General features: G+C 44.8%; 9 protein-coding genes and 1 long non-coding RNA gene across 21 annotated transcripts; 3 read left to right on the forward strand and 7 right to left on the reverse strand.

Annotated features, from left to right (window-relative positions):
* The first annotated feature begins 6,084 nt into the window (after window positions 1–6,084).
* Window positions 6,085–17,513, forward strand: LOC121551215 (zinc finger protein 420-like). Of its 9 annotated transcripts, XM_045213893.1 has the most exons (12): window positions 7,874–7,965; window positions 8,341–8,460; window positions 12,014–12,071; window positions 12,223–12,308; window positions 13,054–13,256; window positions 13,509–13,601; window positions 13,712–13,807; window positions 13,955–14,065; window positions 14,230–14,347; window positions 14,457–15,105; window positions 15,206–15,264; window positions 15,497–17,513. In XM_045213893.1, the coding sequence occupies exons 3-12, from the start codon at window positions 12,043–12,045 to the stop codon at window positions 17,011–17,013; spliced, it is 2,961 nt and encodes a 986-aa protein (XP_045069828.1). In that variant the 5' UTR covers window positions 7,874–7,965; window positions 8,341–8,460; window positions 12,014–12,042; the 3' UTR covers window positions 17,014–17,513. The 9 variants fall into 9 exon arrangements, with proteins under 9 accessions (XP_041719704.2, XP_041719712.2, XP_041719719.2 ...); XM_041863829.2 differs by lacking the exons at window positions 7,874–7,965; window positions 8,341–8,460 and adding an exon at window positions 11,138–11,698; XM_045213894.1 differs by lacking the exons at window positions 7,874–7,965; window positions 8,341–8,460; window positions 12,223–12,308 and adding an exon at window positions 11,138–11,698.
* Window positions 17,514–17,652: 139 nt separating this feature from the next.
* Window positions 17,653–24,605, forward strand: LOC121551248 (zinc finger protein 135). The gene is made up of 9 exons (XM_041863818.2): window positions 17,653–17,958; window positions 19,461–19,657; window positions 20,410–20,508; window positions 20,650–20,745; window positions 20,871–20,981; window positions 21,140–21,263; window positions 21,373–22,519; window positions 22,974–23,026; window positions 23,194–24,605. Exons 1-9 carry the CDS (start codon window positions 17,925–17,927, stop codon window positions 24,441–24,443), a joined length of 3,111 nt encoding a protein of 1,036 aa, XP_041719752.1. The 5' UTR covers window positions 17,653–17,924; the 3' UTR covers window positions 24,444–24,605.
* A 2,938-nt stretch (window positions 24,606–27,543) lies between these two features.
* LOC121551290 (DNA-(apurinic or apyrimidinic site) endonuclease) lies at window positions 27,544–30,558 on the reverse strand. Of its 2 annotated transcripts, none has more exons than XM_041863866.1 (5): window positions 30,452–30,558; window positions 29,928–30,052; window positions 29,616–29,782; window positions 28,955–29,147; window positions 27,544–28,837 (listed from the first exon to the last, which is right to left on the reverse strand). In XM_041863866.1, exons 2-5 carry the CDS (start codon window positions 29,983–29,985, stop codon window positions 28,323–28,325), a joined length of 933 nt encoding a protein of 310 aa, XP_041719800.1. In that variant the 5' UTR covers window positions 29,986–30,052; window positions 30,452–30,558; the 3' UTR covers window positions 27,544–28,322. The 2 variants fall into 2 exon arrangements, with proteins under 2 accessions (XP_041719800.1, XP_041719808.1); XM_041863874.1 differs by having other exon boundaries at window positions 29,928–29,998; window positions 30,452–30,551.
* A 165-nt stretch (window positions 30,559–30,723) lies between these two features.
* On the forward strand, window positions 30,724–36,198 carry LOC121551279 (probable tRNA N6-adenosine threonylcarbamoyltransferase). 2 transcript variants are annotated; one of them, XM_041863846.1, is made up of 12 exons: window positions 30,724–30,817; window positions 31,299–31,418; window positions 31,518–31,637; window positions 31,738–31,913; window positions 32,065–32,160; window positions 32,458–32,507; window positions 32,601–32,679; window positions 33,136–33,201; window positions 33,382–33,472; window positions 33,641–33,716; window positions 33,908–34,006; window positions 34,652–36,198. In XM_041863846.1, the coding sequence occupies exons 2-12, from the start codon at window positions 31,304–31,306 to the stop codon at window positions 34,689–34,691; spliced, it is 1,008 nt and encodes a 335-aa protein (XP_041719780.1). In that variant the 5' UTR covers window positions 30,724–30,817; window positions 31,299–31,303; the 3' UTR covers window positions 34,692–36,198. The 2 variants fall into 2 exon arrangements, with proteins under 2 accessions (XP_041719780.1, XP_041719789.1); XM_041863855.1 differs by having other exon boundaries at window positions 30,786–30,817; window positions 31,265–31,418.
* Window positions 36,199–36,847: 649 nt separating this feature from the next.
* LOC121551305 lies at window positions 36,848–40,559 on the reverse strand. Its single transcript, XM_041863885.1, has 4 exons — window positions 40,416–40,559; window positions 38,841–39,644; window positions 38,647–38,679; window positions 36,848–36,929 (listed from the first exon to the last, which is right to left on the reverse strand). The coding sequence occupies exons 1-4, from the start codon at window positions 40,429–40,431 to the stop codon at window positions 36,880–36,882; spliced, it is 903 nt and encodes a 300-aa protein (XP_041719819.1). The 5' UTR covers window positions 40,432–40,559; the 3' UTR covers window positions 36,848–36,879.
* A 114-nt stretch (window positions 40,560–40,673) lies between these two features.
* On the reverse strand, window positions 40,674–42,915 carry LOC121555857. 2 transcript variants are annotated; one of them, XM_041869710.1, is made up of 2 exons: window positions 41,734–42,915; window positions 40,674–41,610 (listed from the first exon to the last, which is right to left on the reverse strand). In XM_041869710.1, the coding sequence occupies exons 1-2, from the start codon at window positions 41,861–41,863 to the stop codon at window positions 40,820–40,822; spliced, it is 921 nt and encodes a 306-aa protein (XP_041725644.1). In that variant the 5' UTR covers window positions 41,864–42,915; the 3' UTR covers window positions 40,674–40,819. Both variants share the same exon structure in this region, with proteins under 2 accessions (XP_041725644.1, XP_041725653.1).
* A 4,844-nt stretch (window positions 42,916–47,759) lies between these two features.
* On the reverse strand, window positions 47,760–50,224 carry LOC121555871. The gene is made up of 4 exons (XM_041869730.2): window positions 49,693–50,224; window positions 49,526–49,563; window positions 48,755–48,806; window positions 47,760–48,629 (listed from the first exon to the last, which is right to left on the reverse strand). The coding sequence occupies exons 1-4, from the start codon at window positions 49,711–49,713 to the stop codon at window positions 47,853–47,855; spliced, it is 888 nt and encodes a 295-aa protein (XP_041725664.1). The 5' UTR covers window positions 49,714–50,224; the 3' UTR covers window positions 47,760–47,852.
* Window positions 50,225–50,787: 563 nt separating this feature from the next.
* Window positions 50,788–55,135, reverse strand: LOC121551312 (zinc finger protein 2 homolog). The gene is made up of 7 exons (XM_041863899.2): window positions 54,932–55,135; window positions 54,457–54,659; window positions 54,068–54,160; window positions 53,520–53,615; window positions 53,145–53,255; window positions 52,598–52,721; window positions 50,788–52,446 (listed from the first exon to the last, which is right to left on the reverse strand). The coding sequence occupies exons 1-7, from the start codon at window positions 54,972–54,974 to the stop codon at window positions 50,981–50,983; spliced, it is 2,136 nt and encodes a 711-aa protein (XP_041719833.1). The 5' UTR covers window positions 54,975–55,135; the 3' UTR covers window positions 50,788–50,980.
* A 115-nt stretch (window positions 55,136–55,250) lies between these two features.
* Window positions 55,251–56,611, reverse strand: LOC121551316. The gene is made up of 2 exons (XR_005997055.2): window positions 56,405–56,611; window positions 55,251–56,154 (listed from the first exon to the last, which is right to left on the reverse strand). It is a non-coding gene; the product is annotated as an uncharacterized LOC121551316 (long non-coding RNA).
* Window positions 56,612–62,294: 5,683 nt separating this feature from the next.
* On the reverse strand, window positions 62,295–121,394 carry LOC123483956 (neuron navigator 3-like). The gene is made up of 32 exons (XM_045213896.1): window positions 121,298–121,394; window positions 111,694–111,820; window positions 110,548–110,836; window positions 109,029–109,755; window positions 107,311–107,751; window positions 106,471–106,512; window positions 102,830–102,987; window positions 101,845–102,033; window positions 100,456–100,508; window positions 99,214–99,234; window positions 98,601–98,624; window positions 97,478–97,501; window positions 97,152–97,229; window positions 90,903–90,986; window positions 89,207–89,318; window positions 88,861–88,979; window positions 88,620–88,640; window positions 86,756–86,779; window positions 86,065–86,237; window positions 83,926–84,015; window positions 82,004–82,169; window positions 80,711–80,894; window positions 79,595–79,692; window positions 78,359–78,454; window positions 77,822–77,990; window positions 75,672–75,907; window positions 75,333–75,487; window positions 73,458–73,529; window positions 71,350–71,546; window positions 70,700–70,818; window positions 70,365–70,568; window positions 62,295–64,509 (listed from the first exon to the last, which is right to left on the reverse strand). Exons 3-32 carry the CDS (start codon window positions 110,741–110,743, stop codon window positions 64,390–64,392), a joined length of 4,392 nt encoding a protein of 1,463 aa, XP_045069831.1. The 5' UTR covers window positions 110,744–110,836; window positions 111,694–111,820; window positions 121,298–121,394; the 3' UTR covers window positions 62,295–64,389.
* Window positions 121,395–131,442: the final 10,048 nt, after the last annotated feature.

Below are 131,442 nucleotides of genomic sequence, written 5' to 3' on the forward strand. Positions count from 1 at the left end.
TGCCAGTTAGACCTAAATAGGGGCACACTGAGCTTCCAGGGAGGGCCGGAGGTCACCATGGCCCCTAATGTCACATTCACTCAACCCAACAAACCCTTTACTCCAACAGTTAAAGCAGCAGAGACTCATGGCTGCCCCCCTCCCCCACATCTGGGTGTGACTTTTCCCCAGCCCCCCTGTCACCTACGGCGTTGCGTTACATTCCCCAGCTACCTCCACGACACAGTCCTCTGTGAGTCCGGGCCGCGCCCCCCAGCCCAGCTACCCCAGATGGGAGGGGAGAGGACACTGTCTGCAGTGAGGGAGATATGGGGGGAGGAACTGTGTTGGTCTTGACCCCGAGCAGCAGGAACGGTTGAGGCAGTTGCTGTTTGAATTCAGAGACAGCTTTGCGCTGAGTGAGGAAGAGGTGGGTCAGACTCATCTGGTGCAGCATGAGATCGACACAGGTGATGCTCGACCTATCAAGATGCGTCCCCGCCGTATCCCGCTGGCACGCCAGGAGGCGGCAGACAAGGCTGTGTTGGAGATGCAGCGGGCAGACTTCATTGAGCCCTCAGACAGCCCCTGGGCGGCGCCAGTCGTCATGGTTCTGAAGAAGGGGGGCAAGCTGAGGTTCTGTGCGGACTACAGGCGGCTGAATGAGGTAACCAGGAAGGACTCATACCCCATACCACGTATCGATGAGTCGCTGGACCTGGTTAGGGGGTCCTCCTGGTTCTCCTCACTAGACCTCCGCAGTGGCTACTGGCAGGTGCCCCTCTCCCCAGAGGCCAGAGCCAAAACTGCGTTCTCCACTAACAGAGGACACTGGCAGTTCAAGGTCCTGTGCTTTGGCCTGTGCAACGCTCCAGCTACTTTTGAGCGTTTGATGGACAGGGTGCTGGATGGCATCCCCCGACAGCAGTGTCTGGTATACCTCGATGACATCCTGGCCCATGGCAGCTCCTTCCAGTCAGCCCTGGGGCGCTACGGTGTGTGCTGGAGAGGGTGGCTGCCGCAGGTCTGAAGCTCCACCCCGAGAAGTGCCACTTCATGAGGAGAGAGGTGTCCTTCTTGGGCCACCGAGTGGGGAAGGAGGGGATCAGCACCATGGAGGACAAGGTAGTGGCTGTCAGAGACTGGCCCACCCCCACCGACCAGCGTCAGCTGAAGAGCTTCCTGGGCCTGGCCTCGTACTACAGGAGGTTTGTACGGGGCTTCTCAAGCGTTGCTGCTCCACTGAACCGCCTGCTGCCGAAGGACAAGGCTTTCACTTGGACAGTGGAGTGTGAGGAGGCATTCAACACCCTCAAACGTGCACTGATCGAGGCCCCCGTGCTCGCCCCCCCTGACCTCACATTGCCCTTTATCCTGGACACAGACGCGAGCAATGTGGGCATGGGTGGGGTGCTGGCCCAGGTGGGGCCAGAGGGGGAGAGAGCGGTGGCGTACTTCAGCAAAACATTTGACAAACATGAGCGCCGCTACTGTGTCACCCGGCGGAAGCTCTTGGCTGTTGTGGCTTCCGTCAAACACTTCAAGTACTACCTGGGTGGTCTGCCCTTTACTGTAAGGACTGACCACTCTGCTCTCCAGTGGCTCATGTCTTTCAGAGAGCCAGAGGGGCAGGTGGCACGCTGGTTGGAGGAGCTTCAGCCGTATGACTTCACGGTGGTGCACAGGGCAGGGGCACGCCACTCCAACGCCGACGCCATGTCCCGTCGGCCCTGTACTGCAGACGGCTGCCGCCACTGTGAACGGAGAGAGGGACGGGAGAGAGAGCTGTGTGCAGAGGAGGGGGTCTGTGCCACAGTGTGTCGGGCGAGCGGGCCTGTCTGCTGTGAGCTGCAGACTGTCGACGTGGCTGAATGGGGGGCAGCAGCAGGGACGGGACACAGACCTACAGCCAGTGCTACAGTGGGTAGAGGCGCAGGTGAGGCCACCATGGGAAGAGGTGACAGCGCTCTCACTCGCGACCAAAGGGTTGTGGTCAAAGTTTGAGCGACTGCGGCTGGCTGATGGCGTGTTACAGCGGGCATGGAAGGAGTCAGCTACGGGGGAGGAGAGGTGGCAGGTGGTGGTCCCAAAAGCATTGCGGGAGGCTGTGCTCCAGAGTACTCATGGGGGGTGGGGACTGGACACTTTGGGGTCACAAAAACACTGCGCCGCCTCCGTCAGGGCTTTTACTGGGGGCAGCACAAGAGGGATGTGGAAGACTTTTGCCGCCGCTGTGACAACTGCACAGCGAGAAAGGGCCCCCCAGGCCGCTCTCATGCTCAGCTCCAACAGTTCCCAGTGGGGGCTCCCATGGAGAGGGTGGGAGTGGATGTAGTTGGGCCGTTCCCACCACAGACAGTGGAAACCGCTGGGTGCTCACGGCCATGGACTATTTCACAAAATGGCCCGAGGCCTATGCTCTGCCTGACCAGGAGGCAGAGACCATCGTCGACGCCCTGACAGCGGGGATGTTCAGCAGGTTTGGAGCTGCAGAGTCCATCCACAGCGACCAAGGCAGAAACTTTGAGTCCCGTGTGTTCGCCACCATGTGTGAGAGGCTGGGTATGCACAAGACCCGCACTTACTCCTCTCCATCCTCAAAGTGATGGCCTTGTGGAGCGCTTCAACAAAACGCTTGGACAGCAGCTGGCCATCGTCTCTTCCAAACACCAGCGTGACTGGGACAAGCACCTGCCTATGGTCCTCATGGCATGCCGCTCCGCTGTCCAAGACTCCACCTCCTGCACGCCTGCCCTCCTCATGCTGGGGAGAGAGATCCGTACCCCTGCGGAGATGGCGTTTGGTCGGCCCCTGGATAGCCCTCATGTTTCCCGGGGCCGGAGTATGCCCGGAGACTCCAGGACCGCCTGGAGACAGCCCACACCTTCGCCAGAGAGCAGCTGCTGAATGCAGGTGTGAGGCAGAAGAGGAACTATGACGTGCACACCCGGGGAAGGCACTTTGTGGCTGGGGGAGCTGGTCTGGGTCTACAGCCCGCTAAGGAAAAAAGGCAGATGCCCCAAGTTGGACAGTCACTGGGTGGGACCCTGCAGTGTCCTGGAGAGGGTAGGGGAGGTTGTTTACCGGGTGCAGCTTCCTCCCAGGGGGAGAAAGGTGACACTGCACCGGGACAGGTTAGCCCCATATAGAGGGGCCTCTTCTCCCCAAACCCCAGGAACCCCCACAATTCCCCGCTCTGGCAATGACATTCTCCAGGCACCCACCCCCAGGTGCCGCAGACAAGGCTCCAGACAGCCCACTCCCCCTGTGTCACCGCGTGGTTCCCCAGAGCCACGGACTGTATTACCCGTTCCCGCTTCCTTGTCCCCCCATGTCCTTGCCTTCATCCCCTGGTTCCCAGAGGGGCACTCTGCGGCCATCACAGCCACGCAGGCAAAGGAGACCTCCGGGTCGCTTCAGAGACTTTGTTTGTTCCCTCGGGGACGAGGGACTTTGTGGTGGGGGGGGCTGTGTAGCGACCCGCACAGACAGCTGTGTGTTATGTGTTAGGCTAGTAGATGGTTGTGTTGTACCTACCAGTACCCAGTGTTCGCGGGGTCCGACATGTCAATCAACCTGCTATCTGCCAATCACGGGAATGCCTGGAATGTTCTGATGCCGGGCATCCTGGCGGTTGGCGGAGTGGCGTGGAGGGGGGTTGGGCAGGGGGATGGAGCATTGGAAGTTAAGACCAGGTTTAGCCTTTGTTCTCTCTCTTTTTTTTACGTCTGGGCTTCACAAGAGAAGGTCACGATTGGCTTGTGGGTTATCTTTCATTTATTTGGCGTGGGCTACGGCCAAACAGTAGCCTGTGTAAAGTTGGTTTAATAAACCGTCCATTCGTAAACTCAATCCTCTGTCTGGACAGTTGTTCTTTTATGATCTAGTCAGGTCATTACAATATATTTAGTTTATCTGGTGCTTCTCTCTTCAGTTTTCAGTTGGCTTTCTCATTAATTCACTCACTGACTAGGCAGGCTAGCGCGAGAGCCAGGCAAGCGCTAGAGTGAAGCAACCACTAGAGCGAGCGGCTCCCTCTGCGGGCCGAAACAAACACGAGGCCCCTTGACTATAAATACTGTATATTATTACAAAATGCCAAAGATTCCGCTACCATATATCTCACTTTCTCCCACGTTTCAGGTTGGCAACACAGGGAACCCAAACATGAGCAAAAAACGGTACTATTAATACAAAAAGTATTACCCTTTTTCACAGCAACTACACTGCTCAGAAAAATAAAGGGAACACTTAAACAACACAATGTAACTCCAAGTCAATCACACTTCTGTGAAATCAAACTGTCCACTTAGGAAGCAACACTGATTGACAATAAATTTCACATGCTGTTGTGCAAATGGAATAGACAACAGGCGGAAATTATAGGCAATTAGCAAGACACCCCCAATAAAGGACTGGTTTTGCAGGTGGTGACCACAGACCACTTCTCAGTTCCTATGCTTCCTGGCGGATGTTTTGGTCACTTTTGAATGCTGGCGGTGCTTTCACTCTAGTGGTAGCATGAGACGGAGTCTACAACCCACACAAGTGGCTCAGGTAGTGCAGCTCATCCAGGATGGCACATCAATGCGAGCTGTGGCAAGAAGGTTTGCTGTGTCTGTCAGCGTAGTGTCCAGAGCATGGAGGCGCTACCAGGAGACAGGCCAGTACATCAGGAGACGTGGAGGAGGCCGTAGGAGGGCAACAACCCAGCAGCAGGACTGCTACCTCCGCCTTTGTGCAAGGAGGAGCACTGCTAGAGCCCTGCAAAATGACCTCCAGCAGGCCACAAATGTGCATGTGTCTGCTCAAACGGTCAGAAACAGACTCCATGAGGGTGGTATGAGGACCCGACGTCCACAGGTGGGGGTTGTGCTTACAGCCCAACACCGTGCAGGACGTTTGGCATTTGCCAGAGAATACCAAGATTGGCAAATTCGCCACTGGCGCCCTGTGCTCTTCACAGATGAAAGCAGGTTCACACTGAGCACATGTGACAGACGTGACAGAGTCTGGAGACGCCGTGGAGAACGTTCTGCTGCCTGCAACATCCTCCAGCATGACAGGTTTGGCGGTGGGTCAGTCATGGTGTGGGGTGGCATTTCTTTGGGGGGCCGCATAGCCCTCCATGTGCTCGCCAGAGGTAGCCTGACTGCCATTAGGTACCGAGATGAGATCCTCAGACCCCTTGTGAGACCATATGCTGGTGCGGTTGGCCCTGGGTTCCTCCTAATGCAAGACAATGCTAGACCTCATGTGGCTGGAGTGTGTCAGCAGTTCCTGCAAGAGGAAGGCATTGATGCTATGGACTGGCCCGCCCGTTCCCCAGACCTGAATCCAATTGAGCACATCTGGGACATCATGTCTCGCTCCATCCACCAACGCCACGTTGCACCACAGACTGTCCAGGAGTTGGCGGATGCTTTAGTCCAGGTCTGGGAGGAGATCCCTCAGGAGACCATCCGCCACCTCATCAGGAGCATGCCCAGGCGTTGTAGGGAGGTCATACAGGCACGTGGAGGCCACACACACTACTGAGCCTCATTGTGACTTGTTTTAAGGACATTACATCAAAGTTGGATAGCCTGTAGTGTGGTTTGCCACTTTAATTTTGAGGGTGACTCCAAATCCAGACCTCCATGGGTTGATAAATTTGATTTCCATTGATAGTTTTTGTGTGATTTTGTTGTCAGCACATTCAACTATGTAAAGAAAAAAGTATTCAATAATATTATTTCATTCATTCAGATCTAGGATGTGTTATTTTAGTGTTCCCTTTATTTTTTTGAGCAGTGTATTTGTTTTTCTGTGATTGCTGAACTTTTAATGGAGAATGCACTCATCATTTCTATGGTTACATTTATTTTATTTTTGTAACCTTTATTTTAATATTGTATTAAACGTGCTGTAGATTATTATTTTGTGTCATTTGAATTAAATTGACCTTTTTGGCAACAGCAGAGAGGAGTTTATTGCATTATATTAGCATCTGTGATATGATTCACTGATTACTAGAGACGATATAGCGTTTACCATGATCGTAACTTTTATTCTGAAGGCGAATATAAACCGGAACTAATGTTTTTTAAGCGACTTCCTGCAATATGAGAAAACAAATCTACTAGGGGGAAGAAGGAAAAACACGTCCTGGTAAACAGATATTTCAGCCAAATAAATAAATGATTGCTTGGGTTAAGTTTAGGACGTCCCTGTGATCGAACATCATGGATTATTGGAACTTGACGGAGCCGGTGGTGAATACGGGTAAGTTTATAGTTCTCGCAGGGAACTGATTGGAAGCTTCCACCAGACAGAAGCAGAGCAGGCATGGGTGCCAGCTAGCAAGCCAACTTTCCAATCGTAGCCCTCTAGCTAGCTACTTATGAAATAAAATAAATAAATTGGTCATTTAGCAGACGCTCTTATCCAGAGCGACTTACAGGAGCAATTAGGGTTAAGTGCCTTGCTCAAGTGCACATCGACAGATTTTTCACCTAGTCGGCTCGGGGATTAGAACCAGCGACCTTTCGGTTACTGGCACAACGCTCTTACCCACTAAGCTACCACTAAGCTACCTGATGTAACTATGTATGGTATCAATGTTTATTCCCGTTTATGATCGCTTTTATGTTATCTGCATTCAGACATAATCTACTTGCATGCAATGCGTAGTTAACTATAGCAAGTTGTATCAATGTTATAATCTAGTCATAGCCTAGCTATTTGTGTGCTGATGTTTGGCCCAGTCAATGCAGCTGCTTACTGCCTGCGATATGTTCATTCATAGGTTTATCTTTTCCTCTACCTGCCCTGCGCCTGTTCATCCCACCGCTGCGGCTGTTTTCTGCAGCGATGTGGCAAGTGGCCCAAAGAGGGGATATAATGGACTATGGGAAGCTGGAAGAGTTTGTGACATTTGTTACAGAGACGGTTCCAGAGCTGCTCAGTTTCAGACAGAGAACCCAGCTCATTGTGGGCTTACGAGCAAAGGTGAGAGAGAGAGGTGATTATTATTTGCAGTAACTTTGACTCTGAACCTGATGTCATAGCAGCTAAGGACCAGGAATGAAGAACACTAAATCTATATATCCAGATCCCTTTGTCCTGTGACTTGAAAAGTACATGGTTTATTTAGTAATGAGTTGTAAGGAATAATAATAATAATAATATGCCATTTAGCATAAATTTTTACGTATATGGGTGGTCCCGGGGATCGAACCCACTACCCTGGCGTTACAAGCGCCATGCTCTACCAATTGAGCTACAGAGGACCACAATGATATTTTTGTCATGAAACAACAGGGAAGGGAATATTTTAAGAGAAAGGTTAGGCCAAGTTGTTTACCCATCAGTGTTCTTGTAGGAATTATCTATGGGCATTTTCCCCAGTTGGTTTTGGAGTTGTGCCGCACGGAGCAGACAGCAGAACTTCAGAGCCATCTGGACAGGATCCACGCTGTAAGATCACATCCGGGGGATGCAGACGTGAGTCTTAAGATATTCCTCAATCCTCTGTAACGATGTTCTCTCACTCAAGATCTTGTGGTTATTTCCCCAGTCTTGTTGCGCAGAAGTGGACGCCTCTGAATCAAATTTCTTTGCACTGGTACAAACTCTTATCCAAAACCCAGTTGAGAGGGAACATTTCTTCCAGGTCAGTATTATGGTTTTGTTGGTTCAGTTAAACACCAAAGTTTGAACAAAACAGATTAAACCAGTAATATCTAGGCTACATTTTCTCTTTTTGACGTTTTTGTAATAATAAACCTATCGCTTCATGCTCTTAGAATTTTATTTTGAAGATTAAATGTAGCCTATGTGCAAAGTAGCCCGCCAAATAATTGATCCCCCTTTCTTTTCCATGTCTCCCATTAGGAAGTGTTTCCTGTAGAGTATGGCCCCAAGTATGAGTCTGCACTGCAAGGATTAATGTGGGCGTTTCTCTCCAGGCTGGAGCAGCTCCTTCCAGTACCAGACCTCAAACAGGTGCTCATGCAGAACCTCATCATTAGACCACTCCTGGGACCATTATCATTAATGTGTACCATAAGCATGAGCTTGTGAATAAAGTAGGCTTATTTGAATGTTTGCATCAGCATGAACATGTGCATAAAGAATGTGTGCATCTTTCTTTCATGTCATAATGTCCACGTTGAATTAACATGCTGACACATCTCATGTGGAACACTGCAACACTCTTCACAAAATGTTACATTGGTTACTCAGTATATGTATTCGAATTGATGAGACATCTTGGAGCATTTTATTTAAGATAATGGGCATTTAGAATGTTTTGTTTAAGAACAACTGGACAGGTTGATGCATATTTATATGAATGTGTGTTCCCCATCCCATAGACAGTGTCTTGGCTCAATGCTGCACCCTCTGTCTTGGAAGAGTGTGTCAACTCTGTAGCTCAACCTCTGCAGTTGAAGACTTTACTGCAACATCATAGACAACTAGGATATTTGGACACCAATGGTAAGCCACTTCTTCTTTTTTCTTTTTTTTATCCAGAATTAGTAAAGGAGGTATGCAAATTGTTACTTTGAATGATTCAAGGAAATGCTTTTAGGATTGTAACATTCCCCATTTATTCATATCATCCCAGAGGTTTATATTTAAAAAACTGTAATTGTCTCCTTCCACCTCTCAATCAGCAACTTCTTCCTCCTCTGTTGGCGACTACATCTTCTCCTCTCTGTCCCTCACTCCGGTAGTAGTGACGGCCACTAGAAAGACAGAAACAGAGATCCAATCAGAGTTGATGGATGGCTGTATGGACCCAGCCATGTATGGTGAAGAGATGGAAACAGAGTCTGTAGTAGTGACAGAGTATGCAGAAGTGGAGCTGGGGACCAGTACGTACACCAGTGAGGAAAGGGAGCTTAGTATAGAGAAGACTGGGTCACAGCACCAAAGAGACCGTCAGGCTGAATTGTATGGGAAAAAGAGGGAGATGGTAGCCATGCCAAGCGAGAAAGACCATCAAGAGGGGGAAGTGGAGGTTATTTGTGAGGAAGTGGGGCATTTTAACAGAGACGCTGAGCTTGTTTCAGAGGAAACCAGTGCCATGAACACAGAGGTAGACGTTTTCTGCGCAGAGGTGGGGGATGTGTGTGTGGATCTGGAGTCAATAAATAGAGAGGTGGAAATTATTTATGAGGTGGAGCATGTTGAAAATGTCAATCCTGAACATCAGGAGTTAGTTGAGCCTATATGTGCAGAGAATACAATTGACAGACCGTCCACCCACAAAGAAAACCTAAATGAAGAGAAGGGGGTCACAGAGGAGGGGATTGAGAAGGATGAGCAGGAGAGAAATGAAGCTGGTTATGTCCCCCAAACTGACACGGACCAAGGAAGTTCCAAATGTACACCACAAGAAGTAATGAACCAGTCTGAACTGGTCACTTCCTGTCTGCACCAAAAACCCACATTAGGGTTCCAGAGACTGGACTTCAGTGCCTTGCCACTCCCAATGTCCTCACCCTCTCAACCAATGAGAAGAAACACAAGGCTGCAGATGAAGAATGTGGGATCAAAAGGATCCAATGGAGGGCAGCTCAAGGCATTGGAGGAGGAGGCTAATGGGACCTGGGCCGGCCCTTTATACCTGCCTCCAGAGCCAAGGTAAGAATGCGGGGTGGGAGGGGACTTAAGGTTTTAAAGCAATTTCACCATTTACTTTAAAGGACCACAACGGAAATAAGTCATTGACTTCATTGTGTTATCCCTGTCTAGTTTTTAAAATCTCTGTCCTTTAAAAAAAAAAAAAAAATGTTTTACTTACAAATAAAATCAATCAATCAAGTGCAGTGTCATTGGACATCAATTGTGCTTTATCGCTATCATTAGGGAAGACTCTGAAGACCTCAGCGCCACTTCTGACAGCTCCCCAATGAATGGAAATACAGGTTTGCAATGTTATATCAAGTTTTCTATGGCACTTGGTATCAATAATGTAAGTGTAGGCACACTTGGATATCATTAGAATTTTCTGAATGTTGAATCATTTTAAATGACTAGATTTGGCAATGTTGAATATGGTCCAGATGCCTGACTCAGAATATGTTGGATTATAATTATTGATTACTGTTCCCCTGCAGGTGGGACGGTGGAGGCTCCCTCTCTAGTCTTCGCCTGCTCTCAGTGCTCTTTTACCCACGCCGACAAGGTGACCCTCCGGCAGCACCTTAAAGAGCTTCACCCAGAGGAGTACAGAAGGCTGCTGGTTGCTGGAGGAAATGAAACAGAAACACCTCCAGGGTCTTCCAACAGCACCCCTCTGAACCCATGTCTCTCAGACATTCCCCACACACTGGGGAAGTCTGGCAAACATACACCATGCTCCAAAACATGCTCTGTGTGTGGAAAGACCTTCTCTCGAGCGACAGATATGAGGAGACACCAGAGATCCCACACTGGGGAGCGGCCTTATGAGTGCACCCAATGTGGGAAAACGTTCCAGTACTCCTTCGACTTGAAAAGACACCAGCAAAAAGGCCTAGGGTCAAGGCCGTTCCAGTGCTGTGCGTGTGGGGAGGGCTTCGATCGGGAGGAAGATCTAAATATGCACTGCAGAGTGAATCATTCAGCAGAGTCCCCAATCTCTGATGATGACGTTGGGATCAAGTTAAACCTCCCAGCAGGCCTTGAGAGTGACCAGTGTCCCAGCGAAGAAGGTCAACACAAATGTCCAGAATGTGACATGTCTTTCAGTCAGATGTCCCAAATGAAGCGACACCAGCTGATTCACTCCGACAGTGACCCGCTCCGGTGCAACCAGTGTTTGAAGAAATGCCCAAACTCTGATGCCCTCACAAGACACATGCAAATTCACAATGGAGCTCGACCATTCCAGTGCTCTATGTGCAAAATTAACTTCACGCAGCTAGTTTGTCTTAGGCAACACTACTTGAATACTCATAAGGAAGAGGGTTCATTTCTGTGTTCCCATTGTCCTAAAAGTTTCTCAAGGCTATCGAACTTGATCAAACACCAGAGAACTCATACAGGTGAGCGGCCCTACCAGTGCTCTCACTGTCCAAAGAGATTCACACAACTACAGATCTTGACTAGACATGAGAGAATTCACACAGGAGAGAGACCATTTCTTTGCCCTGATTGTGGAAAAAAGTTTTCTGTCCTCTGGTGAATTGTCAAAACACCTTCAGTGTCACTCAGAGGAGAGACCCTTCCCTTGTCTCGAGTGTGGAAAGACTTTCAAGGCCAATCGGTTTTTAAAGAAACACTTACAGACTCATACAGGGGATCGTCCTTTCCCCTGCTCCCAGTGTGGGAAGAGATTTTCCAAGTCGACTGATCTGACCAGGCATAATCGCATACATACAGGGGAGAGGCCACATACGTGCTCTCAGTGCGGTAAAAGTTTCTTAACTTACTCCGAAGTGGTGAAACATCAGCGGTACCACACTGGAGAACGACCATTCAAATGTGCGCAGTGTGGGAAAAGTTTTACCCAGTCCTGCTATCTTACAGTACATCAGCGGATACACACAGGAGAGAAGCCCTACTCTTGCAGCGTGTGTGGAAATCGCTATAACAGCACCACTCCACTGAAGAGACACATGCTCAGCCACACGGGAGAGAAGCCATACGTGTGTACTGAATGTGGGAAGGCTTACAACAGATTGCATCTTCTGCGGACACACCAGCGAACTCATGCAGCAGTTGAGGCTGTTTGTTGAGGATATTGGTGTGTCATTTGCTATTCATATGTTGTAGTGTCTTTGGTGGATCATTCTTTTTTTTTTATGAAAGTAAAACAGGACCTTTGTATTAGAGGCCTGTAACAAGAGTTGAGCCTGATAATGTGAATTGTTAATTCTGTCCCGCTGTGCTTACTACATACGCCCTCAATTAAAACGAAACATTGGAATTTGGTTATGTATTTTTGAGATGTGCTTTTTGCTGTCAGGAATCATACATCAAAGGGCATATTATTTTATTTAGATTACTTACCTTGTTTTGATATTAAAAAGAGTGAAGTATTGCGCACCTTCCTTTGCAGAATGAAGAGGACAGTTGCTACCGGCACACATGACATTGGGGCTGGTTGTTGAGGAGAGGTGAGTGTCAGGCTTCTACTGCACGTTCAAAGCTGAGGGGAAATATGTATTCTCAAATGTAGGTTTGAGTGTTGTCTTTATGGCTGATATACATAATATTAATCAATCTCCTATCTCGGTCAATAGACAATACAGTATTTCCTTTTCTAAGGGACCCCTTTTGGCTCATCAGCACCCCCAGAGGCAACACTTCTGTATGTTTAACAGAGTATTCCTTATTAAAAGAGAAGAGAAAAGGTAATAAAAGTAGCGTTGCTTATTTTTGTCTTGCAGTAGGCTACAATATGTTTCAAAACGAAGTCAACTAAAATCTAACACATCAGAGCCATGTCAGTATGAACGTAGGCAGGCAGCTTGGAGGGCCACTTCTAATCTACGACTTTTATTTTGGAAAAGGTACAGGCGGAAAGAAAATTATTAGTCTTCAGCCTTGGGTACCGGAAGTTTTGGGGAAGTAGATCGATGTTACTTCGCTCGTTAGGGAGCAGTCAAATAATTTTGTTTTCACATTATTCTGCGCTTTTACATAAGTACATTTATAGCCATGGATACATGTGGACTATCTAAAGACATCAATGGTGTGTAAGAAAATAAGTTGTTATAGCTACCTTGCTAGCTAATATCTGCAGAACTAATATCAAAAGCCCCATGGAAAAATGAGATAGCTAGCTATCAGTTGATGGCTAAAATCGGTTGCTGTGACTGCATTGTTAAGCTAAGTGTGCTTAATCTAACTAGCTATCAATTTAAAATAAAGACAATGTGAATAGTACAAAGTTATTGCTTAATGCAAATTAATCCTGACAAAGGCGAATGTCTGATGCTTTTATTTTATGGAGCCCCATCCTGTAATGACTGGATGAGAAATGCATGCCCGCCATCATTAGCTGACAGACATAATTATGTACTACCACTGTGTATATTTCGAACAGTGTTCCGACTTCTGATTGAATGTTTGTCAATTTGTACATCTACATTTCAGATCCAGTTCTCAGTCTTTCTTCTCTGCACCTCCTGGTTCCACCCTTGCGGCTCCTGTCTGCTGCCATGTGGCAGGTGGCTCAGCAAAGAGATGTGAGGCACTATGAGAAGCTGGAGGAGTTTGTGACTCTGGTGACAGAGGCCATTCCAGAGCTGCTGAGCCACAGACATAGAGCCCAGCTCATTCTGGGTCTGAGAGCAAGGGTGAGAGACCAGTCAGGGGGCATAGTTATTCAGTTGGGTGGAGAGCCCTGAAAGGCGCAAATTATATATATTGAATAGAAGAGAATTTCCTATGATGAGTAGAGAATTGGGTCTGTTCTATACATTATGTAACTGTCTGCGATCCTATGAATAGTTCTCCCCACCTGAGTTGATTGAAAGATAACAATTACGGTTTTTCCAGCTAAAGGTTTGTACCACAGTTAATACTTGTTTCTACTGGGTGTGATTCAGCTTGTTCTGGAGCTGTGCCGAGGCCCTGCTGACCCTCAAACCATCCAACCTTACCTGGACAGAATGCCCACTGTTACTCCAGGATGCACAGGAGTAAGTGGGCTACAGTCCTTTTAGAACAGAACTTGGCTGTTTTCCAAGTGGATTTGAGTGCACACAGCCACAATGTGATGATATGATTGTATTTGTTTACTGTCTTGCAGTACAGAGATGCAGAGGTGGAAGCATCTGAATCCAATTTTGTGATGCTTGTCCAATCCCTGCTAAAGGACCCAGTCGAGAGGGAGTGCTTCTTTCAGGTAATTTTACACTCGGTACACCAAGGTTTCGCTGAAAACAATGGGAGTGTCTCACGCCCGGCAAACGTTACTCGTCCTTCAAGAAAAAAAGTACTTGAAGTTACAATCCATCGCCTTGCCTTCATTTAAATAATCTTACTCCAACAGGAGGTGTTCCCGGAACAATATGGCCAACATTATGACACAGCGGTGCAGACGTTAACATGGGAGTTCCTCTCCAGACTGGAACAACTGTTTCCAGTACCAGACCTCAAGCAGGTATTGAGCATTATGGCATATATAGCTTTTGGCAATGTAGCCTTTCTGATATAGGATGTAGCATAAATCTAGCACAGGTTAGGAATAGTACATTTTGGGAAGGCAAGTCTTTAGGCTACATTGACTGAACATAAAATGCATTTCTAAAATGCATTCCCTTTCAGACTGCGACATGGCTCAGCTCTGCCCCTTCAGTCCTGGAGGAGTGTGTGCAGTCTACCCCAGAGAATCTGAACCTCATTCTCCAGCACCATAAGAGTTTTGGACATTTAAAAGTATCTTGTAAGTCTCCTGTAATGATTACCAAATCATGATGCAACGTTTTGTAGCACAGTACGGTTTCCAACTCACAGGTCTTTTTATGACAAAGTTCTTGTTTTCTCTCGTTTAGCTGCTCTCTCCTCCATGGGCGACAGCATCCTCTCCTCTCTGTCCACCCCTAAAATGGTGGTCATCACTGAGCCGACCACTTTTGTCATCCGGTCAGAGTCATCACATAACTCTGCAGACGTGCTGGGCCCCATGTCTTTAGAGGACACTGATGCTGTAGTAGTAACTGTTTACACTGAAGTGGAGGTTGGAACAGAGGTTGAAGAAGAGATTGTAGAGACAATGAACGAGGAATACGTACCGTCGAACACCTCTCCACTGCGGGAGGAGGTGGTTGAACTTAAAGCTGAGGATATGAATCTGGAGATGACCGTCGTTGAACAATTTGACTACGTGGGGGAGGAGATGAGTGCAGCTGAGGAAGAGATGGACACAGCGAGTGTTCCGGTGGAGCAAGCAGATGAAGCCGTTAATATCAGTGAAGACATTAGAACTGCGACAGAGACTGTAGCAGTCAAAAAGGATGTCCAAGATGATCAGGATGGCCAATCGGAGACTGTGAATGTATGTGTGAACCAGGAAGGGAAGGACACGTCCCATGGGGTCACCTTTCAAACCCAACAACCTGCGTCGTCAAATGTGAGGCGGTCTACACGGCTGCAGTCGAAGACACCAAGAAATTGGCGGAGGAAAGGGAACACAGAGAACAAGTATGAGTGATGATTAGAGATTAGGAGTGCTGTCATTTAACAAAGAATCAGCCATTTTGTCATCAAATTAGTGATATTTTTGTGTTGTTTTTAATCACAGGAACAATGGTGAGGCCTCAAGCGTGGATTACGTCATTTTACCCAAGGGAAGAGAAGCCGGTAATAATGAGCTCTCCAACTATTCAGGGAAATGGTTTATACATATTTACAGTAGGAAAAACTGAGGGACCAAAATTTGCTAAAGACATTAATGGTTTGTAAGAGATGTATTGTATATCTACAGGTCTTTCATTCTGTGGTCTCTCAACAACTTATTTTTCAATGAGCATACCTTATATTTCATTCCCAAGTCATGCAAATAAAACATGCCTTGTCTGACTTCTGTCTCCAGGTGAATCTGACAAGGTGACCCTCTTTACCTGCCCCAAGTGTGCCTACCACAGTCTGGAGGAAACGAGCCTTCACCTCCACATGCAAAGCATTCACACAGAGGAGTACAACAAGTTCAATGCGTCTGGGAAAAACAGAGCAGAGGTTTCACCATGTCCTGACAACACTGACCAGATATTCACATCAATCAAACCTCTCCTTTCTTCAAACCCCTTAATAACCGAAAACTCTGAGAATCAAACAGATAATGCTGGGACTCGCACCAAAGCAAAAGGCTACCATAAGTCCCACACATGCGCCACGTGCGGTAGGATTTTCACTCGCTCGTCAGATGTGAGGAGACACCAGCTCACCCACACGGGTGAGAGACCCTTCCACTGCTCTCAATGCGACAGGACCTTCCAGCACTCGTGGGACCTGACCAAGCATGAGAAGAAACATGGTGGGACATCCATCTCTTTCCCCTGCCAGCAGTGCGGGAGCTCCTTTGCCAACCTCCGCTCTCTGACAGCCCACCACAGAAGTTCCCACCTGGGCGAGAGCGACCTGCCCCACCTCTGCTCAATCTGTGGCAAGAGCTTCCCCTCCTCCTCGGAGCTGCTGGAGCACAGGAAGAGCCACGGGACCAGCCTCCAGTACATCTGCCAGCCGTGTGGTGAAAGCTTCCACTCCCTGCTGGCTCGCTCCCAACACCGGCAGACCCACCTGGTAAAGCGGCAGTTCAAGTGCCCCCACTGCGACAAGAGCTATACACGCAAAGCTGATGTGAAGAGGCACATGTTCACCCACAGCGGCGAGCGACCGCACCAGTGCAACCAGTGTGGGAGGTGCTTTTCCTTCCTCTTCCTGCTCAAGAAACACCAAATAGTTCACACGGGCGAGAGACCTTTCCAGTGCTCCCACTGTCCCAAGAGGTTCACATTGATATCCATCCTGAGCAGACATGAGAGAATGCACACCGGGGAAAGACCCTTCCTCTGCTCTGTGTGTGGGAAGAGCTTTCTGTCCCAGGGGGAGCTGTCCAAGCACCACCGCTCCCACACTGATGAGAGACCGTACGCTTGCAATCAGTGTGACAAGAGGTTTAAGAGCAAAAAATCCCAACAGGAACATATCATATCCCACACCGGCGTGCGCCCTTACCCCTGCTCTTATTGTGGGAAAGGATTCACCAAACCATACGCTCTGACCAGGCACCATCTCATACATACAGGGGAAAGACCATTTTCCTGCACCCACTGTGGGAAGACATTTCTCACCCCCGCAGAAGTACAACTACACATGCGCATTCACACAGGGGAACGCCCTTATCCCTGCCCTGATTGTCAGCTGAAGTTTAGGAGTTCGTCAGACTTGGCACGACACAAACGCTTTCATACAGGGGTGCAGACATTTGTCTGTAACCAGTGTATGAAAAACTTTCCCACCTCATCCAAACTGAAGAAACACATGGAGAACCATTCAGGGACAGAGGCTGTCCAGAGATCAGACTTTGGAGAAAATTCCAACCAAGCGTGAATTAAGTGCAGTAGCACATTGGCAAAAATTGTAGACACTATTAAAGCAAATTTGCCTTCACAGCAATTATATGCTACAATGTCTCTGTAAAGGATGATATTTCAACACCATTAGATCTCTAAAACTATAAGATATATTTTCAGTCTGGCTCATGGCCATTGAAATATAGCTGTCAATTATAATGTTGTGTCTGATCAAAGTGAGTAGCAACTCAATCATGTCCTTGACTTATTTTATTGTAAAACTATTCATGCTCAGCATCTTGAATGCAACAGTTTTAAACGGTAAAATCAGTGCTGTGATCATCAAATTAGTAGTCAGTCATTTGCTGGTCTATTGGACGCGCTGGTAAATTAAAATGTTTGTCAATAACTTTTGAAGAATGTCAGAGGAGTAAAATGTTCTGTTACGTTATTGAACCAGCCTTAGGTGGATTAGGTCGATGCCAACTTGTCTCCTTGTCTTGACAGTTTCCAGCACAATAAATGTATTTTGTTCTACTTTGTAGCCCTCCCTTTCTCGCTCTCGGACACACATACCAGTAATTAAAATGAGGGGGGGGGCAGGAAGAGGCCCATGTAGTGAAAACAATTGCTTTAGGCATAAAATCTGTTGGATGCGGATTTAATAATTCCTTGGTGATGAACTATCTGCTGCATTTCCGATGACAGGTCCCGTTGTGACGCGAGGTAATCACTTCCGGATTGCTTGCTTTTCCTTCTTGGCTACAAGCATATTACTAACTCATATACAATCAAATTAGTGAAACATTCGTAGACAAAGCAAACTTATTGTACACAACATTATTTGCTACAGTCTGTCGCGTTCAGGAAGCAACCGATGCATTAAATCCCGTCGTCTAACGGAATCCTCTTTTGCAACAACGGTCAGGATTTGGCCCACGCTACAAAATGGACTCGGAAATTTCGCCAGCGGACAATGCAGGTAGGCTATTTCTAATAAATGACCATGCAAATATGCCAGCCGCTGAATATACTATTTTTGCTACTTGAGTTATTTAGAGCTATGTTCACAGCTTGTTTGCAGTCAAAAAGTCCACAGAACGGAGACCAGCAGTATTCGTATATTTCTCCAACATTTAATATTTGCTCCACTGAATATGCCCCAGTACCCATACTTTAGATGGTTAAGCTACATTCAATTACACAATACTGTTGTGAAACGTTATTTAACAGTTTAAGATAATGCACTAGCTATGTTGCAGATTGATTTCAAAATCGTTTTCAATGTTCTTTTGAAATACTCTTTCCAAGCCAATGAAGATAAACTATATGACCAAAAGTATGTGGACACCTGCTCGTAGAACGTCTCGTGACAAAATCATGGGCATTAATATGGAGTTGGTCCCCCCCTTTGCTGCTATAACAGCCTCCACTCTTCTGTTAAGGCTTTCCACTAGATGTTGAAAAATTGCTGCAGGGACTTGCTTCCATTCAGCCACAAGAGCATTAGTGAGGTCGTGCACTGATGTTGGGCGATTAGGCCTGGCTCACAGTCAGCATTCCAATTCATCCCAAAGGTGTTCGATGGGGTTGAGGTCAGGGCTCTGTGCAGGCCAGTCAAGTTCTTCCACACCGATCTCGACAAACCATTTCTGCATGGATCTCGTTTTGTGCATGGGGCATTGTCATGCTGAAACAGGAAAGGGCCTTCCCCAAACTGTTGCCACAAAGTTGGAAGCACAGAATCGTCTTGAATGTCATTGTTTGCTGTAGTGTTAAGATTTCCTTCACTGGAACTAAGGGGCCTAGCCCGAACCATGAAAAACAGCCCCAGACCATTATTCCTCCTTCACCAAACTTTACAGTTGGCATTATGCATTGGGGCAGATATAGTTCTCCTGGCATGCGTCATTCATCACTCCAGAGAACGCGTTTCCACTGCTCCATAGTCCAATGGCGGCAAGCTTTACACCACTCCAGCCGACGCTTGGCATTGCGCATGGTGACTTTAGACGAACAGTTATTGTGCTGACGTTGCTTCCAGAGGCAGTCTGGAACTCGGTAGTGAGTGTTGCAACCGAGGACAGACGATTTTTACGCGCTTCAGAACTCGGCCGTCCCTTTCTGTGAGCTTGTGTGGCCTACCACTCCTAAACGTTTCCACTTTACAATAAGAGCACTTACAGTTGACTGGGGCATCTCTAGCAGGGCAAACATTTTGACGAACTGACTTGTTGGAAAGGTGGCATCCCATAACCGTGCCAGGTTGAAAGTCACTGAGCTCATCAGTAAGGCCATTCTACTGCCAATGTTTGTCTATAGAGATTGCATGGCTGTGTGCTCGATTTTATACACCTGTCAGCAACGGGTGTGGCTGAAATAGCCGAATCCACTCATGTCCAAATACTTTTGTATATACAGTGTATGTGTTTGACGTTCTGGCTAACTTGCACCTTTATTATTCATTTTTCCATGCTGTTTTAGGTCTCCCTCTCCTCTCCCTCCGCCTCTTGGTTCCACCCCTTCAGCTTATGTCAGCATCCATATGGCAGGTGGTGCAACAGCGAGATGTCATGAATTATGCAATGCTGGCAGAGTTTGTCTCCCTGGTGACTGAGATGGTCCCTGAGCTGCTGATCTATAGGCACAGGGCCCAACTTATTTTGGGATTGCGCGCAAGGGTGAGTGTTACAACCCTAATGAGTGAGCGTAAAGGCATAGATAGAGGCCTGATGTATTCGGATCCCTTTTAGAATCCAAGCATGGAAGATTTAGTCTCGTCTCTAACGTGAAGGCACAATAATTTCAAAACAGTCCCATTACAAGTCAGAATGTTGAATAAACTTCATTTGGACATACTTTACCTGTTGTCTGCTGATTTTATCCTTATGTCAGAGGTAATCTGAGACAAAATATCCACAGGGAAGTGTTATTAGCCCGACTTTCAGTGCTCTGGTCTGTATATGTTTCCAATACTAATGCAATTCGCATGCGACGTAAACACTTGCACAATATGTAAACAATGGACAAGCGTTACGGAACCACAGACCAAACGTTGACAATTTTAAATTTGCAGTAAATTGCAAGCACTTCCAGCTGATTGCGAGGGGACCTGCTTCGGTGGAAAACATTAGGTTACGTTCATCTATTGTTTACAAATTGTGCAATGCGTCAGGAGATAGAAAATACAAACCGTGGACATTTGAGCTCCATTTCCTACCGCCAAAAGGACCAACAGCACGGACAACCGGTAAAGGAAGTGTAAATATAATTGTATTCAACATTCTGGCTTGTAGAGACTATTGCGTCTTTTTTTTTTAGGGCGACATTTTTCAGACTGAAAAGCCATGGGGCTAACTATGGTAACAGTCTGGCATATTATAACTATATATCACTCAATGAATAACGGTGCATGGGGTGTGTGTTATTGCAGCACATTCTGGAGTTGTGTCGCGGTGAGCATCCAGTAGAACCTCAGGTCATCTTAACCCACCTGTACATGATTCAACCACTTACCCCCTACAGTAATGATGTAAGTTGATCTTCAATGAATACCTTCTTCCAGGAAGAGTAGACTGGAAGAACTGTGGAGTTAAATGCACTGCTACAGATAAACTATATGGTGGACAAATGTGTCCTTATTTGATGTATCCTTATTTGATGTATCCTACAGGTAAGTGACACAGAGGTGGAGTCATCAGAGACTCATTTTCTGGAGCTGGTCCAGACCCTGCTTAAAGACCCTGATGAGAGAGAGTATTTTTTCACAGTGAGACTGCACAGAACACCTCCTCTTGCATTGGATTTACAGGTCAATGAAGTAGTGTTTTGCATTGCATTTACCTGTCAATGAAATAAAGTGGAGTGGTTTTCTTCCTCATCTGTGTCCCTCAGGAGATATTCCCAGTGGAGTATGGACAACAATATGACATCGAGCTGCAGACTCTACTGTGGGAGTTCCTGTCCAGATTGGTCCAGCTGTTACCAACTCCTGACCTTGCACAGGTGAGGAAAATAATACCTTCTATTCACATTGTGGTGAAAACACCTACTGTTTAATAATAATACTAATTGCACAATACCAGGTTAATTAAACTGTGTAGGGAACCATGCGAAGTGTAATATTCAGTAGATACATATCTATTATTTTATCTATCCCCCAGACAATGGCATGGCTCGGTACTGCCCCCTCAGTCTTGGATGATTGTGCCCATGTTGTATCTCATCCAGCGGATCTGAAGAGTCTGCTCCAGCACCATAAACGTTGTGGACATTTGGAGCAACATGGTGGGTGACACGTAGCAAATGTATGCATCATATTTTAAAACACAAGAAACTGCACATGGCATTCATCCAAATGGATTGACTTTAATTGGAGCATCCTCTCGTTGAACAGTACCCCCCTGCGCCATGGGCGACTGCATCCTGTCCTCTCTCTCCATCCCTCCCCACAGTAGAACAGTGATCAGCACTGAGCAGACCACCTGTGACAACCAGTCAGAACCCTCGCAGGAGTTTGTGGAAGACACTAGCCCAGTGCTTTCGGTGGATGACCTCCAGGTGGAAATTGTAACTCTGACCGGTTACGCAGAGGTTGAATTGGGTTTGTGTCAGGAGGAGGTGGAGGAGGTGAGGAATGGGAACGATGATGAAGGGCAGACCATGGAGGACAAGGAAGAAGAAACGTCCGCTGAAGAAGTGGAGGAAGAGGAGAGGGTGATGGAGGACCATGGTGAGGGGGGCTTGGAGAGCGACTCGCATCTAGACGAAGCCGAGGATGACCCAGCATCCTCCCAACACCAAACATCCTCTGGGCCCCACATCTGCTCAGTCTGTGAGAAGAGCTTCAAGTTTGCCTCTGCACTAATAGCCCATCAGGTCATCCATACAGGAGAGCGCCCATATGTGTGCCATCTGTGTGGTCGGTGTTTCTCCTTCAGGCAGTCTCTGGACAGGCACAAACAGACGCATAAGGACGGGCGCGTTTACGACTGCTTGATCTGTGGGGAGACCTTTCAGTCCTTGTCAGCCCGCACAGAGCACAAGAAGAGTCATATGGAGCAAGGTGCTTACCAGTGCTCACAGTGCCACAGGAAGTTCAGCTGGGCGTCGGCCATGGTGAGACACCTGAAGGCTCATACAGAGGGCGCTGGGGTCAAAACCCAGGAACTTACAAAAAGCCTAAAGTCGGAGAAAGAGGATATAGGGATTGAAGAGATTGTAAGAGAGGTGGCTGTTGAAACCCCTGAGGATGGAGGGAAATCCCCTCACAATCCACAGGAAGGAGAGGGTCACAATCAACAGGAAGGAGATGGTCAGTCTAGTCAATCCACTTCATCTGAGCCTGCTGTGTTGGTGCCTGGACTTCTGGACAAGGTCGTAACACTTGTCAAGGTCCGTACCAGTGGTAGGAAAACGAGACCGACCTTGAAGGTGCAGATGGTGAACCTGCAGAAGCTCAAGGGAAAGGTTGCCACCCCAAAGAGGAGGACGGGTGGAAGCTTGATGAACCCCCAGGGTTTCACACCATTGCCTTTTAAGAGGTAAAGTAGATGGATGCAGACAGTTTAAGGTTAAATAACATGTTTTGTATTTTAAGTGAAAAATAAGATGTAAGTTAACTGTCATCACATGTTATTAATGCTCCAGGAGGGCAATTACATGGTAACAGAGTGACACTGAGACATTGATTTTTCACTTTAAAATGTATGTCAAACAAAAACCAAAGTTTGGTAACAGAATGACGGCACGAACAGCACAAACTGTGATTCTGTTACCAAACTTTGGTTTTTGTTTGACATACATTTTTAAGTGAAAAATCAGTCTCAGTGTCACTCCGCACTGTTCTTCAATAAATGTATTTTTGTGCATAGAGTTGGTTTGTTTAACTTTGCAATCATTGTTTTTTGTTTGACATTTTAAAGTGAAAAATCTGAGTCTCTTGTGTCACTCTGTTACCGTGGAATTGCCCTCTACCTTCTTGTTTATCTTCAACAGTGAGGAACACTCCTATGGCTCACCAGTGGTCTCAACAAAGGAAGGAGATACAGGTGCATGTATTACCTTATTAGTTTTGCACAAGTGTGTAATTGTTTGGTCTGTTGAGTGGTTACCCACATGTATTATTTTATTGTTACATACATTGCTTAAATAATAGTTTGTATCCTGCCCTAACTGAATCCATCAGGTTTTCACTTCTACTTTGTTGCTCCTTCAGGATGGTGTGCGTTCTCATGTCCTGAATGCTCATTCGTCCACTCAGATGAGGCGTCCGTCCAGCAGCACATTGAGACGGACCACTCGGGGGAAGTGCAGGAAGACTCTCAGTCCGCTCCGCACCTAACAGGCCAAGCTGGACACTATGATTGCCCAGACTGTAACAGCAGCTACAAGTTTCAGTCCTTACTGAAATACCATCGGCGCGTCCACACCGGCGAGCGCCCATACGTGTGCCCTCAGTGCGGACGGCGCTTCTCCTTCAAGCAGTCACTGGAGAGGCACAAACAGACACACAAGGATGGGTGTAAGCATGACTGTCTGATCTGTGGGCAGAACTTCAAGTCCTTGTCAGCATACACAGAGCACAGGAAGAACCACATGGAGAACGGTGTGTATCGGTGTTCTGAATGCGACAGGAGGTTCTCCTGGAAGTCTGCACTAGTGAGACACCTCCGGACTCACACGGCGAACGCCACCGAGGCTGAGCTGTCTTACAAATGCACCAGGTGTGACTTGGGATTCAGCAGTAGTACGTACCTTAACAGGCACCTGCTCACACACCAAGAGGAGAGGTTGCACGTCTGCAGCTGTGGCAAGACCTTTGCCTACAAGGCTGCTCTGACCGCGCACCAGCGCACCCACCTGAAAGAGAGGCCACACCAGTGCAAGCAGTGTGGGAAGGGTTTCCTCTACAAGGGAGGGCTGTTGAGTCACATGAAGATCCACTCCGAAGAAATGCCTTTCATGTGCTCATTCTGCGGGAAGAGCTTCAAGAGGGAGAGGAACATGAAGAAACACGAGCGCTGCCACACCAGGGAGAACGTGTTCAGCTGCTCCCAGTGCGATAAGACCTTTGTGTACAAGGCCACACTGACCAGACACGAGCTAACCCACTCGGGGGAGAGACCGTTCCTGTGCGCCGACTGTGGCAAAGGGTTCTTCTCCCACGCGGAGCTTCTGAAGCATGAGCGCTTCCACACAGGCCACAAGCCTTTCCAGTGCTCTCACTGTGGGAAGCAATTCACCCAGTCCTGCTACCTGACCATTCACCTGCGCTACCACACAGGGGTACGGCCTTACTCCTGCACCCATTGTGACAAGAGCTTTCTCAGCGCCAACCGTCTAAAGAGACACCTGAGAACCCACACAGGAGAGAAACCCTACCTGTGTTCAGAGTGTGGGAAAGGGTTCAAACAGTCATATCACCTCAAGGTGCACCAGCAGACTCATGCCACTAAGATTTGCTGAGGCATGTTTGTGTCTCTGTCCAGACTTAAGTAAAATGATTTGGTAGAATGTAATGGTGAGTCAGCTATCCACTGTGTAGGCAACCACGAGGGTTAAAATATATATACTGAACAAAAATATAAACGCAACAATTTCAACGATTTTAGTGACTACAGTTCATGTAAGGAAAACAGTCAATTGAAATAAATTCATTAGGCTGTAATCTATAGATTTTACATGAATGGGCAGGGGCGCAGCCATGGGTGGGCTTGGAAGGGCAAAGGCCCACCCACTTGGGGGCCAGGCCCAACTACTGGGGAGCCAGGCCCAGCCAGTCAGAATGAGTTTTTCCTACAAAAAGGCTTTATTACTGACAGAAATACTCCTCAGTTTCATCAGCCGTCTGTGTCGCTGGTCTCAGACAATCTCGCAGGTGAAAAAGCCGGATGTGGAGGTCCTGGGCTGGTGTGGTTACACATGGTTTGTGGTTGTGAGGTCGGTTGGATGTACTGCCAAATTCTCTAAAATGACATTGGCTTATGGTAGAGAAATGAACATTAAATTCTCTGCCAACAGCTCTGGTTGACATTCCTGCAGTCAGCATGCCAATTGCACACTCCCTCAACTTGAGACATCTGTGGCATTGTGTTGTGTGACAAAACTGCACAGTTTAGAGTGGCCTTTATTGTCCCCAGCACAAGTTGCACCTGTGTAATGATCATGCTGTTTAATCTGCTTCTTGATATGCCATACCTGTCAGGTGGATAGATTATCTTGGCAAAGGAGAAATGCTCACTAACAGAGCTGTAAACAAATTTGTGCACAAAATTAAGAGAAATAAGCTTTTTGTGAGTATGAAACAATTCGGGGATCTTTTATTTCAGCTCTTGAAACATGGGACCAACACTTTGCATTTTTGTTCAGTAGGTTAGTGATCATAATTCGTGATCATAATTCCTAATCTAAGGATTCATGAAATGCATTTGAATTCTTTACAGCTTCCTCAGCTGAAATGATCATAGAAATACTGTCATTGTTACTCATCTCAAAGCACATTTTTAAAACATTTTTAGTCATTTAGCAGATGCTCTTATCCAGAGGGACTTACAGTTAGTGAGTGCATACATTTTCATACTGGCCCCCCGTGGGAATCGAACCCACAACCCTGGCGTTGCAAGCGCCATGCTCTACCAACTGAGCTACAGCACATACAGTGAGGGGGAAAAAAGTATTTGATCCCCTGCTGATTTTGTACGTTTGCCCACTGACAAAGAAATGATCAGTCTAATTGTAATGGTAGGTTTATTTGAACAGTGAGAGACAGAATAACAACAAAAAAATCCAGAAAAACGCATGTCAAAAATGTTATAAATTGATTTGCATTTTAATGAGGGAAATAAGTATTTGACCCCCTCTCAATCAGAAAGATTTCTGGCTCCCAGGTGTCTTTTATACAGGTAACGAGCTGAGATTAGGAGCACACTCTTAAAGGGAGTGCTCCTAATCTCAGTTTGTTACCTGTATAAAAGACACCTGTCCACAGAAGCAATCAATCAATCAGATTCCAAACTCTCCACCATGGCCAAGACCAAAGAGCTCTCCAAGGATGTCAGGGACAAGATTGTAGACCTACACAAGGCTGGAATGGGCTACAAGACCATCGCCAAGCAGCTTGGTGAGAAGGTGACAACAGTTTGTGCGATTATTCGCAAATGGAAGAAACACAAAAGAACTGTCAATCTCCCTCGGCCTGGGGCTCCATGCAAGATCTTACCTCGTGGAGTTGCAATGATCATGAGAACGGTGAGGAATCAGCCCAGAACTACACGGAAGGATCTTGTCAATGATTTCAAGGCAGCTGGGACCATAGTCACCAAGAAAACAATTTGTAACACACTACGCCATGAAGGACTGAAGGACTGAAATCCTGCAGCGCCCGCAAGGTCCCCCTGCTCAAGAAAGCACATATACAGGGTCGTCTGAAGTTTGCCAATGAACATCTGAATGATTCAGAGGAGAACTGGGTGAAAGTGTTGTGGTCAGATGAGACCAAAATGGAGGTCTTTGGCATCAACTCAACTCGCCATGTTTGGAGGAATGCTACTATGACCCCAAGAACACCATCCCCACCGTCAATCATGGAGGTGGAAACATTATGCTTTGGGGGTGTTTTTCTGCTAAGGGGACAGGACAACTTCACTGCATCAAAGGGACGATGGACGGGGCCATGTACCGTCAAATCTTGGGTGAGAACCTCCTTTCCTCAGCCAGGGCATTGAAAACGGGTCGTGGATGGGTATTCCAGCATGACAATGACCCAAAACACACAGCCAAGGCAACAAAGGAGTAGCTCGAGAAGAAGCACATTAAGGTCCTGGAGTGGCCTAGCCAGTCTCCAGATCTTAATCCCATAGAAAATCTGTGGAGGAAGCTGAAGGTTCGAGTTGCCAAACGTCAGCCTCGAAACCTTAATGACTTGGAGAAGATCTGCAAAGAGGAGTGGGACAAAATCCCTCCTGAGATGTTTGCAAACCTGGTGGCCAACTACAAGAAACGTCTGACCTCTGTGATTGCCAACAAGGGTTTTGCCACAAAGTACTAAGTCATGTCAAATACTTATTTCCCTCATTAAAATGCAAATACATTTATAACAATTTTGACATGAATTGTTCTGGATTTTTGTTGTTGTTATTCTGTCGCTCACTGTTCAAATAAACCTACCATTAAAATTATAGACTGATCATGTCTTTGTCAGTGGGCAAACGTACAAAATCAGCAGGGGATCAAATACCTTTTTACCTCACTGTACAGCTCTTCTGTGAGTTCAATCAGTCATGTGACACAAACTTTGGCCTGGATTAAAACTGTAGAGCGCTGGCCGCAATGAATCCCGGACTGTTTTGTTTTTGGTTGATTATAACAATGTAGAAGTACTTAAATAATTGTGCCTCGTATCCTTATCTTCTGCTAAAATGCATTTCATATGTGCATTGTATTTTCATAGGATTGTAGCCCAAATGAGTTTTCATTGAAAAGACTGTTTAAAAGTATACAAATTGTTACTATCTTTTGTAATAAACCTAAACTTAAAAGCCTAATAAAAAAAAAAGGGAAACGCAAGCATACTTAAAACTAAACTTTATTAGATGCATGGGTGCATTTACCATCTATAAACTCAAGCTATGGTTTGGGATTTTATTTTCTACAACACAGGCATGTCTTAGAAACTTTGCTCCAGAAGTTGGCAGTAAAGGGTGAGATACCACTGATAATTGGTCTCATGTCAGCTTTGCAACAGAGGTTGCACCATTTGACAATGACCATCTTAATACTGGCCCTCACTCTGGGTCTGAATGTTTGCATGCAAAATCTGTACCATGATTTAATGTATCAATATTCACTCAACGGTAATAACTTCATTACCATTATATATAATAACAATGTAAGAAATAGGACTCACATTCCCTTCAAAGGAGCAATGTTTCAATGACAGACTAGCAGTTATTTAGCACCAACATCAGTTTCGCATTTAAAGAACAGTGCCTCAAATAGGACATTCAGGGATTATGCATTTTGTTACCAGATGTCTCTTCGGAGTACACTGTGTGGGTGGGAAAGTAAAGGACAGTGTTGAATAATCGCTTCAAATGGGTGACAGGACAATTGTAACTAGTTTATACAATTGAAGATTGAGGTGAAAGTAAACTAATTTGGGAATCCCAGTTTCAGTAGAAATGTGTTTCCAGGTTCTGATGATTCACTCATGTTGAGTGTGCACACCGGCATACAGATTAGTTACAGTAGTTAGGAATGCCATGACTTCAATGGGAGGTCAGTCACCTAGGTCACATCATTTAACATGAGAAAACAATGCATGGCCAGCACATTGGCCAGACTGATCTACACAACCACATGTAGAGTGATGGGGCAGTGGTCACTGCCCATAGCTTGGTTGCGGATCTTGCTATCACAAAGGCCTGGCAGTAGAGCAGAGGACAGCACAAAGTAGTCCAGCCGCCAGCCCACGTTCTTAGACCGAGAGTTCATCATGTAGGTCCAGAAGGTGTATGCATTGGCCTGCTCGGGGTACAGCTTGCGGAAGCTGTCAGTGAAGCCTGCGGCCAACAGCTGGCTGAACCCCTCGCGCTCCTCTGCTGTGAAGCCTGCGTTTTTTTTGTTGCCTTTGGAGTTCTTCAGGTCGATCTCCTCATGGGCCACGTTCAGATCGCCACACAGCACCAGGGGCTTGCGCTTGTCCAGGTCGCTCAGGTAGGCCTTGAAGTCCACGTCCCAGGTCTTGCGATAGTCCAGGCGCACCAGGCCTCGGCCAGAGTTGGGGACGTAGGCGGTGACCAGGAAGAAGGTGGGGAACTCAGCAGTGATAACACGGCCCTCCTTGTCATGCTCCTCTTTACCTTTAGACAGATTGGGGATAGGCAGGTTAACTAGGGCACCTGGAGAGAACAGTCTTAATGGGTAAAGGTAAGTAATTCACAGCCAACTAGAGTAACCAGGTTCAGCCATTCACTCACCAATGCCATAGGTAACTTTGAGGGGCTCAGTCTTGCACAGCATAGCCACCCCGCTATAGCCCTCCTTCTCATCGGAGCCAGCCCAGTACTTGTGGGGGAACTCGGGCATGGAGGTAATATCATCAGGAAGGGATTTCTCAGCGCACTTCGTCTCCTGCAGGCACAGCACATCTGGGGCCTCGTCGCGCACCCACTGGGCAAGGGAGAGGGAATATAACCAGTCAGCTCCTTCACAGTGCACTGCCTTTTATCAGTGTTTAAAAGGTGAAAGCCACCACCCAGTTTAATGAACCAGACAATAGTATTTAACAGAAGTTAAAATAAATAAATAAATTGGTCATTTAGCAGACGCTCTTATCCAGAGCGACTTACAGGAGCAATTAGGGTTAAGTGCCTTGCTCAAGGGCACATCGACAGATTTTCCACCTAGTCGGCTCGGGGATTAGAACCAGCGACCTTTCGGTTACTGGTACAACGCTCTTAACCACTAAGCTACCTGCCGCCCTGGTAGTTCATAGAAGTTCATAGAAGAACACACTCAACTTTTAAATCATGCATATAGTGTGTGGACTTATTTCACATATGTAGTTAACAATTCTAGGCACTATAGCTCAATGCCAAGTCTTCACGCAGCTTTGGACTCTGTGGTTCCCAAACTCACATCAAGGCCCTTCTTCTTGACCCAAGCTCTGAGCCCATCCACATTCCAGGAGGTGATTTTCATGTTAGCAGCATGACCATCTTTGCTGGTCATCTTATCAGGAGGGTCACTGTACAGAATGGGGGCCTCTGGTTCCTTTACCTTCTTTCCTTTCTTGGCAGCCTGAGCTGTAAGGTGAGAGAGAAAACAGGAGGGGTAATGAGACTGACGTAACAGACAATGATCTTGACATTTTTATTTTGTTCTACTTTAGACATACTGTAAGAGACATATCGCGAAACACAGGAAACATCAGTTGACTACACGTCTCACCTGTTCCGTTCTCTTCGTCATCTCCAGCCTCCTCATTTTTCTTCGCTCTTTTCGACATACTTGCACTCGTTCTTACACCACACACACCCCGAAAACACGCACACACAAGTACACACGCGCCGCCGCTGGGGAAAAAAAAAACATGATCCAGTTATTAGCTTTATTTATAGCAGCCAATTTAGCAAATACAATAGTTAAGCTTAGCTCATCTGCTACTGCCACAATAGCTACTACTTTGTACGCCAGATATGTGATAACTATGTTTCCGTTACTGCATCACATATCCCTTCAACAACTCTGTAACTACTGCCACAAGAGAGCAAAAACGGCCGAATCTTGGAGAATAAACTAGTTAGCTAGGACAAATAACGTTATGTGCGGCCTATGGCTCAATCCATGACGAATGAAGATCGAGTCTGAATATATTGGGGAAATGAATGCAACTAATGCTGCTACTACTACTTATTTACAAATTGTAATTGCAAATTAAGAATTGAACTAGAGAGAACCCAAAGTATTCTTACTTTGCTTTTTCACAACAAAGGATTCAACCGTGTCACACTCGCGCAGTCAGTCACTCCTCCACAACAAAGCAGTGGGTTTTGAGGAACATTGTCACACAGACACTTATGTGCGGTTAGGCTGTCCTATATTATGCCTGATGTGATTTTCCTCTGAATCCGTGAACGCACCAGTTATCAGCTCTTTGTGCATGTTATATATTTGTTTACGTCAAACTTGAAATGTCTAAAATTAGCTTCCAATTTTTTATTATTATTACAATACCTTGAAAGATACAATTCTATAAGGAAATCATCAAACGACCTCTTGTTATGGGTCCTCACTCCCTAGAGTACTGTCTGAAACCCGAAATACTCACCAACTGAAAGGTTCGTATTCAACTTTTTGCGTTCTCATCTGAAATTATGTTTTTCCGTTTATAACACACGTGAAATTGGCAATTAATAGGCCTTAGTTTTTGGCATTTGAAATGAATAATTGATGGTAGATCTAGATCGCCACCTGGTGTGCAACCTAAGTGTTAGCTAACTAATGCTTCTAATAGTTTTAACCAAACATGGCACTGTTTTGGTGTCTGTATTCTAGTGCTTATGTTCTACTTTTCATGTTGCTTTTGAAGAATAAATAAAATAACACTTGGACCTTTTTGTCGTTGACATTGCACTGTTTATTCTTGTATGAACGGACGTATGCAACTGGTATTTGTAGCTATGTCATCGCATTCTGAACATTATTTTCTCAGATGCACACAAGACCACTAGGTATGACATTTACGACATTCTTTCAATGTGCACACGTTTTTATTTTGTTCATAGCCATATCATTCTCCATCTCCCTCAACCTTTCTAGCTGCCATGACTGTAGTGATTGGATTTGAGGGCAGTGCCAACAAGATTGGTGTGGGCATTGTGAGGGATGGGGAAGTACTCTCAAACCCCAGACGCACCTATACCACACCCCCTGGTCAAGGCAAGTTGGTTGAATTCAAATTAAACTCAAATGACAACTGACATCTTATGTTTATCCTAATGTGTGTAGTTGCAGTAACTGACTGACTTTCCATCCCAGGGTTCCTGCCTAGTGAGACAGCCAGACATCACCGCAGTGTCATCCTAACAGTTCTGAAGGAGGCGCTGGAGGAGGCAGGGCTGAAGCCTGCTGACATTGATTGCGTGGCATACACAAAGGGTCAGGAACTCCAATGTCACTGATTCCTATAAAGCTGAAATGGCCTTTCCTGACCTGCAGTACCATTCAGTTTTCACCAACATTATATTATTTACCCTAGGACCAGGGATGGGTGCCCCCTTGGTGACGGTGGCTCTGGTGGCGCGCACAGTCGCCCAGCTGTGGGGGAAGCCTCTCCTGGGTGTCAACCACTGTATTGGCCACATTGAGATGGGCCGCCTCATCACTCAAGCCAATAACCCCACTGTGCTCTATGTCAGTGGGGGTAACACACAGGTCAGTCACCCATACATACTTACTAGGACAGACTTGGAATGTCCCGCACAACTTGAGAGTTCTTAGGGTTTCCCCTTAGTTAGCACTCTCACCCCTCTCAGCTGAGGTTTCTGGGTTTAGTTGTGCTCTAATGCAATGTTTCCTCATGAAGGTGATTGCATACTCTGAGCGGCGCTACAGGATATTTGGTGAGACCATCGACATTGCAGTGGGCAACTGCCTGGACAGGTTTGCCAGGGTGATAAAGGTGAGTTATGCATGGGTCTACAGGGGACTAAACTGAAACTAACCTGATTAAGTAATGCTCCTATAAAGGCCACATGGCGAAACATGTAGTTCATTTCCATTGTCTTATAAGAGTTGCTGAATATCATTTTCAATTTGCTGAATATCATTTTCAATTTGCTCCTCTGTTCATGCATCTTGATTTAAAAGTGAGATAGCAACATAATTTTTTCTCCTCTTTAAGATTTATTGTGGACTCTGACTATACCTTGTATAAATTGTCTTACCATTCTCATGAATCAAAATTGTTTGTGCTCAGATTTCCAATGATCCCAGCCCTGGGTATAACATTGAGCAGATGGCCAAGAAGTGAGTAAATGTGTTTTTTTGGAATTGCTATCGACCAGTAGATGTTTTCAAATGTATATATTTACACCATTGATTTCCTGTTTGTTTTGTCAGGGGTACACAGTATGTGGAGCTTCCATACACAGTGAAGGGGATGGACGTGTCATTCTCTGGGATTTTATCCTATATCGAGGTAAAATGCTGCGCCACTAAGTGGGAATAAAGTTCTGCATTGCATTGGATTGGGTTGTATTGTATTGGGTTGTATTGCATTGGGTTGGGTTGTATTGTATTGGGTTGTATTGTATTGGGTTGCGTTGCATTGTATTGGGTTGCATTGCATTGGGTTGGGTTGTATTGTATTGGGTTGCGTTGCATTGCATTGGGTTGCATTGGGTTGGGTTGTATTGTATTGGGTTGGGTTGTATTGTATTGGGTTGCGTTGCATTGTATTGGGTTGCATTGCATTGGGTTGTATTGTATTGGGTTGCGTTGCATTGGGTTGGGTTGTATTGTATTGGGTTGCGTTGCATTGCATTTGGTTGCATTGCATTGTAGGGGAGAGACAGGGTTTTTGTGATAGTTAGATGGATTGTGGTTATAATAAGGGATGCATGTATGATGTGTTAATGTGTCCCTTTTCTTTCAGGAAGCAGCTGGGAAGATGTTGAAATATAATCAGTGTACAGCAGAAGACCTGTGCTTCTCCCTACAGGTCAGAACAAAAGCAATAAACTGCTCCAGTGCATTGTTGTCAGCCTGTTTCCTGCATTGGCACGGCAACACCCTTTCCCTTCATAAATATGCCGGCTACATGGTGGCATCACTCACTGTCTGAGAGGTGGCAGAGCACACCACTGTGTAATGATCCGTTCACTACTTGTGTGTCCTGTAGGAGACCCTGTTTTCCATGCTGGTGGAGATCACAGAGAGGGCCATGGCTCACTGCAGCTCCCAGGAAGTGCTCATCGTTGGAGGCGTTGGCTGTAAGTCAACTGTACTCCGTTGTGGGCTTTCCAATGTAATTCATTAAAACACATAATGATAACAATAATAAGATGTAATATCATATAAATCTGGCTTACCACTCATTATGGACAGACACAATTCAAACACAACCGTTCAGGAATGCTGATGATGGTTTTGCTCTGTAGGTAATCTGCGTCTGCAGGAGATGATGGAGGTCATGTGCAAGGAGAGAGGTGCGAAGCTCTTTGCTACTGATGAGAGGTAAGGGTCTACATACGACAATTTCAATACAAGGGATCTGATAAGTGTACCTCAGGCAATCAATGCTTACTTTATTATTTATGAACTAATAAAAGGAAAATGGCTTATGTTGATGGTCATTTAATAATGTACTTTAACTTTGTACATCCTTCTGTTATTAAAATGTGATATTCTATTTGGTTGTGTCACAGCTTTTGTATCGATAATGGAGCAATGATTGCACAGGCTGGCTGGGAGATGTTCCGGTCCGGTCAGACGACTGAGCTGTCAGACTCATGGATCACTCAAAGGTAATTCCACTATACGTGCAACTCAAATTATTCCCTTTCAGTATATTCTATTATACAGTACAGTGATTCCCTTTCATTATATTATATCAATCAATCAATTTTATTTTATATAGCCCTTCTTACATCAGCTAATATCTCGAAGTGCTGTACAGAAACCCAGCCTAAAACCCCAAACAGCTAGTAATGCAGGTGTGTGATTCCCTTTATACAGTACAGTGATTCCCTTTCATTATATTCTATTGTACATTACAGTGATTCCCTTTCATTATATTATACAGTACAGTGATTCCCTTTCATTATATTATACAGTACAGTGATTCCCTTTCATTATATTATATTGTACAGTGATTCCCTTTCATTATATTCTATTGTACAGTACAGTGATTCCCTTTCATTATATTATATTGTACAGTGATTCCCTTTCATTATATTCTATTGTACAGTACAGTGATTCCCTTTCATTATATTATATTGTACAGTGATTCCCTTTACATACAAATGTTAACTAAAATGTTACAGGAAGTTCTTGTCTATTTTACTAAAGTGTATTGAGATGTTAACTGGATATGTTTGACAACAGGTCTCCCTCTCTGTACCATATTGTGCTGTCATCCAGTGACAAGAGAAACGTTATGTTATTGGCAGGTACAGAACAGATGAAGTGGAGGTGACCTGGAGAGATTGACAGCTCATTACCCAACAGGCTGCAACTTGCACCCACCCTCCCTTTACCTGGATTGTATGCATTGTGTCATGATGGAGGGAAAAAATGTAGAAATATGCTATGCCTCACTTCTATTGTTGAGAACCCCTCAACACAACAGTTTCTAGCCACACGCATTATGATTTTAGGCCTAGATTAAATCTGGACCGCAGAAGATCTGCGCTATAGCGCGATTTAAATGGAAAGGCAATATTCCCGTGTTTGCAGAGACTGCATTCAGGGTAAACGCTGCATATGTCGGCTGTGGGAAATTACATTTACATTTCAGCTCTTCTGCGGTCCGGATTGAATCTAGCCCTAAATTGCATTTGGTAAAAACACCTTTGTATTTCGATTTGTTTTGGCTTTCACTAGCGCTGGATTCAATCCGCATTAAAATAATAGTCATTTAGGATTATAGCATTTACCGCGAACGCGGGAACTATGCCTTTAAATTTCAATCGATCTATAATGCGGATCTTCCTCGATATGGATTTAATCCAGCCCCTAGTCTACAAGATAGCCACATTTATACCTGGTGTTAACATGTGTCCTGATCTTGTCCACATTTTTTGGAGACAATTAAAAGAAGTGATTGTAATCAGATCTTCCAGACCACCTCTGGAAATAATCGGTGATGCGTTGTAATGTAGCTAGATTTCTTACAACTGTAAACAGATCTGGATTATCAAACCATTTAAATCGTCCCTTCTAAAATCATTGACAGGTGGCATCATTGACTCGAGGCGATACATTAAATAAAAATTAGCATTACACTGAAAGCTGAAATAAAAATTTTTTGAGAAAGGGGATCGGCAAGATTAGAACTTGTGACCTTCTGGTCCCTATTCCAGTGCCTAGTCCACTGCACAAGCAGAGGTGACGGCACTATGACTGTTTTTTTTCACATATTTAAAGCTGTTCATGCAGAAAGTTAGTTTAGAATGTTCGATAAATTTGGAAATCAAAAGTCGCAACAGATTCCAACTGGCAACCTCTACCTCCCTCAAGGCCTTTTTTTTAAAAAATCTTCTCACCTGTAACTCCGCCCACTGACATGTCACTATGCTTTGCCAACTGAGCATTTATCTAACCAATCAAGTCGTCCCCCAAGGATCACAATCAATTCTTTTTGGGCTTTATTCAGTCCGTATCACAGAAATTCAGCGCTATAGAAACGGAAAGGCAATGTTCTTGCATTAGTGGAGACTGCGTTCACCGTAAACGCTGCATGTCAGCTCAGTTGGAAATAACCGTTACATTTCAATCATACTATAAGGCTGAACTTCGGGGACACGGATTGAATAGAGCCCTTAATTTACTTCAAAAAAGGTAAATTAATTATTTTAAACTTGTCCGTTTTAACAAAGCTAATAATGCTGTGGGTTTTGTATTGTATGTGAAAATATGATAAAAGAAACGAAGTATGAGCATTACCAGTAAGACCATAGGGCATGTCAAGTTCATTCAATTTTATTATGCAATACTGTTCACTTATCCTCCAGTGTATTTATTATGCAATACTGTTCACTTATCCTCCAGTGTATTATTATAATTTTTTTCAAATCAGAAAAACTGAGCTAGTGTGATCATATCGATACATGAGTAACATTCACCCAACCAGGGTACAAAAAAAACAAAAACAGCATTAGGATCATACAGGGGAAGGGTGCATTCTTATTGTGCAGTCTGCACCCCTGTAAACTTGAGACATAATTACACATCTGTCCCATGTCAAATACGGTGAAATGGAAGCAGGTACAACACATTTTCAAAATGGTGGGAAAAAAAATTAAAAAGTCTGGTAGGGTAGGCGTACAAGGATTGGTCACAACGGATGAGAAAGTGCTTGATGGATCACTCACACAACAGAGGACAAAACAGAAAAAAAATGTCTGATAAAACTGCAGTTCCTCACAATAAAATGACAGCTCTTAAGATTGTTTAAAAATAAAGAAGAGCAGCTCAATACGACATTAAAACTAATCGTTTTGAGCTGATAGGAACTCCAGGTCCAATTCATTAAGGCAGGCCTTTGACGGCGTTAGAAAAGTCCCTAGTTGTGGCTCTCATCAAGGAGTTAGTCCAAAGTGTCTCAGTGTGGCTTTGTGTAAAGACATCGACCTGAGTGTGTGTGCGGGGGGGTTGTGGCAGACAGGTCCATGCGTTGCTAGGCAGGCTGGTCCAGGGAGTTCTTATACCAAACTACCTTATTGGGATCTGAAACAGAAAATAAAAGACAGCATTTAGTGATAGGCAGCATTGTTAAACCTTTCATACAATCTAGCCCTTTGGGGCTGCAGCAAGGACTTCTGAAAAGGGAAACCCACTAGATTAAAAAATATCTCTATCTCTAGTTGTATCCTTCCTTCTTTAGAACCAGCAGGGTGCATGATATAAAATATTGTTACTTTTATTTTTGCAGACAAGATGCAGTAATTTCTAATTATGTTACTACTAGGATCTCTCCTAGATCCAAAGCAATTTGCCTACCGTGCCTACTGGTCATGCTGAATAACAACAAACACTTTCGAGCATGCAAATAGCCTAGTGAAAAGTGTGTTCATTGATATCAGTAGCGCTTTCAACACCATCTACTTATTGACAAGCTGGTGAACTTCAGTGGATTATTAGTTTCCTTGTAAACCGTAGTCAGGCGAGATTTAACCCTGCCATCTCTTCATCTAGAAAGGTTAACACAGGAGCCCTGTAAGGTTGCGTACAATCACAGATACTGTGTACACTACATTTTACATTTACATTTTAGTCATTTAGCAGACGCTCTTATCCAGAGCGACTTACAGTTAGTGCATACATTATTTTATTTTTTCATACCCCCTGTGGGAATCGAACCCACAACCCTGGCGTTGCAAACGCCATGCTCTATCAACTGAGCTACTATACAGTAACAATTGCCAAGCCTCTGACCCAGCCCATGAATTCTTTAAATATGCGGACGACACTCCGCTGGTGGGATTCCTTAAAATCAGATCAAGCCTCCCCTGAAGGTCTTGACAGAAAAACATCCAAATTCGTCCAGAGGTGCGCAGACAACATCCTTAAAAAATAAACATTAAGAAAAATGAAGGGGATGGCAAATAATTTAAAAAATGAATAAAACTGCACTACCCCCCCCCCACGAAGAGCAACGGGGAATCAGTTGATAGTGACAACATAAATAAATACCTTGGAATTGAGACAGACAACCTGAAATGCAATGACTGTCCTCGCAAAGACAGAAACTACAGTGTCCTTCACTGCACTTATTCTTCTATGCGTTTAAACCAAATATTTGTATACCTAAACCAAGAGACCACAGCTCGCCGTTTCAAATTGGAACAAATTAGTCATAGTAGTCCAAGCGGATGCTTCACATTTATATATCTGGTGAAATATCTGTCATTGTTCTATCTGTGTTTAAACGGTCTTGTATTATTGGGTGTTTTTACATACTATGTTCTACGACCTTTCAAGCACATGACCAAACACATTCCCCCATGGTGGGATAATAAAATGTATCAACATTTAACAAATCAAACCATTAAAGAGACATTTCATAAATTAAATAAAAGTTTGTCTTTTTTCCGACCTCGAAAGTAATGTAAAGATGAAACCATGTCCCATGACAGTGGTTGTGTATATCCAGCTATACGCCTCAATTCCAAATGAATGGAAAAGATAAGCACAGTTTAATTTCCTGGTTTTATTGGGTGACCATATTTTCTATTAATTTGGGGTGGAGGCATATAGCTAAACTGAATTTAAACCACTGATGTCATGGGATGTGGTTTCATCTTGACATTAGACTACTTTAGGAGGTCTGAAAACACCTTCAAATCCTTTAAATTATGAGCCCTGCTTCAGAGATTCTAATGCCCAGCTAAATGGAGAATCCAGTCCAAATTCTAATAATGGACCTTCCTGATGAACATCTCACCTTCTTTTTGTTTATTGCAGGTGACATTCCATTCTAAAAAAATAAATAACAAGAAGAACAAGGTATAGTTAGGATTCATACTATGATGCGTATTGCTTATAACATCGACCACAATTCTATGACAGATGCAACAGAAAAATAACATTTATAATACATTAATGTTTTATTGAGGTCTCAACCACATCAGCCCTTACCTATTGTGTGATAGCGCATGGCCTCCTTTAGATGGCGACAGGTGAGATGCAGCTTCCCATTGACCTTTGCTTCCTTCTCTCTGTACTGGTCAATGGAGATTGAGGTAGAGACAGGAACTGGGATTTCACCACTGGGCTGGACTGTGTGATGCATCTCTTGTGTTGGGTTAGCGGTTTCACCTCCAAATGTGGGCTGAGGTGGTGCTACGGGGGCAGGGCAGGGAACTGACCCCTCTGTGGCTTGGAGGACCTCACTGATGAAACTGAGTCCCCACTGGTTCTGCAGCAGCACACCGATGGCTGGGCGGCCCTCCTCCTCCTCCAGCACTCCACCCACAGCCCCTGACTTCACCTTTGAGGCATAGCTGATGGTTGGCTGCAACTTGGCAGGGCTGTCCTGCACTGGAAAAGCAGCTGGGTGCTTGAGTAGAGACAGGCTGTCCTCCACCCACCTCTCCTTCTGGCTCTGCTTTGGGGGCCTATCTGCTACACGCCCTGCCCCCCTGGGCCCCTCTCTGCGAGGGCCACGGCCTTTGTGCTGGCCTCTACGATCTCTGTCTCTACGGTAGGTGAAGGCATGTACATGGGCGGGTCCGTTCAGGTTGCCCTCGAGGGCCTGAGGAGAAGCCTGACAGGGCTGCTGGGCAACCCCAGTTGGGCAGCCTCCACCTCCTCCACCGCAGTTGCCAGACCCAGGTGATAGGCGTCGGTTGCCAATGTGCGCCTCTGGGTTGGTGGAGGACACAAGGACAGCAGGATCACACAGGGTGTCAGACTCGCACACCGTGTTGGCCTCCCATGTACCTAAGATATACAGGCAAAGGAACATTGTTAGAATCCCCTAGTATTTTCTTAAATAATTATATAAATTATCAGAAATGGGATCCCTTTAAACTACGCATTCGTTTTATGGTTTATTGGTAAAACTAACTATCAAAATGTGTTAAGTTTTGTTGGGGCTTGGGGTTAGATAACTAGCTAGCCACATCGCTACGCAGAGTTAGTATGCACGCCACGGTTAGCCTAGCTAGCTACTGATTAAGCTGAATCCAGAAAAAAATCCAAGGGCAAATTTGATAATGACACTTAAATTACTTGTAACTAGCTAGCTAGCTAGTTAACCATTTCCTGTAAGTTGTATTTTGTATGAGCAAATAGCTAGCTAACTGTAATTAACCTTATCGAATTGCCTAGCCAACCAACCACTTGCTAACTAGCTAGCCTGCTAAGAAACAGACAAGCAACGTGTTTGTAACGTTAACAGTAGCTAGTTCGCTAACGTTAGCTAACCAGAAAATAAGCCAAAACGCCATTTATTAATAGGAAAATAGTACAATTGAGCAGACAGTTATGCAATAAGGCCATACAATCTAACGTCACAGTCCTCAAGTATGCATTTGAACAAGAAACAATTTCCTGGCTAGCTAGCGAGGTTAGCTAACGTTACGTTAGATAAAAGTTTCATAACACCCTGGCTCCAACGCACCGTACCCGGAGTGTTAATTTCAGAACGTTTTGCTAACGTTGCAAAGTAGAATGTTACAAAGTAATGTGCTACTAGTACCCAAAACTCACCTGTTTTGATATGCATATCTTTTTGTTCAAATGTACTTCTTCTGGAATTAAACCGTTAGAGAAGTTTGTTTACAGCGGGTGTCTTGATTGTGGCCACACAGAAACTGTAGGAGGTGGAAATGACCGTCACCGTTCAACTTTGCCGGATATTGAAGCGCGAAGATGGAAATTAATCAAATAGTTTTCCCGCCCACACACCCTTAGCAGAAAGGGATACAATAACATATTTTGTCTTAATAATATTACTATTAATGCATTTCCTGTTGTCTGAATCATGTGTACTCTTTAATCGTTCTCTTGTAATTTCATGGCTGCGTCTCTGAACTCCCCATGCATTGATGTGCCTGTACTTCTCAATAACTTATATAAACCAATTTCTGACATCAGAAATACTATTTATTTATTTAACACACATCAATGTATTTCTTCCCTTTAGCTGAGTAATGGCTCTTCTCCCCCTTCGGAGGCCTCTCACCTCTCTGCCTGTCCATCCTACTCTCAACATGTTTCTCAGGCCCTTCTTCCTCCCTGCTCCTCCAGTCACAGCTGCTCTCTGATGGATGGCGGTCATTCCAGTTGCTGTGTATTTGCCTTTGCTTCTTAGAAAAAAGCTGCAACTGTTTTCCCCTCTGTCTAGCTCCTCTACGCCTACCACCTCCACCCCGCTCTGTCTCTCCATTCCATGGATCCCTGCCATTTCCCCCCTGGTTTTGCCATGTCTGACCCTCTCGGGCTTTCTCCTCCTTGCCCTCTCTGTCTTTGTCCTTGTGGCCTTTTTTCTCCTTCCTCCAGAAGCCTGCAACCTCGCCCAACTCACCCAGACTTCTCTGTTCCTGTGCCTGGCACTCAAGGAAGTTAACTTGTCTTCCACCCTCAAGCACTTCACCCTTTGAATTGATCTCTTCTTGAAGTCCTTCCTTTCTCTTGTACGGAAGGTTGCGTTGTTGCTTTCCTTTGCCCTTCAATGGAGTTTGGGAGGCTGTCATAGGCCTACCAGGGGCTTGGCTCGCCAGAACCATGATGGACGTTTCATCACAGGAGGTATTGATTTTTGTAACCTCTACCTCCACTTCCTTTCTTTTACAAATCTCTCTCAATTGTACATATCCATCACTGTTTTGTGTCTCCACACTCTCTCTGGCTTCCTGATGCTCTAACTTTCTTCCTGTAGGACCTTCCTCTCCATCTCTGACCTCTGAAAGTATTTTTAAAAAATTAAGTTCACTCATAATTCACTAACAGGACAAACATGTATATCAACATCACCATCAGTTATGACACTTCAAACTTATCATTAACATGAATGTTATGCTCTCACCCTGGACTTTTAAGCTCTCTTGAAATGTCTTAGCATTCTCCTCTCTAGCCTCTTCTTCTCTTTCCCCTGATGCTTTGCTCATCACTCCCTCATCAGTAAGTACAATTGTTCTATTTGTCTTTTCTTTCATCTGTTTTCTACCATATTTTTGTTAGAAGTCTTTTCCTCAAGAGATCTTGCTCACAGTCTCATCCTGTTTCTCTCCATCTATTTTTTCTATGTCCATTCTAGCTAATTCGTCTGAGATCAAATCTGTTTCCTTACGACATCTTTGTCTCTCTCTTTCCTCTCTTCGCTTGTCCTTACTTCTCTGTCCTGTCCGTACTTTGGTTTTCTTCTCTTTATTCCTGTCATCTGTCTCCGCAATTTCCTCCAGACCTAATTTGGCCCACTCACTACCTTCCCCTCCTCCACTCTCTTTGCCCTTTGACCCCTTGCCCTTTGAGGCTTTCTTACTTTGCCCTGTAATGTCCATCACTGTCTCTCCGTCACCCATAGCCTCAGGCCCTCCACCTCCCTCAGTCAGTGTCAACCCCTCAGCAGCCGCTTTCCGGCATTGCAGGCACTTGATCTTGTAGGCAATGTGGCTCCTTTGCAGGATCATCTCCCTAACCTCTATGTTTCTGGCGTCGGTACGGCTGAAGCTGGTTCTGGTTAAGACTGGTTCTCTGAGCAGTGGCCGGGACGGAGGCCTGGGACGGAGTCCTATAATGGAACTTTCCATTCCGGACAGGGAGGACATCCATTTAGTCACATCACAGTTCCTCTCCCTCCTCCTTTCCCTCTTTCTCTCTGCCCTCTGTTCTTTGGCACTGTTAAAGTTCCTCATGTTTTTCTTTTTCATCTCACCTTTCATTCTCTTGTTTTCCCTCATTAATTTATCGTCCCCCTCTCTCATTGACCTCCAAAAAGCCCTGTCCTTCTTAAGTTCATTGAGAGCCCTTGAGAGAGAGGAGAGAACCAGCTGATTTCCCACTCTCTCCTCATCTAGCTGGTTGAATACATCGTACATAACTAGGTCTCTCATGTACGGCTTGGGAACTATTTCTTCACTGTCTGCCTCTACTGCTCTGGCTATCATCCACTGTCCACTATGCTCTAAAGAGTGAGAGGGAAAAATGAAATCCAATCAATACATACCTGTAATCTAACCTTACACCATGAATCACAATAATTAAAATGTTGGATTCAATTGAATCTACCTTGTAGTAACATGGAAACATAGGCTACCCCTTTCCTGTGATCAAAATATGTATAGAAATATAATAAACTACATAATAATCCTGTCACACTGTGAGGAGCACTTCTCCCATTCCATGCTCACCAATCAGAGAGTGTCTGTCACACTGTGAGGAGCACTTCTCCCATTCCATACTCACCAATCAGAGAGTGCCTGTCACACTGTGAGGAGCACTTCTCCCATTCCATACTCACCAATCAGAGAGTGCCTGTCACACTGTGAGGAGCACTTCTCCCATTCCATACTCACCAATCAGAGAGTGCCTGTCACACTGTGAGGAGCACTTCTCCCATTCCATACTCACCAATCAGAGAGTGCCTGTCACACTGTGAGGAGCACTTCTCCCATTCCATACTCACCAATCAGAGAGTGCCTGTCACACTGTGAGGAGCACTTCTCCCATTCCATACTCCCCAATCAGAGAGTGCCTGTCACACTGTGAGGAGCACTTCTCCCATTCCATACTCCCCAATCAGAGAGTGCCTGTCACACTGCGAGGAGCACTTCTCCCATTCCATACTCACCAATCAGAGAGTGCCTGTCACACTGCGAGGAGCACTTCTCCCATTCCATACTCACCAATCAGAGAGTGCCTGTCACACTACGAGGAGCACTTCTCCCATTCCATACTCACCAATCAGAGAGTGCCTGTCACACTGTGAGGAGCACTTCTCCCATTCCATACTCACCAATCAGAGAGTGCCTGTCACACTGTGAGGAGCACTTCTCCCATTCCATACTCACCAATCAGAGAGTGCCTGTCACACTGTGAGGAGCACTTCTCCCATTCCATACTCCCCAATCAGAGAGTGCCTGTCACACTGTGAGGAGCACTTCTCCCATTCCATACTCACCAATCAGAGAGTGCCTGTCACACTGTGAGGAGCACTTCTCCCATTCCATACTCACCAATCAGACAGTGCCTGTCACACTGTGAGGAGCACTTCTCCCATTCCATACTCCGCAATCAGAGAGTGCCTGTCACACTGTGAGGAGCACTTCTCCCATTCCATACTCACCAATCAGAGAGTGCCTGTCACACTGTGAGGAGCACTTCTCCCATTCCATACTCACCAATCAGAGAGTGTCTGTCACACTGTGAGGAGCACTTCTCCCATTCCATACTCACCAATCAGAGAGTGCCTGTCACACTGTGAGGAGCACTTCTCCCATTCCATACTCACCAATCAGAGAGTGCCTGTCACACTGTGAGGAGCACTTCTCCCATTCCATACTCACCAATCAGACAGTGCCTGTCACACTGTGAGGAGCACTTCTCCCATTCCATACTCCCCAATCAGAGAGTGCCTGTCACACTGTGAGGAGCACTTCTCCCATTCCATACTCACCAATCAGAGAGTGTCTGTCACACTGTGAGGAGCACTTCTCCCATTCCATACTCCCCAATCAGAGAGTGTCTGTCACACTGTGAGGAGCACTTCTCCCATTCCATACTCACCAATCAGAGAGTGCCTGTCACACTGTGAGGAGCACTTCTCCCATTCCATACTCACCAATCAGAGAGTGCCTGTCACACTGTGAGGAGCACTTCTCCCATTCCATACTCACCAATCAGAGAGTGCCTGTCACACTGTGAGGAGCACTTCTCCCATTCCATACTCACCAATCAGAGAGTGCCTGTCACACTGTGAGGAGCACTTCTCCCATTCCATACTCACCAATCAGAGAGTGCCTGTCACACTGTGAGGAGCACTTCTCCCATTCCATACTCACCAATCAGAGAGTGCCTGTCACACTGTGAGGAGCACTTCTCCCATTCCATACTCACCAATCAGAGAGTGCCTGTCACACTGTGAGGAGCACTTCTCCCATTCCATACTCACCAATCAGAGAGTGCCTGTCACACTGTGAGGAGCACTTCTCCCATTCCATACTCACCAATCAGAGAGTGCCTGTCACACTGTGAGGAGCACTTCTCCCATTCCATACTCACCAATCAGAGAGTGCCTGTCACACTGTGAGGAGCACTTCTCCCATTCCATACTCCCCAATCAGAGAGTGCCTGTCACACTGTGAGGAGCACTTCTCCCATTCCATACTCCCCAATCAGAGAGTGTCTGTCACACTGTGAGGAGCACTTCTCCCATTCCTTTTCTCCATACTTCTTCTCTCCCTCCATCCTTTGGGTCACACTCTCCCCTCTAGTCAAAATGTAGTGTGGCACAGAAACCCATGCAGACTTTTGGTCCCGGCTGTATTTGAATTTGTATTCCATCATGATGCGGTCTTGAGCATAGCGACGGCAGTCATCAGTGTCATAAGAAGGTGAACAAGTGTGTCCACTGAGTTGGACTTGAGCTTTGGGCCTCACAACTGACTCACACACATGATGGCTATGACTGTTGTGAGCCAAATGGTCAACAATGTCATCACTGTCTGACTTCAAAGACTGGTCATCATGACAGGTGATAACACTGCCTAAGTGCATTCTAGATAGAAGCATTTCAATCAACCGTGATCCTATACGGTCTGTAGTGAACAGAGGTCTATCATCAGGGGCTGAGATAATGTTATCTTCCAGGGTTTCATTGATGAGAGGTTGGTTGGACTCTAACACCGACGTGGGGTTAATTTGATTTTCAGTGGTCTGAGACTTCACTACAGGCTGGTCAATAGGGTTATCTTTGCCCTGGTCCAACTTATTGGAAACCAACAGTGACTATTGATCCAAGAACAGTGGCAACCGGGGACAAAGACTGGTCAGACGTGCTCACACAATCTCTGTTAAAGTGTACTGCAGGTCGGTCATCATGGTCTTTAATGTTGAGGGAGATTTCCTTGTCAGAGTTCAAAGAGTCCTCAGAGGGTACAGCACAGTGCTTCTCTGTGGTCACACAGTCTGCACAGGACCTCATTAGCAGCTGGTCAGTGCCTTGTAAGTCATCCTCTGCCCTCTGCTGCCCTCTGGAGTCCACAGCTGAGTCCACCACTGGCAGGTTGTCAGTGATCAGAGACACTTCACTGGAGTCAGACACAGTCAGGTCAGGGTCATTGCCAGGACTCACCAAGGTCTCCATCAGTACCAGGGCAGTGTGCCACCCAGGGTCCAGCCATTCTACCGATGCCAGGTCATAGTCACAGTCTGAAGTCTGAGAACCCACCACAGCATGATCTCCATTACCTTCAGTGCCCAGAAGCACTTCACTGGACAGTGCCTCGGGTTGGTTAGCATAGACCACTGTGGCCTCAGTAACCACTGAGTGGATTTCAGTGTTCAGAGATGCCTTGATGGCATCAGCTTGGTAAGCATGAGGTTCAGCAATCAGGGAGTCATCACAGGATCCTGATTCCAAGTTGTCATCATTGTCTTTGGGCAGCTTTACGGACTCCAAGGTTAATTGGGCTTTAGGTGTCTTAGACATCTCAATGCATTTCAGCTCCATTATTCTTAGGCTTGAAAACTCCTCATGGCTTTCATCTGTCAGAACTGTGTGCACAGCTTCCCGAATGGCTTTCTCTGCCAGCTGTAAGGAAAAATGTATGGTTCAGTATTGACAGTGTTTTCTACACATGAACATGATTGGAATAGTTGTCAAACAATTACATCACGCCATTTAAAAAATAAATAACATGCTGCATTGTCAGCAACTAACGTTAGCTAGCAAAATTAGCAACGCAATTGAAGTGGGAAAAAAATTTTCATTGAAAAAAATGGCAAACAACTCATAACTCAAGATAATTTACCTCCTTTGTTATTTTGTCAATATCCATCACAGCGTCCTTCAAACAAACACATTGAAACGCTAGAGTTAAAATATATCAAGCAAACATAGGGAGCTAGCGAGCTTCTATTTTTGCTGTTTCTTTTAGCAAGCAACTAGTTGATGATTGTTTGTGTTCAAGTATTCGACGCGTTTGTAGAATAATTTAGCTAGCTTGCTACGTCAGATGCCAAATGTCCAAACAGCGCGTTCACGTTTTCAGCACTAGGCGCTGTCCACTGGCTCATTTGGACCAGGCCAAACCAGGCTCCATGTGCAACAGTGTTACAACTGCGACCTAGTTGTTTTTTTCCTTTGTGTGTGTGTGTGTGTGTGTGTGTGTGTGTGTGTGTGTGTATATTGTAGCCTGTTTTCTTTGCATAAATGGCTTTAATGTGGGGGGAACACTTAAAATACCTGTACCTGTTGACTCTATATACTGGGAAACATTACATATTGTGTCAGCTGAACAATACCTTTTAAGTGTTAGCATCTTGGCATGTGTTTTATGAGTACAGACTCAAATCACATATGAAAACTGCATTGTTGGTTGTATGGCTGGTGAGCCCTGAGGTTGGTTCCAATGTATAGCCTACTCCCCACCATTGGTCCAAGGGAAAGGAATATGCAACTCCTGAATATAGAAAATCAGAACCCATATTGAGAAACTGAGGCATGTAACTTCTACTCCTTTTTGTTTTGTTTTAACTTTCATATTTTAGAAAAATGTTGATTTTATTAGGCTATATGAGCTTTCATACAGTGTTGCTTGCTATAATCGTTGCTATTCTACTAGAGGAGCATGCCATCTGGTGACCTGAATGTATTATTGGATGGAGTCTGGGAACAGTTTGGTTAAACATTATTTAGTTGTTGGAAAATATCATATCATGATATCTGCACTGCCATTTCACATTCAATACTTGGTTCTGTAACTGACATTCATATTTTAACACAAAGTTCTGTGATGCATCCCTTCATAAGGCTTTCATTAAAAAAAAACAGTAGTACATTTGACTTTATTTAATGTCTTTGTTGCCATAGAAATAAACTGCTGACTCACCTTTTAACAACATATTTGTTTAATTAGTGCTATTATGAATTGGCTTCAAGCATTTGTTCTCTGCATCACCGCCATAAAAAAGGGGCCATCCTGTCTACTGGGTGCAGCTTGGCAGAAGTCCATGCCTGCCTAAATCAGCAACTGACCGTAGAATGGTTTCAATCACTAGAGATGTGATCTCCTCCCCTGGGTCCTGCTGCCTTTCGGAGAGTCTCTGAACTCCTTCTGTTGATTGTCTTGGCTTCCTGACTTGTGAGGACCCTTTCCCTGAGCCAGTGGATTTGGGACTGGCTGAGCTCACCTTTGAAACAGGTGTGGGAACAGTGAATGTTGGCAAGGCATTTTGGGGGTGTGCTGGTTGACTGGGCCCAGAAGAGAGATTACTCAGTGGTCTCTGAAAGAGAGGAACTCCTCCGACAGTGAACTGACTGAAATCGGTGGTTGTGGCGTTTGCTGCACATTCTGCTACTTCACGTATGACCTTTTCCATTTCCACGGTGAGCCCCAGTTCTTCTAAGAATGAACTGTGTGTGGTGTCCATCCTGCAACTCTCCATAAAGCTATCCAACATGGTAATAATTACAGTCCCTGTCAGTCTGATAATTATAAGTTCACAGTCCTCCTCAGTGCAGTCCTGCCATCTTTTTTCAATTTTCTGATTGTCCACATTTGGAGCTACAGGCAAGAGATGTACTGGGATCACCGAATCAGACAACGCCCCCGCCCCAAACAAATATTTGTTCAGGACGCCCGAGACCCCTCCGCACACTTTTTGGAGAAGGCCCTCTACCGTCTTCCCCAAGATGTTATGTAGGCCTACACCGGAAACATCTTCCTGAGAGAAAGCAGTGGTTGACTGGGCAATGCATTCCTACAAGTAAATACAAGATGTATGTTTAAGACGATGCAGGTTTATTAATACAAAGTCAAGGCAAATGTTTATACAGTGAAAGCACATACACAGAGCAAAGGCATAGTTCACAGTTGATGGCTCACCACAATTTCTCCTGCGTAATGGCGTATTGAGTCAGGTGTCTTCTCATTGTTCCTGCAGGTATTTGACCACATATGTCTTAGTCAGCTATGTGTTAGCTGACTAAACTCCACTCCATGGTGAAGGAAGTTTCTGATGAACAGGCTTTGTGGAATCCAGCTCCGACAACATCGATTCGCCCAAGGTCAATAATGTAAATAATGAAACACTTACCTTGTACCTACGTTTGTGCTCTGTAATTGCGTGCCTTTATTTGCTGAAATCCATACTTTTTCAATAAACGCTAATCAAATACAACCACTGACTGTTTGCTCATTGCTGTTGCTCTAAGATGGCAACTCAGTACAAATGCGCATGTGCCAATTGAATCTTAAGGAAACAGTAGGTGGCTGTATTTGATTAACGTTTATTGAAAAAGTATGGATTTCAGCAAACAAAGAAAGGCACGCAACTACAAAGGACAAACATAGGTACAAGGTAAGAGTTTCATTATTATTTTTAAATATTGACCTTGGGCGAATCAATGTAGTCAGAGCTGAATTCCACAAAGCCTGACTGGTCTCTGCTCCACTCTGTTGGTGGAGTTCATCAGAAATGTCCTTCACCATGGAGTTGAGTTTAGTCAGCTAGGGTTTCATGTGACATGAATGTCAATTTTAGATAATTAATTTGATTATTTTCTGGGAATACATTTCATATAGGCCTAAACATAGAATTACATATTAGAATTAAATAGTATCTATGTAGGCCTCAGTTTTCTAATGTCATTTCACCTGGCGTTCTCGATGGTTATGGGGGTTGACCTCTTCTTCTAGTTCCATGTTAAAAGAAACAAATACACACACAAGTTAGCACCGTTTGAAACACGACTTCTACAGTATCTTATCTGGTAAGAAATTCTAGTTTTGTAGCTGTAAAAAAAAATAGGCTATCAACATACCTTTCTCCCTCTCTTTGGCATTGTAGCAGTTGCTTACGTTCAAAACAAATTGAACACAGTTAAATGACGTGTCATAACATTACGTAGTTTAATTATATTCCTACGTTGCACGTTCGTCACAATATAGTTTTGAATGTTCGTTTTAGAACTGATGCCCAACTGAGTATTCTACAAAATGTGGTCTTGGTGTTGATGGAGATCTCGTATGAAGTGCATTACTGTGCTTAGAAACACAATGACATTTCAAAAGGAGGCAAATAATTAGTAGGACAAGCTTTTGTCATCATTGTAATGTCGCCAGATTGACTTTAGATGCAGTATAACTTTAACTAGCTAGCTACGATTGAGGGGAGAGCACCGACATTTTAGTTAGCATTGCTAGCTTTTTCTGACGAATTTTACTAGCTCATGGCAACATTGCCATCTCTCTAAAGTAAACTTGACATCATAATGATGCCAATTTTGTGTTCTACTAATTTTGTCTACTTTAGCAATGTCATCGTATTTCCTGATTCATTAGCCCCCCGTTCAGAAAGACTGAGCATCAGTTGTACATCAATATGCAGCGGCATCTGTAGAACGTTGAACAATGGCAACGACGCGACAGAGACTGATGACCTAAGCATTCTAAATAAAATGTTAAAATTTTACATGTTCATCCTTGATATGGTTTATGTCATTATCAGAAAAAGCCTATTAGTATATCAGTAGCCTATTTGTGTAGTTGTGTTAGAATTTAATTTTGTCAACTCAACTTCAGGTTATAATTACCTAACCAAACCTTACCATTGTGCCCAATGATCATTTAAATCATTGGTTGCTTATATTTAAGTTTCTCACATTGCTTTACCCCTTTGAGGTTATCTTTCCATTTATAATTATTTCACATCAACCTTGCTTGGTGCAGTACATAGCGAAACAGGAAAGCAATCTGATCAGGGAGGGAGCACCATATTGTTTTTCAGTTGACTAGTTTATGGGCAGTGGGCTGATCTAACGGGTCTGCTGTTGGAAATGTGTGTACAACATTTATTGGTCGGAATGTTAACAGAGACATACAAAAGAGAGATCAGCCAAGAAAAATTCCACACCAAGTGTTGAAATTAAAATGTTTAATGTGAATTGAAGGCATGATTTTAAAAAATTATAGAGGCGTGTTGTAAGGCTGAGTTTCTTAGTAAAATGCATATATTATGTCACCTTATACTATTCTGTAATGCAGTCCATAAACATGATTTGGAAAATAAATTAATATACTTGACAATATTTTCAAAGGCTCTCGCCATGATTACACACCTTTCCCTATGTGAGTGCGCAGGTGCCTTTTGAGACGCGTTGACGTGGAGAAGCACTTTTTACACAACAGACAGGAGTATGGCCGCTCTCCTGTGTGTGTCCGCAGATGCATGGTCAGGTCTGATGAACACCTAAACCTCCGTTCACAGACTGAGCACGGGTATGGCCGCTCCCCTGTGTGTATTCGCCTGTGGAGGAGCAGCTCCCCAGAGGTAAGGAAGGTCTTGCCACACTGAGTGCACTGATGCGGTCTCTCCCCTGTGTGCATCAGATTGTGTCTTATGAGTGAAGTAGACTTAGCAAACTCCTTTCCACAGTGTGCGCACGAGAACGGTCGCTCCCCTGTGTGGGTATTCATGTGTTCACTCTGTGCACGCTTGGTTTTGAAGCTCTTGGGACACTGGGAGCAAGAGAATGGTCTGAAATCGCTGTGGCTGCGTTGGTGTCTTACCAGCTCCCCATGTGTTAGGAAGGTCTTCTGACAGACGGTGCAGAGATATGGCCTCTCCCCTGTATGAATCCTCTCATGTCTTGTCAGGCCTGCGAGCTGAGTGAAGCTTTTCTCGCAGTAGGAGCACTGGAAAGGCCTCTGCCCGTTGTGAATCAGTTGGTGTCTGTTCAGTATCTGTAACTGGGTGAAACTCTTGCCACACTCCGGGCACGGGTATGGCCGCTCCTTGGTGTGGATTTGCCGGTGCTTGTTCAGCAGCCACACGTGAGTGAAGCCCTTGCCGCACTCTGCGCAGGGGAAGGGTCTCTCTCCGGTGTGCTTCATCTGATGTCTCCTCAGGTCAGACGGACGGCCGTAGATCTTCTCGCACTGGGAACACTTGTACTGGCGATTCACCACATGGGTTTGCCTATGCTTCAGCCGCTCTAGTATGGTGTCAAAGCTAGCCCCACATTTCTGGCACTTGTACTGACCACTCCCTTTGTCGTTTGGCTCCTCCTCCTGTTGCTCTGTGGACTGTAGCGGGGGATCAGCACTCTGGCCACAAGGTGTTCTTGTGAAGTGCAGTGATAGTAGGCCTAGTTGGGTGAACCCCTTGCCACATTGAGGGCAGATATATGGGCGTTCCCCGGTGTGAATCCGCTGATGCCTCGTCAGATCCCAGGAGTTTTTGAAACCCTTGTCGCACTCCTTGCAGGTGTACGGACGCTCCCCTGTGTGAATGCGCTGGTGCCTGGTCACGTCTGACGAGCGCGTGAAAGTCTTTCCACACTCGTGGCACGTGTGCGCACCGGGTTCAGAGCTTGCGTGGATAGGGAAAGGCTTGGGGAATTCAGGACGGGGGAACTTTTTCCTGGGAGGCGCTGGTTTCTCTTCAGTTTTCTGGAGCTTGCTGTACTCCTCTGGGTGATTTCGCTCAATGTGCTGGAGGAGGTAGGATTCCTGCATGTGAAAGAATGGGCACTGGAAACAGGCAAAGACCTGGGAAGACATCTCAATGGTGTGACCTGAAGGAATACAATGGGAAGAAGAAAGGGAGACTAATAGTGAGACAGGGACAGCACAAGCATTAAGTGGTTGTTTTTACAGGGCATACCACAGTCTCCACATCTTATTCTATGTAGTAACAGAGAAAGACATTCAATATTTCCTCCTTACTCTGAGTGCCCAAGTTCTCAAGACATGTGTGGTGTTGCAGCAGGGATTTCAGGTCCTCTGGTTGAGAGAGGGCCTGCAAACACTCATCCAGGACAGAGGGGGCGGAACTGAGCCATGACACAGTCTATAGGAGCAAAGACACAAATAAGTGAGTGACAATATGCTGGAAAGTTTACATGTTTCTTTCTCCCTAAATTGAAATATTTTATAAAAATGCTCCACATCATACTATATTTCGATGAAGTTACAAAATGCTAGGCCCATTTCAAGAAACCCAGAGAAGCCGCTGGCTAGCACCTCAGGCTCTGCCTGGCACCTCGGGCTAACAGTGTGGCTATAAGGCAGAGGTTATGTGCAGAAAGTGACAGTACAGCTTGGATATCTTCTCCAAATAAGATACAGAAGATATATTACCCTCCTATAACTTAACCAGTCTAATGTTGTCATCCTGGTGAGCACTGCACTATTTTCCCAATACACAATACAAAAACAGAAGGTGACTTGAACGCAGCTTAAGGTGACTTAGTGAATTGTTACTTTGTGGTACCTGTCCAAGGTCTGGTACTGGCAGTATCTTCTCCAGTTTAGAGAGGAATTCCCACACAAGTAGCTGCATATCTGTGTCATAGTTGGCGCCGTACTCCGTTGGAAACACCTCCTGCAATCAAGATAGATGGGGAAATAATTGGTGTAGGGTGAAGCTGCCCCTAGATGCTAATCTTGGGTCAGTTCTGCATTTACCCCACTGATGGTCAAGGTCAGATTGGGGGCGGGGAAGCTGATCCTAGATCTGTACCTAGGGGAAACTTCCCTCCGGAGGAATATAATTCCAAGGACTGTAAATATTGTCTTTGGTAACTAAACAGAACCAGGAAGCTAGAGAGAGAAGATGGACATTAACATTTGATGGAGACAGACTGACCTGGAAGAAGTGTTCTCTCTCCGCTGGGTCTTTCAGCAGAGTCTGGATGAGCTCCAGGAAGATGGCCTCCTCTGCATCCACCTCAGCATCTCCACTCTGTGAAATAGAAGTCACACTCAGTGATAAGGGAACAGTAAACCACCGTCACCCAGGCCTGAAAATAAGAGGGAGCAACACTGCAGTCCTTGATGGCCTTGACATATAGGAGCAAGCACTGGAAATTGGTGCAAAGGATCTGAACGTTGTTTATTCAATATGTCAATGTTTTAATTGTATCTTATCCTATGCAAATAAATTATTTAAATAAGCGAATTTCAAATGATAGGAATGGCAAAGGCGGTTCCATGAAGCCCAGGGGCCATATGCATCAAGCATCTCAAAGTAAGAGTGCTGATTTATGATCAGTTTAGCCTTTTATATCACAATGAATAAGATTACAAGGGCAGAGAGGACCTGATCCTAGATCAGCACTCCTACTCTGAGAAGCTTGATACATATGGCCCCCGGCCAAATTGAACAGTTGTCCTCCACGGAGTATCAACACTTACCCCTGTGTGTCCAGGGGGGCGAATTCTGTCCAGGTGGGGTTGGATGATCTGGATATCGGCTGTATGATCAGCAGAACACAACTCTAGTATCACCTGAAAGGAATAACAGTATTCAAGAAAGTAGACAACAGCATCCAACCAATGATGACCACCTACAGAATCTGAGCAATCGGGACAATAGACAGAACCCAACCGATCAGAACCATGGACAGCCCACATGCAATCAGGAAGATGTACAGAACCTAACCATAACCGATCAGCAGCTACATAAACCCCAAGATAAAGAAATAGTCTTAATCAGAGATAGCGCTAAACACTATGGCAAAACTACTGCTGTTAGGGGTTCCAGTTTACGTAAACAACATCCTTAACATCTATCCGCTACTAACCCTTGTTCGCAGCCGCAGAAGGAGCTTGGCCTTCTGTTTCTCATTCAGCAGGTCTGGAACTGTCGCTGTCACAAGGCCGACAAACTCCTCTAGCTTCTCATAATCCATGACATCTCTTCGTTGCGCTACTTGCCACATGGCCGCAGAGAGCAGCCTCAGAGGTGGTATCAACAGTCGCAAAGAGGATAACGGGAGGAAGATATCTACGGGCAAAAATGGGTCAGTGAGTTTGGTGAAGGGGAGATGAGACCATCTTGGGACAATAATTTGTGGTAGTGACCGTTAGGAGGCATAAAGTTACATTGCCGCATAACTTGCGTAGACGCTAGAAAATAAAGATCTAAATAAATGTGAATCAGGTGTCCCAACTATCTTATCTATTCGATCTATCTAGTAGCTAGTCTACTCTCTTTGCTACAACTAGCCACAAGTTGCTAGCTAGCCAACGTTAGCTAGCTACTTATTTTAAACGAACCTGCATTCTCCAATGGTTTTGTCGTGACACAGATTTCCATCATTATGAAGTATTGAGTTGTGACTTATATAATAACTTAAATGATTAACTAGTTTGGTTTATATTAAACCCAGAAAGACATGTAGGGGTATAATAGTTTAGCTTATCCACTATCTGGCAGGCTAGCGTCCTGCCTATTCTTTTTTGTTATCTTCCGGGAAAGTTTTCTTCCTCTCTGGTCCATCAATGGGGAAAATGCGCTTATACTGCTACCTACCGACCAGATGACATCTAGCTCTCTTTATTTACTATGCTACCACAAAATAACACAGAAACAAAAACAAATTATATTTTTTATAAAACATACGGTGTCCAAATTATGATTAAATATGATTACCCTATGCACATCTCAGAATGTGACAAATAAACATATTTATAGTCACAGAAGATTATTACCTCATAGTATACACCACTTTAATTCCAGACAACATGGAATAACACATATGGTTTATGCCGATACAGTTTCAGTAGGATCTTTGTTCAAGAGGCCGGGAATACATCTCTTCATCCCTTTTCCCTTATTGCTGTAATCTTGTTCCAATCATCGTGGTCAGGTGGCTCAATAATGTCACCTTCTCTCATTTGTCTCATGTCCAACCAGACATACACGTTTTAGGGAGAATACACTTTATTCCACTAGCTACATCATGTTAACCTGCAGTTAATGTGACACTGCAGTCATTTAGCAGTCACTTTTATCCAGAGTGAGGTGTTGTCTTGAAGTTGAGTTTCACATTTGAAATAGTCAGACTACCACAAATCATTGTCTTGATTCATGATTTCAACAGGTATATTAAAATGTTATAGTCTCACAATCTTGAACTTTTCTGGACAAATACTGGTAAATATTCCATATAATACCTACATTGTCCAAATTCATTATTTTATTGAATGTTAAACTATTCAATTTAAAGTTTATTTAAACTAATACACTGCGCCATCATATGGCTCTGGTAATATATCAACAAAATGTGGGCAGTTAAAAACAAAACATAGGCCTAACAAAGGAAGACAACCAATATAATTAACTTTGAATCACCAATCTGCTTTTCAATCTGGTCGAGGCGTGTAAACCATATACCTCAAATGGTGTAAACACTCCTTTTTAAATATCGATCATTTCAGCCAACAGGGGGTCATGGTTAAAGGGGGTAGCACTTCAGGTTTAGAATTCCAAGTCACTCCTGCAAGGGATACAATTCAACAAATTATTAATTCTCTTGAATACACATGTTCAGGTGGGCAACCAGATATATATATTTTTAAGTGCTATTTGTATATTTTTTAATATGATAAATTAGCTGACTTTAAAATACACAGGGTTTACCCAAACACAACAAACTTTACTGGCACTCTCACTTCGTTAGCCACCATAGCTAGCAAGTCTAATTTGTAGCTAGCTATCTGGGGTTTTGCAGTAGTACTCAAACTTACCATTTTAGCTACGGAACTATGAAATACATAACGAGGAAAAATGCGATGTCAAACACCACAAACAGCCAAAAGTCAAACCAGTATGAGTGTTTTGGTAAAGATACCAAAGCTCCTTTCGCGTCCAAACTCTCTTCCGAGACCATTTCCAGGAAGCTTGTGGACAGAAGCGCACCGCCCCAGTGATATCGTAGCCCTGTTTATTTCTTACTTTTGTTCTTCTTCTTCGATGAGGTTTAAGTGCAGTTGGCAGCAAATAAATGTTGCATTACCGCCACCTACTAGTCTGGAGTGTAACTCCCTTATACTTCGCTAGATAAAAAAAAAAACAGAATAAAAAAAATATATTTAAAAAATACAACAAATACCCTACCATCTAACACTACACTCACAAAAAACTGAAAAATAAAATGTAAAAATACGACAAACTAAAAATACCATACTCCACTATTTAAATCTATTTAGTCCTACTTCAGGCCAACAGCCTGAAAGGATGGGACACCACCACTTAACACACCCTGTGACTCTTCTGATGTCAAGTCTCGCACACCAAAATACCTCTCTGCAGCTGCCACCACAACCTCTATTTTCTGCGACTTACGTTCCATCCCTGCCGTACAGTTGATAACCATTGCTGTAAATGCAAAAAATCCAATCTTACTGAAACTTATATCACTTGTTGGTTTATCCCTATGTACTGGTACAGATCTACTACTCACACCACTCCTCTCAGGATCCCTCCCCCTTGACCCATCTTCCTCTACTTTCTTCACTGCCTCAGCATATGACAACTTCTGCACTACTCTAACCCTGGAAACCTCAACCTGCCTCTCTGGCACTGGACATTACTGATCCCCAGCCCCATGGGCACCCCTACAATTAACACATACCACTACTTTCCCCAATGCTACACATTCCTTTGTCTCATGCCCTTCTGCACACCTAGGAACCTCCCTCCTACACACTGCTGCCACATGCCTATAAGCTTGACACCTGTAACAACGTAATGTATTCGGCACAAAAGCTCGTACAGGATAACTTATATATCCTAACATCACTTTGTCGGGCAAAGACTCAACATCAAAACTCAAAAGAACAGACAATGACTCTTCTGTTTATCCACTCACGCCACCCTGTCTGTGTCACACCAAACAACGAGCATCACAAACACCGGGAATCTTCCCCTTCAGTTGGTCAGCTTTCACATTTACCACTATCCCAGTAATCACTCCTTTCAATGGCACCCTTTTCTTGAGAGCAAAACAATTCACATCTCTTGCCCCCATTCGTTTAACACAGAGCACCTGCTCCCTCTGACCAGCAGAAACACAAACAATTATCACAAGACCACTTCTGGTTACCCTCACCGATTCCACAGCACCCAACTCTGTTTTCACCCACCCTGAAACCACAAATGGATCAGCCAAAAGGCAAGGGTCCACTTTTTCCAAAAACTTCACTCCTACTGTCACAGACTCATCTTTATCCTGACCCTCGGTGCAAGCCTCGGGCTCTGAGAACTTCACAACACCTACCATCTCCAATACTTCGCCCTCATTCACTTCCATTTCTCCTCCTGTCTTCAACTCACTCTGCTTTCTATCATTCTTCTTTAACAAACCATCTCCCTTTTCCCCGCCATTTTTAACCGACTCAAACTCACCCTCTTCCTCCCTCTCTCTCTTAGACCTACTCTGCCTCTCTTTTTCCCTCCATTCCTCTCCTTATGATAATACTGCACTTCTCCTGACATAAATCTTGTTCTTGCCATGTCAAGGGACTCCATTTAACCGGCTGTCACAATCTCTGTACAATCAGCACGAACCCCTCGGGATGTAGCGCTCAACAGTGCATCCCACTTGTAAAGCAGCTGCTTTGTCTTGATGTTCTTCTTTATCAACATCTACCGCAACGCTTTTCCATTTCAAACAAGCGCGTTCTCTTCCTCCCGGATTCCTCCCTCCTCCGTTTCTACCTCCTCGATCGCCCCTGGGCCAATTTCTCTTCTTACTCTTTGCCTCCACCTAGTGGCACTTATAGTCTGGTTTCTTCTTCTTATTCTTCTTCTTCTTCTTCTTCTTCTTCTTCTTCTTCTTCTTCTTCTTCTTCTTCTTCTTCTTCTTCTTCTTCTTCTTCTTCTTCTGTGTCTTCTTCTTCTATGATATCATGGCAGTCCGCAAACAAACGTTTAAAGTGCATGCTGCCACCTACTGTGCTGGAATGTACAATCAATCATGATCTGTCCAATTCTGTATTACCATGAAAATAAAATTCAAAACGAAATAAATCCCTAACTTCTACCACACCCTCCCCCCTCCCCAAAAAACCCCTCCCCAACTCCAATAAACTTGACCTATATCATGCTGAATCACTCCACCCTTAGGATTGTTCAGCATGTCAACAACCATTTCAACAGTAACATCTGTTACCCCCAATATCTATTTTGTTGTCTCCACAATAAGCTTCAACCTGGCATTTCTGCTTTCCACAACCCGAGTCGTATTGATAACCTTACCAATAAAAGCTGAAAAGTCAACTTTATTCATTATCAAAGTGTCCTTTGACACCATCAGAAGCACCAGCCCCGACAGTTGGTACACATACTACAGGTACACCCATGTAAGCTCCATCAGTCCACACTGTAGTTCTACCAATCTGTTTTATGGCCTCTGCATATGATACATCATGACTGATCCTATATTTCTGAGCCTCTCTAGCCTCTCTCTGAACCTGGCATCCACCAAATGCTGCACTGTGTTCTCCCCCACAATTACAGCACTTAACCTTCACATTGCTTCCACATTCCCCGTAATCATGTGCTCCTCCACACTTGCCACATCTTTTCTTTCCTTTACACTAAGCAGCTACATGTCCCCTTCTTTGGCATTTAAAACACCACCGTGCATATGGGACAAATTCTCTAACATTGAAACTAAGGAATCCTATCTGTACTTTTCCCGGCAAGACATCACTGATAAGCTTTCACTTCTTTGACCCTCTTTCCTACTGATCAACCTTTCAGCCTCAATTCACATTTTCTTTAATATCATCAGTGGACATAAATATTGGGACCCCAGTGATGACTCCCCTCAATCTAGCATAAGCAATACGGACATGGCTTTTAATCTTCTTCCCATTAAGCTTTTCCATTTTCAGTATCTTCTCTTGCTGAGCCTGGCTACAACACAATATTAACAATCTACCATTTCCAATGAACCAAGCTAATTTCACTTCACCTACCTCTTTCTCTACGGCATTAGTTCGTCGGATAGGGTGTAAGTGAGGCCCTGTGATCTCATCAAACACTATCACCACTTTCCACTCCAACACATCACTACTCTTGCTTCCTACTTTGACCCTCTTTATGCTTTCTTTACTAGGCACTCCACTGCTTTCTGTATCATGATCTCTCTTCTTCCTGTGTCTTTCCACTACCGACCATTCCGGTCCTTGACCCTCATCCTCCCGCTCCATACCATCAGAACAGACACCCATATTGGTCTCTTTCCAGCACAGCTGTTGCTTCACCAACTTTATCTAAATGTCCTCCATTTCGTCCGTACTACTCGCCGCCATTTCCGACCTCCAACCCTCTCTCACACTCCCCTTCTTCCCCAATCAGGTTCCAATTAATTGTCCGGTTTCCCTATGTAACTACTGGTGCATTTATAACTCAAGGGCCTTTTCTCAATTGCACTCTCCTCATGTCCTCTCTCATCACCCCCTTCTCAAAACCCATTGGAAGAAAGGGTCAGAGGGGCGGGACCTCTGGCTTTCTCATCCAATGGGTTTTGAGGAGGCGGCAAGGAGAGAGAGAGGACGCGAGGAGGATACAATTTAGAATATCCCATTGTCAATGTATGCGCTTACTATTATAGCAGTTCATAATATTAATGTATTGTTATATTGTATTATTTATTATAACTGATAACCTGATATTGTATTCTAATTACTAATCATTCCTCTTTATTCTGTACTTTCAGAAACCACACATTTGAAGGAACCCCTGTTAATAACAATTGACCATTTAACATCATAACTGGAACTGGAGTTGCTGACATCTTTCTTATTGAGGCCAGCTTTTGTGGGACTAGTAACAGAATGTGAACGTACCGTCCTTTACCAGTGAACTTTTTAGTATTCCAATATGTATTTGATCAAGAGCACTTGCAGTCAGAGCTCTAAAGTGGCTCACAGGGTTGGCCATTACTCATCCAGTAGCTCACTGACATGGGCACAAATGTGAATTTTTATGGATAGGTAAGTCAAAGCTGAATGATAGACAAACACTTGTTGGCAAAGCCCTGGAGTGGCACAGTAATCAGTTACAGTGGCATAATCCATTGGGCATAATAGTGTTACCCAGCCAGCACCTTCAATCCCCAACATTATTCTTTTATGAGGGTTAGGTTACTGTTAAGTTAAGGCATAGTTTCAGTGAGGTAAGGGTTAGTATTAGGGAAAGGTTTACAACGTAACATTGGGTTAGAGGACCGCCTCCAGGTAGAGTATATTCAGCCGGTTGGATATACACTTTTACACACTGACTGTCATGACTTACCTGATAACTGTAGAACTATGTGAAAACACACGTTTTCAGTTTTTTTGTTTGTTTCACAATAAAACATATTTTGCATCTTCAAAGTGGTAGGCATGTTGTGTAAATCAAATGATACAAACCCCCCAGAAAATCAATTTTAATTCCAGGTTGTAAGGCAACAAAATAGGAAAAATGCCAAGGTGGGTGAATACCTTCGCAAGCCACTGTACCTGATAACTGCAGAACTATGTGGAAACCCTGTGCACAGCTGCATGTCTAAATAGAAGAATGAGCACAACGCACACTTCACAGAGGAGGCGTTCCCTAATGGAAATATGCAGATGATGCTAGAATGCTCCAATAGGATCTCGCTAGCTCGTGCTTGGCTCTGCCCACATCCTTGCTTGTCCTGCCCACTATGACTCATTTGTTCCCATTGGAAACAACAGGCTGTGGTCTATCTTGGTTTAGTTATAAAAAATATTTGGCTGTATGTCTAGATGCAGGTCCTGGCTCTGGCAGAAACAAAGTTAATTACCAAACAAATGTATGTTAATAGAAATCTGCACACTAGCGAAGAGCAACCGTAAATAAAGTCAAGACCAGTTGTGTGTCTCAACATTTGTTTTGGATATCTCCAAGTCTGTACTAGAAGGAAGATATGGGAAAGTGGATAAAAAATGAACAGAGACATGAGAGAGAACAGGACACACATTCTGTTTGCTCATGTGACACCAAATACCATTTATTAGGGCTTTACAAAGACTACAAAATCCCTCCAGATGATTTAAAACGCTGTCTCTGTCTATTTACACGATATGTTACATACAAATGTACAAAATATAAAACATTTAAGGACAAATGTTTCACCAAAAAAGAAACTCTTCTCTCAAAGTAGTAAATGCAATGTTTTCAACTAAGATGTAATTGCAATTGATTGGTGTCACAATGACATAACGGTACACTGTTTGGGTTGTGAAAACTTTTGGTTAACTTGGCAACTGATGGTGCACTAGGGGAGCAGGGAGGAGTGCACGTGATCATGAATAGATTTCTGCTGTGTTGGAAGGAAGCTATGTCTTACCGACAGTGTGTGCATGCATGTGTGCTTGAGAGTGTGCGTTCGTGCATGAGTGTGTGTGGGTGTGTGTGAGTGAGTGTGTGTGAGTGAATGTGTGAGTGTATGTGTGGGTGGGTGAGAGGGTGTGGGTGGGTGTGTGTGAGTGAATGTGTGTTTGTGTGTGGGTGGGTGTGAGGGTATGGATGGGTGTGAGTGTGTGTGTGTGTGTGTGTGTATGTGGGTGTGTCAGGCTCTAAGTTTAGATGCAGGCTGATGGCGTAGACCAACAATGATGCATGCAAAAACAAAACAGAAAATAAATTTGTCACAGCCATGTGATGACAAGAGGCTTTGTTGCTTGTCCTGAGGTTGTGACAACATTGTCTGCAGAAAATGGAATCTGATAGATTTAGTTGACCAGTAGCACCTGTTATTTGGAATTGTAAATAGCACAACAGCAGGCAAACAGTACCTCGGAATGGGATGACAAAAAAATTGGATTCTACTAAAACCGGTGAATACAAGACTGAATTAAAGTAATTTCAGAAATGTTACAGTGTAATGCTTTGGGAAGTGAATAAATGTCACAGTGTAATGCTTTGTGAAGTGAATTTTCGCCTGTTGACTAGGGGGATGAGTAACCAAATACTAGTTCCAGAGAATACACAAAAGGGAAAGCTGTGACAATGACCAGATTTGCTTTTCTTGATAAATTGAATTTTCTGCTCCCCAAATCAGTGATTTTGTGAACATTAATATACAGCGTTATTTAAAAAAAATATCTGTACATCGTATGCCTCCTGCATAGCCAAGACAACCAATCATCACAAGACATACACCTGTTTCTGACAGCTTGTTGGTTTTTGCATTTCTATTTTGTATTTTTTTTGCAACGTACAATAATTATCAGCGAGTGAAGCGTAATATAACATCAACAGGGAAGAATGCATCTCTGATTCACTGTGCAATACTTTATTATTTACACCCCCACCCCCACTCAAACTGTGCAAAACCAACCCACTCATTAATGGAGGAAGGACAATCAAAATCCAAAATGGCTTCTGTCCCTAACACACGCTGTTATGTAAAAGTAAAAGTCTCCTTCAAATGTTCCCCCCTAGAAAGCTTAAAACATGCTCCTTAGGCTATAAAATCAAAAGGGTCGGGTTGTGCTCATGACAGTTCAAGTGAACCCAGCTCAACTGGGTAAAAGCAACAACAAATAAATGCCCACCCCTTTGAACTTTTATACAATTGGTCAGTTCTACTTGCAAATACAGTATAACAGCCATTATGCTTGTACAATATTACTGTCATAAACAAAAGTGTAGGGTTTTGGGCAACATACTTTTTGACAGGATTTGTGAGAAATGTTGGCCTAAAAGTAGTTATAAAACTCTCCTTTACTATACTAAGATTAAAGCACCCACTGAGACGATATGGGACAACTTCATTTGAATGGTTGTGTGTCAGGAAGTGTGTGTTCCTGTCAATTCCCTATCCACTCAGGATGGTCAGCAGGGAGGCTGAAGTAATACACCACCTGTATCACACAGCTTTGCAGTTAGAAAGCACCAATATCAGGCTTGTTCTTGACCTGGCCCTTGGATTGAAGGAGCCATCACTCACTTTAGCACCCATCTGTTGGTATAGTGCTGTCGATCTTTTAAGGAAAGGGGTGAACAACTGGTCTGCTAGTGTGAAAAGCCCAAAAGGACTCTGTTTGCGGATGTGGACGGACGCGTCACGGTGCACTTGGCAGTAAATCAAACGGTAACATTGGCACTCGCCCATTCTTTCACAGTAGCAGTTGGTTGGGCGACACACAATGCTCTTTTTGTGCTTGTTGGCGAGTGGGGTAGCAAGGGTCTTGGCGTTGCCTGTAAACCAGGGACAGGTTTAGGCACGGGACCAGCACCATGTGGCTCGTCTGAGGTCAGAGTTTGACGGGAGGGATGTGTGCCTTTTTTGTTCAGCACCATAGTAAACAAAACCAGAATTTGCCCTTGTAAACATCTGTAATTAATACAACAACCGTGAATCAACATAAATAAAACTACAATGTCAATTCCAGTTTTATGGTGTAGAACTACAGACATAATTGTCTCTCACTGTGTACGTGCAGCCTGCATCTTGGGATGCCACATCCAGTGGAGAAATTGAGAAATGTGTCTCAACCACCAAAACTCTCCTCCATTTTGTCAAAGAGGGTTTACTCCCCCCGACCCCCCCTAACAGACATCTCCTGACTACACACATCTCTCTGTCTTATGTGTGGGGTGCCTGGAAGCGTTCGAGCCGCCACGTCTCGCTGACGCCACACTGACGCCATGCTGAAAAGTGCTCCGCTCCGTCACTCCATCTGAAGTCTCCTCTCCGAGCTCTTGTCTAGAGCGTCGACTCCAGCGATGAGTCCAGCTGGTCGTCATGGTGACTGGCGCTGTCGCTGTCACAGCTCTGCGCGCTGGAGTAGTTGGCCGCCTCCTGCAGCCTCATTAGCATGTTCATCTGGAAAACACAGAAAACACACAACCAATAAAAAGACTGGTTAACAAAAAGAGAGACAACACCACATAGCTATTCAAAGTCCACTATCAGAACTATGAGGTATTAGACAGGGTATTATCATTGGTGGGAAGTTTATCATTAAGGTGACATTGCAGTGGCCCTTTCTCAGGGATAGACACCAGGGGCCCCGAGTGTCAGCTGATTTTCCCACTTGCCTCACGCTTAATTGCACACAAGTGCACACACCTGGTTCCTCAGGTCTACGTGGTTTTAAAAGAAAGATGAAAAACCAGCCGATCCTTGAGCCCCTGAGGAACGGAGTGACCCATTCCTACCATATATGGAAAGCACCTGGCACAGAGGTCTTCATGTTCCCTGTAATGGTCCTAGTGGGCCTATAAAGTGGCGAGCGGCCAGGGCTGGGCAGCTCCGTGCAGGCCTACTCTGATGATTACACAGTAATGTGTTGAGGATTAAGTGGCCAGCAGACAAAGCCCATTCCTATTCAACTCCCCAGGAATCGCCCACCGCACCGGTTATCATGCACAAAGTGGAATTAAAGTGTAGTCATCCGAATAACGAGCTGCTGAAATGTCAGAGCTAAATGGGTTTTGTGTTTAAATCCCCCTTTCAGAGCTAAATGGGTTGTGTGTTTAAATCCTCATTTCAGAGCTAAATGGGTTATGTGTATAAATCCCCTTTCAGAGCTAAATGGGTTGTGTGTTTAAATCCGCCTTTCAGAGCTAAATGGGTTGTGTTTTTAATCCCCCTTTAAGAGCTAAATGGGTTGTGTGTTTAAATTCCCCTTTCAGAGCTAAATGGGTTGTGTGTTTAAATCCCCCCTTCAGAGCTAAATGGGTTGTGTGTTTAAATCCCCCTTTCAGAGCTAAATGGGTTGTGTATTTATATCCCCCCTTCAGAGCTAAATGGGTTGTGTGTTTAAATCCCCCTTCAGAGCTAAATGGGTTGTGTGTTTAAATCCCCCTTTCAGAGCTAAATGGGTTGTGTATTTATATCCCCCCTTCAGAGCTAAATGGGTTGTGTGTTTAAATCCCCCTTCAGAGCTAAATGGGTTGTGTGTGTAAACCCCCCCTTCAGAGCTAAATGGGTTGTGTGTTTAAATCCCCCTTCAGAGCTAAATGGGTTGTGTGTGTAAACCCCCCCTTCAGAGCTAAATGGGTTGTGTGTTTAAATCCCCCTTTCTCTTTTCTTCTTTCAAAAGATAATCACGTTTGTCGTTGGTATCCTTGGAAACTAGCTTCCACCTTTACTCAATGATGTCTCTTTTTATTGTATTTTATTATTATTTATTTATATATATATTTTTTTTACACGTAGTCTTCCCCATAAAAAAAGATACAACCATATGTCCACCAACATGGTCTTCTTTTATTACTTCACTTAGCTTCAGTAAACGTCAAACTCTCTTTTCATATCACTCTATTTTACATACAGTGAGGGAAAAAAGTATTTGATCCCCTGCTGATTTTGTACGTTTGCCCACTGACAAAGAAATGATCAGTCTATAATTTTAATGGTAGGTTTATTTGAACAGTGAGAGACAGAATAACATCAAAAAAATCCAGAAAAACGCATGTCAAAAATGTTATAAATTGATTTTCATTTTAATTAGGGAAATAAGTATTTGACCCCTCTGCTAAACATGACTTAGTACTTGGTGGCAAAACCCTTGTTGGCAATCACAGAGGTCAGACGTTTCTTGTAGTTGGCCACCAGGTTTGCACACATCTCAGGAGGGATTTTGTCCCACTCCTCTTTGCAGATCTTCTCCAAGTCATTAAGGTTTAGAGGCTGACGTTTGGCAACTTCGAACCTTCAGCTCCCCTCCACAGATTTTCTATGGGATTAAGGTCTGGAGACTGGCTAGGCCACTCCAGGACCTTAATGTGCTTCTTCTTGAGCCACTCCTTTGTTGCCTTGGCCGTGTGTTTTGGGTCATTGTCATGCTGGAATACCCATCCACGACCCATTTTCAATGCCCTGGCTGAGGGAAGGAGGTTCTCACCCAAGATTTGACAGTACATGGCCCCGTCCGTCGTCCCTTTGATGCGGTGAAGTTGTCCTGTCCCCTTAGCAGAAAAACACCCCCAAAGCATAATGTTTCCACCTCCATGTTTGACGGTGGGGATGGTGTTCTTGGGGTCATAGGCAGCATTCCTCCTCCTCCAAACACGACGAGTTGAGTTGATGCCAAAGAGCTAAATTTTGGTCTCATTTGACCACACCCAGTTCTCCTTTGAATCATTCAGATGTTCATTGGCAAACTTCAGACGGGCATGTATATGTGCTTTCTTGAGCAGGGGGACCTTGCGGGCGCTGCAGGATTTCAGTCCTTCACGGCGTAGTGTGTTACCAATTGTTTTCTTGGTGACTATGGTCCCAGCTGCCTTGAGATCATTGACAAGATCCTCCCGTGTAGTTCTGGGCTGATTCCTCACCGTTCTCATGATCATTGCAACTCCACGAGGTGAGATCTTGCATGGAGCCCCAGGCCGAGGGAGATTGACAGTTATTTTGTGTTTCTTCCATTTGCGAATAATCGCACCAACTGTTGTCACCTTCTCACCAAGCTGCTTGGCGATGGTCTTGTAGTCCATTCCAGCCTTGTGTAGGTCTACAATCTTGTCCCTGACATCCTTGGAGAGCTCTTTGGTCTTGGCCATGGTGGAGAGTTTGGAATCTGATTGATTGCTTCTGTGGATAGGTGTCTTTTATACAGGTAGCAAACTGAGATTAGGAGCACTCCCTTTAAGAGTGTGCTCCTAATCTCAGTTTGTTACCTGTATAAAAGACACCTGGGAGCCAGAAATCTTTCTGATTGAGAGGGGGTCAAATACTTATTTCCCTCATTAAAATGCAAATCAATTTATAAAATTTTTGACATGCGTTCTTCTGGATTTTGTTGTTGTTATTCTGTCTCTCACTGTTCAAATAAACCTACCATTAAAATTATAGACTGATCATTTCTTTGTCAGTGGGCAAACGTACTGTCACGATCGTCGAAGGAGGAGGACCAAGGTGCAGCGTGTAATGCAAACATACTTATTTTTATTAAGTGTACACACGACCAACAAAACAACAAACGATAACGTGACGTCCTAGGTCTAACACAAACCAACACGGAACAAGATCCCACAAAGAACAGATGAAAACAGCCTACCTAAGTATGGCTCCCAATCAGAGACAACAAGCAACAGCTGCCTCTGATTGGGAACCACCCTGCCCAACATAGATCTATACGATCTAGAACAGAAACCAAAACATAGAAAACACAACATAGAAGCTACACAGTGAAAACTAAACATAGAAAATCCACACCCTGGCTCAACATTTCAGAGTCCCCAGAGCCAGGGCGTGACAGTACCCCCCAAAGGCGCGGACTGCGACCGCGCCTAAACATAACCCGAACAGGGAGGGCTGGGTGGGCATTCCTCCTCGGAGGCGGTTCCGGCTCGGGCTTGACCACCACCCTCCAACAATCCCCCGTAGCGCCCCTGGTCCGGTCTGGCCCCGCTGGCTGGAGCTGGACTGGACATCGGTGGAGCGGATTGCTTAGGCTCCGATGTGGAGCAGCTGACCGGTACCTGACCCGGCACCGGTGACCCAGGCACGGGTTGTGCCGGACTGACGACGCGCACCCCTGGCTTGGTGCGTGGAGCAGAAACGGGCCGGACCGGGCTGACGACTCGCACCCCTGGCTTGGTGCGTGGAGCAGGAACGGGCCGGACCGGACTGACGTGCGCACCCCTGGCTTGGTGCGGGGAGCAGGAACGGGCCGGACTGGGCTGACGACGCGCACCCTGGCTTGGTGCGTGGAGCAGGAACGGGCCGGACCGGACTGACGATACGCACCCCTGGCTTGGTGCAGGGAGCAGGAACGGGCCGGACTGGGCTGATGACGCGCACCCCTGGCTTGGTGGCTGGAGCAGGAACGGGCCGGACCGGGCTGACGACGCGCACCATTGGCTTGGTGCGGGGAGCAGGAACAGGCCGGACCGGGCTGGCGACGCGCACCGTAGGCTTGGTGCGAGTGGCAGGAACAGGCCGGGCCGGGCTGACGACGCGCACCATTAGCTTGGTGCGGGGAGCAGGAACGGGCCGGGCCGGGCTGACGATGCGCACCATTGGCTTGGTGCGGGGAGCAGGAACAGGCCGGGCCGGGCTGACGATGCGCACCATTAACTTAGTGCGGGGAGCAGGAACGGGCCGGACCGGGCTGTGGAGACGGATTGGAGGCCTGGAGCGAAGAGCTGACACAACCCGTCCTGGCTGAATGCCTACCTTCACACACTCTGTGTGAGGCATCAGCACAGGACGTACAGGGCTGTGTACACGTACTGGCATAACAGCACGTGACACTGGCGCAGGATATCCGGGACCGAGGAGGGGCACTGGAGGCCACGAGCGCTGAGCCGGCACACTCCGTCCTGGCTGCCTGCCCACCTTCGCACGACACGTGCGGGGTGCTCGCACAGGACGTACCGGACTGTGCCGGACCACTCGCGGCACAGTACGCAGCTCCGCATCCCTCGGAACCTGCCCAGTCTCACGCTGCCATGCCTGAGTACGGGGAGTTGGCTCTGCTCTACCTCTAGGCTCCGCCAACCTCCCCTCCGGCCCCCCAAACCCGGTGGCCTCCTCTCCTAATCCCCCAATACGCCCTGTAGCTGCCTCCTGCTGCCCCGTCGTCCATGCCATGTGCCCCCCCCTAAACATTTTTTGGGGGTGCCTCTCGCCTGTCCGACCACGGCCCGGTTGGCGCCGCTTCTCCTCTCCTGCCTGGGTCTCCCCCTTCATAGCCCTCCGGCAACGGACGGCCTCCTCCTCCGTAATCTGCCCCCAACCGAGGAGGACATCTACTAATGTTACCTCCTGCGTGTGCTCCTGGACACGCTGCTTGGTCCTGGTGTGGTGGGATCTTCTGTCACGATCGTCGAAGGAGGAGGACCAAGGTGCAGCGTGTAATGCAAACATACTTATTTTATTAAGTGTACACACGACCAACAAAACAACAAACGATAACGTGACGTCCTAGGTCTAACACAAACCAACACGGAACAAGATCCCACAAAGAACAGATGAAAACAGCCTACCTAAGTATGGCTCCCAATCAGAGACAACGAGCAACAGCTGCCTCTGATTGGGAACCACCCTGCCCAACATAGATCTATACGATCTAGAACAGAAACCAAAACATAGAAAACACAACATAGAAGCTACACAGTGAAAACTAAACATAGAAAATCCACACCCTGGCTCAACATTTCAGAGTCCCCAGAGCCAGGGCGTGACACGTACAAAATCAGCAGGGGATCAAATACTTTTTATCACTGTACAAATAAAACGGTCACTAACATCAGCTATTAGAGTTAGAACTTCATAATTGTGGTGTGCTGGCTCTCTAACCAATATTTATATCTTCATCATTGTGGTGTGCTGGCTCTCTAACCAAGATGTATATCTTCATCATTGTGGTGTGCTGGCTCTCTAACCAAGATGTATATATTAATAATTGTGGTGTGCTGGCTCTCTAACCAAGAAGTGGTGCTCAGTCCTAGGACTGTAATACTGAAATGCTGAAAGAAGGGTTCAGGGCAGCAACTTAATTATCTTCAATAATGTTTAACGCTGACACGGTGCTCCGAAACATGATTGAAGGAAATTAAATAATTGGACAGGAAAAGGTGCAACGCTCACTCACCATTAAAAATACGTAGTTTTATTAGACTTTCAAAGTTTAAAAGATTGACGTTTCGGCCTTCAGTGGCCTTCTTCAGAAATGAAATGAAATCCCCATACTGGACCTTCAGGGCTTTGTTTTAATTTCTCCTTACCAGTGGGTCTCCTTCCGTGTCGCTCTGGGACACTTGTTTGGAGGAGGCGCCCTCTTTGGTGGAGCAGTAGCCGTCGTAGCCCACGTCCTCTGGCCGTAACTGGAGCAGGGCCTGGCTGTCGTGCTGCAAGGAGGCAGATCTCCAGGGGTAGGTGTCCTTCACCCACTTGGACGGGTCCTCCCACGTCGCCCTCTTGCCGTACAGCTGTAATGGTGGCCACAAAACAAGCAATGAGTTAAGCGAAGGGAGAAATCATAGACGCTGATGATAGGGGCTACTTCACCCTACACCAGTACACCTCTACTTTGTGTCCTTTGACCTCCGTCTGTACCCACCTGGAGCCCTTCTCTAACGGCTTCCAGCAGGTAGGGCACCAGGGAGTAGTTCCATAGGTCAGTGAACCACACCCGCGAGCCATCTGCATCCATAGGGCAGGACAGGAAGAGCCTGGGACCTGTAGGCAGAATACAACACATTCAGTGTGGTTGGTGGGGTCAGAGACAATTTATGCTTGATTGGAAAATGTGGTCAGAGGCTCCGTATGGATGATGTGACGCAATTGCGGAGCCTACGGAGGCACGCAGAAGCCAAATTGAGCTCTGTACCGCATCGCCATGCGCCTCTCAATTTTTTTTTACAATGCGGAGGGCTCTGTATAGCTCCGCATTGACATGATAGGTTGACGGTGTGTGGGGGCTGGAAGTCCTGTATAAACACAAACTCACTGACAACAGCTCTGCGCTGCTCCGCGAAGCGCAAGAAGTATGAAGGCCCTGACTTCTGCAGAGGCCATATCACCGTAAATGCTGCATGGCTAATGCAGACGTCGGATCAACCATGCAGGGCATTTCAGTTTGAGCAAGGCATTATCTCACATAGCCAAAGTCATAACACCAAAATACACTTATTAAGTGTCATATGTGCAATGGTCAAACTATCATTCGAAATATGTGAACTCAAAGTGTGCGTGTGCGCATTGTCTAACCGATGGTGACGTCTGAGGAGCTGTGGGCCTCCAGGAAGCCGTTGAGGTGCTGCCACGTCTTGGGGATCCAGTCGATGATCTTGATGAGGTCATTGCTACGCATGTTCCTGTCGATCTCCGTCTCGATCAGCTTCCTGCGCAGAAATCGGCCCAGGAAACCCTTGACTGGCTCTGTGTGGTTGGCACACAGCACCCACCTGGAGACACGGAGAAGGATGACGAGACATCATGTAAGACATCACACTCTATGGAGCAGCTGTGACTGCATTGGAGGCTACAGCGCTACATGATTCTGGTAGATCTGAAATGATTGGATCTAGTGGTTATTCCAACCAGCCTATCGAAAAGAAAGAAGCACCATGTTTCTTATACCTCGATACAATTCTTTCAGATCTGTGTGTGCCCAGGGAGAATGACACTAGGGGTCGATTTGGAATTCAGCATTAGGGAAATTCATTACATTACATTTTACATTTTAGTCATTTAGCAGACGCTCTTATCCAGAGCGACTTACAGGAGCAATTAGGGTTAAGTGCCTTGCTCAAGGGCACATTTACGTCATTTAGCAGACGCTCTTATCCAGAGCGACTCACAAATTGGTGCATTCACCCTATAGCCAGTGGGATAACCACTTTACAATTTTTTTTTGGGGGGGGGGGGTAGAAGGATTACTTTATCCTATCCCAGGTATTCCTTAAAGAGGTGGGGTTTCAAATGTCTCCGGAAGGTGGTGAGTGACTCCGCTGTCCTGGCGTCGTGAGGGAGCTTGTTCCACCATTGGGGTGCCAGAGCAGCGAACAGTTTTGACTGGGCTGAGCGGGAACTATGCTTCCGCAGAGGAAGGGGAGCCAGCAGGCCAGAGGTGAAATTCCACGCAAGTTTGGCCCAAAGATAATTATGATGTTTTGGATCTTCCTTAAATTACATTCATAGAAAGGTCATTTGAAGGAAGGATGTTTGGCATATATTTGAAATCTGTATCCCAAATAAAGCCCCATTGGTGATGACTGCTCTGTCGTCAGTTGTCATAATAAAGATGACTGCATGTTCTGAGGCTTGCACATCTCATAGTCAGGAAGGAGGTTGTGCAACATTTGGCCTCCTGGCATTTTATGAAATACTGGGCTGTTTACTGTACACTCCATGGTAACAGTGTGATGAAAATGTTAATAAATGAGTGATTTTGCACCCAATGACAAATATATCTGTGGCCACATTAGACCTCATTATCTTCTCAAATATGTCACGTAAAAAATGACCAGGTGTGTTAGGCCTCTAATTTAAATCAGGTCAAATTAGTGAAGCTAATTAGCCAAGTTTAAGATGCACTATGCAGAAATCGCTCTGCCATTTTCTGGTTACAAAAATTCTAATAGTTAATCTAATTTCAGTTTATGTGACAAAACAAGCAAGTATAGCGTAGAGAATCATTGTACCATCTAAACCGCTGTGAAATATCTTTCCCATAACCACAAATATTGTATTTTCAGCTGTTTGAAGCTGGTGTACAAAACCAAAGTAAAAGACGCAAAAACTCAACTTAAGAACGGGAAGCATAGAAATAGCGCACATAGAACAGATCTACCACTTCTTAGACTTGCTTTCAATGAGAATGACAGATCTATATTTCTCTGTGAATTTGGTCACCCAAAAAGTAACATATTGCAGCTTTAATTACTGTGCTCCCAGGATATAAAATATGTATTCTTCTACATTCTAATCTGTAATATCTGAAGTTGACTGACAGATCAATGGTTTGAAAGACATCCACACAACTATTTTCTGGCAGTAGACCTGGTGGTGGTATTATTATTTCTAGTAGTGGAAGCAGGAATGAAATGCTGATGAAATACTGTACATAATCACAATGTTCTTATTGGTAGTTCTACTATTGACTACTGATTCATTTTTAACCGATTTACCAACAACAACAACAAAAAAGTAACCCTTTTTTAAATAACACAGCACATCTTATTGTTGAAAAAGGCCCCAAAATAATGTTAGTTAGCAAAAATCTGCTTGAATACGTTGTCTGCACAGAAAAAACAAAGCAAAGAGCAAATGAAGCTTTTGAATCCTGGTCTGAGTGTTGGTGAGGGTACACATACCTGAAATTATGGTGAAGCTCAAGGTTGGGAGAGGAAGACACTCCCTGGTTCATGGTTCCAATCACATATGGGCTGCAGACAACACAGAACAATTTGCAAGTCAATTATACTGAGGACAGTGCAGTTACGTACCAGGGCCAGGCAATAAGGATATTTACCTTTCCTTTCACAACAGTGATTGTGCTTAACAGGGAACAGTAGGTAAACTATCTTGAATAGAATACGAATGGCATGGTTGTTGGTATAGAATCTCAGTGTTCACAGTGAAACTGCCACACCACACTATAGACACATTAACTCTAACTGTTGTATTTGAGTTAGACACAATCACCATCACCACCATCATCATCATCATCATCATCACCACCACCTTCATCACCAACATCACCCCTACCATCACCAACATCGTCACCACTACCATCACTTTCATCACCAACATCACCCCCACCATCATCACCATCACCACCACCACCACCATCATCACCACCACCACCATCATCACCATGGTCACTACCATCATCATCACCAACATCATCACCATCACTATCATCATCATCAACACCAACATCATCACTACCATCATCATCACCACCACCACCATCATCACCATGGTCACCACAATCATCACTACCATCATCATCACCATGATCACCACCATCATCATCACCACCATCATCATCATCACCAACATCATCACCACTACCATCACCTTCATCACCAACATCACCCCCACCATCATCACCATCACCACCACCACCACCACCACCATCATCATCACCAACATCATCACCATCACCATCATCACCACCATCATCATCACTACTATCATCATCACCACCACCACCATCATCACCATGATCACCACCATCATCATCACCAACATCATCACCATCACCACCATCATCATTACCACCATCATCATCACCACCATCATCACCACCATCATCATCAACGAACTATCATGGTCCAAGCACACCAAGACAGTCGTGAAGAGGGCACGACAAAGCCTATTCCCCCTCAGGAGACTAAAAAGATTTGGCATGGGTCCTCAGATCCTCAAAAAATTCTACAGCTGCACCATCGAGAGCATCCTGACTGGTTGCATCACCGCCTGGTATGGCAACTGCTTGGCCTCTGACCGCAAGGCACTACAGAGGAGTAGTGCGTACGGCCCAGTACATCACTGGGGCAAAGCTCCCCTGCCATCCAAGACCTCTATACCAGGCGGTGTCAGAGGAAGGCCCTCAAAATTGTCAAAGACTCCAGCCACCCTAGTCATAGACTGTTCTCTCTGCTACCGCACGGCAAAGCGGTACCGGAGTGCCAAGTCTAGGTCCAAAAGACTTCTCAACAGCTTCTACCCACAAGCCATAAGACTCCTGAACAGCTAATCATGGCTACCCGGACTATTTGCACTGCCCCCCCACCCCATCCTTTTTACGCTGCTGCTACTCTGTTAAGTATTTATGCATAGTCACTTTAACTCTACCCACATGTACATATTACCTCAACTACCTCAACTAGCCGGTGCCCCCGCACATTGACTCTGCACCGTTACCCCCCTGTATATATAGCCTCCCTACTGTCACTTTATTTTACTTCTGCTCTTTGTTTTTCTCAACACTTTTTTTTTTTTTTTTGTTGTTGTTTTATTCTTACTTTTTTTGTTTAAAATAAACGCACTGTTGGTTAAGGGCTGTAAGTAAGCATTTCACTGTAATGTCTGCACTTGTTGTATTCGGCGCATGTGACCAATAAAAAATTTGATTTGATTTGATTTGATTTGATCATTACCACCACCATCATCATCATCACCACCATCATCCTATAGCGGCTAGAATTGCTTCATGTGCCGGTGGGTGGAGCTACACTCACCATTTGTGGTACTTGTAGTTGAGGAATCCGTTGAAGATGTCGCTGAGCGAGCCGATGTGGTGGAGGTTGTCCAGTATGACCACGGTGGGCAGCTCCGTCTCGCTCTCCTCAGAGTTGCACTGCTCCGCCAGGCTGGATAGGTACTGACGCAGGTCCTGCACAGAAACAACACACAGTGAGCTTAAAGATGTGTCCATTATTCAGTAAGTGCTACTTTGTCTTTGAAATAGGACCACTGTCCTTGATATACTGTACAGTGCCAAACGAGGCGATTATAGACAAATATGCCGACTCCTTAGCGACTAGCTCCTTAATACTCTTGGCTGAGTGTTTTCTTACCTTGCTGGATTTCTGGTCCACGTTGAAGCTAGCCAAGTTGCTCTCCGTGACCTTTCGACCAGACTTGGTGACGAGGAACTCTGCCAGCTTGCTGGCCAGGAATGACTTCCCAGTGCCGCTGGGGCCAGAGAGGATGATGCGGCGATGCTCCATGAGCAGGTTGAGGTATCTCTGGATGATGGGCTTGGGGATGAGGGTGTCAAATACCAGGCTGTCTATGCTGTTCTCCTTCACACCTGCAGGAGACGTGATTGTCTGATGATACTAGGTGCTAATAATACAGGATATTATCATGCTAACGGTATACTGTATGGATCATAGCCTCTCACAACCTGTGTTGACTGAATAGAATTCATGCCATTCTAAAACAAATGGAATTAATTAAGTGAGTTCATTCACTCAGGTAATAGCACATCAAATCGAATAATGAAATGCATTGTGACTGTGCGATGGCCAATCCATTATGTTAACATAAAATAAATCATGAGAAATGAGAAGACGAGTTGATTATTGTTTATGGTGCAACTCTCTGGGACATCGGACTGGGACGTCAGGTGCCGTATGTATCAAGCGTCTCAGAGTAGGAGCGCTGATTTAGGATCGGTTTTTCCTTTTCGATCACAATGAATAAGAATACATGGACAGGGGGGACATGATCCTAGATCAGCACTCCTACTCTAAGATGCTTGATACGGCCCCAGAAGTCAGCTGCAGGTCAGTGGGCTGTGATTTCATGTTTTAATATACATAGCTGCTCAGGTTGTGTAGCTAATTGCAGTTTGTCACACTGAAATGTGAACAATTATAGACCATACTGCAACACACCACATTACACAACAAATCAGTCCCTGAAACACAATTCATTAGTGCTGAATAGCGATGCATTTAATAGACCCTGGCGGAATAAATCACATTTATGAGACCATCTCAAGCTCATCGGCCGGCATTCTACAAATAAGTGTTGGTTAGCAATAAGCATACGAATGGTGCAAAGGAGTTTGTTTAGAGTCGTCTATTCAAATGGAGAACCAACACCAAGACGTGTTGAGTGATATGCCCCGCCACACTCTACTCAAATGTGACATTGAAGCAGCTTTTCTCATGATGGATCACACAGTGTCGTTTAGATCCAATTCAGCTTCAATGACTGCAGAGTAACTATAATTCAGCTTAAATGACTGCAGAGTAACTATAATTCAGCTTAAATGACTGCAAAGTAACTATAATTCAGCTTCAATGACTGCAAAGTAACTATAATTCAGCTTCAATGACAGCAGAGTAACTATAATTCAGCTTCAATGACTGTAGAGTAACTATAATTCAGCTTCAATGACTGCAGAGTAACTATAATTCAGCTTAAATGACTGCAGAGTAACTATAATTCAGCTTCAATGACTGCAGAGTAACTATAATTCAGCTTCAATGACTGCAGAGTAACTATAATTCAGCTTCAATGACTGCAGAGTAACTATATTTCAGCTTCAATGACTGCAGACTAACTATAATTCACTGTGGATGGGAGCTTGGACACTACTCCTCCAGTGAAAACACAACTGTAGTGCAGAGTGCTGACACCGGATTCAATGGCACCCAGTTCAGGCCTGGCCCACTACATTTTCCTGCTGATGTCCACTGTTGTGACTATGGGAGAGAAGCGGCCATTACAACCACAGGAATAAAGCAGCCAACATGCAGGTGAAATAAAGGACGTGTTGTCTACTCTTTTGCTCTGGTGAATAAAAATGGAAGCTGATGTTAGTCCATTTAAAACACCACCTTTGCCCATTCAGGAGCAGAAAGTTGACTGAAGTGTCCGAAGTGCTTTTCTAAGTGCATGAGGGTATTGTCATGTCAGGATTAAGAAGCTTTTGGACCTTCTATTTAAACCTCTGGGGTTCCATTTTGTCATGGTTGGAAATGTGCCATCCTATAGACAGGGTCCTGGGTTGTTCCTGGTCAGGTCTCATGGTCATGACTCAAAGCCCTTCCTATATCTGTGGTATTTTGATTTAATAAACGTTATTATCCCAGCAAGGGGAAATGTGTTTGGTCATGTCCTTAAAAGGATGTAGGACATACAGTAATACATAAACACACAATAATAGAAACAGTCAAATGCATCATGCCATTAGTCTGGGCCATCCTAGTACCTTTGAGGTTGACGCTGATGACGTTGTTGTCCCCCACCAGGTAGCCACAGGGCAGCATTTCAGGTAGTTCAGAGGCGTGGGCTCGCACCACATCACCCATTCTGTAGCACACTATACTGTCCGAGTTCAGCCCCAAACTGGTCAGTGGGTCCACCCGGAACACATACTCCTGGAGGGGAAATGGCCAAATAGGATTTTAAGATAAAGACACATTCTATCTAATATCTCAGTGTTTATCCATATATGTTTCCACAACAAATAAATATTCTGTCAATCATACAGATGAAGAACCATATATCATGAGCTTTCTGTGACTATTGAAATAAACATGACACTTCCTCATTAAAAACAAGAAGCAAGACACAAATAACTGTACTTAGAATAGAGTCTGACTCAACTATCTTTCACCCATAAAATTCCTGCTATACACACTTAAATATATATATATATGGAAATGGAGCGCTTCATATTTGGTTTTTCGTCTGTAGGGTTCAGTCAGTGATTGATCATATGGTGAGCATGGGATGGAGGTTTTACCTTGAATAATCGTCTGATTACTCCATCTAGCACATCCCACTTGGTCTTTCCGCTCACGCCGATGGAACCAATGAGGTACTCCTGGCTTTGCATACCCTGAGTGTACGATAGGGAATTAGAAAATGTAGGATGTCAGAGACCAGAAGGGGACTGGCCACCCCTCAGATCCTGGTTCCTCTCTAGGTTTCTTCCTAGGTTTCTGCCTTTCTAGGGAGTTTTTCCTAGCCACCGTGCTTCTACATCTGCATTGCTTGCTGTTTGGGGTTTTAGGCTGGGTTTCTGTATAGCACTTTGTGACATCTGCTGATGTAAAAAGGGCTTTATAAGTACATTTGATTGATTGATTGACATTAATGAAAATAAGTGACAAAATTGTTGTACCGAACAGTGACTTGGACTGAAATAGGTGCCGGTATTTATTTTGGTTGCCGGTACTATTTATATTAAGGTGCAGGAGCTCCACAATACTTTTGAGCTAATGTTTTATGAGAGGAACAGGAGCTCAAGCAGTAGAAAAAATGAGGTGCGGGACTCGGCTCTGGTGAGTTCCTGCCCAAGTCAAGCGCTGGTACCGAAGCATCTGATTATACGACAGCATAAGATTTTCACATTGTTATTCTAGGCAGCTATATCTCATTAGTTACTTTGGTCTTATTAGAGCCAGTGTTGATTCTAGGCACCTATATCTCATTAGTTACTTTGGTCTTATTAGAGCCAGTGTTGATTCTAGGCACCTATATCTCATTAGTTACTTTGGTCTTATTAGAGCCAGTGTTGATTCTAGGCACCTATATCTCATTAGTTACTTTGGTCTTATTAGAGCCAGTGTTGATTCTAGGCACCTATCTCATTAGTTACTTTGGTCTTATTGGAGCCAGTGTTGATTCTAGGCACCTATATCTCATTAGTTACTTTGGTCTTATTAGAGCCAGTGTTGATTCTAGGCACCTATATCTCATTAGTTACTTTGGTCTTATTAGAGCCAGTGTTGATTCTAGGCACCTATATCTCATTAGTTACCTTGGTCTTATTAGAGCCAGTGTTGATTCTAGGCACCTATATCTCATTAGTTACTTTGGTCTTATTAGAGCCAGTGTTGATTCTAGGCACCTATATCTCATTAGTTACCTTGGTCTTATTAGAGCCAGTGTTGATTCTAGGCACCTATATCTCATTAGTTACTTTGGTCTTATTAGAGCCAGTGTTGATTCTAGGCACCTATATCTCATTAGTTACCTTGGTCTTATTAGAGCCACTGTTGATTGTAACCACAATGCGGACACTGCGCCCCTCTTTGCGTAGATTGCCCTCATAACCATCGTCCAGGAGAATATCTGTAGGCACAAACACAACTATCTATCAAGGGAGGAAACAATCTTGGGGAAAAACATCTCTGTAATAAAAGCGTCATCAAAATATAGACGAAAAAACAACAGAGACTAAATGTAATATAGAGCGGTCCCTCTGCCTGTTTGCAAGACATGGTTGTCAGGCTGGAAAAGTTACTTTGCTTGGAGCTCCAGATATGAATTATAAACAGGTTATTTTTCTCTCTCTCTGCTTTATTTCCATTGAACTGGGGAGGAAGGGGACCTACTTTGCATTCGGCTGGCTTGCTGGCACTTAGGCTCTGTGCAGGGGTGATAAGGGCCCTCTGCCACTCGTCTTCCCACGCGCTGCTGCTCCCAACTCATCCCCCCATCAATTAAACAGCCCCAAAGTCCTCTGAGAGTGTTCTATTTTAATTACAGGACAGACGAGGAGACCAACGAGCGCTCCACTCATCGACAAGGACGGACTCGGAGAAGAGGAGCATACAAGGTTTAATCTCTCTCTCTCTCTCTCTTTCTCTCTCTCTCTCTCACTCTGTCTCTGTCTCTGTGTCTCACAACTCTCAGAGGAGTTCTGTTCTGACGTCTGCTTGATTGATGCAGATGTTACTTCAACTTCAGGAACTCTTCATGGACAAACGTGCTGTGGTGGCTCACCTTCATCCAGGTAAATATATTGCATATCTTTCTACTAAATCATCATCCAGGACAATATATTGCATATCTTTCTACTACATCATCATCCAGGACAATATATTCTATATTGTTCTACTAAACCATCATCCAGGAGAATATAATGTAAACTGTTCTACTGAGTTGTAGAGTCATGGGGCTGTGGTGGATCACCTGACATGATGGTCTGTCATGTTGTAGATTCATGGGGCTGTAGTGGATCACCTGACATGATGGTGTCTGTGATGTTGAGGTTGTTGAGGGACAGGCCCAGAGCTGTGGCTCACCTGACATGATGGTGTCTGTGATGTTGAGGTTGTTGAGGGACAGGCCCAGAGCTGTGGCTCACCTGACATGATGGTGTCTGTGATGTTGAGGTTGTTGAGGGACAGGCCCAGAGATTGTCGCGAGGAGGACGAGGATGTGCTGGAAGTCTCAGAGGGCGGCCGGCCCGTCTTGGCGGGTGTGGCGGCTGGCGTGGTGCCTCCCGTCTTGAGCCGGTCGTTTTCCGCTTTCAGCAGCTCGATCTCGTTCTGCCCAAAGACAGAGAATAAACATCAGGAGGATACTCTAAATGTCACTGTCGGCGTTTCCTGACAGATGCTGTTCTAAACCATTGAAACAGAATTACCAGAATGGACATTCCCATTCAAGTCGATGTTCTGTGATGGGTGGACCAGTGACCGTATTGAGTGTCCTGTCTAGTAATTATATTTCTATGGTTATAACTCATCATGTAGGCCTACGCCACCTGTTGGGAGACAATGACATCACCACAAATGGACGCTTTTATAGAGCAATCCAGAAACTCAGCCCAACCCCATGTAAAATAAAATAATTATACTGAGAGGTAAACCGATTAGGAGAATATGGAAATGTCCTTTCATTCAGACTGGCCATAGTTATCATTGTGGATCAGTATTAGCCTCATTGTTGGCTGTGAGAGCCCCTTTAATCTCACCAGAGCTCTTTGTACTGGGCTGTTCACAAGTCTAAACCCCAGATTAAGGGCCTGGGTAGATTATCTACACATTTGAGGAGAGAGCGCTGACTTCTCCAGTTGTTGCCGTTTTGTCATGGGAGTTGACATCAACGGCCAAGCCACTGTCCCCCCGGACTTTGTCACGAGCTTCATTGTCAGTGCTCTACCAGAAAGGTGATTGGGTGTATGTATACAGCCAGCCCCACTGACAGCTAAGCCTAATTAGTGGTCTGAGTGGTTAAACTGTAAATTGACCACGGTGCCATCGCGGCTTGTTGGCTTCCGTGGCCCCGGTGAGAGCAAGAGACGGGCACAAGCCTCTCCCTGACCCCCCACTGACACCCCTGGCATGGCATCAAAGAGCCAGAACAATCCCCAAACACTGGTATTAGCTCCCTAACTGCGTAGTGTCACGGCTCACTGGCCCCTGGGAAACAGGTCTCTCTGGGTGCGACCCAATAATGTCTCCTTCCTGAATTATTTTTTACAGCATAAACAATATACATACAGATAAAACAACAGATAAGAGATGGACTGGATTAGTGTTAAACACAACAATAGAAGGCTTTATGTACAATTAGAGATTTGATATATAAATCAGTGCTAATTCACATTGGTGGTCCCCCATGGTTTGGGTTGTGCATTCGTTTAGCAGGCTACCTGGTTCCTCACCTGCATACGGTTCATGGCTTCTCGGATCTGGTCCAGGTGGTGGGCGGAGCTAAGAGCCTCCAGGCGGATGTCTGTCAGCTTCAGTTCCTTCTCCCTCAGCTCATTCTTCAGCTGCAGGATGATCTCCGCCTCCGCCTCCGTGCACTCACACAGCCTGCAAGGGGTCACACAGGGGTCACAGGGCTAGAAATACTACAAACAGGGATAGTTACACATACAGGCTAGAAATACTACAAACAGGGATAGTTACACATACAGGCTAGAGATACTACATAAAGGGATAGTTACAAATACAGGCTAGAAATACTACACAAAGGGATAGTTACACATACAGGCTAGAAATACTACAAACAGGGATAGTTACACATACAGGCTAGAGATACTACATAAAGGAATAGTTACACATACAGGCTAGAAATACTACACAAAGGGATAGTTACAAATACAGGCTAGAAATACTACACAAAGGGATAGTTACACATACAGGCTAGAAATACTACAAACAGGGATAGTTACACATACAGGCTAGAGATACTACATAAAGGGATAGTTACACATACAGGCTAGAAATACTACACAAAGGGATAGTTACAAATACAGGCTAGAAATACTACACAAAGGGATAGTTACACATACAGGCTAGAAATACTACAAACAGGGATAGTTACACATACAGGCTAGAAATACTACAAACAGGGATAGTTACACATACAGGCTAGATATACTACAAAAAGGGATAGTTACACATACAGGCTAGAGATACTACATAAAGGGATAGTTACAAATACAGGCTAGAAATACTACAAACAGGGATAGTTACACATACAGGCTAGAAATAATACAAACAGGGATAGTTACACATACAGGCTAGAAATACTACAAACAGGGATAGTTACACATACAGGCTAGAAATACTACAAACAGGGATAGTTACACATACAGGCTAGAAATACTACAAACAGGGATAGGTACACATACAGTACAGTACAGGCATGGGAAGTGTCCACCGAGGGAACCAGGGAACCTCAACCCCCGAGGGAGAGAGAGAGAGAGAACTCGGCTGTACAGTCAAACCAAAGAGGATCCATTGGAGTCAGTAGAAAACCGTTATGGCAGACATACTTAGAAAACGAACGAACGCACATACACACAGGTGGTATGGGGTCACACAGGGATCAGGAGAGCATTGAGGATGAGTGAATCCTCCATCATAGGAATTTTCCATCTGGCATACCAAGCAAAGACAAAGATGGTGTCGGTCTACGGTCCCAGTGTTGCTACTACTACTACTACCATTCACTACTATCAAACTCTGCAGGTCACAGCTGAGTTTACGATCTGAAATGGGGAAATTTACTTCAAAACCCACACCATGAGCATCACCCGCCACGGCTAGGAAAGCCTGTCAGCGGTCCTCCAAAGAAATTAGGGCAAACCAACTTGTCAGCTGGCCCATACACAGCAGATGTGAATTAAACTAGCATGCTTGTGTCACTGTCTGGCAAATGCAAGGTCAGCTGAGGATATTAACAAGATGGAGGGGCCTTCCGTACATGGCCAATTCACCAGCAGTGTCAGTAAGCACGGAAATATAATATAACCTCCCATGACTGCAACAAGTGATTTTTAATATTTGTGTACGCGGCTCACTTTCTGGTGCATTATATGTTTGTGTCGTGGCCTAATTGGGGCCATTTGTGAGAGAAAGGTTGCGTCCCAAAGGGCACCCTATTCCCTAGATAGTACACTACTTTTGACCAGAGCCCTATGGGTCCTGGAGTGCACAATATAGGGAATATGGTGCCATTTGGGACACAACCAAATATAAAAGCAGGCTGAGTTTTGATGGTGTTAAGAGAGATGCATGATGAAAGCACTCCACACCCCGACAGCCACACACTGCCTGTTACCGAGATCTGTGCTTGTAGACCACATGACCGTTTAGGCTTCTCTTTGACATCCACATGGGGAGGGGCTTGCTATCACAGAAGCACTTGTTACTGTACAGACAGACAGATAGACAGACATGTGAAATGGAGAAACAAGGTGAACAAGAAGAGACATAAAAGAAAAGACCAGGTGAATTCAGAAGGAAAACAACAACATTTGTGCCAAGAAATGGAAGATGCTGAATTATGTTACAGTGGGGAAAAAAAGTATTTAGTCAGCCACCAATTGTGCAAGTTCTTCCACTTAAAAAGATGAGAGAGGCCTGTAATTTTCATAATAGGTACACGTCAACTATGACAGACAAAATGAGAAAAAAAAATCCAGAAAATCACATTGTAGGATTTTTAATGAATTTATTTGCAAATTATGGTGGAAAATAAGTATTTGGTCAATAACAAAAGTTTCTCAATACTTTGTTATATACCCTTTGTTGGCAATGACACAGGTCAAACGTTTTCTGTAAGTCTTCACAAGGTTTTCACACACTGTTGCTGGTATTTTGGCCCATTCCTCCATGCAGAACTCCTCTAGAGCAGTGATGTTTTGGGGCTGTCGCTGGGCAACACGGACTTTCAACTCCCTCCAAAGATTTTATATGGAGTTGAGATCTGGAGACTGGCTAGGCCACTCCAGGACCTTGAAATGCTTCTTATGAAGCCACTCCTTCGTTGCCCGGATGGTGTGTTTGGGATCATTGTCATGCTGAAAGACCCAGCCACGTTTCATCTTCAATGCCCTTGCTGATGGAAGGAGGTTTTCACTCAAAATCTCACGATACATGGCCCCATTCATTCTTTCCTTTACACGGATCAGTCGTCCTGGTCCCTTTGCAGAAAAACAGCCCCAAAGCATGATGTTTCCACCCCCATGCTTCACAGTAGGTATGGTGTTCTTTGGATGCAACTCAGCATTCTTTGTCCTCCAAACACGACGAGTTGGTTTGGTTTCATCTGACCATATGACATTCTCCCAATCCTCTTTTGGATCATCCAAATGCACTCTAGCAAACTTCAGACGGGCCTGGACATGTACTGGCTTAAGCAGGGGGACACGTCTCGCACTGCAGGATTTGAGTCCCTGGCGGCGTAGTGTGTTACTGATGGTAGGCTTTGTTACTTTGGTCCCAGCTCTCTGCAGGTCATTCATTAGGTCCCCCCGTGTGGTTCTGGGATTTTTGCTCACCGTTCTTGTGATCATTTTGACCCCACGGGGTGAGATCTTGCGTGGAGCCCCAGATCGAGGGAGATTATCAGTGGTCTTGTATGTCTTCCATTTCCTAATAATTGCTCCCACAGTTAATTTTTTCAAACCAAGCTGCTTACCTATTGCAGATTCACTCTTCCCAGCCTGGTGCAGGTCTACAATTTTGTTTCTGGTGTCCTTTGACAGCTCTTTGGTCTTGGCCATAGTGGAGTTTGGAGTGTGACTGTTTGAGGTTGTGGACAGGTGTCTTTTATACTGATAACAAGTTCAAACAGGTGCCATTAATACAGGTAACGAGTGGAGGACAGAGGAGCCTCTTAAAGAAGAAGTTACAGGTCTGTGAGAGCCAGAAATCTTGCTTGTTTGTAGGTGACCAAATACTTATTTTCCACCATGACTACAATGTGGATTTTTTTTCCTCAATTTGTCTGTCATAGTTGACGTGTACCTATGATGAAAATTACAGGCCTCTCTCATCTTTTTAAGTGGGAGAACTTGCACAATTGGTGGCTGACTAAATACTTTTTTTCCCCACTGTATGTATGTAGATTGGGATGTAGCCTGTGTGTGTAATAATAATAATTAGGTGGGTGCTTATATTTGTACCATTTCACATAGACAAGTGTGTATTATACGCATGTGTGAATTAGAAATGTGATTTTTGCATATCCCAACTCCCCCCCGAGACACCTTCGGAGAGTGGGGTTACGGCCAGGGTCAGCCATTATCAACAGTGACCCTTGAGCAATTAGGGTTAAGTGCCTTGCTCAAGGGCAAACTGACATATTTTTCACCTTGTCGGCTTGGGGATTCAAACTAGTGACCCTTCGGTTACTGGCCCAACGCTCTAACCGCTAGGCTACCTGCCGTGTGTGTGTATATTGCAGTATACTCACTCTGTGGTAGAGGCTGAGGAGAGGAGTGTGGGGAAGCTGTCCTGTCTGTTAGCATGCTGTAGCTTGGGCGAGGACGGCAGCGATGAATCCGTCATCTCTTCGATGTCATCGTGGGGAGACTGAGGCTTGTTGCCCTTCTTCTTACTGAACGCCTGCTTGAACGAGCTCCGCAACTGCAAGAGAAACAACCAAAACGTAAACCTTGCCCATCTCTTCAACTTAACGTACATCATTAACGTACATCAACGTTCCTGTCTTGCCAAGTCAGTGCTGTTCTTAGGCAACAGTCACCATCTGAGAGAAAGGGAAAGCAAGGAAACTCAATCAAGGGCGAGAGAGGGATCCAATCAGGGGCGACTGTATGGAGGAGGAATGAGGAATGCAGGGAGGAGCCAGACTGTATGGAGGAGGAATGAGGAATGCAGGGAGGAGCCAGACTGTATGGAGGAGGAATGAGGAATGCAGGGAGGAGCCAGACTGTATGGATGAGAAATTAGGAATGCAGGGGAGGAGCCAGACTTTTTAAAGTCCTGGAACTAGAAACAAACAGGCAGTCAAAATGGAGGAGGAGGAGAGGGGGGCTGTTTCCATGCCGAACAGTTGTAGAAGGGAAAACGTTGAGGAACTGAGGAGGAGGAAGAGGAGGAAGTCACCACAGCACACGGACGGTAGACGCTTTAGTACAACTGACCTGTGCTGGGATGGAATCAGCCACCTGCGGATAGAACAATCACTACTGTTACCACAGGATCACCCCGCTCCACTGACCCACACATCATCACTACTGTTACCACAGGGACACCTCGCTCCACTGACCCACACATCATCACTACTGTTACCACAGGGACACCCCGCTCCACTGACCCACACATCATCACTACTGTTACCACAGGGACACCCCCGCTCCACTGACCCACACATCATCACTACTGTTACCACAGGGACACCCCGCTCCACTGACCCACACATCATCACTACTGTTACCACAGGGACACCCCGCTCCACTGACCCACACATCATCACTACTGTTACCACAGGGACACCCCGCTCCACTGACCCACACATCATCACTACTGTTACCACAGGGACACCCCGCTCCACTGACCCACACATCATCACTACTGTTACCACAGGGACACCCCGCTCCACTGACCCACACATCATCCCTACTGTATTACCGCTAGGGCCACCATTGTCTTTAAAGTGGCAATCTGGAATTGGTACATCCATTTTTATACTTTCAAATTAATATATAGATTGATTCTTAAAGAATATAGCTTATAAATGCCTCATGAGCTTTGTTCAACTGTCATACCCCAAAATACTTCCCTTGCCCCTTTAAAACTTTATTTAACTGGCAATTAGTTCCTTAGGTTTGATGCATTTGCATTTTGTTTCCTGTACAAGGTGAAGAATGGCTCCAGGAAGGGGAAACTGCACCTGATGTGTGTGTGTGTGTGTGTGTGTGTGTGTTTGTGTGTGTGTGTGTGTGTGTGTGTGTGTGTGTGTGTGTGTGTGAGCCCATGTCCCTCTCCCTGCTGTTAGCGATGCCCTCTTCAGCCAGATCACAAGCTCTTCATTAACCTCTGAGACACACACTCCCAGTATTTCAGGCCTCAGGGGCACAGAGGCAGAATTTATATTCAAATGAATAGCGGCATAAATAAGAACCTGATTTGTATTTATGAGCGTGGGTTGAGCTTTTCTCTGGCTCAGAGTCTGGGAAGGATTGGGAAAGAGAATTTAGCAGTTGTAAAGATGCTGGTCGTACTCCGTACATTTAGCAGTTCATCATGGTCTGTTTCCCAGAAGAGATAGTATGGAGGTCAGATTGTAAACTCTTAAAGTGGGGTTGTCTTCTGTACTGAAACTTAATATAAGAATGTATGAGTTATTATTAAATGTAATAAAAAATTATTCAGAGGGTCATGACAAATAGCAGTCCTTAACCAGCAGGAAACATGCACACTGTATAATGGGCAGAAAAACACAGGGTAGGATTGACAAAAACATTGATTTTGAATGAATGCGTTTCTCAAATAGGGTTTGTCATATTGGCTCCACGGTGGGGCAGAACCGTAACTGCACACAGAAGGAGAGGAGAAGGAAGGTTAATATTACTAGGAGAGATGGACTGTACGCTTAATCAAGGGGTACACTGACTGGGGGACTGAAGGAAACTAAGCGGGACAGCACTGATTGACGCTCAAATATGCATCCGTCCCTTTCGGGTATATGGACCACATTAGGCACAATTTGAAATAGTGAATTAAGCCTTTATTCTGTATTATTAACACATTTTATTAGGCATTTATGTAGTGTTTTCTTATTCACACATGAATGAATACAGGAAACACAGAATGAAGGACTAACAACTGGCTAATACTACAGAATAAAGGTCCTATTTAACTACTTATATACACAATATTACACTTAGGAAATGAGTGCCCATTATGTGATCCTTGTACAAAAGTGTTCCACCTCTTTGTCTTTCTTTCACACTCATTCACTCTGTCATACAGACATGCAGGAGGATGGGGGTGGTTCATATTCACCTTGTTGCCTCTCTCCTTTCCCTGGCAGAGGGTTAGGGTTAGAGAGAGCATGAGAAAAGGGAGTGGAATTAAAAGTCACAGTTATGACAATGTATGACTGCTCAGTGGGAGTGTGAGACATGGCATGGTTTAGATGGTTCAGAGGTTAGAGTGAAGTGCACCGCACGGAGACGTCTATATGACCTGAGAAAACCCCTCCTCCTCTCCTTCTCCCGTGGGATTTCTTCACTCACTAACTCACCCAGCTCTTCTTCTTCTTCTTGTCCTCTGGGTCTTTGGCGCTGCCCAGGGACGAGTGACTGGCTGCACTGTTGATGCTGGACATGCTCTCCGACGAGTGTTTCCGTCTAATCCGCAGGTCTGGAAGCACAAGACAATCCTCTTTTTAGTTTCTACCAAGTCTAACTCCTGAGTGGCAGGTGTTTAAGATCAACTTTCAAAGAGGGTGAACATTCTAGAGTGGTGTATGGCTGCTCTCATGAGTAAAGAGGGACAGAGTTTGAAATGTGTGGGCCGATCAAGAGGAAGAGGTGCGGTTCTTGCCCACGCTAAAGCGCATATGGAGGGTTCTCCTCTGGCGCCGCTACCTTTGTGTAGGTGGTCGGGGCCGTTGAGGGCAACTTGGATGGCTGTCTGGGCGTCTGTGTTCTGGGCTTTCAGCGCCTCGATGGTCTCTCTCAGCTCAGCCAGCTCCGACTCCTGAGGGAAGAGAAGCAGCAACACAGATCAACCTCCACAGCACCACACCGCCACAGACAATGCTAACCTGCTCAATTGAAAACAATGGCAGAATGTGCTTGATTATAGATATACTGTAGAAACATCATCTGGTGTCCCAAAAAAATAACAAATGTGCTTTATGTGGATCTTGAATATACCTTTTTGATCATTAACCCTATTGAAAGAGAAAAATCTTGTTTTCTGCCTCTAAATCTCTTTTAACGGTCTACCCTTCATTTCGGTCGGGGGCACCACTCTCTCAATTCTCAATCCAAAACTCAATGACAGTCGTACGATATGTCAGTAAAATATTCCTGCTTCAAAAGCACACAGAGCTAGGCCTTAAGCAAGTTTAAGAGGATAAGGTTTGGCAATAGAGTTTTACCCTCCGCCCCACCTGATTGGATAAAACCTACATGGCACAGTACCTCTCTATTAAATCCACATGATTAGATAAAAAGGCAACAGCGCTCCAATTCCCCCAAAACCACTGTGGGCTTGTGATAGGGTTTCAGCCTTAATTAAAAGTTGGGAGGGCGCAGGCGGCTTGCTTAACAAAGACGTCCCTCTAGAATCTCTCGTTTAATTTATCCAGGATTAAGGCTGCCACAGCTCTTCAATGTTATGAGTAGGGTTTCCACCAACAGGCGGACAGGCGGAGACGCTCACGTTTCATCACAAGGATGGCTTTACATTTACAACACATGTACCATTCTTTCACTGATCCTCGTTTTAGAGCTCGACGACGCTACTCTTTCTGGGTACTTCTTCCAGACCCTAATCTCACTCAAGCGCTGCCAATTACAGACCATAAGAAACACTTCTGTCATCTCTAATGTGGTCTGATATCTGGCTATGAGTATAGCATCATTCAGTACATATATGCCTGAAGAAATAACTCTGCAGAGTATGGAGCAAAACCAATGTCCTGGATTAGGATACATATGAGACAAGTTCTATCAATATATCATGAATATCTTATATTAAGAGGGGAAAAGGTCCCACACTAACCTTAAAGGACAACTCTATATTTTGGTATTTATTTCATTAGTCCATTGTTGACATAGTCCCCAAACGTTTTGCTTGTCAGCAATCAAGTTGTCAAGATACTGTATGTAATTTTCAAAATACAGAAATCATCCCTGCATGATGCGTTTTGCATCATATGACAATGGACTAATGAAACAAATACCAAAAGATAGATAATTTTCCTTTAACATAGCTTTTAACTTAATGAAGCCTTCATAAAAAGGTCTATACAGAAATCATTCATAAGCAAATGTCATGCTGTATAAAGGGTGGCAAATGTGCCACGGGCACGACACAGGATGATTATAAATGATTTATGGTACATTATGCAGTGCTTATGAAGACCTTATGAATGCTCTATAACGTTTCTATAAATTACTGTTATTGTAAGGTGTAAATGACCATGGATTAACAGTGATATGCACAGACAGGCAGAGTTCTCAGAGACAATGAAACACTATAGCCTGATACAAGCTTTATACATGAGAACGTATCTGGAAGCGGTGGGCCGCAGCAACAGAAAATGGCACGTACCTTTTGCTCAGCTGTCATGGTGAGGCTCGTTAGGCGACAGGTCATGTTCCCCAGGCTCTTCTCAAAGGCTGCCACCAGGTGAGCCTGTCAACACAGAGGTCAGAGTTCAACACAGCAGCACAGTCAACACAAGCACTGGACGGGTCATAAAAGCAGGCATAAAGGGACAACATTAAATTGTCACATTTTCTGTCACATTTTCCTGAGGTCCTATAAATATGCCATTCTTTGTAGTTGGAACAACCTCTAACCAGGTGGATTCAAGATTATCCACAAACACACATTTAGCACACAGTGTGGAAAATCCATTGTTAGATAGCCACTTAAACATGTAGAAGAAGAATCGACGCGACCTGAGGGTGTAGGCAATTTTTTCTCTCGCCCTTTTCATGTTCCCTCGTGTTTCTCATGAGTCATCACTCTCCCCAGGGACCCTCAGCTCTGATAGACTGAGTCAAGTCATCCCTCTGTTGAACCATCAGCACTGACTGACTGGCTGGACCATCATGTTTATTTCTGTATCTGAACCAAAACACTAGGAACATTCCCCCTAGTTACAGCTTGCACTTTACAATGGCAAAGCTGAGCCTGCTGCATGCTACAGCTAACCACTCCCCCACTGGTCCAGGGTGATAGCTTTGAAGTGGGTTATAAACTGGAAGTTAACATGAGGAGGTTCAAAGGAGACATGATGTACAAAACTTGTAACCTCTTGGGGAAGTTGCTGCTGTGCTACAGAAGAAGTGGTAGCTACACTACGTCAGCTCTTCTGAAAGTTATAAACCTTCACTTTCACTGTGGTTCAAACTGAAGACAACAGCAGCAGCAACAACAACATCCATGATTATGACCGATTTTATCAGCCAACTGGTGATTTGAACATGCACAAAAACACAGCTGAACCGAGACCTAAAGTAAAGAGAAAGGTGGGCATATCTTCTTGTACACAGGTCAGAGAAGGTTTAGCATTTCTTTAACGGCGCCTGAATTAATTTTTCACCTGAAGAAACACCAGCGACAAACTGAAGGGTGCCAAATGTTTAGCAGCATGACACCATCTGCTGCACTGAGCCTGATGGGAGTAAAGCTCCATGAAAATGGGATAGCACAGTGAGGGAAAGTGTGTGTGTGTGTGTGTGTGTGCGCGTGTGCGTGCGTGCGGGGGTGATAAGTCCTCACCAAAAAAATACAGGAATAGCAATTGTGTATGTGCATGTGTATGACAGAGAGAGAAACAGAACAAATAGTGTGAGCTCACACCCCCGCCCCTCCACAGCATGGAGCCTCAGACACCTGTCAGGACCAGTGAGTCACACAGAGTCAGGCAGTGTGCCCACAGATAAGAGAAGCTCAGCTCAACAGGGCTAAGTAGCAACACAGTATTCACAGTCCTACACCAATAAGCCAACACCACCATATTGGTCCTCTTCTCTCCTCTCTGGCTGAATCGCATTTAACCTTTGCAAAATGTCATCCGTCCAATCCCGTCAGCCCCCTCCATCATGTGACGTCCACCCACCGCTGCTGCCCACCTGTCTGCCCTGCGGGTAGGGCTGTGCGGCTGCCCACGCGTCCCGCGGCTGGGCCGTCTGTGCAGTCTGGGCCCCCCGGCCACCCTTGGCCTTGCGACCCCTGCCCTGGGGCCTCTGCTGGGAGCCGGGGTAATGGTTGAGGGTCGGCCAGACCAGCGAACCGGCCAGAGAGCTGCCCCTACTACTACTGCTGCCCAGTGTCGACGCCATCCTCAGAGCCCTCTCTGCTCTACCCATCCACACTCATTCACTCACTCACTCACTCACACACACACACACACTAATGTAGTCTAAGCCAGCACAGACGGCTAGATATACTAATTCCCAAATCCCCAAAGAGAGAGAGGGCAAAAAAGAGGTAGAGGGGAGGGGATAAGAGAGAGAGGGAGGGCAATCTAGTGAGAGAGGGAAAGGAGTGAGCGAGGGAAAGGAATGAGAGAGAGAAAGGAGTGAGAGAGAGAAAGGAGTGAGAGAGAGAAAGGAGTGAGAGAGAAAGGAGTGAGAGAGAAAGGAGTGAGATAGAGAAAGGAGTGAGAGAAAGAAAGGAGTGAGAGAAAGAAAGGAATGAGAGAGGGAAAGGAATGAGAGAGAAAATGCTGGTTTTGCTAATTATGTTTTGTTCTGATCAAAGAAACCCTAAACAAACATGAACTAGATTGACATGGACATGGGAGAGCTTCTCTAACCATATGTGTCTACGCACATACAACTATGTGCCTGATGTGGCAGCCATTTTAGCTACAAGTCAGGCCAGACTGACCTGTTAAGACCATGCTGAAGGTGACACAATGAATAGTCCTTTATTAAAAAAGGTCAAAAGATTCATCTCTATATTAACATATTACAAAGAGTGTGAGTAGATACAGTAAATGAACGTCTTACGTACAGCACATTAGTGTCCCGTGTAGCTCAGCTGGTAGAGCATGGCGCTTGCAATGCCAGGGTTGTGCGTTTGATTCCCATAGGGAACAAGTATGAAAATGTATGCGCTCACTACTGTAAGTTGCTCTGGATAAGAGCGTCTGCTAAATGACTGAAATGTAAATGTAATTAGGGTCAATCTACAATGACCTCAATCAGCAGACACCACACTCACAGCTCTTCTCATTCGTTCAATTACAAAACAGTGCCTCGCTCTAAGTGGGATTTACATTTAAGAGAACATTTACATTTACATTTTAGCAGACGCAGTTATCCAGAGCGACTTACAGTTAGTGAGTGCATACATTTTTCATACTGGCCAACCGTGGGAAACGAACCCACAACCCTGGCATTGCAAGCGCCATGCTCTACCAACTGAGCTACAGCAGGACTCATGATGCCATCTATTTTGTGAAGTGCACCAGTCCCTCCTTACATGACTGCAAACATACAGTATGCACCTGCTGAAGATACAGTATCTCTGCCAGACAAACCAGCCCACAGCATATAAAACACTGCCTTAACCAACGCTGCAGTGTATGTTTCAAGCACTGGAGTCCTGGTAGAGAAATGTTGTCCCGATGCACAGCACCGGGCCATGAAACCTGGGTACCAGACACCATTCGGTACCAGAGAGAGTGTAAGGGTCTGGCGGGGATGACATTTCGACCGTCACACCCCCTACCTGAACAGATTGGGATCAGGAGCCCAGGAAAGGCTTGGCGGTATATATATATATATATATATATATATATACACACAGTTGAAGTCAGAAGTTTACATACACTTAGGTTGGAGTCATTAAAACTCGTTTTTCAACCACTCCACAAATGTCTTGTTAACAAGCTATAGTTTTGGCAAGTCGGTTAGGACATCTACTTTGTGCATGACACAAGTAATTTTTCCAACAATTGTTTACAGACAGATTATTTCACTTATAATTCACTGTATCACAATTCCAGTGGGTCAGAAGTTTACATACACTAAGTTGACTGTGCCTTTAAACAGCTTGGAAAATTCCAGAAAATGATGTAATGGCTTTAGAAGCTTCTGATAGGCTAATTGACATCATTTGAGTCAATTGGAGGTGTACCTGTGGATGTATTTCAAGGCCTACCTTCAAACTCAGTGCCTATTTGCTTGACATCATGGGAAAATCAAAATAAATCAACCAAGACCTCAGAAAGAAAATTGTAGATCCCCACAAGTCTGGTTCAGCAATTTCCAAACGCCTGAAGGTACCACGTTCATCTGTACAAACAATAGTATGCAAGTATAAACACCATGGGACCACACATCCGTCATACCACTCAGGAAGGAGACGCGTTCTGTCTCCTAGAGATGAACGTACTTGGTGCGAAAAGTGCAAATCAATCCCAGAACAACAGCAAAGGACCTTGTGAAGATGCTGGAGGAAACAGGTACAAAAGTATCTATATCCACAGTAAAACGAGTCCTATATCGACATAACCTGAAAGGCCGCTCAGCAAGGAAGAAGCCACTGCTCCAAAACCGCCATAAAAAAGCCAGACTACGGTTTGTAACTGCACATGGGGACAAAGATCGTACTTTTTGGTCTGATGAAACAAAAATAGAACTGTTTGGCCATAATGACCATTGTTATGTTTGGAGGAAAAAGGGGGAAACTTGCAAGCCGAAGAACACCATCCCAACCGTGAAGCACGGGGGTGGCAGCATCATGCCGTGGGGGTGCTTTGCTGCAGGAGGGACTGGTGCACTTCACAAAATAGATGGCATCATGCGGAAGGAAAATTATGTGGATATATTGAAGCAACATTTCAAGACATCAGTCAGGAAGTTAAAGCTTGGTCGCAAATGGTCTTCCAAATGGACAATGACCCCAAGCATACTTCCAAAGTTGTGGCAAAATGGCTTAAGGACAACAAAGTCAAGGTATTGGCGTGGCCATCACAAAGCCCTGACCTCAATCCTATAGAACATTTGTGGGCAGAACTGAAAAAGCGTGTGCGAGCAAGGAGGCCTACAAACCTGACTCAGTTACACCAGCTTTGTCAGGAGGAATGGACCAAAATTCACCCAACTTATTGTGGGAAGCTTGTGGAAGGCTCCTGAAAGGTTTGACCCAAGTTAAACAATTTAATTGAGTGTATGTAAACATCTGACCCACTGGGAATGTGATTAAAGAAAAAAAAGCTGAAATAAATAATTCTCTCTACTATTATTCTGACATTTGACATTCTTAAAATAAAGTGGTGATCCTAACTGACCTAAGACAGGGAATTTTTACTAGGATTAAATGTCAGGAATTGTGAAAAACTGAGTTTAAATGTATTTGGCTAAGGTGTATGTAAACTTCCGACTTCAACTGTATGTATGTATGTGTATATATATATATATATATATATACACATACATATACACTGAGTGCACACATTAGGAACACCTGCTCTTTCCATGACATAGACTAACCAGGTGAAAGCTATGATCCCTTATTGATGTCACTTGTTACCAAATTCACTTCAATCACTGTAGATGAAGGGGAGGAGACAGGTTAAAGCCTTGAGACAACTGACACATGGATTGTGTATATGTGCCATTCAGAGGGTGAATGGGCAAGACAAGATCGTCTCAGATGATCCCGCAGGTGAAGAAGCCGGATGTGGCGGTCCTGGGCTGGCTTGGTTACACATGGTCTGCGGTTTGACGTACTGCTAAATTCTCTAAAACGATGTTGGAGGCAGTGTATGGTAGATAAATGAACATTCAATTCTCTGGCAACAGCTTTGGTGGACATTCCTACAGTCAGCATGCCAATTGCACGCTCCCTCAAAACTTGAGACATCTATGGCATTGTGTTGTGTGACAAAACTGCACATTTTAGAGTGGCCTTTTATTGTCCCCAGCACAAGGTGCACTTGTGTAATGATCATGCTGTTTAATCAACTTCTTGATATGCCACACCTGTCAGGTGGATGGATTATCTTGGCAAAGGAAAACGCCCACTAACAGGGATGCAAACAAATGTGTGCACAAAATTTGAGAGAAATAAGCTTTTTGTGCGTATGGAAAATATCTGGGATCTTTTATTTCAGCTCATGAAACATTCGACCAACACTGTTCCGTTTATATTTTTGTTCAGTATATATACACAAAAGCATCTAAAAAAAGCTTTCTCATAAATTAAACATTGCAACTTTTCTACAAAGACATCTGGGGTCTGTGTGAGTCACACAGTGAACAGAAAAGCTAGTTGGAAGTTTCTTGGCAGTGTGGTGCCTTAGTGCCTAGAGATGTAGAACTCAGCGATCAAAGCCAGAGACCCTGGTGAAGACCCTGTCAGCCTCGCACTTGATCATACGCTTTATGCAGGGCCCAGCACTGAGAGAGACACAGGCTTTGACAGGCTTTGGGTTCTCAGGGTTCTCTCTCACTCTGTACAATACACTTCCTCCCTCCAAACTGGGCTCACTAGCTCCCTCTTTCCTCTCTCTCTCTCCATCTCTCTGTTTTGTTGAATCTGCATGTTCTTGCTAGACTGCCGGATGAGGCCCGCTTCGCAGGACAATTCCCGGTAAACAAGCCGCCTATTCGAGCCGTGTTCAGAAAAAACAACAACCCAACATTTCATCAGAAGCTTCAGAAACCTTTGAGTCAGAGAGAGAAAGGAAATTACTGGGCGTCTAGACTGATTTACATTCAAGGGTTTGGCAAAGGCAGAGTTTCCCCCCTAACCTTTCTGACAGGCTAGGATGCAAATGAACCACGAGGCAGACGTTTTGACTGCTCGGTGTGTGTTGAAGTAAGAGGCACTTACATTGGCAGACAGCTGAGACGTGAGGGTCGCAACCTTTTCCTGGGAGGCGTCCAGCTCTCGCCGCAGCTTCCTGATTTGCTGTTTGGGTGGGGAAAAAATTAAATATTACCATGACGATCACGTCTCTCCTAAAAAACCAGGACTGATTGAAAATACACCAGAGCATGCCTATCTTCTGATTCCATCCCTTTACAAGCAAATCCAAATCTGGTGTATCAGCTGCCTTGTAAACATCCATTTGAAAACATTGATGTAAAGTCTCTGTCTCACTGCCACAGCATAAAACAATGGGGTGAATGTAAGTGTGAAGGTAAATGTGGGATTACCGTGGTATTTTGGCCTGTTTGACCCTTGATTGAAAAGAGAAGAATACAATTAACTCTATGATGCATGCTTAGTCCAAACAGAAGATATGGTGAGAGAGAGGTCTGTTATGATGACGAAAAAGCAGCATGTTTCCTCACGGTTAGCAGTTTAAACACTTAGCCAATAAGGCATAAGGCAATCTCTCACACATTAACAACAGTACAGTCTTGGACAAATTAGCCAATAAAAGGAAAAAAGTGCAAAAGCACCTAAACACATTAGGGTAGTTGTCACTTTGGTAACACTTTCTCGAAACCTGACTGGTATAATGCATTTTAAAAATACATTAAAAAGGCTGAAACATGGTTCTAATAAGTAATAAAGCATTATACCTGTGGGCTTTAACTAAAATGTTAATGTATGGTTCAAACAGAAACATAAAGTAAAAAATGAACTGAAATAAAAGCCAGTGATAACTGAATAGGGTGTGAACTGAAACCAAAGAGTAGAATAAAGGGTGTATTAATGATGTTTGTCCATGACTGTCAGTATGACGTGTGGTAAAGATAATGTTAAAGTGCTGTTTGGTTATATTCATATGGCTGGTTGTTTAAAAGACTGGCCCATGTCAAGCAATGCACCATAGGGTCAAAGAGATCTGACTTGGACACCAGGTCTAAGGTTATATACACAGATTTATGCTCAGGTCCGTCACTGATAGACCACAACCTGATTTTGGATGAAGTGGATACATATATCACTGCTCGTACTTTGATTGTTATCTTTCATTATGGAGATCTGACCAGACCAGACCAGACAGACCAGACCAACCGACAGACCAGAGAGACCAGAGACAGACAGACAGACAGACAGAGACAGACAGGACAGACCAGACCAGCCTGACAGACCAGACCGACAGACAGACCAGAGAGACCAGAGAGACAGACAGACCAGACAGACCAGACCAGAGAGACAGACAGACAGACCAGACAGACAGACAGACAGACAGACCAGATAGACCAGAGAGAACAGAGAGACAGACAGACAGACCAGAGAGACAGATAGACAACCAGACCAGACAGACAGAACAGAGAGACAGACAGACCAGAGACATTTCGTCCCCCACAAAGCCAAGCCTCTTACCTCAGAATGTGCCTTTTCCTCTGTCTGTTTGGGAGAGAAGACATGTCATTAAGATGTGCAGGAATAAACCACGTTGTATGAACAATGATTCACTCCTGACAGCTTCTTTATGAATGCAATAATCAAATGAATACCCATTGTCATAATGAGTAGATCATTGGGGTTTAGCTTTTGATCGAGAATGATGCAGGAGCCAAAAGGCCATAAATGACGCCAGTAAGTGAAAGCAAATGCAAAGGCAGGTCTTGATGCATCAAATCAAATCGTATTGGTCACATACACATATTTAGTAGATGTTATTGCGGTTGTAGCGAAATCGTTGACTGTGGTGTCATCTCTCAAGTCAGGTCAGACTGTATTAAGAACTTACACAACTTTTTATTTTGGCCGTTCAAGTAATATGTAATCGATGTGGCAGGGAGAAGTAACATAATACATTGTATGAATGTATTACAATATATACACTGGTAACATTGGTTGTTTTCTTCACACCAACCAAAAACCTGTGTGAACATCTGCCACATTCAACCAGCATCAGACCATGTGGTGGGCATACAAACACGTTGTCTGTGTGGTGTGGAGAGATCATAGCTGACAGCATCATAGTCTTTACCTTGGCCAGAAAGGAAAGAACCTGGAAGTAAGAAAACGTGGGTTCAAGCTGCGGCAATGGGAAACCATGGCAACTCAACACTTTGCACTGCCCTGAAAACAGGGTGCTGAACTTTTGTGTATGCCAAGCATTCTCATTGGTTATCATCTATGGCCTTTTGATTTACATCTATATGTTTTGTCTACCTTTATAATGTTAGGCTGAATGATTGGCGTTGTAATGACTTTGGGAAAATGTGTCATGATACTTTTATCATAGTGTTCTTAGTGTGAGATTTTAATCAAATTGCTCTTTATCAGTTGTGTTTATCAGGGTCGTGTTCATTAGGGCGCATCGCAGCAAAACGCTTTGCAACAGAAAACAAGCGTTTCTCATAGGATAGGTTGAAATAGTACCTCCCCGTTTCACAACGTTTTGTGCCTACTGAACACGCCCCAGGTGTTGAGTGATAACAGATGAGATAAAACAAAACTGATGACCAGATAATGCCAAAGATGAGAAGAAATGATAAAATAGCAAACAGAAAAGTATAGGATCAAATTCAAATCATAACTGACATAACTATTATAGTAATGGAAACAAATAAACATTAAATTAAAACTAAAATATTAAAATATTAACACAATCAAACATCAACACAATGAAATGAGGAATAAACAATAACTGCTTGTTGTCTTGCTGCCCCAATAGGAATACTTTCAAAACAAGTCTCTTAAATCAGTGAAAGTCTAAACTCGTCTCGAGGCCTTTCTAGAACTTTCTGCTGGGGAGGAAAGAGGTGTAGAGAGCCAGTAATCGATTCTCTTCCTCAACTGATCTGCCTTCTCATTGAGTTTGACTGCAGCTGGAGTGTTGCCTGTTGCAAAAAAAACTATCCACACCTTCACCAAGCTTGAATTAGCCTAAATCACCTTGGATGCACTGCTAAAATATATAAAAAATAATGATATTTACCCATTTATATACCTATTTATTATTGAAGAATGTAAGTTATAAAGTGCAACTGTTCTACCTCATCATAACCCAAAATATGTTTAAACATATTACTCTGATTTCATGGACTCTGTCCTTGCATCCATAACTCCAGCCTTAGCTTTATAGCAAAAAAATGACATATTGTCTCCTAAAATAATTCTAGGCTAATGACAATCAACCGACACCACACACACTACCCATGGCAGCCATAAGCATGTTTGCCTAAATGTTTGTTTGTGTGTGTTGGGAGAAAACAATGCTACTTACCGCAGAGTACAGGGAGGAGGTGCTGGAGACCAGCGACAGTGAGGATCCATGGACTAGAGATAGAGAGAAAGAGAGAGGAGAGAGAGGGGAGAGATAGAGGAGAGAGAGGGGGGAGAGAGAGGGGAGAGAGATAGAGTAGAGAGAGGGGAGAGATACAGAAGAGAGAGGGGAGAGATAGGGGAGAGATAGAGAAGAGAGAGAGGAGAGAGAGATAGAGGAGAGAGAGGGGAGAGAGAGGGGAGAGAGAGGAGAGAGAGGAGAGAGAGGGGAGAGATAGAGAGGAGAGATAGAGGAGAGAGAGGGGGGTAGAGAGAGGAGAGAGAGGGGAGAGATAGAGGAGAGAGAGGGGAGAGAGATAGAGGAGAGAGAGGTGAGAGATAGAGGGGAGAGATAGAAGAGAGAGATAGAGCAGAGAGAGGGGAGAGAGATAGAGGAGAGAGAGGGGAGAGATAGAGGAGAGAGAGGGGAGAGAGAGAGAGGGGAGAGATTAAGGAGAGATAGAGGAGAGAGATAGAGGAGAGAGAGGGGAGAGATAGAGGAGAGAGGGGAGAGATAGAGGAGAGAGAGGGGAGAGATAGAGGAGAGAGAGGGGAGAGAGAGAGAGAAGAGAGAGGTGAGAGATAGAGGGGAGAGATAGAGGAGAGAGATGGAGAGAGATAGAGGAGAGAGAGGGGAGAGATAGAGGAGAGAATGGGAGAGAGAGAGGGGAGAGATAGAGGAGAGGGGAAAGAGAGAGGAGAGAGAGGGGAGAGATAGAGGAGAGATAGAGGAGAGAGATAGAGGAGAAAGAGGGGAGAGAGATAGAGGAGAGAGAGGGAAAGGGAGGAATTAAGAACATAACCTGTGGTCCTGTAATGGTACACCACAAATAGCCCCATCTCGTCTGCATGTAAAACTACCATATTCTAATGGCATGTGTGTGGCTGTGTACTAATGAAGTATTCGTTTGGATAATTCAATAAAAGGCCCTAGTCAATGACTAGTAACATTACTTTCAAGTGGCACTGTCACGTTACCAAAATGTTGACTGAAACACCAACCTCTTTAAAAAGAGAAGCAGATAAAAGCTGGGTTCCTAGTCTGGTGCATTTTCAGCTTCAGTCTGAGAGCTCAACCCTGACTATCACTTATTCTTGGTCTAAGCAGAGTGTCCCACAGACAAGTTATTTATATATATATATATATATATATATATATATATATATATATATATATATAATATTAATATATGCCATTAAGCAGACTACTGTAAGTCACTTTTTATCCAAAGTAGTACTTGTATACATTATTGTATGGGTGGCACCAGCGGGAATCAGAAACCCACGATCCTGGCGTTGCTAGCATCCTGCTCTACCAACTGAGCCATATAGGACCACAGTCTGGGCCTACCTTCGTCGGTGCTGTCCCTGAAGGAGCCAGAGCGGCTCATGCCCCGGGGTCTGTCCTCCAGAGAGGTGGCGCTGCCCCCCAGGTGGGCTTCTCCATACAGGTCAAAGGAGTCCTGGGCAGGGATGCTGTTGGATCGACTCATACTGCTGGGTCCTGGCAGGTTGTAGGCTGACAGGTTGGTGGGGCTCACTGGGAGAGAAAACACATACGCACACGCACGCACGCACGCACGCACGCGCACGCCCACACACACACACACCACACACACACACACACACACACACACATCATACACTGACATATTCTACCTCATCAATAATTGGTATCTTTTTCTGTGTTGTCCTCCAGATGAACAGACATCAATAGTGTATATGAAGCTGGATGACTCTAGTATGATATGATTATAGTAAAATGACACCGCTTTGATGGTGGTGGTTGGAGTAGTGATATTTGGAGTTGTGATATTTGGAGTAGTGCTTACTCAGGTTGGAGTAGTGATATTTGGAGTAGTGATATTTGGAGTAGTGCTATTTGGAGTAGTGATATTTGGAGTAGTGCTATTTGGAGTAGTGATATTTGGAGTAGTGCTATTTGGAGTAGTGCTATTTGGAGTAGTGATATTTGGAGTAGTGATATTTGGAGTAGTGGTATTTGGTGTTGGGCTTACACAGGTTGGAGTAGTGGTATTTGGAGTAGGGCTTATGCAAGTTGTAGTAGTGGTATTTGGAGTAGTGGTATTTGGAGTTGGGCTTACACAGGTTGGAGTAGTGGTATTTGGAGTAGGGCTTACACAGGTTGGAGTAGTGGTATTTGGAGTAGGGCTTACACAGGTTGGAGTAGTGGTATTTGGAGTAGGGCTTACGCAGGTTGGAGTAGTGGTCTTTGGAGTAGTGGTATTTGGAGTAGTGCTTACGCAGTTTGGAGTAGTGGTATTTGGAGTAGTGCTTACGCAGGTTGGAGTAGTGGTATTTGGAGTAGTGCTTACGCAGGTTGGAGTAGTGGTATTTGCCGGTGCTTGTGCATGCGACTCCAGTGGGAGAGAGAGGGGACTGACTCCCCGTGTCCTGTAGCCCCCCAGTGGAATGAGAGCGCAGCCACTCCTTCCCTTCCTCATGGGACGTCTGTCTGGACGAGGGAGGGTACCTAGAGAGGACATGGTATACGTCAACTAGTGGCACCACTGATTCAACATGGCATCTATTGAACCATGCACCTGCATTATCCACATATCATGATCACATGACCAGAGTGTGGTGACAAATATATTAACTAACTCATGCATAGTTATGTACGTACACACAGTGCTTGACTTGGACTGAAATAGGTTCCGGTACTCTGTTTATATATACAGTGGGGAGAACAAGTATTTGATACACTGCCGATTTTGCAGGTTTTCCTACTTACAAAGCATGTAGAGGTCTGTAATTTTTATCATAGGTACACTTCAACTGTGAGAGACGGAATCTAAAACAAAAATCCAGAAAATCACATTGTATGATTTTTTAGTAATTAATTTGCATTTTATTGCATGACATAAGTATTTGATACATCAGAAAAGCAGAACTTAATATTTGGTACAGAAACCTTTGTTTGCAATTACAGAGATCATACGTTTCCTGTAGGTCTTGACAAGGTTTGCACACACTGCAGCAGGGATTTTGGCCCACTCCTCCATACAGACCTTCTCCAGATCCTTCAGGTTTAGGGGGCTGTCGCTGGGCAATACGGACTTTCAGCTCCCTCCAAAGATTTTCTATTGGGTTCAGGTCTGGAGACTGGCTAGGCCACTCCAGGACCATGAGATGCTTCTTACGGAGCCACTCCTTAGTTGCCCTGGCTGTGTGTTTCGGGTCGTTGTCATGCTGGAAGACCCAGCCACGACCCATCTTCAATGCTCTTACTGAGGGAAGGAGGTTGTTGGCCAAGATCTCGCGATACATGGCCCCAGCATCCCCAAAGAATGATGTTTCCACATCCATGCTTCACGGTTGGGATGGTGTTCTTGGGGTTGTACTCATCCTTCTTATTCCTCCAAACACGGCGAATGGAGTTTAGACGAAAAAGCTCTATTTTTGTCTCATCAGACCACATGACCTTCTCCCATTCCTCCTCTGGATCATCCAGATGGTCATTGGCAAACTTCAGACGGGCCTGGACATGCGCTGGCTTGAGCAGGGGGACCTTGCGTGCGCTGCAGGATTTTAATCCATGACGGCGTAGTGTGTTACTAATGATTTTCTTTGAGACTGTGGTCCCAGCTCTCTTCAGGTCATTGACCAGGTCCTGCCGTGTAGTTCTGGGCTGATCCCTCACCTTCCTCATGATCATTGATGCCCCACAAGGTGAGATCTTGCATGGAGCCCCCAGACCGAGGGTGATTGACCGTCATCTTGAACTTCTTCCATTTTCTAATAATTGCGCCAACAGTTGTTGCCTTCTCACCAAGCTGCTTGCCTATTGTCCTGTAGCCCATCCCAGCCTTGTGCAGGTCTACAATTTTATCCCTGATGTCCTTACACAGCTCTCTGGTCTTGGCCATTGTGGAGAGGTTGGAGTCTGTTTGATTGAGTGTGTGAACAGGTGTCTTTTATACAGGTAACGAGTTCAAACAGGTGCAGTTAATACAGGTAATGAGTGGAGAACAGGAGGGTTTCTTAAAGAAAAACTAACAGGTCTGTGAGAGCCGGAATTCTTACTGGTTGGTAGGTGATCAAATACTTATGTCATGCAATAAAATGCAAATACATTTCTTAAAAATCATACAATGTGATTTTCTGGATTTTTGTTTTAGATTCCGTCTCTCACAGTTGAAGTGTACCTATGATAAAAATTACAGACCTCTACATGCTTTGTAAGTAGGAAAACCTGCAAAATCGGCAGTGTATCAAATACTTGTTCTCCCCACTGTAGGTGCCGGAACGCCACAATATTTATAAGTCAATATTCTAAAAGAGGTGCTGGATCTCAAGCAGTATAGCATTGGAGGAAGGTGGCAGAGTTCTGGTGTGTTCCGGGCCCAAGTCGAGCACTGCGGACACAGACACACACACATGCATCCACCCACACACAGTCACGGCCAACCATCCACCTATGTGCAAGCATGCACGCACACCCACACACATGATCAAAGACACTGGGTTTACACACGGTCAAAGACACTGACAGTCTTTGCTCTCCTCATCTCTAGCGGTTCCTAGCGGGGGGAAGTGTTATCTAAGTGCTTGATAGGCAGCCATATTTAATCCTTAAAGGAAGATAATTGAGTTCATGCTGATCCTTTCAACACTGAAGCTCATAACAGACCTCTGTTCTGTCTGTCATTCTAATACCCAACTCTGAATTCTTTCAGACAAAGAAAGGTACACTGATTGACATCTAATGCCAGTAAAGGGTACTGAATGATTTATAATGTGCAGGCGTCTGCATGTTCAACTTCAAATCAAATTGTCTATTTTGCACATAATTGTCCATTGATTTTGAATTCCACTTGGAGTTCAAAGAGGAGAAAATGCTTCAATCAGAGTATGTTTTGAAGTCTGCTTAATGTGCATTTAAAACTGAGCATTGGATGCATGAATATCATGGCCATTTAGCTATTCTCTGCCTTGAAAAAATGCAATTTGTTGCTTTGAATCCCTCTGGGCTCGAAAACAAAGGCAGGGGCAAGAAATACAACCCACTACTAAACTTCTCAGTGGCTTCTGAGATCAATAGAAATAAACTTCTAAAGGGAAAATGACTCCACGCCTGCTGTGAAATAAAACTTATTTCCTTTTAACTGTACTTTCTGTGTTCTCAAACATCCCCTTAGCATTACACGTGGTGAATTATAAAAAGTTGCAGAACTCCTACTGAATGTAGAGATTCACTCTCTATTGCAGTCTAATAAAGAGCAGACAGAGTAATCGGGTAGAAAAAGCCATTTGTTGCATGGCGGTGTGATGGGGTTGCATCCCAAATGGCACCATATTCCATAGTGCACTTATTTTGAGAAGAGCCTTATGGACCCAGGTCAAAGGTAGGACATTATATATTGGGAATAGGGTGCCATTTGGGACGCAGCCAGGGTATCTTTCTAGTGTTGAGGGTCTGGACACGATTTCAGTCATTAGATAGGGTAATGGAAACAACTTGATTTAAAATGGATGCCCTGCCTTACCCCTACAGTCAATGAGGATGAAAAAAAGCACAAAAAGAGCCTGGATATAGCTATTCAGAGTTCACTAGACTACATGGGATCTTTTACTTCAGACACCTGTAATCTGTGAGGAACTGTAGTGTCGAGAGGCACAACAGTTACTAAGTCTACCTCTAGAAAATTATACTTCAACAGGATTTGTACAGCTATTGAAGCCTTTCATGAGGTGAAACTAAATTGTCACTCCCATAAATATTTGCAATTTTCAATGTGCCAAACCCTCAAACCCTCATCGGCTAAATCTCCTAAAAGAAATGTCACACAAAATGTTAAATGTCATTATGCAACACTGCTTTCCTACAACAACATGTCATTAGACACAAAGGTGATTTTGGCAGTTAGAAAGACATGTCTGAATGAAATGTGAGAATGAATGAAAAGACAAAAGAGGGAAACCCCAAAAGGACAACACATGAGTGATGAGTTACCTCAGGCCCTTTTTGGGGAGTGTGTTTCTGTCAAGAGGCATGCTGTTAAGACACAGAGAACGAAAACATTAGAATTACCTACAGGTGTAGAATCTTAATTTGATCACCCAGTTGTTGCACAGCAGGAAATGCAAACTTGTAGTGTATTTGAGGTTTGAAAAGGCTACTTAAAAGTTTGTAATTTCCACTTTGTTGAAGGATTATTTTCCTGCTGTGAAAAACGGGTCAAATTAAGATCCTACATCTATAAGAACACATATTGAGATAGATTCAATTCACATCTATTGATTGATAGAACACACACATTTTCTAAGGTGAGAATGCTTAAGGACAATCACTACAATGGGCAATGTTACCTGAGACATACGACTAAAAGAAACAGACATTCGGAGAGCACACATTAAACGTAACATTTTGGTTAGATTGATACTCTCCATCTAAACAACAATCTGTGAATGAAGGAAATGTTACAAACCACTATGACAACAGTGATCTATACTGAAACGATAAGATGAGCATGAAGTTGTATTCCATACATACAGTCTACAAGTCAATTTTCAAAGTGTCTGTACATTGATGGCTGTGTATCAGAGATTGCTGATGTGATGAGATATAGGAGGACGGGCTCATTGTAATGGCTGGAATGGAATTAATGGAACGGAGTGAAACACGTAGATTCCCTGTGTTTGATGTGTTTGATATCGTTCCCTTCATTCCATTCCAACCATTCCAATATCTCTTCCCATCAGCCACTACTGATGTGCATGTTACACCCGCTGGCCTGAAACAAACTGCCCCCAGGAAACTAATGGAGTTACAATGTTCTACATTGGGACTCACCCCTCAGAGAGCGTGGACTTGACGCTGGCCGTGCGGGTGACTTTGGGGCCGTGGTGGTGCCCCAGCAGCAGGTCGATGGACTCGGAGCTGGTGTGCAGACTGGTCATGCTCTGGCAGCTCAGTGTGTCCTTACTGCCAGAGCATGCCGACGAGCTGCTGAGGTTGGTGGGCCAGGGGCGGGCGTTAGAGGGCAGCGAGAGGCCTGACGCCGGGCTGGAGGCAGGCGAGTCCATGCTCAGGTCTGGGGCCTTGCCATAAAGCGGGCTGCTAGCCCCACTCTGCCCGCCTGCGCTGCCCAGGCTCCCCGTGCCCGAGGAGGGCGAGTCCAGGCTAGCTTGGCGTGCCAATGTGCCATGAGGGCTGCCCAACGCAGAGGGGCACTTGCCTGAGTCGGGTGTGCCTGGGGTACTGGCCTTGCTACTGGCTTTGGTGCCAAACAACCTGGCAGAGAGAGAAACAAATGTCTCCATTCACTTACAGACTATCTATGGCAATCATGATCCCCTCAAAGACTGATCTAACTCAGTCTCTAGGTTGAGAACTAGGTTGTTTGATATAGAACAGTAATATATTTATTTGATTACACCAAGGAAATATGAGCTTGGGAAAAGTTAGAATTCCGCTCAACACTGCCCCTCCCCTATCTTCATCCCCTCTAGCAAATATCTCATAAGCCTACCATATTATTTTTCAGATAGACACTATGAAGAAGTACACCTTTCCTACTGCCTCCGCTAGACTATGTCTACATCCCAAATGGCACCCTATTCCTTATATTGTGCACTACTTAGTACACTACTTTGGACCAGAGCCCTATGGGAATAGGGTGCCAGTTGAGAAGCAATCTCAGCCGGAGCTCTCAGTGATTTGCATTCAGACAGCTGTGGTATCAGCATTGCCCCATTTCCATTCCGTGCATGTGATCAGCCAATCTGTCTGTCTGGTCACTCAGCAACACATATGTTGTTCACAGGTCCTTCCTGTCATGTCTGACGTGGGGCTGCCATCAAACGGGCTATCAATTAATAGGTGACTCTCTCTAAGGGGTAAACGCACAAATCAAAAACGCACTCTGCGCCTCGACAGGTCGGACGGCACGGCCGTGTCCGGACACGCCTTGTGAGCGCACCTAACTATTGAGACAGGTTCGCGAGCGGAATAGCTTTCTTCCTGTCAGCTATAATCAAGTCCAGTGAATCAGTTTAGCCTGACTTGAATGGCAAATCATCTAATGTTCATCTTGAGAGAAATGCCGTCAGTGTCTGTGATGACATCTACCGAACAGCAGGGGGCAACCTTTGCCTCCCCGGCTCTGAAGCCCAATGAACAAACTCAGACCAATGTTTCTGTGCTGGAATGATTTAGTGTCTAATGTTCATTTTATAGTTATTACCTAAAAAATATATAAATATATGAGACTTCGGAATGATAACTCTGCGCCGCTTCAGAGAAGAGGTGAAACTCTGCCTCTAATTCTGACAGCACCAAGAACACCTCTATCTATCAGTAACATCTTGAAGCTGAGAAACAACATTGCACCTCACAGACAACACTTCATTATTCTGTGGTGGCCTCGAGCATGCCGTCGGTGAGCGTACCGAGGGAACAACAAGCTACCCTCCACCTTTATAACAGAGATGAAAAATGGCAGCTGCTTGGCTATGTTTTCAAGCTCTTCTATGAGTGCAGGGGAAACCAAGTGAGCATTGTTGACTGACCTGCGGAAGGTAGGCGAGGCGATGTCCGGGTACTTGGACCCTGGTTGCCTGAGGCCAGACTGGCCCGTGGAGGTGGGGTTGGCCTTGGGGGAGGTGGATAAACCTGCTGGGTCCTGGTCCGACACGGCCACTTTCTCCTTGTCCGTCTGGTTGATGGTGATGGGGATAGGGCTGGAGCGCCCCGAGCCCACCTTCCCAGCGTCCCTCCGCTTGGCCCCCGTGGCGCCCCCCCCTCCTCCAGCCGACTTGCCGTTGACGTTGGAATCGATGCTGCTGGAACTGGAGCGGTGGCCGCTCCGCCCCACCACCCCCCCGCTGGAGGACTTGGCCGGCCGGGGCAGAGAGCGGTACTGGAGGGGCACCTTGGAGCCTCCGCAGCCCATCAGCACCCCATCGTCCTGGGGCTGGGAGCCGTCCAGGCTGGTCTTGCGGCCTCCGCTGATCCCTGTCCCCTTGCCTATAGCTGAAGACTTGGGCACCTTCCCCAGGGTGGCGGAGCCGCTGGCCAGGGTGGCACCACTGGACGTGATGAGGGCACCGGAGGGGGGGCTGGCCATCTTTTTATAGCCGAACGACCCAGTGGTGGGGGGGCGGGCGATGCCCGATGGTGGTTTCTTGCCCTCGTCGCCACTGCTCTTGCCAGCGTCGGAGGGCGAGCGCTGGATGCCAGTGGAGGTCTTGGAGGGGGCCTTGCACTTCTCTGAGGCCTTTGCGTCATCAGTTTTACCTGTCGATACGAAGGCCAGTCATTAACAAGCTGGCAAACACCTTGCCCTCTGCAAACTGCTGGGTACTGAATAATTTAGCTAGGACCTCGCAGCTTATTTGTAAATAACAGGACTCATCTTCGACATCACCTGCAGGGCTACAAGGCAGGTGTGGTCAAATGACTTTACATTTGGCTAACATTTTACAACTCTTTTCACAAAGCTCAGCTAAAATAGAAAGCCACACTAATCCAAACATAAGAAGACTTGCTGAGCAAACCAAACACGATGGAGAAAAAGCTAAAGTAAAACGGAGAAACGCCAAACATTACCGAGGGCCTCAAAGGGCAACGGCACTGGTTTCTTAATGACTAATCTGATTGGCCGAAATCTTTGACCCTGTTATCTAATCAATGTCAAACTGGAACACATCACCAACTGAAACTCATTGATCAATTAAGCTAGGATGGACATTTCCTGGACTTCATATCAACCAGACAGGCAGTTTGACTGAATTAATGACCAGTCGGAAAATTATCTACATCACCATCAATCCTCAGTTAGACATGGGCCCTGTTCAAATAGGTCAGAAATACATCCTTCCTACCTTCCTTGAAGTAATCACAGATCTGAATCGGTTGGATTGGTGAACATAATATGGTGGTAACTTTGGAAACACCTATCCAATCACTTATAGATCTGTGCTCACCTCAAGGAAACAAGGAAGGATGGATTTCTAAAGTATTCAAACAGGGCCATGGTAGAAAGAAATAAGCGAGCTCCGAAGTAGATAGAAGTAGGGCGGGTCCTACCAGGGGTTTTGAGGGTGGTGCTGGTGCCTTTGGTTCGGGGGGGCGTGATGCCCACCTGGGCGGTCATACCCCTCCTCCAGGAGCCAGTCTGGGACATGGGCAGGCCCGTCTTCTGCCCGTGATCCTCGCCGCACTGCCCCGCTGGCGAGGAGGAAGAGGAGGAGGAAGAAGGCTTCCACTTTGAACCGGGCTCCATGCTGACATCCAGCTCCTCGTCCACCTTCTTCAGATCTTCAGCTCCGGCCCAGCTGCTGCTGACCTCCTGCTCCACATGCTGGAGTGTGTCCCCCTAGGTCAGTCACACACACACACCTTTATTTTACTATCCTTGTGGGGACCAACACATTTATTCCCATTCAGAATCCTATTTTCCCTAACCCCTAACCCTAACCCCTAACTCCTAACCCCTAATTCCTAACCCCTGATTCCTAACCCTTAATCCCTAACCCCTAACTCCTAACCCCTAACCCTAACCCCTAACTCCTAACCCCTAACTCCTAACCCATAACTCCTAACCCCTAATTCCTAATCCCTAACTCCTAACCCCTAACTCCTAACCCCTAAGCCTAAAATAGCCTTTTTCCTTGTTTTAATATCCTTATGAGGACTTCTGGTCCCCACAAAGATAGTAAAACAAAACCACACACACACACACACACACACACACCATACAGTATGAGTAAGCCACCTGACAGATGGTGAACCCTCCCTCACTAGCCACACCAACAGTCTCTTAAGAGATCAATCTGTTGAGGTTTCCACAAGGCAAACATACTTGGCTATTTTTACCATGCTCCCTGAACACTGCACAAGGAGTGGGTTCCGCTGTACATTTCCATTGGCTTGCTCTCTTGAAAGCCAAGGAAAACTAAGTAAATAGCTTCATTTCCAGACTACAGTGATATACCTCATTGTTGCACATACAAAAAAAGAATGGCAGACATGTCCCTGTTTTAATTGAAGCAAGTGCAAAGACAGTGGTGCTTCAGTATCATTACTCATAGTTAGTTCAATGTCTGGAAGCATGGATATTCTCTCTTCTTGTTCATTTCCAAGAGAATAAACAGGAGATAGGCTCCTACCCTATGGGTCGTTCTGGCTCGGACAAGCCTACTTCATTCATTTACACTCCATGGTACACTGTACCTGGGATGCCTTGTTCTTGCGTGGTGACGATGTGACGGCGGGGTAGGTGGGCGTGTTCAGATCGTCTGTGCTGACGTTGTCTACAGTGTCACTGAGACCGCTGCTGACCGAACTGCTGTCATCCCAACTACGAGAGAGAGAGAAAGAGGGAGCGGGAGAGAGGGAGAGAGAGGGGGGGGGGGTCAGAGATGAGTGATAAAGACAGAAGCCATCCATCTTCCTACCATATCAATCTTTCATTCCATTTTGTCATCCCTCCACTAATACCAACTCTCCTCTCCTCCACCCTTCCAGTACCTTCAGGTAAACTCAGAAATGTGTATCTCCGCACTGTGTAAAATATAAACCCTATCCAACCTGCAGGTAATGCACTCGGCACACTGATGTAGGGTGAAGTTGCCCTAGACGCTGATCTTGGGTCAGTTTTGCATTTCCCGACTAATGGTTAACTTAATTATTGGTGGAGGGGAAGGTGATCCTAGATCTGTACCTAGGGGAAACTTCACCACGAGGCGCACTATGCATTGTACCTGGAGCCAGGCGATATGCCGGAAACAAGCAATCTCTGTTGTGGTGGGGTGATTCGCTCAATTTCCAATCACCTCCTCTCTCCACCACTGCCGTTGATCATTTATCCTCTCTAATTAGTACATTGAGTGGCGGTGGCCCTTTAAATCTTCATTAGGCTATTGATTTCTGGGTCTTTTTTTTTTTTTTGGATCCTGGGATAATTTCTCAACAAATCAAATCACATTTATTTATAAAGCCCTTTTTACATCAAAAGATGTCACAAAGGGCTTACGCAGAAACCCTGGCTAAAACCCCAAACAGCAAGCAATGCAGATGTAGAAGGAAAAACTCCCTAGAAAGGCAGGAACCTAGGAAGAAACTTACAGAGGAACCAGGCTCTGAGGGGTGGCCAGTCCTCTTCTGGCTGTGCCGGGTGGAGATTATAAGAGTATATGGCCATTAAGGTCAGATTGTTCTTCAAGATGTTCAAACGTTCATAGATGACCAGCAGGGTCAAAACATTACTGTATATGGGATGTATGGATCATGACTATATATGGGATGTATGGATCATGACTGTATATGGGATGTATGGATAATGACTGTATATGGGATGTATAGATCATGACTGTATATGGGATGTATGGATCATGACTATATATGGGATGTATGGATCATGACTGTGTATGGGATGTATGGATCATGACTGTATATGGGATGTATGGATCATGACTGTATATGGGATGTATGGATCATGACTGTATATGGGATGTATGGATCATGACTATATATGGGATCTATGGATCATGACTATAAATGGGATGTATGGATCATGACTATATATGGGATGTATGGATCATGACTGTATATGGGATGTATGGATCATGACTGTATATGGGATGTATGGATCATGACTATATATGGGATGTATGGATCATGACTGTATATGGGATGTATGGATCATGACTGTATATGGGATGTATGGATCATGGCTGTATATGGGATGTATGGATCATGTTAGCATTACATCATTGGGTGGTTTTCACCTTGTTATTATCAGACCTGGGTTCAAATACTATTTAAAATCTTTCAAATACTTTGAGCATATGTTTGAGCCTGGCCGGAGTGCGGGTGGGTGGGTTTTTCAGTTTTGCAACTATTCTATCGGTTCCATTGCGTCAGGCAAGCGGAATCAAGCCCAGATAAAGTATTTGAAATTACTTTAAATAGTATTTGAACACTGGTCTGGTTATTATGCAGGTGATGTACCCAGAAGCCCTAAACAAAGGCCATATGGTTCAACCAGTGATCATTTCTGCACACATGTTTAATTACCACAGCTCCAGAGATTGGGGATCTCCAGGAATATGTTTCAGTCATGTCCAATCCCATTTTCTCCTATCACACCTAATAAATCACCCTCAATAATAATGCATTAGTTCTCTCTCCCTCTGAGGCTCACGCACGCGTGCACACACACACACACACACACACACACACACACACACACACACACACACACACACACACACACACACACACACACACACACACTTATTCATATGTGACTGAGCAACTGTCCTCTACCACATATGGGAGATGACATTACCAAGTTGACAGATCAGAGATGACATCCAATTCCTTAGAAAATTTAATCAGTTCTCATTGCTAGGATAGTTTGCTAATTACATTTTTGTCACGTGAACATTCATTCTGACATCTATAATTCATCCAAGACAAAGATGAAACCCAAAGACAGGCTCAAAATTTGAAAATAATGAGTTGTATGAAAGGCCCACAATGGGTGTTGGGAGAGATGTGTGGGTGTTCCTCTGAAAGATATAACAGTGTGGACGTGCACGGGTGCGTTCTCCCTAGAAAATATGTCCTTATTGATTTTTCCAGCCTCTTTCGTGCTTTTCAAGGGCTTGAAAGCTATTCATATCAGCATTGGATAACACCAAGCATTTAAATATCAAGTTCACAGTTGGTTATACAATAATACAAATCATTCCCTTTTGCAACACTAACAGGGAGTGTCTGTTAAGAAGACAGGGATATTGCTAACAGAGTAGGAAAGGTATTGTTCATAGCACTATTTACTTACTGTACTGTATGTAGAGTTGGAAACAATTTCAATTTGAGCAAAAGTTTGAAATGTACAAATGGAATCCCTGACATTTAATGGGAATTCTTAGCTCCTCCATCTTTTTGGAATATAGGTATCTGAACAAATAAATGGAAACTATAAATTGCCTATGGCCTGTGTCTGGAATGGATCCCATTTCACGATAACCAATTTCTCATTTGCCATATGTAATTTATCATTCTGCCATTTCCCCAAACTCTATTATTAGGAGGAAGTCTCAATGATGACTGTGCCCAGGCTGAGTGATTGAATCATCATGTGTGAAGATGCAGATCTTCACTAGAAACATTTACTCACTTCTTCAATGTTTTAATTGATGTTGGTATTGATTGTTCGCTTCAAGGGGCCTAGATGTTATTTTCATAATACATTCTCTACGATATTACAAGCATACTATCATCTACATCTCTACAGTTGATTAATTGTGTTTAGGTTGAGAATGTTGTAGGTGGTAATTGGTCACACCCCTCGTTAAGTCCTGATTCAGGACAGGTGCTTAGTGGCATCGGTTAAACGGCATCAGTTGAGCTGAGACTTTCCACTGAGTATGTTTACATGCACACTAATAATTCAATAACAAACTGATTATGGCAATAGTATGGCATTAATCATGTAAACACCTTACTCTGATTATCTTAATCAGCGTAAGGTCATAATCCAAGTAAGCAGCATACTCTGATTAAATCACCTAGATTTTTTTGCAATCTTTCTAATTATTAGGTATTCACAATCTGAGTATTCACAATAATCACAGTATTGTGTGAAGGTAGACGTACCCATTGTCTGGGACAGAAATGTATGGGGCTTCTATGTAGCTAAGCTATCAAGCTAGTTTCATCCCATTGCTTTTACACATTAAAAGCCTGGATGTATTTACATCAAATCAATCAGAGTGGTTACTTTGTGAACAAGCCATTTCAAAGATCATAAGCTACTCTAACATCAAACGTGTAATTGTAATTTCACCACAAGAGCTGCACTGATCTCAAACAAAAGTCAAATGGTGCTTAAAGTGAAAATGGCTATGCATCTTTTCCCCAATAGGATTCTACAAAGACACGGAAATCGATAGCCTCTTATCTTAAGTGGCCCATGGCGACGCCACAACCTTGCCTGGAAGTTGTTACACTGAGCTTCAGCATCCAAAGCACTTGTGGTGGCTGACAGTGACTTTCCACTCCCAGAATGCAACATGGAGAGATAAACTTCTGACTCGGCGATGATGGCACTCAGGATCAAGAATACACCCGGGGATAACACTTGAGTTTCCATAGTGACAGCAGCTTTTGTCAGGTCACATTGTCTTTCTACTTAGATGTGCCCCTCTGAAAATAAAGAAACCTGTCCTGTTCTTCCAGGGCCGGCTCCAGGCATAAGCAACATAAGCGGTCGTTTAGGGCCCCAGGCCGCTAGGGGGCCCCCAACACGTTTATAAACTCAGTCGGGGTCTCAACTTACTGTTGAGAGTTAGAATCGAAAAATACACAAGGTGCAAGTTCGAAATGAGGTTGTATGTCAGCAATTTTTCTGTTGCTATGTCAGTCACTGACATTCACTCAATAAGCCATGTCAGCTACCAATTTTTTGATTGGTAAAAATCTAGCCACCTATCTAAACTTGTAATAATCATGGCCGAATACCGACCGGTCACGCAGGGCACGTGCTCAGGGGACCTGACCTCCAGGGTGCCCCCATTGATTTTGTTAGTCACTCTCACTCAGATATCACTAACATGGCATAAGTCATGGCAAAATGTGTAGAATTGCAGGAAATTAGCTTTAAAACTGAAAGGAATCTCGCTAAGGGACTCTAAAAGGCTAGAGCTGGCCTTATGTTCTTCACAACTACAAAACCAACAGGGGGGAATGTGATGTCAATTTCCTAAACAGGAAGAGGGCAGACAGAGACACGTTTAAGGTTGCGTCCAAAATGGCACCCTATTCCCTAAATACTGCACTACTTGTACCACAGTAGATGCACTATAAGGGAATAGGGTGCCATTTGGGATGGATATAAGGATATAAATCCATCACCGTCTCAAGGGACTTGGTAGCTTACCAAAAGCACAGTTTTGGGAAGTGATGAGAGACCGGCCCTTAGATGATTTACGTCTCCTTTCTGATGATCAATACCTTTGGATTACTGCATAGGCAACTGGGCCAGAACACTAAGACAAAATAGAGCTCCTAAACTTTCAACAAACATTTCATACAGTACATACTATGCTACTAATAATATGATAAATACATTAGATAAATATGAAACATTTCATGAGATAAACACTATACTCCTGTACAGTTTAAAGATGGCTTTTGCTATAAACAGACAGCGAAGAGTCAATAGACAGAGGTTCTTTTAAGAGCGATGATCGTGCTTTATGCCCAATCTTAGACATCAAACTCCTGATCAATCTGTAAGGTGAGTCTTCTTTGAGAGAAGGCCAGACAAAGGAAAGACTCCCTTTAATCTGATATACTTTCAATTCCCCCCACCAAATCCATCACTTTTGATTACATCGACAGCAGCACTATCTATTTGGGATGATTGAGTAGAGAGGGGAGACTAATTTCCGGTGAAAATTGGGATACGGTGTATAAAAGCAATCCTTGCTTTTATACACCGTATCTCAATGTGAGTCAAAATCACAAAATGACAGGGATGGTTTTCAAGGAAATGGTATGAAAATGTTGTGAGATAGTCATCACTTGTTAGCTGTTAGTCAAGGCTGACTATCTATCCATGTGATACTGTTTGGATATCCAAATAGCTACTTCCTGATTCATAGCCTGTGTTACTATTGGCTGCCACACTAATGAGCAAAACTAAAACAGATGGCTGTTTATTAAAAACTCCACTGCCTTCAAATTATTTTCTAAAAGTGAGTAATTTGTCTCTCTCTCACTCTCGGCTGTGACACATTGGGTACAATTCCCTCTTCCCTCCTGCGGTGGTCTTCTTAACACAATGCTGATAATCCTCCCCTCCAAATAAATATTAATTAGTCTACAAAGTGCTGGGAAATAAGATTATAATTCTCTGCTATTTTCCACCCCAATTTGTCCCAGTTAGAACGTGTTGACTATCACAGAATTTCTCTACCATCCTCTTTTGTGGTGGTAAGTCAATCGCTTTAATTAAGTGACTGTCTCTAATGTGTAATTCAAAATGATTGTATTTGGCTAGAGGAAGGAGTAGTTAGGAAGACAAATAATACTTTACAAAAAGTGACCTATAAATCAAGCATTATGTTAGAAGGGACATTTCCTGATAACACATCTCAGAATAAAAGTGAGTTACTTAAACCGGGTATGATTACATTGTCAATACATTGTTATGAAGCACGTGAGGACAGGGGCGAATTCCTTGTTTATATTGATAAACGAATAGACCCACCCATGCACTACAGTAATACCTAATATACAGTTCAGGTAAAGTAACCCTACAGTACTACAGCACTACCTAAAGGTGTTCAACTCCTCTCCCTCCTCAGCCTAGCTTAGTGCAGCCTAGGCCAGACCAATAGAGTTTACAGGAGGACCCCGGAGGGCTGTCCTGAGAGCATGCCTGTATTGGCTGAATATTTAATAGTGGTGCATCCCTAGGCATCAGCTCCTGACAGAATCATCGGTGATGTCTCCTACAGGCAGCGAGTCTGTCCCTCAGAGCTGCGGATGGGCAACACAAGCTAGGGGCCTCTCCATATCTCTCGGGGCCCGGCCCCAGACAGTGCTCACAGCCCTGAAGCTGGATCAACACTAACAGCATAGGCAGTGTTTGAGTCTCAAGCTCTTCAATAAACAAGAACGTGTACACTACCGGTCAAAAGTTTTAGAACACCTACTCATTCAAGGGTTTTTCTTTATTTTTTACTATTTTCTACATTGTAGAATAATAGTGAAGACATCAAAACTATGAAATAACACATATGGAATCATGTAGTAACCAAAAAAGTGTTAAACAAATCAAAATATATTTTATATATGAGATTCTTCAAATAGACACCCTTTGCCTTGATGACAGCTTTGCACACTCTTGGCATTCTCTCAACCAGCTTCATGAGGTAGTCACCTGGAATGCATTTCAATTAACAGGTGTGCCTTCTTAAAAGTTAATTTGTGTCAGCCAATCAGTTGTGTTGTGACAAGGTAAGGGGGGTATACAGAAGATAGCCCTATTTGGTAAAAGACCAAGTCCATATTATGGCAAGAACATCTCAAATAAGCAAAGAGAAACGACAGCCCATCATTACTTTAAGACATGAAAGTCAATCAATACAGAGAATTTCAAGAACTTTGAACGTTTCTTAAAGTGCAGTCGCAAAAACCATCAAGTGCTATGATGAAACTGGCTCTCATGAGGACCGCCACAGGAATGGAAGACCCAGAGTTACCTCTGCTGCAGAGGATAAGTTCATTAGAGTTACCAGCCTCAGAAATTGCAGCCCAAATAAATGTTTCACAGAGTTCAAGTCACAGACACATCTCAACATCAACTGTTCAGAGGAGACTGTGTGAATCAGGCCTTCATGGTCGAATTGCTGCAAAGAAACCACTACTAAAGGACACCAATAATAAGAAGAGACCTGCTTGGGCCAAGAAACACGAGCAATGGACATTAGACCGGTGGAAATTTGTCCTTTGGTCTGGAGTCCAAATTGGAGATTTTTGGTTCCAACTGCCGTGTCTTTGTGAGACGCGTGTGGGTGAACGGATGATCTCCGCATGTGTAGTTCCCACCGTAAAGCATGGAGGAGGTGTTATGGTGTGGGGGTGCTTTGCTGGTGACACTGTCTGTGATTTATTTAGAATTCAAGGCACACTTAACCAGCATGGCTACCACAGCATTCTGCAGCGATACGCCATCCCATCTGGTTTGGGCTATCATTTGTTTTTCAACAGGACAATGACCCAACACACCTCTAGGCTGTGTAAGAGCTATTTTACCAAGAAGGAGAGTGATGGAGTGCTGCATCAGATAGCCTCCACAATCCCCCGATTGAGATGGTTTGGGATGAGTCAGACGGCAGAGTGAAGGAAAAGCAGCCAACAAGTGCTCAGCATATGTGGGAACTCCTTCAAGACTGTTGGAAAAGCATTCCAGGTGAAGCTGGTTGAGAGAATGCCAAGAGTGTGCAAAGCTGTCAGGGTGGCTATTTGAAGAATCTCAAATATATTTTGATTTGTTTAACAATATTTTGGTTACTACATGATTCCATATGTTTTTTCATAGTTTTGATGTCTTCAATATTATTCTACAATGTAGAAAATAGTAAAAATAAAGAAAAATCCTTGAATAAGTAGGGGTGTCCAAACTTTCGACTGGTACTATATATATATATAATATCCAGAAAATAAGCTTCAGGAAAGTTACAATACATACTGAAGACTCTGTTCAACTTCCTGTAAACCCAGAAGCCTTTTCTCTTGACACGTGCTAGATTTCCCTCAGGTTTAATAACAATGGCAGTGTCTAGTTAATACTGTGCATTGTGGCACGTACTTCCCTGTCACGTTCGTTGACACATGATGCGGACCAAGGCGCAGCGTGATAGGCGTACATTCTTTATTAAGTACACTCACGAACAAAAACAACAAACGATACGTGAAGTCCTGGGTTAAACACAAAACCTTTCGGAACAAGATCCCACAATACAAAAGTGCCAACAGGCTGCCTAAGTATGGTTTCCAATCAGAGACAACAAGAATCAGCTGCCTCTGATTGGGAACCACCCTGGCCAACATAGAAATACAACGATCTAGAACAGAAACCTAGAAAACTACAACATAGAAACTAACACCCTGACTCAACATAAAAGAGTCCACAGAGCCAGGGCGTGACATTCCCAAACAGAGAGTGCAATGAAACAGCTCCTCTCAACCATGCAAAACAGCAACTCATGCAATATTCAATGCTGTAAGTGTTGCTCGGCGAAGGGAGAAAAAAACCATACGATTTCAATGCTATTTGCAGCGTGTAGAACGGATGACTGTAAAGACTCTGTAATACAGAGATGGACAGAGGAATGGAATAATCAATGTATTTTCAGAAGAGTACCTTGTGGTGTTGTGTAGGTGTGACCGGCATTGACAGTAGCATGTGACCCTTTCTCTGAGGACTTCTTGTGTAACAGCGACCAAAACTCCCACACATCAGCCAGACTCACACAACACTCATTTCTCAACACAATGACAAGCAAATTCATCCATACAGTTCTTTCATTTGGAGTCTTCTGTAAATAAATGTTTATTTCTAAATGCAGCCACAGAGTATCTGTTGAGAGGTGGAGTTTGCCCTGAGGTGTTTTCATAAATGGTTTGTCTTTAATACTAAATTGAAAGTGACTACATATAATTTAAGGACATCATCACAGTTCCTTCAGAAGAATCCATAAAACGTTAGAGGACAACGCCAAAGAGCTAAACAGTCATTTTCAAGATGACACCCATTCGCTTAATACCATGAAATACACTCAGGATCAATTTGTGACACCAATTCCACCTCAAAACAAAGAGGTCAAAACGTTGAACACGGTTTAGAGCAGTGTAGGGTGATAGTGAAGTGTGAGACACACGTCGACGCCATAATGGAGCCGCTTTCAAAGAAACTGCCAAGTGCTCTAGGCGTGTTGATCTATCCTATAATCCTAGCCTAATGCTATTGAGCCCCGAGGCTCTCGCAATTACACATCAGAAAACATGCCGTGCCGTGCTAAATTACCCTAATCAATGTTTTCCCCCTCTCTTAACCAGCAAGCTCATCCAACTTAGCCCCTTGACTCTGAGAAAAGTCCCCAAAGCCAAACTGTAAACTGTCCCGTCAGTATAAGTCATACCCTACTGATCTGGGAGAGCACACCAAATGAACAGCAATCAATAGTGTGTGCGTGTGTGTGAGAGAAGAGGGTTGGGGGGGGTGAAGCGTTGGAGCCAGCTGACTCCCACTCACCTCTCTGGGAAGGATGGATTATGGCTGTCTGTTGTAGCCTGCCTGTTGTCAGGGACCGTCTGGCTGGCTGGCTGTGGCTCTCCTTCCCTGCCTGGCTCCTTCCCTGGCTGGCTGACTGACTACCGCGCCCTAGCTAGAGTCAGGAGCCCAGCCCACCTGCCCTGGCTGGCTGTTCAGCTAGCTGTGACACGACTGCACTCGGATAGTGACAGAGAGTGGAGGGACAGCTACCTCACCGCTTCGCACAACCCCTCCTCCCCTTCCTCTCCCTCTCTTCCCCTCCCTCCCGCCAGGATCCGCCTGCCACCCACTTAATCGCCAAGAGACGCCCCGCAGACCAATAAGAGCCAACGCTGGACCACGAGGGGTTAATTGCAGCAGGATGGAGAGAAAGGGGGATCAATCTAGTAGCCTCAGGATGAGAGACAACAACAGAACCCCTTCCCTGGATGAAGAGTGAGCAAACTGTGTGCTGTTAGTCTAAAAAGCCTTGACTGGAAATGAGCTCATGTATAATAGGTGAGGCTGGCAGGAATACAGGCAGGCAGGCTGTCTATATAGATTCAACTCTAGACATTATTCATAAGGCTCGTTTCCTAACCGCGGGATGAGTCTGATGGGGATTCAGACTAAGTAGGAGTCATTATGAGCATTCGCTTTAGAGGGCAATGTGATTTACATTGTTTCAATACGTCATTTTTAGATTTGGCCTTGAAAACCAAGTATTTGATAAACATAATGCCTGTCACTGTCAGTGGAATCGAATTCAACAGTGTTCAACTCAATGAAATAGAGTTACCTTGCAGATGCTGGGAATGAGACTTGCCTTGAGGAAATAGACAGCGGCACGTCACTGCTCCTCTGCCCGGCTTGGTTGGCACAAGACAGGGCTTGGCTGCTGCTGCAGTGCAGACGGCTTTTACCAGCCAGCAGTGCCGGTCAGGGGCCAACCAAAACAACACCACATGAGCTCAGTCCAACAACACAAGCTGCTGACTACAGGACAACGCAGCCAGTCCAGATGACAGCAGCATGCCATGCACAGTCCTCGCCATTTTTCCTGGTGTGGATTAGACAGACAGACTATTCTGTCTTCTGCCGCCTCAAGGCTGAAGATTACAAACATGGCAGTCACAGTATGGATAGAACCGCTCTGCATCTTCCAGAGAAACAAGACAACAGCTACTGTATCACTTTGTCTCACTGCCCAAGAGCCAGAGAGACACTACTTTATGCTTCCCACAATGCTTGGCAGCCAGCCTGGCTCAAATGGGGTGGCTGGCACCATCTGGCATCCTCGGGGTCACCCAGCTGTCTACCCCAGCCATCTGTGGCACGCTTGCTGGCGCCACCACTGCCGCTACCACTGCAAGGCTACCCCGGGAGGATCCAGCTGCAGCCCCCAGCCCCTACCCCCAGCCCCCAGCCCCCTACCCCCTACCCCCCACGCTGGGTCTGATCCCCTGTACTGGCACACTGGCACAGCACAGCCTGGATCCTCTCCTCTCTAGGATAATGGTATTGAACCTCTCTGTGTGAGGCACCAGATTAAAGAGGTGCGTCTCTATTGTACCTGTGTGTCTTATGCTTGTGACAAATCAAATTCTCCATGGGGATCAATACAGTTCACTCATTCATTCATTCAAAAAACATAATTACTGTGGGCACCCAGGAAATATGTGTGAGGATTGGATCAGTTATAATAAGGTGTAAACTACAGATCAATATGTCTATATGGACTACTCTACCATGTATGCATTTTCTTCAACTGTGCTACAGCAGTATTCATGGTGAATGAGTTAGGGGTTAGGCATTACAATATGACAGCACACAATCTATCCATGATCATCTTCAAACTTCATCTCTAGTCATTCTTCTGTAAATTCTGGATATCTTGTTTACGGAATTCATGATCGGTGTCTTTGATCGAAACAACCGAGGCCCATGTAGATTCATAAAACTTTTATCACTGTAATTATGCAATAACATGCATCATTTAATATGATTACATTTGTATAATCCACAACAGAGCCGGGCAGTGCGGCAGTCAATTGAATTATCAATAATGTGACCTTCATTCATTCTATAAAAAAATACTCATCAAGACTAAATCCAATTTTCCCAGGTAATATTCATTTTAGACCCAAGATTTCATATCACACAGCACTTCCCAGAGAAAGGCTGGCCACAACAAGCCTCTATTACAATACAACCACCACAGAACTGTCGAGAAAAAGTCTGGCCACAACAAGCCTCTATTACAATACAACCACAACAGAACTGTCCAGAAAAAGACTGGCCACAACAAGCCTCTATTACAATACAACCACCACAGAACTATCCAGAAAAAGGCTGGCCACAACAAGCCTATATTACCATACAACCACCACGGAACTGTCCAGAAAAAGGCTGGCCACAACAAGCCTCTATTACAATAAAACCACCACAGAACTGTCCAGAAAAAGGCTGGCCACAACAAGCCTCTATTACAATACAACCACCACAGAACTGCCACTACATCTCTGAACCACCCGGCAATACAGTATCAACAATAAGGAATCTCTTGCTTTAGAAACTCAGGCGGCCCCTCCACTGCTTAACACACAAAACACATCATCATCTGATGATAATACAATGAGTCTTACTATCGTTGGGCTAATGATCATTCTGTTTGTTTATCCTTGTGATGGAGAAACACAGCCCGGTACGGTATCCATATTAGGACAGTTCCACATCCACGGAAGTTGTGTCTGAGTCACTTCCACGGATGTGTGACTCTATCCTAATATGGACACCATAACCCTGCAAGAAAATCAACACTTGTTGCCAGACAAACTCACTGGGATGATGTTTTGTCACTGCTCTGTGTTTGGCGGCGGCCATATTAGCCATCATTCATGACTCGGCATCGATCTGAGCTGGGGCAGTTAGTCACAGAGTAGCTGCCTTCCTGTCAATACCCTGCCTTTCTAAATAATGAGGCGTGACAGCACTAGTCTGTGTTGATGTACTTTGTTTCAGTGGCGCTCGTTTGTCCTCAAACTTCGACCGTCTCTTGAGATGTTGTGTCAGCCTTGACAAGTATTTGGCTCGGTGTAGGGTGAAGTTGCCAGTAGACGCTGATCTTGGGTCATTTATCCATTGGGAAATAATGAATGCCTTTGTATGCAGTGTCTCTCAGCTCTAACTTCCAGGATGCAGACACTGCAATCTTTTTTTAAAGTTCTCGCTTGCACCGCATTCTCAAGGGCATCTCCCAGGCACCTGCACTGCAATCATTACAACTCTGGGAAGCTGCGACTCCCTTTTTCTCCCTTTCAGGTTTTAGGCTCTGCATCGAGCAACAACAAACACCAGTTAATTAGAACGTCCAGTCTCCATAACATTAGAAAACCGAGAAAGAGCAGCTGCTTCTGGTAATGGTGAAAATGCTACGCTACGTTATCTCACTGTACTGAACACAATTCCGATGCATTGCTATTTCTATTCCTTGTTGACTTCCACTTCAAGCCCCTATAACAGATTTCCTCAGACGTAGATCGGATATACTGGCATCCAAAATAAACAACTAGTCGACCCCCCATCAAACAGTTTGGGCGGCTGCTCTTGCTTTAACATTCATGAGCCTGGCAGGGGGTCTATGAGGAATGTGTGAGTATGTGTGCGTGTGTGTGTGTGTGTATGTGTGTGTGTGTGTGTGTGTGAATCCACCACGCTGTGGGAAGAGGCAGGGAATGGAGGACAATCTACTTCAACATAGTGTTTGGATGAATCTGATAACTAGATGCTGTCATGGTACCATGTTGTATAGCTGATGCTCTCTGTTGATGCTCTCTGTTGATGCTATCTACTGATGCTATCTGTTGAGTCCACCTATTGATGCTATCTGTTGATACTATCTGTTGATGCTACCTATTGATGCTATCTGTTGATGCTAACTCCTGAGTGGCGCAGTGGTCTAAGGCACTGCATCGCAGTGCTAACTGTGCCACTAGAGATCCTGGTTCGAATCCAGGCTCTGTCGCAGCCGGCCGCGACCGGGAGACTCATGGGGCGGCGCACAATTGGCCCAGCGTCGTCCAGGGTAGGGGAGGGAATGGCCGGCAGGGATGTAGCTCAGTTGATAGAGCATGGCGTTTGCAACGCCAGGGTTGTGGGTTCGATTCCCACGGGGGCCAGTATAAAAAAATATATTAAAAAAATATGTATTCACTAACTGTAAGTCGCTCTGGATAAGAGCGTCTGCTAAATGACTAAAATGTAAATGTAAAAAATGTTGATGCTATCTGTTGATGCTTCTGCCAACAATGCATCCGTCTTCACATATGACCTGATTTACATTATGACATGTATAAATAAATACGTTAAGATGCTCTTATGTCACCCTACTATGAATGAATCACTCCTATCACATGTTCCTCTTCCTATAACTCCAACACCCCCAGGATACACACACACGCGCGCGCGCTCACAGCAGTGCAGCCATGTGAGGTCATCCATCAGGGAAGCAGACAACTGTGTCTTACCCCTCCGAGCATGTGTCTTTACCCACAAACCCCTTCACCCTCAGGCTCTGATCCAAGGAGTCCAGGGTCCAGCCAGACACAGGGGCAGGTGCATGGATGATCCCCAGGATACGAAGCCCTCTGGGGGGGAGGGGGGAACACTACCTGTCCCCCCACCCTCCCTGGTGCCAGACAGGGTTGATCGCACCACTGATCCTCTGAGGTGTCTACTGGGAGAGAGGAGAAGACATATGGCCACAGAGGGGCTACCTGTCAGGGTTTTGCCTAGTGGATGAATCGCAGAAACACCGTCAGCCAACGTGAGGGGAAAGATAGTGGGCATAAACACAAAATATAGTGGGCATAAACACAAAATAACCTATTGTCTACCATACAGTGAGGGAAAAAAGTATTTGATCCCCTGCTGATTTTGTACGTTTGCCCACTGACAAAGAAATGATCAGTCTATAATTTTAATGGTAGGTTTATTTGAACAGTGAGAGACAGAATAACAACAAAAATATCCAGAAAAACGCATATCAAAAATGTTATAAACTGATTTGCATTTTAATGAGGGAAATAAGTATTTGACCCACTCTCAATCAGAAAGATTTCTGGCTCCCAGGTGTCTTTTATACAGGTAACGAGCTGAGATTAGGAGCACACTCTTAAAGGGATGCAGCCCGTCTGGTGTTCAACCTTCCCAAGTTCTCTCATGTCACCCCGCTCCTCCGCAAACTCCACTGGCTTCCAGTTGAGGCTCGCATCTACTACAAGACCATGGTGCTTGCCTACGGAGCTGTGAGGGGAACGGCACCTCCTTACCTTCAGGCTCTGATCCTACACCCAAACGAGGGCACTACGTTCATCCACCTCTGGCCTGCTAGCCCCCCTACCTCTACGGAAGCACAGTTCCCGCTCAGCCCAGTCAAAGCTATTCGCTGCTCTGGCACCCCAATGGTGGAACAAGCTCCCCCACGATGCCAGGACAGCGGAGTCACTGACCACCTTCCGGAGACACTTGAAACCCTACCTCTTTAAGGAATACCTGGAATAGTATAAAAGTAATCATTCTACCCCTCCCTCCCCCACCCCCCATAAAAAATAAATAATAATAATAATAATAAAAATAAAATAAATAATTAAATAAGTGGTTGTCCCACTGGCTATCATTAGTTGAATGCATGAATTTGTAAGTCACTCTGGATAAGAGCGTCTGCTAAATGATGTAAATGTAAATGTAACACACTACGCCGTGAAGGACTGAAATCATGCAGCGCCCGCAAGGTCCCCCTGCTCAAGAAAGCACATATACAGGCCCGTCTGAAGTTTGACAATGAACATCTGAATGATTCAGAGGAGAACTGGGTGAAAGTGTTGTGGTCAGATGAGACCAAAATCGAGCTCTTTGGCATCAACTCAACTCGCCGTATTTGGAGGAGGAGGAATGCTACTATGACCCCAAGAACACCATCCCCACCGTCAAACTTGGAGGTCGAAACATTATGCTTTGGGGGTGTTTTTCTGCTAAGGGGACAGGACAACTTCACCGCATCAAAGGGACGATGGACGGGGCCATGTATCGTCAAATCTTGGGTGAGAACCTCCTTCCCTCAGCCAGGGCATTGAAAATGGGTCGTGGATGGGTATTCCATCATGACAATGACTCAAAACACACAGCCAAGGCAACAAAGGAGTGGCTCAAGAAGAAGCACATTAAGGTCCTTGAGTGGCCTAGCCAGTCTCCAGACCTTAATCCCATAGAAATCTCTGGAGGGAGCTGAAGTTTCGAGTTGCCAAACGTCGAAACCTTAATGACTTGGAGAAAATCTGCAAAGAGGAGTGGGACAAAATCCCTCCTGAGATGTGTGCAAACCTGGTGGCCAACTACAAGAAACGTCTGACCTCTGTGATTGCCAACAAGGTTTTTGCCACCAAGTACTAAGTCATGTTTTGCAGAGGGGTCAAATACTTATTTCCCTCATTAAAATGCAAATCAATTTATAACATTTTTGACATGCGTTTTTATGGATTTTTGTTGTTGTTATTCTGTCTCTCACTGTTCAAATAAACCTACCATTAAAATTATAGACTGATCATGTCTTTGTCAGTGGGCAAACGTACAAAATCAGCAGGGGATCAAATACATTTTTCCCTCACTGTACCCTAGGTCCAATCACCTTGGTGGGGTCGGACCAAATCCTTGACCCTCTAAACTGAGCCTCATACTGGCTGTAATATATGACTCTTAGCAGACGCTTTCAGTCACGCGTGCATACATTTTACATAAGGGTGGGCCCAGCCAGAATCAAACCCACGATCCTGGCAGCGCTGTGCTCAACTAACTGAGCCACTTTTAGTCACAAACAATTTAAACATTCTTATTTTGCACAGGCTTTCTAATAGACACCTACAACATTCAGTAGGATACCCCGTCTTGATGGGAGATGATACCCCTTCCTGATGGGAGATGATACCCCATCCTGATGGGAGATGATACCCCATCCTGATGGGAGATGATACCCCATCCTGATGGGAGATGATACCCCATCCTGATGGAAGATGATACCCCATCCTGATGGGTGATGATACCCCATCCTGATGGGAGATGATACACCATCCTGATGGGAGATGATACACCATCCTGATGGGAGATGATACACCATCCTGATGGGAGATGATACACCATCCTGATGGGAGATGATACCCCATCCTGATGGGAGATGATACACCATCCTGATGGGAGATTAATCCAGGCTCTGTCGTAGCCGGCCGCGACCGGGAGACCCATGGGGTGGCGCACAATTGGCCCAGCGTCGTCCAGGGTAGGGGAGGGAATGGCCGGCAGGGATGTAGCTCAGTTGGTAGAGCATGGAATTTGCAATGCCAGGGTTGTGGGTTCGATTCCCACGGGGGGTATGAAAAATAAAAAAATAATGTATGCACTAACTGTAAGTCGCTCTGGATAAGGGCGTCTGCTGAATGACTAAAAATTTAAAATGTAAATGATACACCATCCTGATGGGAGATGATACACCATCCTGATGGGCAATGATACACCATCCTGATGGGCGATGATACACCATCCTGATGGGCGATGATACACCATCCTGATGGGCGATGATACACCATCCTGATGGGCGATGATACACCATCCTGATGGGCGATGATACACCATCCTGATGGGAGATGATACACCATCCTGATGAGAGATGATACATCATCCTGATGGGCGATGATACCCCCATCCCCCTCCTACAGTAGGATCAGAATACATATCTGTGAAGATCTGTGCCCATTCCTTACACCATTGACTCTACTAAATTATTTAGACTTTAATTAGTACGGTCAACGGGTTCATGACAGGCCCTTCCTCCCCAGGAGAATATTACTCTGGTTAATGATAAATACAGTTTCCGGAATGGGGAATGCCAGAGAAACTTGGACAAATGCCAGTGCATAAGAAATGCCAGGAAAACTGATCTTCAAAGTAAAACATTGTTTTGCTAAGAGCCATGGTAAACAAATAGATAAATAGTGTGTGCAATGTGGAAACAGTGCTTTTTCAATTTCTAAGAGACGGCACACACACACAGCAGGACACCCATATCTACAATGAACCTTCTCCCAACATTACTTGAAAGCATATTTTCTGCTACAGCAGGTACTGTTTAGCACATTGCAGTAAAGTATTTTTGAACTGACTGACTGCAAAAACAGGAAGTCCTACAAATAACAACTTCAGGTTGTGAGCAAGGACACTTTCCTTTCAAGTGGTGCCCTTAGTGGTGCCCTTAGTGCACATGAATTGTACCAGAAGCACAATCCTTATATAATAACTGGCTTTGTCAATGACTCTGCAAAAACCATCCCCTATACTGCTTATGTCAGCACTGCAGAGCCATGAAGTGTTACCAACTCCCTCCTGTCTAGATCAGTGTGTGTCTGCTTTTTAACAACATAACACACACACACACACACACACACACACACACACACACAGATAGACACACACAGAGACAAACAGACAAACACAGAGACACACTCCAATCCTCTAAAGCTTCCTTTTCAAACAGAAAACTGCAGAGCCAGCTGCCATCACCAGTCTGGCCTTCTCCTGGCTGGCTCCCTGTAGGCAGCAGAGGGAGATAGTCTCAGACACAGGGACGCTAAAAGCAGAGCCCTTTACTTATTCATGCCTCTGCAGAGAATCAGGAGGGTGTCGTGTGAAAACACACCGCTTGTGCCTCGATGGCCTCGCCTGACAGTAGTGCAACGAGCACACACTCATTTATGTTGCATGAGTTTGTTTATTTTTAGAGATGGGCTTTTAGCCAGAGCAGAAGTAACAATGGTGTCATAACGCCACATCATGAGAGTAGATGTAGAAAAGCCCCATTGTTTGACTAGTTATTATGTATACTGTAGACTGGCAACACTAGGGGAAAATGCATCACTTGCACAGGCAACTGTTCATGAGAGTGGAATATCAGATTGTAACGGCATCAGAACCAATTTTGCACCCATTCTTCCATCGCAATTTCCATTAAAAATGCTGAAGGCCAGTACGTAACGCGGCCTTGTCAGAATCCAATATTATCTTCAGAGAAGGTAACAAAGGCTTGGAATCTTCTCCTTCTCTGTGGCTCAAGGATTGACTCAAGACATTTCTCTTTCATGTGAATCACCTTGACAGTGAATAGAGGCTTTGTTTTTCGACGGCCGAAGGTTTTGCTCAGGGCATTAACCATGAGAAATATTGTCTTCAAAAACCAAACATGACGCTATAATACTGTGTTAAAAATAATAGATTTGTTAGTTATGCTTGCATTTATTTAACCAGGTAAGTAATTGAGAACACATTCTCTTTTCTATGTAATTTTCATATCAACTAGAGCTGGGATTCAATTTGATCGTGCTTTGTCGGCTATGCACCTTTTAAAGGCAATGTTTCCGTGTTCGCAAAGAGCGCATTCACGGTAAACGCTGCATATGTCGGCTCAATCGGAAATTACCTTTAAATGTCAAGCGCGCTATATGTAGTCCTGTGTAGCTCAGTTGGTAGAGCATGGCACTTGCAATGCCAGGGTTGTGGGTTCGATTCCCACGGGGGACCAGTATGAAAAAAATAAAATAATTATGCACTCACTAACTGTAAGTCACTCTGGATAAGAGTGTCTTCTAAATGACTAAAATGTAAATAATGCGGATCTACCATTGATTGGATTGAATCCAGGCCTAAAAAATGTAGATTATGAATGCAGAAGTTCTCTGAGGCAGTACACCCTACTGCCATCAGTATTGAACAGACTGAAGCACACTGACACGTCCACTCCAACTGTTTAGGCAGCCTACTGTAAAAAACTAACTCATATAAACTCCATAGCACTAAACACATATCCACACTGTTTCCGCACCAGATGGTCTCTTCCTTCAAATGTTACTTATCATTCCCAATCAGTATTAACTTAGATGGATTTAGCTAGGTAGCGTCCGTAGTGTTGCGGATAATGCTGCCTTAAGAGCTGCCAGGGGACTCGTTGGGCAGCAGACATAACCATGAAAGTTTTTTTTTTTTTTTTTACAGTACCTCCACCAAATCTCTCTCTCTCTCTCTGTCCCTCTCTCCTTTTATCTCTC

Source organism: Coregonus clupeaformis, unplaced genomic scaffold (genome assembly GCF_020615455.1).
Source record: "Coregonus clupeaformis isolate EN_2021a unplaced genomic scaffold, ASM2061545v1 scaf0169, whole genome shotgun sequence".
NCBI classification, from domain to species: domain Eukaryota; kingdom Metazoa; phylum Chordata; class Actinopteri; order Salmoniformes; family Salmonidae; genus Coregonus; species Coregonus clupeaformis.

Excerpts from the sequence above, each read along its gene's own strand:
- LOC121551215 (XM_045213893.1), top strand. The coding sequence starts at position 12,043 with ATGACATTGGGGCTGGTTGTTGAGGAGAG. Across the intron at positions 12,309-13,053 it reads ATTAAAAGAGAAGAGAAAAG|ATCCAGTTCTCAGTCTTTCT; the intron begins GTAATAAAAGTA and ends TCTACATTTCAG. Across the intron at positions 14,348-14,456 it reads TGGACATTTAAAAGTATCTT|CTGCTCTCTCCTCCATGGGC; the intron begins GTAAGTCTCCTG and ends TCTCTCGTTTAG.
- LOC121551312 (XM_041863899.2), bottom strand. The coding sequence starts at position 54,974 with ATGATGGAAATCTGTGTCACGACAAAACCATTGGAGAATGCAG. Across the intron at positions 53,616-54,067 it reads GCCCCCCTGGACACACAGGG|AGTGGAGATGCTGAGGTGGA; the intron begins GTAAGTGTTGAT and ends TCTATTTCACAG. Across the intron at positions 52,447-52,597 it reads TGAGAACTTGGGCACTCAGA|GTCACACCATTGAGATGTCT; the intron begins GTAAGGAGGAAA and ends GTATTCCTTCAG.
- LOC121551290 (XM_041863866.1), bottom strand. The coding sequence starts at position 29,985 with ATGTCGAAAAGAGCGAAGAAAAATGAGGAGGCTGGAGATGACGAAGAG. Across the intron at positions 29,148-29,615 it reads TCAAGAAGAAGGGCCTTGAT|TGGGTGCGCGACGAGGCCCC; the intron begins GTGAGTTTGGGA and ends TCCCTTGCCCAG. Across the intron at positions 28,838-28,954 it reads CAAAGTTACCTATGGCATTG|GTAAAGAGGAGCATGACAAG; the intron begins GTGAGTGAATGG and ends ATCTGTCTAAAG.
- LOC121551248 (XM_041863818.2), top strand. The coding sequence starts at position 17,925 with ATGGACTCGGAAATTTCGCCAGCGGACAATGCAG. Across the intron at positions 19,658-20,409 it reads TTTTGGGATTGCGCGCAAGG|CACATTCTGGAGTTGTGTCG; the intron begins GTGAGTGTTACA and ends GTGTTATTGCAG. Across the intron at positions 22,520-22,973 it reads ACACCATTGCCTTTTAAGAG|TGAGGAACACTCCTATGGCT; the intron begins GTAAAGTAGATG and ends TATCTTCAACAG.
- LOC121551305 (XM_041863885.1), bottom strand. Across the intron at positions 38,680-38,840 it reads CATGCGCTATCACACAATAG|AATGGAATGTCACCTGCAAT; the intron begins GTAAGGGCTGAT and ends TTATTTTTTTAG. Across the intron at positions 36,930-38,646 it reads CTGCAATAAACAAAAAGAAG|ATCCCAATAAGGTAGTTTGG; the intron begins GTGAGATGTTCA and ends TTTCTGTTTCAG.
- LOC123483956 (XM_045213896.1), bottom strand. The coding sequence starts at position 110,743 with ATGGAGCCCGGTTCAAAGTGGAAGCCTTCTTCCTCCTCCTCTTCCTCC. Across the intron at positions 107,752-109,028 it reads GCCTCGCCTACCTTCCGCAG|GTTGTTTGGCACCAAAGCCA; the intron begins GTCAGTCAACAA and ends TCTCTCTGCCAG. Across the intron at positions 88,641-88,860 it reads AGAAGAAGAAGAAGAGCTGG|GGAAAGGAGAGAGGCAACAA; the intron begins GTGAGTTAGTGA and ends ACCCTCTGCCAG.
- LOC121551279 (XM_041863846.1), top strand. The coding sequence starts at position 31,304 with ATGACTGTAGTGATTGGATTTGAGGGCAGTGCCAACAAGATTGGTGTG. Across the intron at positions 31,419-31,517 it reads TACCACACCCCCTGGTCAAG|GGTTCCTGCCTAGTGAGACA; the intron begins GCAAGTTGGTTG and ends TTTCCATCCCAG. Across the intron at positions 31,914-32,064 it reads TCAGTGGGGGTAACACACAG|GTGATTGCATACTCTGAGCG; the intron begins GTCAGTCACCCA and ends TTCCTCATGAAG.
- LOC121555857 (XM_041869710.1), bottom strand. The coding sequence starts at position 41,863 with ATGAAAGAAAAGACAAATAGAACAATTGTACTTACTGATGAGGGAGTG. Across the intron at positions 41,611-41,733 it reads AGAGAGCTTAAAAGTCCAGG|AGGTCAGAGATGGAGAGGAA; the intron begins GTGAGAGCATAA and ends AAATACTTTCAG.
- LOC121555871 (XM_041869730.2), bottom strand. The coding sequence starts at position 49,713 with ATGCCAAAGAGAGGGAGAAAG. Across the intron at positions 49,564-49,692 it reads TGCCAAAGAGAGGGAGAAAG|AAGAAGAGGTCAACCCCCAT; the intron begins GTATGTTGATAG and ends ACATGGAACTAG. Across the intron at positions 48,807-49,525 it reads ATAACCATCGAGAACGCCAG|GAACAATGAGAAGACACCTG; the intron begins GTGAAATGACAT and ends AAATACCTGCAG.